This window comes from Mustelus asterias, chromosome 9, assembly GCF_964213995.1.
Source record: "Mustelus asterias chromosome 9, sMusAst1.hap1.1, whole genome shotgun sequence".
NCBI classification, from domain to species: domain Eukaryota; kingdom Metazoa; phylum Chordata; class Chondrichthyes; order Carcharhiniformes; family Triakidae; genus Mustelus; species Mustelus asterias.
Window position 1 is genome coordinate 80,996,866 of NC_135809.1, and position 144,179 is coordinate 81,141,044.

A 144,179-nucleotide genomic window follows, 5' to 3' on the forward strand; every position below is an offset into this window, starting at 1 on the left:
TGTTTGCCTTGTGTATCTTCGGGAGGCAGTAGAGATCTCCAACGCGGGGAGTACGTGGGATGAGAGCACGGAGGGTGTTCTGAAGGTCCGGATCAAAGGTCTTGATCAGAGTGTTGAGTTGACGGGTGTGTTCTTTGGTCGGATCTGCAGGTAACTGTCTGTAGTGTTCCTCGTTGTTGAGTTGTCGGTACACTTCAACCGGGATATTGGGTTTATGTCACACTATTTCACATAAATATTTCTGCTTTTTTCCTCCTGAGTCTTTATCATGCGATCCTAGAATCAGAATTTATGTCACACTATTTGTAACTCCCACAGTTGCGTGGACCTGCAGAGTTTCACTGGCTGTCTTGTCTGGAGACAATACACATCTTTTTAGCCTGTCTTGATGCTCTCTCCACTCCCATTGTTTTGTTTCTTAAAGACTGGATTAGTTGTAAGTATTCGCATTCCAACCATTATTCATGTAAATTGAGTCTGTGTCTTATAAGTTCTGTTTGTGAACAGAATTCCCACTCACCTGAAGAAGGGGCTCAGAGCCTCGAAAGCTTGTGTGGCTTTTGCTACCAAATAAACCTGTTGGACTTTAACCTGGTGTTGTTAAACTTCTTACTAATTGTAATCCACATTGGAAACTTAGAGAAACTGATCAGGTGATTTGTGGCAGCCATCTTGCATTAGTGTCTTCAGTTGTTCTAAAAAAATCCTTTTAAAGAAGTTAAATATGTATTTGACAAGACAATGAAATTAAAGAGTAATATTACATATTCATGCTTCATATCATCATGACAGTGATGTTGAGTGACGATAATATTGTCATAGATTCCTTTATATCCACCCGAGCTAATTTGCCAATTATTTAGAAACAAGGGCGAAACATGGGCCATCAACAGAGTGAATGCTGACAGCACTGTGGAGGTGGAACAGGACTTGAGGTTTTAATTGCGAGAGACTCTGAACCCATAACTGAGTCTCCCATTAATTACGACAGCAGGATTATTTCTCCATAATGTGAATGCTGTATATGAAATTTACACTGCCAACTCCATATGCATATTTGATGGAACAGCGACCCAATTGCCTCCATTCTGCCAGGACTTTAGTATCACCATTTACAGCGTAACTTCAACAGCAGGTTTAACAGTGGAAATCATTCAAAGGTGACGCCAAGGGAATATCTTAACTTAATAAGAAGCAGAAGGCAAGGATTCAGAAGGATGTGATCCAGTCTGACAAACTGCTGTGGCTTTTTTGAAGACATTACAGATTAAGCAAGCTTTTGAATTACATACAATATCATTTATTTTGATGAATTTCTACAGGAAAAGTTTCAGTTGAACCAAAAGCTGCATGAATCCACAATGAAGCTTTTCATTTCTCCCAGAAATCATACATTTCAGAGGTTTTTTTTAATAAAAAAGAAGATTCCAGAAGGAAGAGCCCAGGGTTAAGAAAGAAATTGACAAAATTAATCCTGGCAAACAGTGAAAGATTCTAATGCTGCAAGAAAGAAGCTTAAAATTAGGAAGTCATGCAAAACCTTTTGACATGGAAGGGCTAATAGAGATTTGGAATAAGTTATAAGGAAAGGCTGTTACTGTCGATAGTGTAATAGTGTATTCAAAGATAACTAGATGTATCCGAAGAGGGAAGAGATTAGGGGGAAGTTGGAAGAAAATGGGTCGAGTTGAGATCAAATTAAAGAAACGTTATGTGGATCTAACGAAATGTCATGTTACTACAAGTTCTTGTGTTCTTAAGTGCCTCCGTGACCAATGTGATGCCACGTCTCACTGCGACAGAAAGGAATTTTAGCAGCATTGCTTGTCCAGTCACAGTGCTTCACAGGTATTGCCTCGTTTGGCGTGAGATGAAGCATGAGCAAGCACAAATGGCTGTTTGGAAGTCACTGAAAGTCAAATTATTTCCAAGAAAAAGTTATCTATTCAGTGAAAATGTGGTGAGAACAAAGAAAAAGCAGCAGTTTAATTTAGATGGTAATTTTTTATTTGATTTTGATTAAACTTATTTATTACAGCTATTAGGGCCTGGGTGGGATGCTTTGTCGGAGAGTTGGTGCAGACTCGATGGGCTGAATGGCCTTGTTCTGCACTGTAGAGATTCAATGATTCTATGATTTGTAATAACTTGTGGATAAGAATATTTTAAACTTTTACTATTCGACATCTAGAATGCCGTTGGTTCGAATCATTTATTTATGTTTGCACAATGCATTGTGATTTTTATCTTCCTTTCTCGCCATCAACTAATCTTACCTCACGCACTAAAGCTGTCTGACTGTGTGGGTGAGCCAGTGAATCCCCTAGTCCCCAGGCTTTCACTAATGCTTCTCCAATGCATTCAGCTGTAAGGAGGCATGCAGAAGTGACATCCTTAGACACAGGTCTTCAATGTCTAACCTCTGCTCTATGCCATCCCCTAGTATCCTGGCTGAAATCCCATATCTTTGTTAAATAATGCACCAGATCGCAACACACTGAAGAGATCCTCAAACGAGCCCCTGTCTGCCTGTGGCGATGTTTTAGGGTGATAAAAGATGCATAGTACTATCAAGAACAGGGCGTTCTCTTGGTGTCTCAGTCAACATTCCCCTCTCAACTGATACTAATGATAAGGGGTGAGGATTTTCTGGCCCTTCTGGCCGGCGGGATCTTCTGGTCCTGCCAAAAGCGCTCCTCTCCCCCAACCTGCTGTGGGTTTACCAGCAGCGCAGCTGGTGAACAGTGCAAAGGCCATTGTCGTCAGCAGGACGGGAAGATCCCACTGGAAGTCAATGACGAGCTTCCACCACTGCCACAAGCGGGTTGGAAAATCTATTTATCTCCATTTTTTTGCATGTCACTTTGCTGTGCGCAAAGTTTCTTTCATGTTGCCCTTATTGCTGTTTGAAGTAATTCATTGTACGTGAATTCTCTTTGAACCTTTCGAAGTTGAAAATGTTTCTTCTGATGGCCAGACCACTTTGTGTTAAATCACTCACTTTAACCCATTGGTCTCTTGCTCTGACTCAGTGTTTTCCTCCCCCATCTCCTGCTAATTAATACAAATGCTGCCTCTTCAGACCCAGATCCCAACTATAACAGTGCCAGTCATGGCTCAGTTGATTGTGGGTTCAAGTTCCACTCCAGAGACCTGAGCCCAAAATCCAGGTTGATACTCTAGTGACATGATGTTAGAACACTGCACAGTCAAAGGTACTGTCTTTCAGGTGAGACCTTACACCAAGGCCCCTTCTGCCTTCTCGGGTGAATGTAAAAGATCCTATGGCACTATTCTGAAGAAGGGCAAGGGAGTTCTCAGTATGGTAGTCAGTATCTGTCATGGAATCACCCTGCTCCAGGAGCTTTCTTGTCGCAATCTCCCTCCTTATGTGAGGGGATGGGATGTTGCTTGGGTCTGGGAGCCAGGACAGTTGAGTTGATCAGAGGATACCTGAGATGATATGCATTGTTGCATTGGGAGATTCCAATAAGAAAGCTCCTGGAGAAGGTTTACATCAATCCAAGCCTGCCGTTACATGAGGACTTTACCAATCCATCTGCTGCTCACCTTCTATCCTGTGTGGCTAAGACCATCGTGCCAGGGAATAACAACAGAGACCCAATGGCAGCAGGAATGGAATTAACGCACCACCATTAAAAACCAATTCCTCATCGCAGATCCCACAGCCCACCCACCAGCTTTAACCTGCCACGCCAACACTGGGCACTCTCCAACCATTTCTGCTCTGGCCAAGGCCTTTGTGCAGCAAATTGGCACCAGTGGGGCACTGCAGGGGACCTGAAACGCAGCTGTGGTGTAACCCAATGAATGACTCACATCGTTGAAGACTGACCCTGACAAAATTCAGCGGAGGGCTCACAGAGTCCATTTAGTCACTGTGGAGCCTCTTGGGCCTGGGCTAGATGATCTTCTAGAGAGTTGTTGCAGATTCGATGGGCCGAACGGCCTCTTTGTGCACTGTGGGGACTGTCTCTTAATGTTGACTGCGATTTAAAAAATATTTCAATAGCTGTTAATACTTCATGAAGTGGTGAAAGATTCCATATTAATGTAAGTATTTCCGTTTGTAATACATGGTGGTAGGAGGAAGTCTTTGTAATGTCAATCCCAGAATAACATAACACTTCTGTCCATCTTTGAAGTACAATATCTTGCCCCTCCCTCACACCATGGTTCCACAAAGCACCCTCTATCAGATGTACCACAGCATGGTTCCTTCAAAAGCACCTCATACGCTGCTGTGATCTCGCCTACTAAGGAGGACACGAGTTACAATGCCAAAGAAGCACCATCACCTGCAAGTTCCTCATAAAATCAGGCACTATCCTGACTTGGACACACTTTCTCATTGTTGGGTCAATATACTGAAGTGTCCTCGCTACCTTCACTGTGGGAGCACCATCACCACAACGAGTGTAAGAATTTAAGGAGAAGGCCCACCACCAACTTCCTATAATAAACTGGACATTGGCCAGCCTTGCCAGCTTCACCAATATCTTGAGAATAAGTAATAAAAGAACATTTTTTAAAAATCATAGATAAATCATAGTGCAGAAGGAGGCCATTTGGCCCATCGAGTCTGCACCGACAACAATTCCACCCGGATCCTTTCCCTAAAAAACCCACGTATTTACCCTGCTAGTCCCCAACACACAATAAGGGGCAATTTAGCATAGCTAATCAACCTAACCCGCACATCTTTGGAGTGTGGGAGAAAACCAGAGCACCCAGAGGAAGCCCATGTAGACACGGGGAGAACGTACAAACTCCACACAGACAGTGACCTGGAATTGAATCCGGGTCCCCGCCGCTGTGAGGCAGCAGTGCTAATCACCATGCCAAATGTCACATACATTAATGTCCTGACCTTCCTGTTGACGGTAAAATTAGGTATATATGTTGCACATGTGGGATTCACCTTCAAAAAAATAAAGCACCCCTTGAGCTCCTATCACCAATTTGCCATTTCTGGGAGCATGCTCATTGTTACACGGTGACCTAGTTGACAGTGAAGCAACTTGCATCTGGTAGTGAGCATTCCTCCTGACAGAGTTGGATTCCCGAGTCTGTGCAGTGCTCCCCCTGAAAGTAAACCTTCTGATCGATAATTTCCAGAGTGCCCATTAACTACAAAACAAGGACGTCTCATGCATGACTTGCCCATTCTGCTTCCCTGGTGCAGTTAGTGTAGATTTGTCAGCACCGCATTGTGAGTCTGTCAAAAGTGGGGATTGCGGGAGGGGGAAAGGAGTGAGAAATCGAAAGCTTTTGAAAAGCAATAATGTCCACCTCCCTGACCGTCTCTTCCCTTCCCCCCCTCCCCACCCCCAACCTCCAAGCACAGGAGAAATCAGCAACATTCACATGCGCTGGGCTGCTTGTGATGCAGGAGACGTGAGAAACATTGCTCCCATTGTGAGACTGTCCAGCACAATTACTTCCCGTTCAAATTAGGGCAGCTATTTGTTTTGTTCTTTTAATTTTGCCAGATTGAGGGGGGGGGGGGGGGGGGGGGGGGGGGGATCGCGGGATTGTGTTTAATTTTCCTTATGTAGTGCAGTAGTAGAAAAACTGAGTAAAACAATCTTACTCAGTTCTCAGCCTGTGTTAGATATTGTTTTGGGGTTTCTTTCTCTCTACTGCACTCCCCCAAGCTTCGATCTGTTCAACATCAGCCACCTCGCACTCCTCCCCCCACCAATCCAACACACCTCCAACATCCTCACATACCTACCCCTTCCCCCCGCCACCCCCTTCCAAATCAACTCCCCTCAAAGGTCATTCTCCCTTCCTTGACAGGAGTGACCTGTTGTCAGCCTGGTGTCCCTCTTGAATCGGGGAGGGGGGGGGTTGGTGAGGGAACATCTCTGATCTTTTGCGCCTTATTTTCTTGACTAAGAACACATCAGCTCTGCTCGGAACCATTCTCAGATGGCCTGAAGGGGATCAGCTTTGTACAGAATCAGGAGAGAACTCCTGTCCCTTCTCTGGATTACACCAGGCACCCACCCATTTCAGATAATGTACCCTGTGGCACCATTATAATTCCAACTTAAATTCAGCTACAGTGGATGTTTGAATTTTATTGAAGGTGAGCTTAATCTTCCTTGGGCTTTGCTCCCTTTCATTAAGCCTTACTCCCATCTGCAGCACGAACATAACTACGCTATGCTCAATCTTGGAGTAAAAATTATACGTCACACTATAAAGGGTGGCACGGTGGCACAGTGATTAGCACTGCTGCATCACAGCGCCAGGGACCCAGATTCAATTCCGACCCCGGGTCACTGTCTGTGTGGAGTTCTGCATGTTCTCTCCGTGCCTGCATGGGTTTCCTCCGGGTGCTCCGGTTTCCTCCCACACTCCAAAGATGTGCAGGTTAGGTTGATTGGCTCTGCTAAATTCCTCCTTAGTATCAGGGGGATGAGCAAGATAAATATGTGGGGTTACAGGGATAGGGTTTGGATGGGATTGTTGTTGGTGCAGACTCGATGGGCTGAGTGGCCTCCTTCTGCACCATAGAGATTCTGTGATTCTATGAAACACTCCAGTTCTTTATCTCTTTCGAAAGGTTAGCACAGCAGTTAGGGGGCCAGCCAACATTGGACTCTGCTGTTGTATAGTAAGCTGACAGGAGAAGCTCACAATGTTTACTCCCCCTTGCCTGAAGGAAGTGCAACAAGCTATGAGGCAGCAAAAAAGGTTATTTTAATCGAGTACAAATTAGTGTTGGGATGCTTATCATCAGAAATTCCGCACCCTCAAGTAATGGCCTAGTCGGACATACCTGGAATTTGAACAGCTTTTGACCAATGGGTATGGGGGCTTAAAATTAAGGCCAATTACAAAACCCTTCGTGGAATAATTCTCCTTGAAGAGTTCAAAACCTCCATACCCTTGCTGATAAGAAGGAACAGAGAGTAACAGGGGCCAGGCAGGGAGTATATGATTCTGAGCTTGTCCACCAACTCTCATTCCAAAGGAAACCCTTCCCTTATCATCCCCAAGCAATGAGAGGGATAGAAGGTGGGAGACTGGTAGGAAACTGAGCACCGCTGGAAGAGTAGGACCAGCTGGGAACATAGAAAGGATAGTGCTGAGAAGAGAGCAGACAGAGAATAATGCTCCCTCTAACCTCAGAGTGGTTAGCACTGCTGCCTCACAGCGCCAGGAACCCTGGTTCGATTCCCGGCTTAGGTCACTGTCTGTGTGGAGTTTGCACAATCTCCCTGTGTCTGCGTGGGTTTCCTCCGGGTGCTCCGGTTTCCTCCCACACTCCAAAGATGTGCGGGCTAGGTGGATTGCCCATGCTAAATTGCCTTTTAGTGTCCCAAAATGTGTAGGTGAAGGGGATGAACCATGGCAAATGTGTGGGGTTACAGGGAGAGGGCTTGGATAAGATACTCTGTCAGATCATCAGTGCAGACTCGGTGGGCTGAATGGCCTCTTCTGCACTCTAGTGATTTTATGGTTCTATGAAATAACAATGTGACAGTGACCAGACATTGGCTGTGGGGTTAATATTGGTCAAAAACTCAACGACTCATTGGGATATTTCATATCTACTTGCGCGGATGGGTGGAGCCATTAGTTAAAGGTCTCATTCTAAAAATGTCTTCCCCAACAGTGTCGACTCTTCCTTCACTGCACTAAATTGCGAGCCCAGATGTTGTGCTCCAGTCTTTTGTGTGCAACTCAAACCCATAACCTTCCGACCCCAATGTGACTGTTGCCCTCCGAGCCAAGGTTGACAGCTTATTATCATCGCCTGATAACCATCACAGCAAACACATTCATCTCCCGTCCCACTGATGAGCACCAGGAACCTGACACTGCTGTGTGCTGCTTCATTAGGCAATGTACAGACATTCACATAGCCATTAGTACTGTGTTCCTGCTCCCCCTCACTCCCCTGAAACCTCACAAACTGTCATTCCTGAGAGAAGTGTCACCCTGTGGGTGTTGACTAACTCTGGGTAGAGGGATGCAGATGTTCTGGGCCAGCAGCAGTGACGACTGGCTGCTCTTCCAGACCTATCACAACAGGACTGGAATAAAAACAACTGGTGTTTATATATCATAGAAACCCTACAGTGCAGAAGGAGGCCATTCGGCCCATTGAGTCTGCACGACAACAATTCCACCCCTATCCCCACAACCCCACACATTTACCCCGCTAATCCCGCTAACCTGCACATCCCAGGACACTATTAGCATAGCCAATCAATCTAACCCTCACATCTTTGGACTGTGGGAGGAAACCGGAGGACCCGGAGGAAACCCACGCAGACACAGGGAGAGTATGCAAACTCCACACAGACAGTGACTCAAGGCCTGAATCAAACCCAGGTCCCTGGAGCTGTAAGGTAGCAGTGCTAACCACTGTGCCACTGTGCAGCCCGTAATATATGTAATGTAATAAAGTATCCGAGAGTACTTCACAGAAGTGAATTGGAGCTACATATGACACTGAGCCTCATTAGGATGTATTAAGGCAGTGGCCAAAAGTGTGGTCGAAGTGGTAGATTTTAAGGAATGACTTAAATACAGGGCTATGGAGGTGGAGAGGTGTAGGGAAGGAATTCCAGAGCTTAGGATCATGGCATCTGAAGGCATAGCCACCAATGGTGAAGCAATTCAGATCAGGGATGCTCAAGATCCCCTGTGATATATGGCACAGAAACAAGCCATTTGACCCAAGCAGTCCATACTGGGCTGGCTGGATGCAAATTTAGTGGAGATGTGTGGGGCAGGAGAAGATTACAGAGACTGGGAGGGGTGAGGCCATGGAGGGATTTGAAAAGAAAGGTGTTAATTTTAAAATCGAGATGTTGCTTAACCGGGGGCTTGGTGCAGGTCAGCTAGCACAGGAGTGATAGGTGAACAGGACTTGGTGCAGGTAAGGATATGGGCAGCAGAACTTTGGATGACTTTGCAGAGTCTTCTATTCAGGTTTTGCAGAGGGTAGAATATGGGTGGCTGGTTAGGACTATGTTGGAATAGTCAGGTCCAAAGCTAACACAGACACGGATGGGGGTTTCAGCAGCAGATGAGTGAAGGCAAGGGTGAGGTTGAGCAATATTGTGGAGGAAGAACTTGGCAGTTTTAGTGATGGTGCAGATACGTGTTTGGTAGCTCATTTCAGGATCAAATATGACAGCAAAATTGCAAAGAGTTAGGTTCAGCCTCAGACAGCTGCCAGGGAGAAGAATGGAATTGGTGACACAGGAATGGAGTTTGTCACAGTGTCTGAAGACAATGGCTAGGTCTTCCTGATATTTAGGTTTAATAATTGTCAAGAGTTTTTAATAATGTTTAATCATTTTTAGGCTGTTGGTTCCAAGATTTGGCTTTGGACAAAGTCTGCACTATTGTGTGAAATCTTTGAATATTACTAGAAAAAGAAACTTGTTGACAAAGCTTTTTGTCTTAAGCTCATCAGGACAAATGCAAGAATACCAAATTTCAAACAATCACAACTATTTATTCCAAGCAGAAAAAAGAGTGCTGATTTGTTGGCAAGTTGACTCCGTTTGGCTGAAGCATTACCATGGAGATAGCAACAGGGAGCTACAGGTTCCCCGAGCTCCCGGGCAATTCAAAAAACTCACAAAGGCTTGAACATAGAATCAATAGAATTCTTACAGTGCGGAAAGAGGCCATTTGATCCATCGCGTCTGCACCAACTCTCCAAAAGAGCATCCCACCCAGGCCCACCCCTCTGCTCTACGTGCTTTTTTTATTTATTAGTGTCACAAGTAGGCTTACATCAACACTGCAATGAAGTCACTGTGAAATTCCCCTAGTCGTCACAGTCCAGCGCCTGTACGGATACACTGAGGGAGAATTTAGCATGGCCAATTCACCTAACCAGCATGTCTTTTGGATTGTGGGACGAAACTGGAGCACCCAGAGGAAACCCATGCAGACACGGGGAGAATGTGCAGACTCCGCACAGACAGTCACCCAAGCCGGGAATCAAACCCGGTTCCCTGGTGCTGTGAGGCAGCAGTGCTAACCACTGTGCCATCGTACCACCCCATGTAGCTCCTCTTTGTGTTCCTCATGCAATGCAAAGTCTCATGCCTTGAAAAAAAAGTCTTGCGACTTGTCTCCATATCTTTCTGATATTATTCCACCTTAGATCTCAATGATTGTCTGGAGCATAAAGTAAGGGGAAATCCTCCTTTCAACACAATTGTACCAGAGCACATAAGCATAGATAACACTGCTCCAAAGAATACCAACCCACATCGGCTCCCTGTTAATCATTAGCTCCTATCAATAAAGTAGACAAACATTTGCAGGAGGAACATCCATTTTTATTAGTGGTGAAGAAACAATCTCTTAACATTCCATTCTTGTCAAGTTACCGGAGTACTCACAGATACACAGGTGTCAGTGAATTCACAGACACAGATCAAATGTCTCTTTATCAGGCTATCAAATGAGTTAAATTAGTGTTGTTACAGACTTTATGCAAAACAGCATGGTATGCTATTCTTACACTGCATGTAATATAATAATGATGTAAATGGGTAGAAATGAACAAGCCAGGGTTGACTCATTTGTTTAAATCCCGATCAGAGATACAGGGGGAATTTTCCCATCCCGCCCACCACGAGAATCGCAGCGGGCAAGGGCGGACCATGCAAAGGTTCGTTGACCTCAGGCAGGATTTTCCGGTTTTGGGGTGAGCGTGACTGGAAGGTCCTGCCTGCGCTCGGTCAGCTGTCTGTGTCGACCAATGGTATGTAGGACTGAGTCTTACAACAGTGAAGCAGCAGAAAATAAGTGGATATATTTTTCAGTCAACAGGAGTGGATCAGATGTTGTGGATGAGGGAGAGTCAACGAATCAAGCAGTGATTGATCAGCCTGGACCTTACAAATGTCCAGGCAAGCTTTGCGGCAATCCCATCCAAGAAGAAAGGACCTTGTGGTAGCATGGCCCCTTCAAGCGGGGGAGCAATTGCTGGTCAGGTGGCCCGGTGGGCCTATCACAGCGGAGTGCACGAATCTGGGCCAGTTGTGGAGAGCGCGGGTCCGGGAGCGGGCTGTCACTCAGTTGGAGCCTGGGCGTTGGAGGGTAAAGTCATAGAATCATAGAATCCGTACAGTGCACAAGGAGACAATTTGGCCCATCGAGCCAAACATCAATCCCACCCAGGCCCTATCCTCATAACCCCATGTGTTTACCCTGCTAATCCCCCTGTCACTAAGGGGTAATTTAGCAGGCCAATCCACCTAACCTGCACATCTTTGGACTGTGGGAGGAAACCGTAGCAACCAGAGGAAGGCCACACAGACACAGGGAAAATGTGCAAACTCCATACAGACAGTCACCCAAGGCTGGAATTGAACTTGGGTCCTTGGAGCTGTGAGGCAGCAGTGCTAACCACTGTGCCACCCCTTGCATTCATCCTTCTGCTTTGTATATTAGTCTCACACTAAATTATTTTGTTTAGTTTTCATCTGTTGAGTCCTTGTGCATCGTGGTTATTCCAGACCATTAAAAAATATGGCATTTCATCATAGTGTTAAGACCCAGGCCAGAAACTCCAAGGTGTTTTGTGAAATTAGCTTTGACCCTCAATTTTACATTTGATTTTTGCTTAGGTGAGCATAAGGTGTTTCACTGCAAGTGACCCATTTGGAAGCTTTTATCAAACAAAGTTTACTTAAGAACACAGTTAGAATATAACAAAAAGAATTATCACAACGTTTACCAATTACAAAACTTAAACATGACAAAGTCATGTTTAAGTTGACAAAGGGCAGCACGGTAGCACAGTGATTAGCACTGCTGCTTCACAGCTCCAGGGACCAGGGTTCAATTCCCGGCTTGGGTCACTGTCTGTGTGGAGTTTGCACATTCTCTTCGTGTCTGCGTGGGTTTCCTCCGTGTGCTCTGGTTTCCTCCCACAGTCCAAAGATGTGCGGGTTAGGTTGATTGGCCATGCTAAAATTGCCTCTTAGTGTCCTGAGATGCGTAGGTTAGAGGGATTAGTGGGTAACTATGTAGGGATGTGGGGGTGGGGCCTGGGTGGGATTGTGGTCGGTACAGACTCGATGGGTCCGGTGGCCTCTTTCTGCACTGTAGGTTTTCTGTGATTCTGTGAAATACAATTCTTAACAACTAGCTATCTCTGTTGTTCCAATTTAAAGCAATACCCCATAGACATATACCCTTTGTAAGAATTAGTTAGCACTAAAACAAGTATGCTCACGTGATACTAGATTTCCAGCTTTTAACACCAATGGATAAAAATCCAAACAGCAGTTTTCAGAGAAGGAAATATCCTCAATATCACAAAACAGATAAATAAACTGAGTCTCTAGCAGCTTCCAGTCTTCAGACTTCAGAGACAGGAAAGGAGACCTCTCTCTTTGCAGCTTGCAAAACAGCAACACTATCACAGCGGAGTGCACGAATCTGGGCCAGTTGTGGAGAGCGCGGGTCCGGGAGCGGGCTGTCACTCAGTTGGAGCCTGGGCGTTGGAGGGTAAAGTCATAGAATCATAGAATCCGTACAGTGCACAAGGAGACAATTTGGCCCATCGAGCCAAACATCAATCCCACCCAGGCCCTATCCTCATAACCCCATGTGTTTACCCTGCTAATCCCCCTGTCACTAAGGGGTAATTTAGCAGGCCAATCCACCTAACCTGCACATCTTTGGACTGTGGGAGGAAACCGTAGCAACCAGAGGAAGGCCACACAGACACAGGGAAAATGTGCAAACTCCATACAGACAGTCACCCAAGGCTGGAATTGAACTTGGGTCCTTGGAGCTGTGAGGCAGCAATGCTAACCACTGTGCCACCCCTTGCATTCATCCTTCTGCTTCGTATATTAGTCTCACACTAAATTATTTTGTTTAGTTTTCATCTGTTGAGTCCTTGTGCATCGTGGTTATTCCAGACCATTAAAAAATATGGCATTTCATCATAGTGTTAAGACCCAGGCCAGAAACTCCAAGGTGTTTTGTGAAATTAGCTTTGACCCTCAATTTTACATTTGATTTTTGCTTAGGTGAGCATAAGGTGTTTCACTGCAAGTGACCCATTTGGAAGCTTTTATCAAACAAAGTTTACTTAAGAACACAGTTAGAATATAACAAAAAGAATTATCACAACGTTTACCAATTACAAAACTTAAACATGACAAAGTCATGTTTAAGTTGACAAAGGGCAGCACGGTAGCACAGTGATTAGCACTGCTGCTTCACAGCTCCAGGGACCAGGGTTCAATTCCCGGCTTGGGTCACTGTCTGTGTGGAGTTTGCACATTCTCTTCGTGTCTGCGTGGGTTTCCTCCGTGTGCTCTGGTTTCCTCCCACAGTCCAAAGATGTGCGGGTTAGGTTGATTGGCCATGCTAAAATTGCCTCTTAGTGTCCTGAGATGCGTAGGTTAGAGGGATTAGTGGGTAACTATGTAGGGATGTGGGGGTGGGGCCTGGGTGGGATTGTGGTCGGTACAGACTCGATGGGTCCGGTGGCCTCTTTCTGCACTGTAGGTTTTCTGTGATTCTGTGAAATACAATTCTTAACAACTAGCTATCTCTGTTGTTCCAATTTAAAGCAATACCCCATAGACATATACCCTTTGTAAGAATTAGTTAGCACTAAAACAAGTATGCTCACGTGATACTAGATTTCCAGCTTTTAACACCAATGGATAAAAATCCAAACAGCAGTTTTCAGAGAAGGAAATATCCTCAATATCACAAAACAGATAAATAAACTGAGTCTCTAGCAGCTTCCAGTCTTCAGACTTCAGAGACAGGAAAGGAGACCTCTCTCTTTGCAGCTTGCAAAACAGCAACACTCAGACAGCAGAAACTCCAACTCCAGAGAGGGGAAAAAAGACACTGCTCTCTCAACTCCAAGCAGCACCTGAAAACAGCAACTAAGCTGGAAAGCCTAGCTGTCCCCAGTCATATGACCTGACCTGTCAATCATCCCAATCAAGCTCTGCCGTGCAATCCCAGGGGAATGCTAAAACACCAGAACACTGCATTAGTTCAGATTAAAACAAACATGGTGTCAATTATACTGCTTCAATTCCAGCATCCACAGTAATTTATATGGTATCAATTATACTGCTTCAGTAACAATAGAGGATACTGCTTGTAGACACAATGGCTCTGATAAAATGCCTGGGACTGTTAGAGACATCCTGCAGAGAAACATGATTAAGATACATTTCTCAAACAATATCGTCACATAGTGGAATGAATGTTACCTCCTTCACCATTTCCCATAATCCTCATTGGAACATGATGTGCCCAGAGTTTATCCACAGAAATATTAGCACATTCTGGGCTGGCAGGAAGTCAGCACTTAAAATGGGAACTTGATGTTTAGCCAAGAGGTCTCAAGCAGCGAAGTGGTTCCATTTGAATGTCAAACCTTTGATGCTACTCTTCACTAGGGAGGCAGCAATCAATCTATGTCACCTCCGAGAATCTTCAGACAGCCTCCACTACAGAGGCAGCACTGCCACTGGCTCTGGCGGGGTCTGCACTTTTTCAAATGTCAGGACTCCCCAAAGTACAACATGTCATTCTTGACACCAATGGCTCCCCAGACATAATCCTGTTGCATTCATGAAACACAAAGCCAGCATCCCATGAAATAATTTTTAAAACCTTTCGTTTCAATTAATGTATTGGTTTGCTCTGCCCATATGAGTAGATTTCAGTTTCTCAAGGAGCAGTCTTTATGATATCCAAATTTTTCCACCATGTCTGGAGCATTTGCAAGAGTAAGGAATCCAAGGCTACCCCTCTTCACCTCTGGCCCTTGATGCCTATAGTCATGCAAACAAGGAGGCTCCATGCGGCCATCAGAAGTCATTATTAGATGGACAGTAAGTACCTTGAAGTAGCACTTCAGAAGTCTGGACAGGCCAAGAACATTTTAGGACAATGTTGCCCACTGTGTCCACTGCCCCCCCCTCCCACCCGCCCCACCCCCGGCATTGTCAATTACCAAATCAATAGCATGTTATAATTGGAAGGGGAGTTTCACCCATCACAGTGGAGCAAGGTGAAGATAAGAAGTTGGAGGTATTCCTACTGAACCCCAAATATAGGCAGCTGGGGACAGACAGCAGGCTCCCAATGATGAGATCCTCACCTAAGTGACCCAACCAACCCAACACAACGAACCTCCTGATATGTACACTGCTGTAGCCTAATGCACCATCCCATCATTCGCCTTGATGTTAATTCAACTCATATGAATTCCATCCCTTTCATCCAAAGATGTGCAGGTTAGGTGGGTTGGCCATGTGAAATTGCCCCTAGAGTCCCAAGACCTGTAGGTTAGATAGAATAGCCATTATGGAGTTATGGGAATAGGATGGGGGCAAGGGCCTGGAAAGGCACTTTGACAGAGAGTCGGTGCAGACTTGATGGGCCGAATGGCCTCTTTCTGTATGGTAGGGATTCTATGATCTGTTATTACTGATTCTAATCATGTCAGGAAAGTTCTTTGAACACAGTTGCATGGGGATAGGGACATTTAACCTCAAGGAAGAATTAGAGATGCTCGGATTGTTCTCCCTGGAGCAAAGACGGTTGAGGGGAGATCTATTCAACGTGTACAAGACTACAACAAGTTTAGGTAAGGTAGACCAAACAAAGCTGTGCACGTGAGCTGAATTTTGGGCAAAAGATACAGGGAGGATGTGAGGACACAGCGCGTGGTAATGCCCTGGAATTTACTGCCTCGGTGGGTGGAAGAAGCGGAGACGATCAATGATTTCAAAAGGAATGTGAGGGAAACAAACTGGCTGGGCCAGAGGAATAGAGAGGGGGAATGGAACCTACTGGATTGCTTGACAGAGGGACAACATGGGCTCCATGGGCTGAATGATCTCCTGTGCTGCAATGACTCTCTGACTTTATGAAACAAAGTGTAACCAAATGTGACACCTTTTAGGTGACTCCTTTTACTGTGATGCGACCACATACCGACAGTATTACTACCCTGTGTGGCTGCGTCCCGCCATGGGGCACCCACCCAAAAGACTGTTTTACAAGCTTTAATCATAGAATCCCTACAGTACATAAGGAGGCCATTCGGCCCATCGAGTCTGTACCGACCACAAGAGTGAAAGGGGCTGGAATCCAGAGGAACAACAATGGAAAAAGGGAATGGAGGTACTGAGCAGCCAGGGGTCTCTGAGCAACATGGAAGAAAAATAATCGCAAAGTGTCGTCACAGCAAATGAAGGGGTAATGACGCATTACTGCTAAATACGGAATTTAAAAACAGCCTGTAATTTAAACTGGATCAAGAATTGAGTTAAAAAATGAAAGCAGGCTGAATTGATTGAATACATCAACTTTTTAAAATTGAGTATAGATTAAACGATTAGGGATGGTGTGCTTCAGTGGTAGCATATGGAATTTGTGGAGTACATCGCAATCCCAAACAACTACATTTACCATCATTGTCTGCATTGTGAGAAACCGCAGCTCAAAGTTGTTGATCTGGAGTCTGAGGCGTAGACATTGTGGGGCATGAAAGAGGAGGAGAATTAACTCAATACTTTGATACAGGTTAATGACCACGGGCAGGAGGGAGCGACTGCAAATCAGGCAGGTATGGTGATTGTGCTGGAGGAGCCTCAGCCTTTGACATTGCGTGGCAAGTACAAGCTTCTCGCTGCCTGTGTGGATGGAGGCAAATCCTGCAGGGCTGATGATCAAACTGACCATAGCACCGTGCTGTAGGAGGCCACCGAAGGTGTGGAAGTGAAAAGGAATGTCATATGGGTGATGGACAATACAGCCAGGAGGCTAGGTACTGTTATCTGCAAACAAGACCGGGAGTTCCAAAGGTTACGTTGCCTACCTGGTACCTGGGTTAAGGAAATCTTAGAATTAGAGAAGGACTTAGGGTGAGAGGGAAAGGATCCAGTTGCCATGAGCCATGTAGGAATGGGCAACATGGGTATAATTATGGAACAAAATTCTGTGGAGGATGCTTATAGAGCCAGGATCGAAGTTAAAATGCAGAACCTCACAGGTAATAATCCCTGGATTGTTACCTGAACTACATGCCAATGAGCATTGTGAGAAATAAATTAGCGGCATGATGGCACAGTGGTTAGCACTGCTGTCTCACAACACCAGGGAACTGGGTTCAATTCCAGCCTTGGATGACTGTGTGGAGTTTGCATTCTCCCCGTGTCTGCGTGGGTTTCCTCCCACAGTCCGAAGATGTGCAGGTTAGGTGGATTGGCCATGCTGAATTGTCTCTTCGTGTCTCAAGATGAGTAGACTAGAGGGATTAGTGGTGTAAATATGTGGGGTTATAGGATAGTGCCTGGGTGGGATGCTCTGTCTGAGAGTCGGTGCAGACTCAATGGGCCAAATGACCTCCTGCACTGTACGGATGCATGATTCAGTGTGATTGAAAGCGTGGTATGGGAGGAAGAGGTTTTATTTATGGGACACTGGCAACAAGATTGGGCAAGAAGGAGCTGCTTTGTTGGGACAAACTCCACTGAGAGGAGTTTCCTGATGAATTGAACAACTATGGCAGTGAATATGGCTTTAAACTAATGAAGAAAAGGTAGGAAGATTGAGGTAGGGGCAAATTCAAAAGCAATAAAAGAAATGTCAAAGATAGTGAACAGAGTGATGATTTAGTAACAATAAGTGGGTCAGGAAGTGGCAGAGAGCATAGCAAAGGTAATAAGGTATTCATGAACAATTTGGCATCAAGGAAAAATAGGAAATAGTTGAAGCTACATCTGAATGCATGAAGCTTTTGCAGCAAAATAAAATGAATTAAAAACACAGATATTAATAAATGGGATTGATTTAATTTAATTGTTGTAAAATGTCCAAAAGTGGGAATTAAATGCTGCAAGATTCTTGACTTTTAGGAGAGAAAGACAAAGTAGAAAAGGATGGATAAAGGCAGTGGAGGAAAAGGATCTTAGTTTGGAAAGTCAAGTTGAAGAATCAGTTTGTTTGGAGCTAAGAAACAACACAGGGCAGAAAATATTGGTATTACTAATTCATAAACCCCCAGACAGTAATCATAGTGTCAGGCAGGGTATAAATTAAGAAATTAGATCTGCACACAACAAAGCTAATATGATAATTGGGCTGACTTCAATCTTCAGCTGTGGCTCAGTTGGTAGCACTATTGCATCTGAATCACAAGGTTCTGGATTCAAGTCCCATTGCAGGTTTTGATTGCAAAAATCTAGGCTGAGACTCCAGTGCAGTACTGAGGGAGTGCTTCAGTGTAGAAGGTGGCATCTTTCTAAACCTAGGCCCCATCTACCTGCCAGGGTGGATATAAAAGATCCCGTGGCACTATTTTGAAGAAGAGATGGCGTGTTATCCCTGGTGTCCTGGCCAATATTTATCCCCCAATCAATATCCCAAAAAACAAATTAACTGTTTATTATCTCATTGCTGTTTGTGGGAATTTGCTTTCAGCAAATTGGCTGCTGCATTTTTTATACTACAGAAGTGGCAACGCGGTTAGCACTGCTGCCTCACAATGCCAGAGACCTGGGTTCAATTCCCAGCTTGGGTCACTGTCTCTGCGGAGTTCTCTCTGTGTCTGCATGGGTTTCCTCCGGGAGCTCTGGTTTCCTTCCACAGTCTGGTTAGACGTGCTGGTTAGATGCATTGGTCATGCTAAATTCTCCCTCAGTGTTACCCGAACAGGCGTCGGAGTGTGGCGACTCAGGGATTTTCATAGTAAATTCATTGCAGTGTTAATGTAAGCCTACCTTGTGACACTAATAAATTAACTTTAAAACATCAAAAATACTTTGGAAAGAGCTTTGAAGGGTCTGATAATTGTGAAAAGTGATGTATAAATGCAAATCTTTCTTCATATGGACAGAACAAACCAAATTTGCAGTAATAGTGTGGAGGATGAGATTGCAGAATGTATACAAGATAGTTTCCTAGATCAGCCTGTTGAGCAACCATCTAGGGAGCAGGCTATTTTAGATCTCCTTTTGTGTAATGAGCCAGGATGAATTACTAACCTTGTAGCGAATGAGCCTCTGGGGAAATGTGACCATAAAACAATGGAATTTTATATTGAGTTTGAAAGCAATTGAATTAAATCCAAAACAAGGATCTTAAATCTGAACAAAGAAAACTGCAGCGGTATCAAGATCGAGTTGGCTAAGGTAGACTGGGAAAATAAATTAAAATACATGATGGCAGATAAGCAATGGTAACATTTAACGGAACAGTTCAGAATTTGCAACAAATGTACATTCCCTTGATGAATAAAAACCCCACAGAAAAAAATAGTCGAATTGTGGCTGATAAGATAAGTAAAAGATAGTATTGGATTAAAGGAAGAAGTTTATAATATTGTCAACAGGATTTGTGAACTTATGGGTTGGGGTGGCCTTGCAGAATAATTTTAAAATCTTGGCTTTAAACTGCATGACCTTAGAATAGACTGACTAGCTCAGCACAGCCAAGCCACAGAGTACTGGCAAAGTGGCAATTTGGTTGAGAAATTAGACATCAATTGCTATATCATGGTTGTGTCTTCCATTGTTTTATGGTGTGCTAATAGAGTTGGCCGTGACACCCATGCTGGAAAGGATGGGCTCCAAGCTCTGCACAAAGCCCTGTGTTAAATTGGTTTTGGACTCCTCCATGCTCCTTGATATTAACCACAGACTTTTTGGCAGGCTGGCCAATATTGCCAGAGTTTTGTTGTGCTTAGATTGCCTCATCAAAGTCCTCATCTGAGTCTCCTTTAATGGAACCCGTCTGACTTCATCCTCCAGTGAGCTATGCCCTCTTTGCCCTCTGCCCTGGCCTCAGCCCACTTGTGCCCCATGTCTCACCATACGCAGGCCCAGCTTTCAATCTATTCTCTAAGAGACGCACGCTATCAATATGTGAGCTGCTGGCTGTGAATATGGAGTCAAGTGACCTTCATCATCATGCTCTTCTTGGTGTTCCTCCACTGTCTGGACAAATAGTACATCTGTGCATCATAAACAAATTATTGTGGTGTAGGAAGGGCAGCGGGGATATGGGAGGATGGTGGGAAGGAAGTCAGGGTTGCATGATTACACTATCTGCAGCTTATAAATCAGAAGAGAGTGTAGGATGGAGGGGAAGTGGAATATCAGGAGAAAGATTAGATATGAGGATACAGCCATCTGCGATCATTTCAGCCCCACTTATGGCTGTGAAATCAGCCTTGGGCATTACAAAGGCTGTCTTCTCCAAAGAGGGGGGCCAATTCCTTCCAGTTACTGCCTCTGGCAATGGTTGTGGATCACCTTCTGCAAGAAAAGGGGAAATATGTTGCTGAGTGTGGTGGGATCTGTTTAGCTGATGTGGCTATCATGGCTGAATAGTCAACAGGGTGTGCAAGCGGTGAGCTGTGGGTGTGAGGACTGTAACAGTGTTAAGAGTCTGAAGGTGACATTTAGCTCTGGATGTTAAGTGTGAGTCATGCTGATGGTGGCTGTTGGAAGGTGAGTAATGGGGATGTGGTGCATTGAGCAGAATGTGAGGCTCATGGTGCAGTCAGTTAGATATGGCAATTGAAGATGCATTCACTGACACAAGAACATAAGAAATGCGAGCAGGAGTAATCCGTGCAGCCTGTCGAGCCTGCCAGCTCCCCATATCCATTGATTCCCTGAGATACCACAGCCCGGATTTTCACCACAACGGAGAGCCTCTCCATCGTTGTGAAAATCCCGGAAATGGATGAAACCCTTAAGTCCCATCCCTGAACTCAGCATTTCCCATTTTCACAGGAGTGGAACTGGAGTTGGGCCAGTGCTCTCACATATGTAATCCACAAAGGCAGCTGGCCATTTGAGTCATCCAGCAGCCTTCGCTGTAGGGGGATTTTGTAAGAACAGGAGTGTGGAATCTGGACTGCGCAGATTAGAACAGGAAAGAGGAGGTCTGAACTTGGCGGATGCATTTGGATAGCCAGAGTATCCCCTTTGGATACCCTCTCAGAACATCTTTGGGAGAGGTAAGGCATCCTTTGAGTTGTTAAAAGTGAACATGATAGTGCACTTTGTATGCACAAACTCACTGTAACTGTCAAGCTGTCAAAGAGCTGTCCAGCTGTCAAGGAAATGTTAAACAGCTGTCCGGCTTCATACCTGTCAAGAAAGTGTTAAAACTGTCAACATTGTCCAGGAAGTGTCAAACATGTCAAGGAACTGCCCAAGGTGAGTTGGCATAGGAGAGGGAAAGGCAAGGGTGGATGGGATCATGGGTTGACATAAGTTTGCATTAAGTTGACAAAGGGATTATAGGAACAATGTGAAGTGAGTAGAGGGGAATTAACTTGGCATTGGGATATGGAACAATAGGTAGTGGTTAGGCAGGCACTAAGCTCGCATTGGGGTTATTTGGTTAATTGGTAATGGTTAAACATAGAAAATAGGAGCAGGAATAGACCATTCAGCTCTTCGAGACTGCTCCACCATTTGTTGTAATCATGGCTGATCATCAATAGCCTGATCCCACCTTCCCTCCATATCCTATAAAAACATAGAAAATTGGAGCAGGGGAAATAGAGGGGAAATAACTTGGCAGTGGGGCATGGGGCAATGGGTAGTGGGTAGAAAGGCACTAAGTTGGCATGGGGCTATGGGGCAATCGGTAGTGGAGAGAGGGGCACTAAGTTGGAATGGGGGTATGGGGAAATGGAGGTGGGTGGAGCACAGGGGTGTGAGGAGCCTTGGGCGTGGGTGGACAAGTTGGCATAGATTGGCATGGATGGGCATAAAGAGTTTGTGAGGGTGATGGGTGAGGGTTGGAGATACGTTTTTTGTTGCATTATTTTGAATTTATGTGAACGCAGTGCTGGAACACAGAGGCAAGCCTTGCTCCCAGCCTGCCTTCAAACCGGCAACCTACGCATTTGACCCAGGGTCACCTGCCCGATTCCTGTTTCAGCCCACCCCTTCCCCCACTTGGAAATCTGATCTGCGGGTGGACATTTTTAAAGGCTGGGTTTGCTGAGCTGGAAAATCACCTGACACAGCGGTGAAAGCCTAGACACAAAAACATGTCTATTTTCGCTTTAAATATGTTCAGTGATGGAGATTCCAAAGATTCTACAACCCTTTCAGTGAAGAAATTTCTCCTCATCTCAGACCTAAATGATCAATCTTTTATCCTGAACCTGTGCCCTTTTCTAGAATCCCCAGACAGAGGAAGCAACCTCTCAGTATCTACCCTGTCAAGTTTTTCATACACCAGAATCTTGCCGCCGTTTAAGATCCCACCGACGGTGCACCCCCACTGCGGGTTTCCCAGCGGCAAGGGATGCGTTCAAAGGAAACCTCATTGATAATGGCAGGACCATAAGATCCCGCCACCAGTGAGCAGCATGCCACTTCCTGCCACCGCGAAACAGAGGAACATCCCGCCCAATATATAAGCTATATAAGACCCTCGTCAGACCCCACTTGGAGTACTGTGCTCAGTTCTGGTCGCCTCATTACAGGAAGGATGTGGAAAAGATTAAAAGGGTGCAGAGGAGATTTACAAGGATGTTGCCTGGATTGAGTGGCATGCCTTATGGGGATAGGCTGAGGGAGCTCGGTCTTTTCTCCTTGGAGAGACGTAGGATGAGAGGAGACCTAATGGAGGTATATAAGATGTTGAGAGGCATAGACCGGGTCGACTCTCAAAGGCTTTTTCCCAGGGTGGAAATGACTGCTACGAGAGGACACAGGTTTAAGGTGCTGTGGGGTAGGTACAGGGGAAATGTTAGGGGGAAGTTTTTCACAGAGGGTGGTGGGTGAGTGGAATCGGCTGCCATCAGTGGTGGTGGAGGCAAACTCAATAGGGTCTTTTAAGAGACTCCTGGATGAGTACATGGGACTTAATAGGATGGAGGGTTATAGGTAGGCCTAAAAGGTAGGGATATGTTCGGCACAACTTGTGGGGACGAAGGGCCTGTTTTGTGCTGTAGTTTTTCTATGTTCTATGTTCTATATCTTCAATGTTTCAATGAGATCATCTTTCATTCTTCTAAACTCCCGAGACTTTGATCTAATTTACTCAGCCTTGCAACAGAGGACAACACTCTCATCCCAGTGACAACCTAATGAAACTTCACTCTAACTCCCCCAATGCCAATATATCCTTAAATAAGGAGACCAAAACTGCACAAAACATAGCTGGTGTGGTCTTACGAAAGTCCCATACAATTGAAGCAAGATTTCTTTTATTCTGTACTCCAATCTTTTTGCAATAAAGGTCAACATACCATTTGCTTTCCTAATTGCTTGTAGTACCTGTATGTTCATTTTTTGTGTTCTTTGTAGGAGTACACGCAAGTTTTTCTAAACATCAAAATTTATAAGTTTCAGGTGTTTCAAAAAATATTCGCTTTCTCTATTCTTAAGACCAAAGTGAAAAACCTTGCACTCCCCCACATTATATTCGACCTGCTACCTTGATGCTCACTCACTTAATCTGTTTATGTCTCTTTGCAGACTCTGTATCCTCCTCACAGCTTGCATTCCCACCTAGCTTTGTATTGTCAGCAAATCTAGATACGTTACTCTTTGTCTCTTCATCTAAGTCATGAATATGGACTGTAAACAGCTGATGCACCATCACTGGTCCTTGCAGTATTCCACTAGTCACAGCCTACCAACTTGAAAATGCTCTTTTTATCCATTCCTGTCTGGAGAATGTGCATCCATTCACATATTGCCAAATGGCCTGTGCACCCCGGTAGTGATATGCGATATGTGGGAGGGCCGTGGAGATTACTCCTGTGTGGCTACAGGCATGGCATGTAAGAGCAATTGAGGACCTTTGTAATAAACGGTGGAAGTTATCAGCCATGTCATCATTCCCACACAACCACACAATTAAACATTATCTGTAAACCAACCCTCTATGCTGATATATCACCCCAAAAGCTATGGGCCCTTATCTTGTGTGACACCTTTTGTGTGACACTTTATCAAATGCCTTTTCGAAACCCAAGTACTGGTATACTACATCTACTGGTTTTCATTATTTACCCTACTAGGTGCATCCTCAAAGAAACGCTAATAAATTTATCAACCAGGATTTCCCTGTAGTAAAACCATGCTGACTTGTTCTAATTGTACTATACTTTCTTAAATTCATTGTTAAAACTTCCTTAGTAATAGATCTTAGCACGTTGCTATTTGGGGAAAATTGCTGTGTGCAATGTAACTGCCATCCTTCCTATCTTATAAAAGTGACAGCACTTCATAAGAAAATTAATTGGTTATAAAATGCCATGGAATATCTTGAGGTTGTGAAAAGTGTTGAATAAATATCAATTTTTTTTTACTTACCACACAGTCAATAAACTAAGCTAAACTTCCTTAATGGGTTTGGCCCGATGTGTGATACACCAAAGAAGCTCGACCCAGGCACAACCCACGGGGATTGATTCCAACTCAAAGAGCTGTTACGAGGAACAGTAATTTCAAGATTCAAGGAGCTGTCCAAATTCTCCTCACAAAGTCATGAAATTAAATGAAAAGGAAATAAAGGGCTTTTGAACTTATTTCCCCCATAGCCCAGTTTCCAGTACAGTTATGCATAGGCATCGCCTACATGAGACAGTGGGTGCAATTTTAACCTAATCCGGAGATTCACACCAATGGGAATAAAACCAGGTGGGGTGTAAAATAGCGGGCAGACTGAACCCCTCAATGAATGAGTTAAAACTAACCCCAGTGTGCAGAGCAGCTGAAGTCTGTCCCACAGTATGAAAGGCAAATGTAATCTCAAACAATATCCCTGATATTTAAACAGCAGGTACACAGCTGATTATAGGAATAAACTTTCAGGACTTCAACTTCTGGCACCTTTCTCTTCCATTGCATATGGTTTTCTCCATTTACTATATCTCATAATTTGGCACTTTGATGTACACAGCAGCCGGTGATATAAGATGGGCTGGTGTTCCACATTTTATAATAAGTCATGTGACGTGTCCCTCACCGTACCACCTGTAAACCCAATACCAACATGCACCCTTCGCCAGCATTCCTTCCTGTTTCACACACACCAATTGGAAGCACAATTTGTTCTCATTTTCTTCTCAAGTTTCTGCCAAGTAGCTGTTGTTTCTTTCATTGCGCACATTGTGCTACTCTGCACTTTGCTGTCTTGTTCTGTGGCTTGTCTCTGTACATCTACTGAAAGATGAAGACAAAATGTATATATAGCTTTTGGATGAAGTTCTGTGCTCATCGTAATGAGACATGCCAGTGCTGTGAAATGAAATGAATTTCCCATGTTGTGCACCCAGGGTCAGCGGCTAGCATAGCCAGGTCAGGAACCAGGCTGATTAGATGCTGAGTAAAGCTCCATCTACTCTCATTTAAATAATCTACCCTTGTAAAGATTTTTAAATCAGTGTTAATTTAATGCTGGCAATTACAGTGCAATTAAAATCCAGGCTCTTAATTTCAACGTTAATAGAGAACAGTTTGCTTCACAAGTGTGGATTTTTGCATTTTCTGTATCGGGCTAATGTTGTGATCTATCTAAATAAGGTTGCTAGCTTAGTGCCAGTGCCAGTTGGTACTGATTAATGCTACCCTCTGTGACTATGGTTGATGTTTCCCAGGAGATGGGCTGAGCAGTGTTTTAATGAGGGCTATGCAGCAACCAGAGTCATGACTGGATATCCTAATGGTATTTTTCACTCTGCATTCCAGGTGCCTGGATTAATCTGAGACCATTAAAGCTGGCAATGGTTTTAAGAACTCTTGTTTTTTTGGTTGCATCTTGCGTAACTTTGCCTAATTGAGATTAACAGTGTAGCAGATCCAGAGGAAGAGGACCATTACACACATCAGAGCACGAAAAGGCTGTGGAGTGGGGGGAAAAAAGCAATGCTGCCTGAAAGAACAATGTGTCCTACCATCATCGGGGAGACCTTCTCAAACGCCCAACATAAGTGCAGTCTTCCTATTATTGACAAACCCCTTCTGCATTCAACAATTCCCAAAACTCCAACTCACACTACCCAATGAAAGCAACTTCTACAGCTTTCTAACAATAACTTCAGTAAAAACCACAATGACCTTGCCAGATCCTGTGTATGTATGAGTGTGTGTGTGTGTGTGTATGTGTGTGTGTAAGGTGTGTAAACACACCTTATGCTTCCTAATGTTGTGATTCCTCTTTGATATCAGTTTGTGAATTATGAGTTCATGGCCTGAGTTTTTTGGATGACAGGGTCCTGGCACCCGCCGTCCCTGCCAACTCCACTCTACTGCGCAAAGGATGTCAACTAAATTAAATAAACTGAGGGACAAGATAAAAGGGGCAGCCCCTTAAAGGGGAACTGCCCAAAACAAGAACAAATCACAAATGAAACATCAAACATTAAATCAAAATGTGATTAAAACCCCTGCCAACTCCAGCAGCCTTGATTCCATATTACACTCTAACAGAGTGTTGATTGGCAGAAGATAGGACTTCTGCCCCTCACTCAGGAGCAAGTCCCACCTTGGAGAGCTGCCGACCAATCAGATAGGCCAGCAGCTGTCCAGTCCCTCCAGGCACAGTGCTGCAATGGCTTGCAAAATCTCACTAACTGTCCTGGCTGGAGACAATACACATCTCTTTAACCTGTGCTTAACCCTCTCTCCACTCACATTGTCTGTACCTTTAAGACTTGATTACTTGTAAAGACTCGCATTCCAACCATTATTTTGTAAATTGAGTTTGTGTCTTTATATGCCCTGTTTGTGAACAGAACTCCCACTCACTTGATGAAGGGGCAGCGCTCCGAAAGCTAGTGGCTTGTGCTACCAAATAAACCTGTTGGACTTTAACCTGGTGTTGTGAGACTTCTTACTGTGTTTACCCCAGTCCAACGCCGCATCTCCACATCATGGAAGAGGCAGTGCAGAAAGCTCCCTGGAACTAAGTCCTGGGAGCTGGAGGACAGGTAAGAGGAAAGGGCCCCAGGGTAGGGAGGCCAGGGAATCTCTGTGGGGGTCGTGAATGGGGTCAATTGGGGTCTTGAGCCATCAACTGCTCACCAACCTAGAAATTGAGGGGGGGGGGAGTGTAAAATTCAGGCCCTCCACTCCAATCTAGTTTCTTCTTGGCGACACTTGAATAACCAGAGCGATCATGATGTATACTCAGACATGCATGGCTTATCTTTTGGGGCAGGTATCTGCTGATTATCTTGTGACCTTGCTTTGAATCTAGCCCTGAAAACAAGGAGGAGAAGTCCCCTTCCTGTGTCTCTGTTTGCAGATGTCCTGAATGAGGAGGAGTTTGTGACTGAGGCAGACTTTCAAATTACTTTAAAGAAAAGTCCTGTCAACTGGGCCTGGTTGATCAAATAATTTACCAGTGCAAGCTGATGATTGGATAATCAGCATCCCAGTCCATTGCGACAGCAAGCAGGATCGCAGGTGTTTAACCCCCTCGACCTCAAACCTCTACCTTCACTCCATCACCTCTTCACCCCAAAACCCCTCCTTCATTCCCATCCCCCTTCCCTCACCCCAGTGCCCCCCCATCTCCCACCCCATGCAATCCTTCCCCCCACCCCCCTCATTCACACCACTCCATCCTTTAACTCCATCCCCCTGCTTCACCCACCCATGCCACTTCCTTCACCCCATGCCCCCCCTTCGTCTCCACATCCCACCACCCAACCCCGTTCTGCAGTAAGAAAACATTGATTGTTGGGAATGACAGAGTGAGTGTACGTATATGTGTATGCGTGTGTGTTTGTATGCATGTGGGTGACCTTTTTCTATCCAGAGCCGTTCAGCAGTGAGCTGATCCTGACAGCGGCCTCCATTCAGGGAGGTGCCCCCTGGCATTGTAATGAAGTTGGCTACTGGAAGTGTTCAAGGAGCAACCACCATCACAGTAGGATGTGGGATACGGGAGTGTACCACCAACTCACCAGGATAGAGAAGCACATCTTGCAGCAAAATCCCTCACCCTGGCACTGAGCTGATGCTAAGCTAGTCCACTTTAAACCCGCATTCCCTTCGATTAAGGTCCTTTCTCCCTTTCTGGTATTGCAAGCAGGAGTAAATCAAGGCAATGGCCTCTATTATAGATTCTCAGCACCAGGGCTGTGACCTCTTTAGGCTTCTCAACCTAATAAATATTTTATAAGGATCGGGACTTGGCTCATGTTAAGCGAAATTATCTAAGAGTACAGAGTTTTTTTTCGACCCCAGAAGTTTTGTCAATCACATAATTTATCCTATTTGAAACATAATCATAATAGCTAAAATTAGCTATGTAGATTTAAAATGCTGATAATTGGTCAGAAATTAGAGTGTGTTACCTTATTCAATAGATAGTATGGGAGGGAAAAGATAGTTGAGGGTACAGCAAGAATTTGTTTCCTACTCAATATGCTAGGAAGTAATGGATTCTGATATGGGATTTCCATTTGGGAACTGTAGAATTCCACAGCACAGTAGGAAGCTACTTGGCCTATCATTGTCATTGCACAGATCTCAGAAAAAACTATCCACGTTTGATTTGATTTGATTTATTATTGTCACATGTGTTGGGATGCAGTGAAAGGTATTATTTCTTGTGCACTATACAGACAAAACATACTATTCATAGAGTACATAGGAGAGAAGGAAAGGAGAGGGTGCAGAATATAGTTTTACAGTCATAGCTAGGGTGTAGGGTAAGGTCAACTTAATATGAGGTAGGTCCATTCAAAAGTCTGATGGCAGCAGGGAAGAAGCTGTTTTTGAGTCGTTAGTATGCGATCTCAGACTTTTGTAAATTTTTCTCGACGGAAGAAGGTGTAAGAGAGTATGTCTGGGATGCATGAAGTCCTTACTTATGCTGGCTGCTTTTCTGAGGCAGCAGGAACTGTAGTGGAGTCAATGGATGTGTGGTTGGTTTGTGTGACGGATTGGGCTATGTTCAAAACTCTTTGTAGTTTCTTGAGGTCTTGGTCAGAGCAAGAGTCATACCAAGCTGTGAAGGATGCTTTCTATGGTGCATCTGTAAAAATTGGTGAGAGTTGTAGTGGACATGTCAAATTTCCTTAGCCTCCTGAGAAGGTAGAGTGTAGGTGGGCTTTCTTAACTATAGCATTGGTGTGGATGGACCAGGAGAAGTTATTGTTGATCTGAACATCTAGAAACCTGAAGCTCTTGACCATTTCATCCCTATTGATGTAGACAGGGGCATATCCTCCACTAGGTTTCCTGAAGTCAATGCTTATCTCCTTCATCATCCCATTTCCCATACTTCTCTATTTGTTAAAATTTCAGGTAAAAAGTATTTGATGGATTCTACTCAATAGAATAAAATCCATCCAGGGCCTCACAGCGCCAGGGACCTGGGTTCGATTCGTGGCTTTGTCTGCGCTGAGCCTGCACGTTCTCCCTGTGTCTGCGTGGGTTTCTTCCAGGTGCTCCGGTTTCCTCTCACACTCCAAAGATGTTCGGGTTAGGTTGATTCGCCATGCTAAATGGCCTTCGCTTGGTTTGAGGTAGTGAAGATTGATCAGATTACTGGACCTGATAGCATTTAACCTCGAATACTGGAGTAAATCAGTGCGGTACTATGTTAACCGTTCATTTAGCTGACTAATAGTTCTTTGAAATCTGGACATGTTTGAATTGACTTGAGAGAGGGCTTGGTGCATGAATGCTTCACACGTGGAGTGGCATGGTGGTACAGTACTGCCTCACAGCACCAGGGATTGATTCCACACTGTCTGTGTTTCTGCATGTTCTCCCCGTACCTGCGTAGGTTTCCTTCGAGTGCTCCGGTTTCCTCCCACTGTTCAGATGTGCCGGTTTGGTGGATTGGCCAGGCTAATTTCCCCCTTAGTGTCCCAAGATGTGCAAGTTAGATGGATTAGCCATGGTAAATGTGTGAGGTTACAGGGATGGAGCAGGGGAGAGGACCTGGGTAAGATGCTCCATTGGAGAGTCAGTGCAGACTCGATGGCCCACTTCCGCATTCTATCATTCTATGTGCCGAGCCCCATTCATGGATATCTAGATAGGAACATGCAAACAAATAGGCCATTCAGCCCCTTGAGCTTGTTCTGCCATTATGGCTGATCTGTATCTTAACTCTGTTTACCCAGTTTTGTTCCATATCATGTAAATAAAGCTCTTTAATTCATTTTTATATCAGGTTTGAATTATATAATGAAACTGTTGCATAATGAAATCCTAGCTATGCTAAAGACTAATGATTCAATGATTCATGGTTTGAAATAAAATGCCTACTGGCGCTAATATTCTTCAGTTAAAAACATCGTTTCACTGATATTTGGGCACATAAATGATTAAACATAGGAAAGCAATGTAATAGAAGATTGAGAAACTATATGGCCAAAACATTTCTTGCAGCTTCTGCATCTCAAAATTGCTGACTACACCATTGGTGGTGGCAGGGCGATAGAGTGAGTGTGAGGATTGAGAAAGAGAGAGTGTATGAGGCATGGGGGGGGAAGGGGGGGGAAGAGAGAATGAATATGAGGGATGGGGGGAAGAGTGTGTGTGTTTGAGGGTGGTGGGGAAGAGAGAGTGAGTGTGTGAAGTGTTGAGGGGAAAAGAGGGGGGTGGTGGGAGAGGGAAAGAGTGTGTGAGGGGTTGAGGGGAAGAGAGAGAGTGTGTGCGGGGTGGGGGAGAGAGAGAATGAGTGTGAGGTGTTGAGAGGAAGAGAGAGAGTGTGAGCACCTTGGTCAGACCGGTGGAGTGACAGTTAATCTCATTGTACGGTTTCACTCCTTCATCCAACACAATTCCACCTGATTGCACAGGAAACTCCCTCCTATGTATCCGAGGAATGTCCAAGGAGGCCCACATTCAGGGAAGAGTGAAGAAAGAGGAATGGGGGTGATGAAAAATAAGATAGTCTGAGTGAAATGGAACCATTTTGTTTTGTGCCTTGATAACCACACTTTCCATCGGTTGGTTGTAAGGTGATGGTTAATAGTAAAGAATGGATCAGTCAGGTACTGAGTGGCAGTGCTACTGGCTGTGATCAAACTCTCTCTAACTCACTCTGCTGACCAGATGAGAATGACCTTTATATCGGTAGGAAGATATAAACAAAAGATCAAAGGTTCCCTACATTTGTTTCACAATATATAATCCTTTCTTGTGGTTAGCAAAACTGGTCATAGGTTAAAGGATTAAGTAGTCAAGATGAGAAGAGGTTTGCAGCTGTCACAGATACAGGGCACCTGCTACATACATGAGCCTAAAATGATGAGGAATTGTGGTGAACCATCGTTGGTTCCCACTGTGGGATTGTTCTAATGTTGTTGTTGGGTTAGGGTGGGATTGATACACCTGTGGTTGTTACTGTTGTGGCACATCCCAGTCGGGCTCCGCCTCCTGGGAGAGGTATAAGACCCCCTGCTCGGGCGGGACCTCTTCAGTCTGGGATAGTGTGTTAAAGTTCTGTTAGTTCCATTGTTAGTTAATAAAAGCCTTCTTTTACCGAAGCTTCGTGCCTCGTGTCCAATTGATGCGCATCAGGAATACGTGTAATTTTACAGTTTTTCGAGGAACAGAGCCTGTCATGCTGCGTCCTGCACAACCTGCCACTGGCGAGGGGGGACTCTGGAGGCTGAGGAAAGTGGGGCAGCTCCACAGGCCAGGGAGAATGCCTCCAGTGATGGGTCTGATGAGGAGCCCTGTGAGGCATAGAATAAGGATGTGGAGCTAGATGAGAGAAACCTTCAGGGAGGCAGGGACACCAGGGATGCCTTGATCCTGTGAACCTTCAGCTAGGCATCCAAGGCATCGATATTTTCTCATCCCAATGAAACTGTCTCCTTTACAAACAATTGTGATTTGCTAGACCAACCCAAAACTCCCATCAGCACACAAAGCAATACAGTTACTAGTCTGTGCTGCATCTAGTACCCAAGAACATAGAACAGTACAGCATAAGAACAGGCCTTTCGGCTCACAATGTTGTGCTGAACATGATGCCAAATTAAACTAATCCCTTCTGCCTGCCTTTGGTTCATATCCCTCTGTTCGTCGTATATTAATGTGCTTATCTAAAAGCTCCTTAAATGCCCCTATTGTATCTGCCTCCACCACCACCGCTGGCAGCGTGTTCCAGACACCTCCCACTCTCTGTGTAAAAAACTTGCCCCTCAAATCTCCTTTGAACTTCCCCCTCTCACCATAAGTGCATGCCTCCTAGTATTAGATATTTCAACTCTGGGAAAAAAATTCCAACTGTCAAGGCTACTGATGCCTGTCATAATTTTATAAACTTCTATCAGGTTTCCCCTCAGCCTCCGCCACTCCAGAGGAAACAACCCTAGTTTGTCCAGCCTCTCCTTATAGCACATGCCTTCTAATCCAGGCAGCATCCTGGTAAATCTTTTATGCACCCTCTCCAAAGCTTCCACATCCTTCCGGTAATGTGGTGACCAGAATTGAATGCAATACTCTTAAGGACGGCCGAACCAAAGTTTTACAAAGCTGCAACGTGACATCCTGACTCTTGTATTCAATGCCCCGACCAATAAAGGCAAGCATGCCATAAGCATTCTTTACCACCCTATCTACTTGTGTGACCACTTTCAGGGAGCTATAGATTTGAACCCCAAGATTCCTCTGTACATCAATGCTGTTCAGGGTTCTGCCATTAACTGTATACTTACCCTTAACATTTGATCTCCCAAAGTGCAGCACCTCACACTTGCCCGGATTAAATTCCACCTGCCATTTCCCCGCCCATTTCTGCAACTGATCTATATCCCACTGTATCTTTTGACAACCTCTTACACTATCCACAATTCCACCTATCTTTGTGTTGTCTGCAAACTTACTAACCTACTATCTACATTTTCATCTGTTATTTGTATATATCACAAACAGCAAAGGTCCCAGTACAGATCCCTTAAGGAACACCACTAGTCACGGACCTCCAGCCAGAAAAACACTCTTCCACCACTACTCTCTGACTTCCATGGGCAAGCCAATTCTGAGTCCAAGCGGCCAAGTTACCGTGGATCCCATGCATCTTAATCTTCCGGATGAGCCTACTATGAGGGACTTTGTCGAAAGCCTTACTAAAATCTATGTAGATAACATCCACTGCTCTACCCTCATCGATCACCTTCATCACCTCCTCGAAAAAAATCAATCAAGTTAGTAAGACATGACCTATCCCATACAAAGCCATGCTGACTTCCCTAATTAGGCCATGCTTTTCCAAATGGACATAAATCCTATCCCTAAGAATCCTCTCTGATAGCTTCCCAACCACTGATGTGAGACTCACTCATCTATAATTTCCTGGATTATCCCTATTTCCTTTCTTGAACAGCGGAACAACATTAGCTACTTGGCAGTCCTCCGAGACCTCTTCAGTGGCTAACAAGGACACAGAGATCTTTGTCAGGGCCCAAGCAATCTCCTCTATTGCCTCTCTCAATAACCTGGAGTAGATCCCATCGGGACCTTGGGACTTATCCACCTCAATGCTTTTCAAGAGATCCAACACCATGGCTTTCCTAATCTCAAAATGCCCTCGCATATTAGCATGCTCCACACTAATCTCACTATCCTCCATGTCCTTCTCCTTGGTGAGTACCAACACAAAGTATTCATTTAGAATCTTGCCCACATCCTCTGCTTCCAAGCACAAGTTCCCTTCTTTATCCTTGTGTGGTCCTACCCTCTCCCTAGTTATCCTCTTGTCTTTAATGCAACCTAATGCAACCGTTGATGGATGGGCACCTACCAGTGAGACTCAGTCTCTTATCCATCTCACACTGGCAGTGATCTCCAAAGCTCAGAGCCAGTGTGCTGGATTGCAGGTCCGTGTGTGACCCCTGTAACCCCTGAGGGAGTCCATGAAGAGTCCATAAACTGAATTTCTTGCAGAGGAAGGTTATCAGGACCATTCTCTTCTGTGGCCACTTAATCAATTCCAACTTTGACAAAAAGTGGGGCGGCACGGTAGCACAGTGGTTAGCACTGCTGCTTCACAGCTCCAGGGACATGGGTTCGATTCCTGGCTTGGGTCACTGTCTGTGTGGAGTTTGCACATTCTCCTCGTGTCTGCGTGGGTTTCCTCCGGGTGCTCTGGAATCCTCCCATAGTCCAAGGATGTGCGGGTTAGGTTGATTGGCCATGCTAAAATTGCCCTTAGTGTCCTGAGATGTGTAGGTGAGAGGGATTAGTGGGTGGATATGGGGGTAGGGCCTGGGTGGGATTGTGGTCGGTGCAGACTCGATGGGCTGAATGGCCTCTTACTGTACTGTAGGGATTCTATTCTATTCTATTCTAAAGTGTTTCTGGGTTTGGTATGTAAAGTGTAGTTTAATAGCTTTTAGTACTGGTGTGTTGTGAAAATTGAATTCAGTGTACAGAGAAAAGAGCATGAAAGATGCCAGATTGTTGTATAAATTCCAACTGGTTCTTTAATGTCCTTTAGGGAAGGAAATACTACTACAGCATAGAATCATAGAATCCCTACAGTACAGAAAGAGGCCATTCGGCCCATCGCGTCTGCACCGACCACAATCCCACCCAGGCCCTACCCCCATATCCCTACATATTTACCCACTAATCCCTCTAACCTACGCATCTCACGACACTAAGGGCAATTTTAGCATGGCCAATCAACCTAAACCGCACATCTTTGGACCAATTGGGAAGGAATCCAGGGCTTAAATACTCCTAGTCTTATGTCCCTCTCTGCTGTCTCCACATAACTCCAGTCCACACAGTTAATGTTCTATGACATAATATGTGGGGCTTTGTCAGTAACATACACATACTGAGGACAGGGGTTTCTTTTAAAGCTGCCTTCAGAGAGGCAGACCTAACACCAAGATATTGTTACTGTCATCCATTTTACTGAGCACTTGAAATAAAAGGTATTGCCAGGAGTTCATTGTCGACGTGATTCCTAGGTTAAAAGAGTATGAAATCATGGAATACTCTCTACTTGCCTGGATGAGTGCAGCTCCAACAACACTCAAGAAGCTCAAAACTATCTAGAACAAAGCAGCCCTCTTGATTGCTACCCCTTCCACAAACATTTGGTGGCACAGTGGTTAGCACTGCTGCCTCACAACTCCAGGGACCTGGGTTCAATTGTGGCCTCAGTCATTGTCTGTGGGGAGTTTGCACATTCTCCCCGTGTCTGCGTGGGTTTCCTCCGGGTGCTCCAGTTTCCTCCCACAGTCCAAAGATGTGTGGGTTAGGTTGATTGGACATGCTAAATTAACCCTTAGTGTCCTGGGATGTTATAGGTTGGAGGGATTAGCAGGTAAGTAAGCGGGGATAGGGCCTGGATGGGACTATTATCGGCGCAGATTTAATGGGCTGAATGGCTTCCTTCTGCACTGTAGAGTGTCTATGATTCTATGATTCAGTTCCTCCACCACTGATGAACAGTGGCAGCCGTGTGTATCATCTGCAATATGCATTGCAGGAACTCACTACTGTTCCTTAGGCAGCACCTTCCAAACCCACAAACACTGCCATCTAGAAGGACAAGAGCAGTAGAAGCCCGGGAGCAACACCACCTGAACGTTCCCCTCCAAGTTACTCACCATCCTGACTTGGAAATATATCGCTGTTCCTTCACTGCCGCTGGGTCAAAATCCTGGAAATCCCTCCCTAACAGCAATTCAGGGACTGCAGCGGTTCAGGAAGGGGACTCCCCATCACCTTCTGAAGGGCAACTTATGGATGGGCAATAAATGCTGGCCTAACCAGTGACACCCACATCCTGTAAAATGGATAAATTTTAAAAAAGCACAAGTGTTGAATTCTTCGGAAATGAATGACAGCCCAATGTTGAAAAGCGGAGGTAGATTGTGAGGGTGGATATCTAACCCCAGGTTCTCCTTTTTTGGTTAAGGTTCAGAGAGGCTGCCATTCATGATTCTTATTTACCCGGTAGTTTATTTCCATGGATGACATTGTAACTTGCAAATACAGAGCTCACACTTGAACTGAGCGACATGTGATGAAGAAAATTTGAGTTGGTGTTGAGTTAGCGGATTTTATGCAAGGTGCCAAAAGGTCATTCAGACCCTTAACCACTTGGCATCTACACATGCACTGCCCTACCTAAAAGCATTTGAAAATAAAAGGAACTATAGCCCCCTATACCATCTTAGATAAGATTAACCAGTTTAACACAGACCGTAGGCCAGATAAAAAAATCTTTTGAGATTGTCTACACTCAGCCACTGCCAGTCATTCCAAGTCTTCTGCCGTGTCCCCTATGGCTCTCCCGTCTGAACCAGAACGTCGTAACTTCAAGTTCCATTGCAAAGACTCGATCCCAAAATCCAGACAGATGCCGCATGGTTGTCATGATGGAGTGCTGCACAGTCAAAGGTTGTAAGAACGTATCTGGACCGAATTGATTGGAGTCAAAGGTTGGCAAGGGAAAATGGTTGCTGATCATTTATTTATTTACTTATTAGCGTCACAAGTAGGCTTACATTCACACTGCAATGAAGTTACTGTGAAAATCCCCTAGTCGCCACACTCCGGCGCCTGTTCGGGTACACTGAGGGAGAATTTAGCATGGCCAATGCACCTAACCAGCAGGTCTTTCAGACTGTGGGAGGAAACCAGAGCACCCAGACACAGGGAGAACATGCAGATTCTGCACTGATAGTGATCCAAGCCAGGATTTGAACCCTGGTCCCTGGTGCTGTGAGGCAGCAGTGCTAACCACTGTACCACCGTGCCACCCTACTGGGCTACTGACAAAGAAGAGATGGTTTGAGCATTGTCAAGGTATGTCTGCCTAGAAGGGAAAAAAGTAGGACAAACAAATCCAGATCTCCCTGGGTGACAAAGGAGATGGTAATTAAGATAAAGCAGAAAAATGTGCTTATGACAGGTGCCTCGTAGAAAATACAGTTGAAAACCAAGCTGAATAAAGAAAGAGAGGTGAAGAAACAAATAAGAGGATCAAAAAGGGAGTATGAAAAATGACTAGCAGCTAACATAAAAAGGAATTCCAAAGTTTACTATGCACATTATTAGTAAAAGGGTGGTAAAAGGAGGAGTAAGGCTGATTAGGGACCAAAAAGGAGAATGCACATGGAGAAAGGAGTACTGGCTGAGGTAGTCAATAAATATTTTGCAACTCTCTTTACCAAGGAAGAAGATGCTACTCAAACCATAGTGAAAGATAAGATAATTCAGACACTAGATGGGTTTGAAATTGAAAAGGAAAACGTATTGGATATTTGTACTTATAATTGACAAGGCACCAGGAATAGATGAGATGCATCTAAGGATACTGAGTGGAAATTTGGAGGCACTGGCCATAATTTCTCAGTCTTCCTTAAACTCAGGAGTGGTTCTGAAGGACTGGAGATTGGAAATGTTACACCCTTATTCAAAAGAGGGAGCAAGGATAAGCCCAGCAGCTGCAGGCTAGTCACCTTAACTTCCATAGTGGGGAAGAAACAAGAACAAAATTAATAGTCACATTGACAAATGTGGTTCATTAAAAAAAGCCAATATAGATTTCTTAAGCAAATACCATGGGTCGGATTCTCTAACCTCACCCGCGGCTGGGATTCTCCGGTCCCGCTGTAGTGAACAAAGATTTGGCTGAGCGCCAAATTCTCCGTTCTCACTGGCAGTGGCAGCAGGGTGTGACTGGCCAAAGAATTCCAGCCCATGTTTGACTAACTTGCTGGAGTTTTTTGAGGAGATAACGGAGAGGGTCAGTGAGGATAACGCTGTTGATGTGGTGTACATAGACTTTCAAAAGGTGTTCAAAATGGTGCCACATAACAGACTTGTGATCAAAGTTGTAACTCACGGAATAAACATGGATACAAAAGTGCCTGAATGTCAGTAGGATACCATGGAACCACAGAATCCCTACAGTGCATAAGGAGGCCATTTGGCCCATTGAATCTGCACCAACTCTCCGAAAGAGCATCCAACTCATGCCCACCCCTCCACCCTGTCCCCACGCATTCACCATGCCGAATCTACCTAACCTACACATTTTGGGACACTAAGGGCAATTTAGCATGGCCAATCCATCTAACCTGCACATCTTTGGAGTGTGGGAGGAAACTGGAGCACCCGGAGGAAACCCATGCAGACATGGGAAGAACTTGCAAACTCCACACAGACAGTCACCCAAGGCCAGAATTGAACCTAGGTCCCTAACACTTTGAAGCAGCAGTGCTAACCACTGTGTCACTGTGCCAGACAGTGGTTAAGGAGGAAGGTTTGTAGTGGACTTCCCCTGGGGTTAATGGTGGGACCCTTGCTTTTCCTGATATTTTTAATCACATAGACCTTGGTGTACGGGGCACAATTGCAAAGTTTGTGGATGATACAAAACTTGGAAGCATTGTGATTTATGAGGAGGATAGTGTAGAACTTCAAAGGGACATAGACAAGTTGGGCAGACAGGCGGCAGATGAAGTTCAACATGGAGAAGTATGAGATGATTCATTTCTGTAGGAAGAAAATGGAGATAATATATAAAAGAAAAGATTCAACTCTAAAGGGGGACAGGAGCAGAGGGACTTTGATGTATATGTGCATAAATCATTGAAGGTTAAGAAAGCAGTTAGTAAAAGATTCCACTGCACTATTTGAAGAAGAGCATGGGAGATCTCCCTTGTGTCCAGCCCAACATTTATCCTTCAACCAACATCACTAAAAAGGATTATCTGGCCATTATCTCAGTCTATTTCGCAGGACAAATTGCTATGTTCAATTTGTCTGCTGTGCTTTCTACAATATAGTAAGTGAGTGCACTTCAAAAAAAGACAGCATTTCATTGGTTGTAAAGCACTTTAGAGCATCCAGAGCTCGTGAAAGGTGCTTTTTAGTTGCAAGTTTTCCTTTTTTTATATAGTACGAATAATCACTTTCATGGAAATGATTCATAAGCCCTCAGTACCAAACTAATGGGAACAGATTTGATCTAAACTGCCAAATAGGTAGAGTGCTCTACAACACAGAAACCAACCAGACTACTCTAACCATTCACCTAGAAGGAATGAATGTGCAAATACTAGTGTCAGAGAAATACAATTGGAGTCAAACAACAAAAGCCACTAACCAAAGTGTAAAAAGCCTGGTTTTAGTTGTGAAATTTAAGGATTGACAAAGGAGTGAAGTCACCCAACAGGAAATAGTCCAAGTGGACACCCCTTAGCACTCCATCATGCAAATCAACCTCCCATCCGTTGACTCTGTCTACACATCCCACTGCCTTGGAAAAGCAGCCAGCATAATCAAGGACCCCATGCACCCCAGATTTACTCTTCCACCTTCTTCCGTCGGGAAAAAGATACAGAAGTTTGAGATCACGTACCAACTAACTCAAGAACAACTTCTTCCCTGCTCCTATCAGACTTTTGAATGGACCTACCTTATCTTAAGTTGATCTTTCTCTACACCCTAGCTATGACTGTAACACTAATTCTGCACCCTCTCCTTTCTTTCTCTATGCATGGTATGTTTTGTCAGTACAGCGCATAAGAAATAATACTTTTCACTGTACATCAATACATGTGACAATAATAAATTAAATTAAATCCTTTCATTTTCCCTCAGGTTTACTATCCATTGGTTAGTCATCCAAACCACTGTTAAACATACATCTGAGCTTCTGAACCCAACTGGATTAACTGAGGGTGGTTGTATTTGGGGTCCAGGTGTTGGGCAGGAATTACAATTGGATCAATGATACCCAAGTACACTGGAGTGTAGCTTGCAGTAACCATTCACAGAGAGCGTGGGATCGTGCTGTAGGTAGCCACCCAACGCTGTTCTTCCTCTTTCCATGAGCTGCCATATTTTACCATTGGAAATACTTTATAACAAAAGAAAAGTTTTTTCCACATTGCCCTTTCTCAGTGCTCTCTGTGCCTTACGCCCATCACTGGCTGAGGGTTAATGCAAACACCCCATATTGAACCAGTATGACTTGGGTTGTGAAGATGTGGCCAATACTCCACTTGAAAGGCACTGCCTGTGGGTGTGGTGAAGGCAGGTTCAATCGAGGCATTCAAAAGGGATTATCATTTCCAAAAGGAAAAATAAATGTGTAGAGCTATGGGGAGAAGGCGGGGGAATGGCACAAGGTTGAATTGTCCCTTAAGAGAGTCTGCACAGATACAATGGGTTGAATAGCCTCCTTGTGTGCTGTAACCATTCTATAAGCTAATTTTCCCCTCTCCCTGTAGGAAAGGGAAAGAACATAAATTTATCCACTTTTCCCAACCTCAGAATATCTCAACACTCTCCAGGTAGTGAAGTGCATATTTGAAGTGCAGTCATTGTTGGGATGTAGGAAGTGTGGCTATAAGGAGATACTCAAACAGATAACCTGGAGCGAGTGAGATTGGCTGAGGGATAAAACATTGGCCAGAACATCAAGGGGGACTCTGTTACCCTTCCTCGAAAAATGCCTTGGGATATTTCACAACCACTTGAGAGGGTTGGAAGAACGGCATGGTGGCAGAGTGGTTAGCAGCGCCAAGGACCTGGGTTCAATTCTGGCCTCAGGTGACTGATTGTGTGGAATTTGCACGTTTGTGCTGTGTCTGCCTGGGTTTCCTCCGGGTGCTCCGGTTTCCTCCCACAGTCCAAAGATGTGCAGATTAGGTTGATCTGGCCATACTAAATTGTCCCTTGGTGTCAAGGGGATTAGCAGGGCAAATACGTGGGGTTAATTTGATTTGATTTATTATTGTCACATGTATTAGTATACAGTGAAAAGTATTGTTTCTTGCGCACTATACTGACAAAGTATACTGTACATAGGGAAGGAGAGCGTGCAGAACATGCTGTTAAGGTCATAGCTAGGGCAGATAAAGATCAACTTAATGCAAGGTACGTCCATTCAAAAGTCTGATGGCAGCAGGGAAGAAGCTGTTTTTGAGTCAATTGGTACGTGATCTCTTTTTCCTGACAGAAGAAGGTGGAAGAGAGCCTGGGTGGGACTGTTGTTGGTGCAGACTCGATCGGCCAAATGGCCTCCTTCTGCACTGTAGATTTCCACTCCATCTGACGAAGGAGCAGCGCTCCGAAAGCTAATGGCATTTGCTACCAAATAAACCTGTTGGACTTTAACCTGGTGTTGTTAAAACTCTTACGGGGATTCCATGAAAGCAAGAAGGTTGGAGCTTACTTTCCTGTCTTGTGTGAGAGACTGCACCCAACAACAGTGCAGGACTCCCTCAGTATTTCATCGGAGGGACAGCCCAGATTAGGCATTCAGGGCTCTGGAGTAAAGTTTGAACCCTCAGCCTTTGGGAGAGAGAGAGACCAGAATGTTACTCTCTGAGTCAGGCTTTTGTACTACTCATCACTTCATGTCCTTTGTTAGTTCAGAACACTTCACTATCAGTGCACCAACGGATCCAAATGTTGTGGATTCCTCACCTCCCCCACTACCAACTTGTGAAGGCTGCACGAAGTACACCCCCTCTTCAAACTATAACATTTCAACCTTGTGTGTCTTGGAACAAGAGAAAGAAAGTGAAGCGGGGGTCAGGTCAGATGCAATGTGATGGTCAGAAATATCAAATGAAAGCTACATCTCTGCAGCCTAAATCAAAGGCTGCGTCCACAGCAACTCTCACCACAGCCTTTGCTCAACTTAACACTTTGCAATCCATTATTTTGAAAGGTGTTTCCGTCACGTGAGCGTGACGTCGCTGTCGGGGTAATTTAAATGTTTTTTCCCAGCTTCAATTAGTTACAAAAGACTTGGAGAGACTGCAGAGAGAGAGAGAGAGAGGGAAGGAGAGACTGCAGAGATCCTGAACTGAAGCACAGCACAAGAAACCCTTACAAGTAAGTCAGTGATCGAGTGGATGGTTTTATATTTGATTGGAATGCCGGTCCCTTGCTGCAACTTCAAGCTTTTAAACAAAATTACAGAGTCTGACCCATGAGACTGGGGATTGCACGGGTTACATTGTGGCTTTGGGGGAGGGGGAGGGGGAGGGGGAGAGAGGACTTTAGGGACACAAGAGAACTCTGCAACAATCCCCAGCTCTGTATTTCCAAGGAGCGATCCCGGGGGGCTGGAGTTTGAACAATGGAATTGGATGAACCCATGTGGGATTGGAAGTTTCAATGGGAAGGTGCCCTGGGAAAACTGGGGGACGGATGGATGGGAGGGAGATGGGGATACCCTGAGAAGGGGTCGCGGATGGTAATGCATATCTCTCAGCCTTGTCAAGGCAATGGGGTATTGGGGAGGGAGGGGGACATTTGCCAATCGCTGTATGAATAAGTGGGGATGGGAAAGAGGTGACATGTGGAAGAGCTTTAGTTTTGTTCTTTGCTGGAGTGGGATGGCTCTGATGAGAACATTTACCCGACTTAACTGATGAACAATGTTAGTGAAGTGCGAGAGGAGAGTTGGGTTGGTGTAGGGAGAAGGATGAGAGAGATTGAGTGCTGGACGAATGGGTGTTCGGGTTCAATCGATCAAGCTGTTGGTGTAGAGGTGAGTGAAGGGGTGGCGGCGAGACCGCAAGCCAGAGTGCTGGGACTTTGCATGGGATGGTTAGAGGTGGAGACATGGAATGAGGGAGTTTGGGGGTATTAGTTGGGGGAGTTTGGGGGTATTAGTTGGGGGAGTTTGGGGTTATTAGTTGGGGGAGTTTGGGGGTATTAGTTGGGGGGAGTTTGAGGGTATTAGTTGGGGGGAGTTTGGGGGTATTAGTTGGGGGGAGTTTGGGGGTATTAGTTGGGGGGAGTTTGGGGGTATTAGTTGGGGGGAGTTTGGGGGTATTAGTTGGGGGGAGTTTGGGGGTATTAGTTGGGGGAGTTTGGGGTTATTAGTTGGGGGTATTAGTTGGGGGAGTTTGGGGGTATTAGTTGGGGGGAGTTTGGGGGTATTAGTTGGGGGGAGTTTGGGGGTATTAGTTGGGGGGAGTTTGGGGGTATTAGTTGGGGGGAGTTTGGGGGTATTAGTTGGGGGGAGTTTGGGGGTATTAGTTGGGGGGAGTTTGGGGGTATTAGTTGGGGGGAGTTTGGGGGTATTAGTTGGGGGGAGTTTGGGGGTATTAGTTGGGGGGAGTTTGGGGGTATTAGTTGGGGGGAGTTTGGGGGTATTAGTTGGGGGGAGTTTGGGGGTATTAGTTGGGGGGAGTTTGGGGGTATTAGTTGGGGGGAGTTTGGGGGTATTAGTTGGGGGGGTTTGGGGGCATCAGTTGGGGGAGTTTGGGAGTATTAGTTGGGGGAGTTTGGGAGTACTAGTTGGGGGGAGTTTGGGGGTATTAGTTGGGGGGGGTTTGGGGGTATTAGTTGGGGGGGGGTTGGGGTATTACTTGGGGGTTTGGGGGCATCAGTTGGGGGGGTTTGGGGGCATCAGTTGGGGGAGTTTGGGGGCATCAGTTGGGGGAGTTTGGGGGTATTAGTTGGTGGGTTGGGGCTATAGGTGGGGGAGTGTTGGGGCTATAGGTGGGGGAGTGTTGGGGCTATGTGTGGGGGTGTTAGGTGGGAATGTTTTGGGGTTTTAGATGGGGGGTTTGCGGTGGTATTGGGGAGTTTGGGGATATTAGATGGAGGGTTGGGGGTCTAGGAAAGGGACAAGAGATGGGAGAGTTTGGATCTGGATCTGGTTCGGTATGGAACTGAGGGGCAGGAGTTCAGTCGGGTCCGGTCAGCAGTCCCTATGCCCCTGCCCCCAGTACCCTCCATCCAGCACCACCATCCAGTTGCCCCGATGTACCTGGGGGTGGAGAGGAGGGGGGGGGGGGGGCGGCGCGGGGACTCCCTGCTCTGAGTCGCTGCTGGATTTGTCCAAAGTCATCACTTCATTGAGCTCCTGCGGCTTGATTTGGTGACCCTGGCCCGGGGAGCTCGGACCCCGGCCGGCTGGAAAGCTGCCCCCAATAACATTGCAGTTCGAGAGCAGGTTAATGCCAGCCCGCCAGCGGGGGCAATAGAGGGGAAAGGGGGCAATAGAGGAGAAACAAATGGAAAGGAGAGACAAACAGGAGAGCGAGACAAAGAAGAGGAAGAAGGCAGATAACAGGAGAGGTAATAAATGGAGAGGAGGAGAAAGCAACTGGAGGGGATGGGAAATAAATCACGAAGATGGATGGAGAGTAGTGAAGAACAGTGACTTAAGTGCAGGAGCTGGCACAGGGTTCGACCTATGCCTGGGACAACATATCACAGCAAGGGCAGAGAATGGGCTGTGTCACTGAATGTTAGAGCTCTGTAATCAACAAAGGAATGTGGAGATTGGTTTGAAATGGATGCTGCTTTCTTCATGCATTTAAGTGACCAGAAACATGAACATCTTCGATGTTTCACCCCACTGGATGAGTGAGGTGCTGCTGGTTTCAGAGGAAAATTCACAGAGAGAAGAAAATAAACATCCATCTGTAACAGATGAACTGGCCATTATTATGCCTGTTTGCTCGAACTCACTGGACACTTTGGGCTGCAGCAGCTGCCTATGTAGAAACCTTGACTACACTTTCACAAATAAATAATTTAAATATGTGTAAACCAGTTTGGGGTGTAGTTAGCTGAAGAAAAGTCAATTTTTGTTTAATGCCTCCCCTCCCCCCTCCCCTTTGCCCTCACCCCACTAAGGATTACCCCCCTGCTGGGGTAAGGCTGGCTGCCAGAAGCTAATCATTCAGTGTACATTACACACAGTGGAGCCAAATCCTGCCAGCACTTGTACTTTTCAGTACTGTTATTGGGTAGCAATCATCAATGGGAACCTTCTTTTACCCCACTTTGACACCCATAGGTACACTAACCACTCTGCCCCAATGTTGCACTGACTCAGATCACTGCGCAGACCAGGGGAGCTGATGTGAATCCATCTTGGCCATGCCATTGGAAATGAGAAGGGAAGTGGATGTCATGGGAAGCTGAAAGCTCTTTCAGCAGTGGGCAGTGATTCTGAGAATGCACTGTTTAAAATAATTCAGGCTTCTTGCAGAGCTGTTGCCGTGGGTTTCTCTATTCAAATGGCACTGAGGCTTGCTCATGTAATATAAAGAAAGATTTGCTTTTATATACTGCCTTTCACATCTTCAGGATCTTCTGAAGTGCTTTACAACCAAATGAAGTACTTTGGCAATGGGGCCATTGATGCGAAATAGGAAATAATTGGTGTTCCTTTGTGAGTTTTCTAATGTGATATGATTGATGCTCTGCTGTAACACTGAAAAGTTTGCCTTTGTGGCTGGTGAAGTTACATTTTAAGAGGTGCAAGCTACAAAGATATAGACTTCACTCAGCAAAGGAAGACAGATGATAATGAAAGCTTTGAATGCATGGCTTTAGTGAGTAAATGCAGTAGCCTCTTTCAAAAGAATTGCAACTTTATGTCAAATTAATCTCAAGGGCCTGTGATTAATTAAGTACTACATTTTAAACTACTCGTACATTTTCTCTCCAGCTATAATTGAGCGGGTGGATATATAAATGCTCTCGGTGGGAATGAGATTTTTGAAGGTGTTTGAGGGAGACGAGGTTTGTTCCCCCCCCCCCCCACTGTGGAAAAACTTAACGTTACACAGTTGACATTGGGAACTTGTTATAAAGATATAACTTTATAGCTTTAAAAAAGCGATCAGAAATCCACTGACATTCTCTGAAATTTTACCAGATTTTTAACATCTGAAAATCCTCAAGTGGAATTTGAATGTTGAATTTGTTGGTGTTTACTGCCCTGTTGGTTCATTCTTACAATATCTTCCAACTTCCGATAACAACGTTAGCGTTTTGCATTTCTCACCAGCAAATTGAAACTCCCAGCTAAAACATCCATCGACTGCAAAAAGGGAATACAAGTTTGAGCCGGATTGAAGCAGACCCGACTAACTGGGTCATGCACAGGCTCCTTGCACCAAAATGTATGCCAACCAGCAAAGTGAAGCTGTTCTGCATTCTCCTTCCCACCCCCCTCTCTCCCCCCACATTGAATCTGTAAATCTAAACCTTCCACTCAGACGGCCACAAGCAAAAGGGCTGTGTGCTGGATTTTTGCCTCTTGGATCATGTAGATCCCCATATTCCAGGTTGAGATATTGCATCAACCATTGTGATAACTCCAAACCTTTTCTTCAAATTTTTGTTTTTTACATAGTGTATAATATAGAAACAGGACATTTGACCCAACCGGTCTGTCCCATTGCTGGTGGTGCTCAGAGGAGTTCTGACTCTTAGATTTGTGATGGGACTCAGCTTTAAGGAGCAGTGAAGATGATTGTGTTGTGTACTGGCAGCGCTTTAACATCAGTGTAATGGATGACGTGTTTACTTTGAAATCTGCTTTGTTTCTTCCTTCATTATATGGCACCTGGGATACTTTACTGCTGAGAACTAGGTTCTTTTAAAGGGGGGAGAAAAAAGCTCTGTTGCTTGGAAACTCAGTTCAGTAACCATTGCCTCCCTGTAGATTGCAACAAATGGTCTGTTATCAGAATTATTTATGGTGTGGAAAAAAGTTGTAATTCTAGGGTTTTGCCTCACATTTATCCTTTTGTGTGTTTGAAAACAACTTCCAAAGGTGGGTGTTGTGGACAATTGGTAAAGGGTTCAATGGTCAGGGGGGTTGGACACAGACTGATGGACTTAGCAAGAAGAGTTGACTTAGTGATTTTGATTTGATTTATTATTGTCACATGTTTTAGTATACAGTGAAAAGTATTGTTTCTTGCGCACTATACAGACAAAGCATACCGTACATAGAGAAGGAAAGGAAAGGGTGCAGAATGTAGTGTTGCAGTCATAGCTGGGGTGTAGAGAAAGATCAACTTAATACGAGATAGGTCCATTCAAAGGTCTGATGACGTCAAATCTGTAAGAGCTTGAATTAAAGCATTGTTAGAGAGTTTAAAAGAATAGAGTTTGAAAAGCATAGAACGAGAGTAAAAGATAGAGGGTATGCTGGGCACAGCTTGTCAGAAGTCGCCTCACTCCGGTGCCATCTTGGACAAAAAAAAAGTGAGAAAGGGCCCCAGTGGCTCTGACTTGAATTCCACATTAAACAGAACCACTAGGCGGTTAACAATTCTGCACCCCATGGATACATTTAACTTTCAACGCGTTGGATGAACTTTGTCACGACATATATTTTGTCTGAATATACAGTCACAACTAATTTGCCAACTCATCTTGACAATAGGCCTCCCCACAAGATCTTATCCTTGTGATAATAAAGGAAGAAATTCTTGGTGAAAGAATGCTGCTGACGTTAGGAGTTTTTTTGGATCCAGCCAGGCCCTTGGGATGGTAGGCATCAGGCTTGACTTTGACTCGAATGTGGAAATGTCAGAATGTCTGCGGTGTATTTTTGTAAGTGTCTGGGGCATGCGAGTGATTCATCCTATTGTCATAATACATGTCTCTGTGTTTACAAATTGGCGAGCTGTCTTGCAAGAGATTTTCCAGCTGACCCTCGGCCCCCTTTAAAGTCCTGTTCCCATTAGCGCTGGTACTTTCAGATTGCCGGTGTGCAGTTCTCTCTTCGAGTCTTTTGTTTACGTCTGCCTTGGAACGAAAGTGCTTTCTCTCATAAAGCCAGGCTTAAGGTTGAAAGGTTGGCGTTGACATCAGTGGTATGGTGGGGGCTTGTTTTAAAAGAAAAGCAAAACCAATTCTCATGGGAGAATTATTGATCCTTGCTGGGGAAAATCAAATTGCTCTTCAGAAGCACTGGAGTCAGTAAAACTTCTCGGGAGGGAGAAAAGGAGCTGTAAAAGCTTTCCACTTGGGAAGCATTTCTCTGATTGTAATGTTCCCCAGGTCTCTAAAGAAATTTTAAGTTTATTTATTAGTGTCACAAATAGGCTCACATTAACACTAATGAAGTTACTGTGAAAATCTCCTAGTCGCTACACTCTGACGCCTGTATGGGTACACAGAGAGAATTTAGCATGGCCAATCCACCTAACTAGCACGTCTTTCGGACTGTGGGAGGAAACCGGAGCACCTGGAGGAAACCCACACAGACATGGGGAGAATGTGCAGACTCCACACAGACAGAGACCCAAGCTGGAAGTCGAACCTGCGTCCCTGGAGCTGTGAGGCAGCAGTGCTAACCACTGTGCCACCAGATTTGGAGAGCTATTGCGAGTTTTTACTGAGGGATTTACTCAAATTAAAAGATTCTAATGCTTGGTATATTACAAAATGCTGTTTCATCCTGAGTTTTAAAAAGGTGCCGACCATGGCTGTTTCAAAATCTTAAACTGAGGCAGAAATGACAGTGAATAACTGGATAATGGCTGCAACTATTGTACTTCACACCTTGGCTTACCCCACTTTATAACTTCTGTATCACCCAAGTTCAGTGAAATCCTTCAGGTAGGTAGAACTCAAGCAGATCATTTCCTCTGCTCCTTTTTCTTATGGAAAAACAGCTTGATGGGATATGAGTTTTGCTGGCAAGGCAGCATTTATTGTCAATCCCTAGTTGCCCTTGAGAAGTTGGTGGTGAGCCACCTTCTTGTTAACCGCTTCAGTCCATGTGGTGTAGGCACACCCACAGTGCTGTTAAGGGAGAGAGTTCCAGTATTTTGACCCAGTGACAGTGAAGGAACAGTGATCTAGTTCCAAGTCAGGATGGTGAGTGGAACTTCGAAGTGGTGATGTTTCCATGCATCTTGTTCTCCTGGGTGGTAGAGGTTGTCGGTTTGGGAGGTGCTGTCGGAGGAGGCTTAGTGAGTTGTTGCAGTGCATTTTGTAGATGGTACAGATACCAGTCATGGAGGGAGTGAACATTAATGGAGACAAATGAAGTACCAGTCAAGAGGGCTACTTTGTTTTGGATGGTGTTGAGCTTCTTGTGTGTTACTGCAGTTGTACTCAGCCAGGCAAGTGTAGAGTATTCCATCGCACTTCTGACTTGTGCCTTGTGGGCAGGCTTTGGGAGTAAGGAGATGATTTACTTACTGTAGAATATCCAGCCTCTGAACTGCTTTTGCAGCCACAGTACTAATGTGGTTCATCTAGTTGAGTTTCTGGCTAGTGGTGACCCCAGAGTGTTGATAGTGTAGAAGTAGTAATGGTAATACCATTGAATATCAAGGCGAGATGTTTAGACTCGCTTGTTGGAGATGGTCATTGCTTGATACTTACATGCTGTGAATGTTATTTGCTCCTTACCATCCAAATCTGAATGCTGTCCAGCCTTCCTGCTTGTAGGCACAGACTTCTTGAGTTACAAATGGAACTAAATGCTATGCATTCATCAGTGAACATGCCTGTTGTGTCATTTTAATGAATATGCAAATAATCAAAGAACCAGGATGTACAGCAGCATGTGACTCGCAGCCAGTTAATGGTGTGTGTGAATGGTTGCAGCAACAGGGCTGTGAGTAATGGTGGTAGCTGAATTTCTAGAGTATACCATTTTGTTGAGCTATCTTGTAATGTGTATATATTAGTTAGAGTCTTCAAACCTACTTATAGTTTCCTAATGCCGTGCATGAGATTGGTGAGTTTCAATAAAGGAGCCAGAAACACAACATGGTGGCAGCGATATGAGTTTGAAGACAACAGGAGGAACCATAACAAGATTTGACGCAATGCAGAGGCTGTATGTACATAAACCCCCCTGGAAGCAGAGTCCCTCTACAGATAGTACTTTATACTTGATTTGTGACATAGCCAGATCAGTGGTGAATGGGAGCAATGAGTCAGTTCAGAGTCGAGTTGTACAGTAAGTTTTTGAATCGAACAGGAAAGCCATTGCGACATCCTCGGATTCCATTCCCATGTAAAAGGCAAAAATGTGCAAGTAGAAAATCAGCAGATTGGGATGAGTGTGGCAAAAGCCTGAACCACATTCAGAAAAAAGAGGAAGCGGAATTTAAAAACCGGCAGTTGCATTGTTGAATCTCTCCTTGGAGTAGAGAGCTTACAAATCCCCTACATGTCCAGAGCATCTGTAAAATATAAGGAACAGCAGGAAGGTGATCACCAAATTTCCCAGCGTGAATTGGAAGGCAAAGACGTCCTATATCTGAAATTAGACTCTTTGAAACAGGGTGGAATTATGCTATAGATTTATCTGTCACAGAACCAGATAAACAAGAAGAGAAAATGAAGAAAGCCATTGGAAATGAGGGGTTGCATGGAGACCACATTTTGGACCTGTTTGAGGAGGATCAGAAGTTTCCTGCCAAGCTGTGGAACGTGCTGAAGGGTCAGCTTCATGTAAGGTGAACTTCAGGCTGACAGTCAAGAATCAATCGATCAGTTCAAGTGCCTTGATAAGGGCAAGGACTGTGATGTTTCAGAAGCTGAGTTGTCTGCATGGATAATAGAGCTTGCTATAGCTTCAATGTTGTTTGAAGCCTTCCAAAAAGACCTTTTGGAGAAAAAGAAAGGTCACAATATTGACATAATATGAAACGATGGCAGAAAATGGCTGGGCAACAATTCCTGCACACATTAGGTAAAGCTACCAGTATTAGTGTGGAGACCAGGACACACAAAGCAAGCAAACCATGTGGGGAGCGTAGTCTCCTGTACCCACTGCAAAGCTGTCCTGTTTTCCAAGACCTTTGTAAGGTGATTCAAGAGGACATTGGAGAGCCCAATGTTGGAATTCTGGTTCCGGAGGTGTGACCGGAGATTACAATAAGATACAACCAAACCAGCAGTATGCAGCATACTGGAGTGTGCCGGAGACCCAGATAAGTGCAATCATGAAGTTAGCAGGCAAACAGACCTGGTGAAGATTCAGCGAGGAGAAATGTTCAGCTAGAAAGTGAACATGCTTTTCACTCCATGAACATGACGCAGTGTGTGAATGAAGTCAAACAGTTAGAGGTTTTTGCTACTTTCAGCATCATCTGCCTGAAGAAAAGTGGTAAACTCATGCTCCCAGCCAAAGGGGGCAAGAATGAATATCTCGCTCATCAGAATCCAGAAGGATGTATATCTGGGTCAATGGGAATCAATGATACAACCTTCGGCCCAACTGACTACGGCCTCGGCAATACTGCATGGAAACCACAGGTATTTTACCTGGTGGACATGAGTGGACCAGCAGGAGCAGGGTTACCGGTGTGTACGGAACAACATTGAGCCTACACAAAATTACCAATGCGCCAATTGTGGCAGAAGATACCAAAAATAATCACCGGGTCAGTCCTTGACCTACAACAGATATATCCAGACAGATAAGTTTATTTATTAGTGTCACGAGTAGGCTTACATTAACACTGCAGTGAAGTTACTGTGAAAATCTCCTAGATTTGACCCAATCGGAAATTTCAGAGGTGATGCTGTGCCACACCTCTGAGATGATGTAATCTTGTCAATCGACCCTCCTGGAATGACTAGTGTGCATGTACAGGAGAAGCGCATGGGTGAGTTGGATGATATGGAGTGTACAGCATTATTCATAAACTTTATCTCATGCGTGATTAAAAAGATTGCATAATGTGGCTTTGTCATTCACCAAGATGTCCAAATCTCACCCTAAAGAGATGCCTGCACAAGATTCTATCATTCACAGGAGAGAAGTTGATCTCCAGGTTTGACGCCAAGCACAGATGTTGGTTGGTTCTTTTGGCAGAGGGATGTCAAGAGATCACTACGTTCACAACACCATTGGAAGATGTTGCTTTTGGTTGATTATTAATCAGTATGTGTTCCAGCAGCATATGGACAGAATTACAGAATATATCCCAGGATATATATGCATCACTGATTATTGCATTGATGGCAAAACCGAGGAGGAGCATGATTGAAATCTAAACTCATGAAAGGCAGCAGCTCATCGTGAAGGATTTGTCTTCAACAGCAGGAAATGTCAGGTGAATGTGAGTCACCTTAACCTTTTGGGTCTAATTTATTTGAGTTTCGGGATCCATCCTTACCAGGCAAACTCAATGGTATATAACACATGCCCACTCCCCAGGGCAGAGAGGGTTTGCAGAGATGCCCTAAATTGTTTGATTTCCAAGCATTTTACATACCTAACTTTACTGCTGGAGCATCATCACTTAGAGAGCTGCTAAGGAAAGGTGTCCCTTATGTATGGCAGGAAGACTATCAACATGTGTCTAGTCATTTAAACAGCCATTGTCTGAAGAGACGTCTCTGACCTTCAGTTAGAGGGAAGACCATTGGTAAAGCAGCTGAAGATGGTTGGGCCTGGAGTGGCCTGGGGAACTCCTGCAGAAATGTCCTGGAGCTGAGACAATTGGTCTCCAACAAATGCAACCATCTTCCTTTGTACTGGGTATGATTCCAGCAAGGGGAACCTTTACCCCTTCAATCCCATTGACATCAATTTTACTGGGGTTCCTTGATCCCATACTCTTGTCAAATGCTTCCTTGATGTCAATGGCAGCCACTTTAACCTCACCTCTTTCAGTTTCTTTGTCCATGTTTGAACCAAAGCAGTAATGAGATCTGGAACCATGAGCAGACTGATGGGGTGGTCATTGGCTGGATTGGTTTGGTCCAGTTTTTTTTTCGGATCGGACATACCTGGGCAATTTCCAGATAGATGCCTGTATGTAACTGTATTAAAACAGCTTGGATAGAGGCATGTCTAATTCTGGAGCACAAGTCTTTAGCACTGTAGTGGTGATGTTGTCAAGGATCATTGCCTTTGCTTTATCCAGTATGCACAGCTGTTCCTTGTTATTGTGAGGAGTGAATCAAATTGACTGAAGTCTGGCATTTGTGATGGCGGGGACCTTAACAGGAGGCTAAGGTGAATCATACACTCCTACCCTCAGACCTATTCTTGGTGTAGTACCCAAAAGCTAAGACATGTTGTTTGACAATGTATCTGGTCATGGCCTTTAACCTTCTTTTACTTAATATTAAATAGTATTTACAGGACAGAAACAGGCCATTCAGCCTGATAATTCCATGCCCGTCTCAATGCTCCACATGAGCCTCCTCCCAATTTATTTTTCTAAACCCAACAACACATTCCCCCCCCCCATTTCTTCCTCCTTCATGTATTTGTCCCGATAGCGCGCCCTTAAGTGCATCTATGCCCGTCATCTGAACTACTCTTTTCGGTTGTGAGTTCCAGATTATGATGACTCTCTGGGCAAAAATATTTCCCTTGAATTAGCTTTTGGCTTTCTGTTATAATCCAAATTCTGGCATTTTATACAGTGAATTATTGGACTTGCCAAATTTTTCCAATGCTTGTGAGCATCACAAAACTTGTATGGCTACTATGAGATTGAGAGTGAAATTTAATCCAAGTGACAGGGTCCTTGGCCAGAGAGCTGGTGAGAGCCTTGCTTCATCTTTGGAGAAGGCCGGCTGTGCAAAAGGCCTAAGTGGCCAGCAACAGGCCTTCTCAAGGACACCTGGGACAGAGAGGTGGTAGCAGCTGTTCACTGCCATCAGGGCCACTGGGATTTGCAGTGGAAGCCCCTGGTAACGCAGCCCTAAAGACTCAGAATCAATGACGGATCCAGGCCACTGGTGAGTGAGGATGAGATGGGGCTAGTGGAGTTCATCGCATGGTGGAGGGTGGAGGGCGGGGAGGGGGTCATCGTAGGCAAGGGCAGGAGAGTGACTGTCAGTGGGCCAGCCCCTTTCCCATTGCGGGGTCCTTTCTTCAGGCGCTGAGAGGCTGTCAGCAAGACACCCCCCTCTCCCACCCACCCAAGAACTCTCTCAAGCAAACACGCCACGCTTTGTTTTTCAGGCTCCCAATGTAGCAACTGCGCCACTCGCCACTGTTTGAAAACCAGTGGTAACGGGCTGAGGCCTTTAAGTGGGCAAGGGGCCTCAATAGGGAGCGGGTGAGAAGGCTGTCCACCTGCTTTCCCAACCTGGACTCAGTCGGGGAAAAGCAGAAAGGTGGCGGGGTCCCGATTACCCTCTGACCTGATTAAATATCCCTGACCCCCCCCCCCCCCCCACCCCCCCCCCAACCCCTCCAAACGAGTCTGAGAGGAAAGCATTCAATTCCGCCCTGAGTTTCTGAATCTAGATTTTAAATAAGACTCTTAAACTAGTCAAAGTAGAGAGGGCCAATAATGTACTGCAGGTGAGATATGTCTGCCACAAGCGCTGTGTGTAATCCCCATGGATACCCTTTCTCAAAAGACCAATGATTTACAACTACCCAAATAACAGTACCTCTGCATTTATATTGTGAGAGCCCCCAGAGTGAGAGTTGGAAAATCTCTCACAGATCTAAGTAGATATGGACTTAAATGGAGTCTTCCTTTAAGATGGAGGTGAGGAGATTTTTTTTCTCTTGGAAGGTTGTTAGTTTGTGGAATTCTCTTTCTCGGAGAGCAGTGGAGGCTGGACCACTGAATATTTTTAAGGCTGAATTTGATTCTTGATTGACAAGAGAGTTAAAGGTACGGGGGTGAGGTGGTGGGGGGCGGGGGGGGTAGGAAAATGGAGATCTGATTGTGGTCTCAACATGTTCTTATTAAATGGCAGAGCAGGCTCGAAGGGCTGAATGGCCTCTGCTCCCAATTTGTATGTTCGAATGACGTAGGTTCCAGTTTTGAGAAACCATTGCAACAACCTGTCTCCTAAGTAGCTTAAACAATAAACTCATCTCAACCAGGGCAGTACTGTAATAGCTGACACCTTCATTTAACCCAGTGTTGCTCATTTAAAAAGCATTGACTAGTCACAGTAATTGCTATGCTGACATTTAAGCAAATAGATTAATTTTGTTCCCTTACAATCTTACAGTACTGGAACTATACTGCACATGTGTATATTTATTTAGCAAACGTTTACTACCACAGTAACCAAGGTAACAAAGCACTCTTGACAATCAGAAAACACTCACACAGTCCATTTTGTCTCGCTGCTTCATCAACAAACACACAAAAAGGTTAAAAGTGCGCATGCAAAAGTGGTGTGATTATAAGCATTGAGGTCACATACCCAACAACATAGTCTATTTTATTTAATTTACTGGTCAGAAATGGTGAATATTGCAGCTGTGTGGATTTGAATCACACTTTTGGTGTCTGATTTGCCTTTCAGTTGTCGAGAAAAGTGTTAAAATGACAGGCAGATGGACATCATTTGTTGAAATCTTTTTATAGTCGTACAAAGTGGCTAGAAAATGGGTTTTGTCCTCGTGTGCTTCCACTACAATCCCCCACCCCCTCCTGCACCTTGTCCCAAGAGACAGTGACGTGTAACAGAAACTGGAGTTCCTCCGACATTAGGTAGCTTATACCCCCAGAGTTGGGTATCAGTGGTGTGGGACTCAGTGTTTAATGGTTTGTTTTAAAAGTGCTACTGGGGCTTGGGAGTGAGCTAGAGCTCCTTACTATCTAATGTATGGTTTTTTTTCATTGGAGGTGTAGTGGGGGAGAATGCAGATGTTAAAAGTTGCTGGACTGCATTCAGTGCAGGAACGATAAAACATCATTAGGCACAAAGGTGAAGCCAGCCGAGTCAATTATTTCCCAGAATAAGCCACGTTGCAAAGTCATGGTCAACAAAGTGGGAGCAGCCACATCAGATGGTGTCAATCTCAGGTTGCGCTTTGGCCATTGGGGTCTTTTGTTCACGCTTGAAGCTGTTTAACTTGTTTCAGGTGTGTTTTTGCAGAGGTCAGCTCTCTGAACTCTGAAGAATGGCGAGAGCCAAAGGTTGTATTCCCTGGAATTCAGTAGGTTAAAGGGTGAATTGATCAAAGTTTGCAGGATATTTAGGGGAACAGATGGAGAGTGGATAGAGAAAAAACTATTTCTGTTAGTTGGTGAATCTAGCCTAAACATTAGAGACAGGCGTTTCAGCAGTGAGGAACACTTCTACCTGCAAAGAATGATCGAAGTTCGGAACTCACTTCTGGAAATGCCAGATCAATTGTTAACTATAAATCCGAGGCTGTTAGATTTTTGTTAGCCCCAGGTTTAAAGGGATATGGGGCCAAAACAGGTATATGGAGTTAGGTTGTAGATCAACCATGGTCTCACTGCATGATGTATCAGGCTTCTAGGTGAAATGGCCTGTTCCCGTATTGCTCTCGATTTTAGTACCAAAGAAACTTTGGCCTGAATTTTCGCTTTTAACATCGGGTGTTCAGAGTTGGGGGAGTTCTTGGCTCCTCAAACCCAATGTTCATAAAAGTGGCCCTGAGCTTCTGATTTTTGGCCGGGGTGGGTTGGGGTTGGAGGTGGTGCGATAATAGGAATTGTGATGGATGACCATGGAGTTAGTGTGGAGTCGGAGACGTGCAGGGCCACCCATGTGGATATACAGAGTGGTCATTCAGCGAGTCTCATTTATGGGGTTGTGGCAGCATGGTACAGTCCCTGCACCTCAGCAGAGACATCACTATGATGTCAGGTGAGTGGGAACTCTGTAAATGCTGTCCAACTGTTGGCTGACCCTGGAATGGATGGCCCACCATGGGCTTTCCCCAGAAAAAAGTAGTGTTTGCTGCCTATTCACAGTGGATTCACAGAGTGGTGGGGTGACACTGTGGGTTAGCACTGCTGCCTCACAGCATCAGGGACCTGGGTTCGATTCCAACCTTTGGTGACTGTCTGTGTGGGGTGGAGTTTGCATGTTCTTCCCCCGTGTCTGCGTGGGTTTCCCCTGGGTGCTCCGGTTTCCTCCCACATTCCAAAAATGTGCTAGTTAGGTGGATTGGCTACGCTAAATTGCTCCTTAGTGTCCCAAGGTGTGTAGGTTAAGAGGATTTAACGGGGTAAATACATGGGGTTAAGGGAATAGGGCAGGGTTGAACCTGGGAAAGATGCTGTGTTGGAGAGCTAGTGCAGACTAATTGGGCCAAATGGTCGACTGCACTTCAGGATGATTCTATGACTACACTGAAGCACTTAAAGCACAGAGTGACTTCACAAGACACATAGAGATGGCATCACCTTAGCGCTACTACCCAGTAAATGTAGTTAGCTGCAATGCCTCAGTGGATGTATGATAAACAATGTCATGGTCCTTAACCTATCCACTTGCCCTCTGGCCAAGCTGGCCAAACCCTCACGGCCTAATTCTCTGGACATACCTCATTCCGGGACCCATTGGGCCTTCTTCCTGGGACTGGATCCTGGGATTATGATCGGCACAGACTCAATGGGCCGAATGATCTCCTGTACTGTGGGGATTATATGATTCTTGGTTACAGTCCCAGCGATGTCCACTGCTGAACTCTTTGAGGTGGAGAGTGGGACCTTCACCCCTTACTGGGATTTCCTCTGCAGTGAGGGGTGGAGGTCCCACTCTTCACCAATTCAGCCGGCCTGGAGTGTGTTACGCCTGTGAGGCATGCTTGCGTGGCACAAGTCAGCTTCCAGAATGGGGAGGTGGTGGGAGGGTAAGCTGACTATAATGTGTCCTTTGTTGATATCAATGAATTCCTCTCCTCATCTTGTCTGATCCAATAGTGATGAGATTGTGGGGCTCTATAACTGCAAGCCTGGTGATTGGTAGCTGCAGCTCCATCTCTCCCGTTCCTGCTGCTCCTTCAACCACTGCTCTTGGCTGGTCTCGGGGGGCTTTCAACTTGTCCTCACCAGCTACCAGACCACCCACAGCAGTGGCTGAAGTGGGAAGTTCACCGCCCTGCTCTCAACCCCCTGAGGAACCTTACCCATGTTATGCAGCAGTGTCGCAGCCTGTGGCCACGGTGAAGAACCTGTCCTGGTGTAGTGGGGTCACCAGCTACTCATTCCTGGAGTGGGCCCTCTTGTTAATGTTGAAGCAACTCTCCAGGTGGACTGAGTGCTGGGAGCACCCACTTTCTGCCTTCATTTGAAGTATCGTTTTGAACAATCAGTTACTGAGTTGAGTAAATTGTCAGTGACTTTGGTCATTACTCTCATTAATGTTTAGGTAGTATCTTCCTCGCTGTTATTATTGCTAGGAAATTTGGTTTATGAGTGAGACTAAGGTAAAACCCAAGACATTATCTCCTGAGGCATGTTTAAATTGCTTTTACAGTCCGCTAATAACACCGGTTTACAAGCACGTTGGTGTTGGCAGCATTAGCACATATAAAAGTAGCTTCAAAATCTGAATCTGGAATCGTGCTTTAATTAGCTTCGAAGTTTAACAACTTCTTTCATCAGTATTCCTTGTACCGTGTCCATTGCATTGCTGGTCAGTGACTCCCTTTATTGTGTGGATATGCTTCATAGAATCATTCTGGAGAAAATGGTCCTTAATTGAAAATACTTTTTATTACTAAAGGAGCCTCGTATTTCTCTCGGCACATGTGTTTGTTCACACGTGCGCTTGTTTGTTAATATGAGGTCCCTCAGAAGTAAACGCACTTCTCGAGAGCATTGGCGCGTGTGGTGCGCGCAAGGATTAAGACTTAGCCAGGGTGCCTAACGTTCTTGCACTGACCCTGCTGTGTGCATTGTGGGCTGAAGATAGGATCAAGTTCGTCAGCAGTGCCCACTCTAGGGCCGGAATTTTACCGCTTCGCCCACCCTAGATTTGGGGCGGGTGAGGCTCGCAGAATGGCATTCTCCATTGGCCTCGGGCAGGATCTTACAAGCATAGATGGCTGTTGGTTCAGTGTGATTCACAACCATTCGGGTGAAGTGGCAGAGGGCACCTATGGACTACACTCAACTGTAGCTCTAATCCTTATTTCAACCTTTTCCCCATTCCTTTCATTTTTGTGAATTGTAGTAGCTCTTACCTGTCCAGGAAGCTGCTGCACAGTCGGGCACTCCTCACTAACTAATATAGCACAGGTTTTCCAACTAGAACAAAGTTTAACATTTCATGACTTCAAGCCATCCCTAAGTGCTTTACAGTCAATTAAATGGAAATGCAATAACTGATTTGGGGCATAGCAAGCTCCAATATACCACAAGGAGCTAACAATTAAATAAACTGTCTTTGTGATGTTGATTTGAAGGATAAATACTGGCCAAGACTCCAAGGACGGCTCTCTTAATCTTTGAAATAGTACCATTTGGGATCTTTTACACCCACCTGAGAGGGCAGATGGGGGCCTTGGTTTAACATTTCATCCAAAAGATGGCATCTCCGACAGTGCAGCATTCCCTCAGTACTGCACTGCCATGTCAGCCTTGATGTCTGTGGTCCCTGGAGTGAGACTCAAACCAGCATCTTGTGACTCGGGTGAGAGGGCTGCCAACCGAGCTATGGCTGACGCATGACTCGTGTTGGATAGGATATAGCTAAAGCTAAGCACAGTCTATTGTTTTTCTTATCAAAAGACTCCTCCAATATATCTTTCCAAAACCCTTCAATAGGAGGGTGCTGTAGCATGTGGAGGAATAGAGAAGGCGCTCACCTGAAGAAGGGGCTTGGAGCTCCGAAAGCTTGTGTGGCTTTTGCTACCAAATAAACCTGTTGGACTTTAACCTGGTGTTGTTAAACTTCTTACTGTGTTTACCCCAGTCCAACGCCGGCATCTCCACATGAGGAATAGAGGTCCATGGGTCCAAATGTGTAATTTTGTGAAAGGATGCCCATAGTCAGATAAAATCTTAAAAGACCAATAACATTTTAGACCATAAAGTACATGATGAAAGGATACATTTGTGCCTGGTTAGGCCACAGAGCACAATCTGAGGGTTTAGATAACCCAATTATAGAAGAGAAACTAAGGGCAGGATTCTCCGATCTTATCCATACCCGCCCCACTGCCAACAGGAATGGAGAATTTGGCTCTCAACCAAAACTCCATTCACTGCAGTGCACCAGAGAATCTGGCCTAGTAGTATGGGGAGAGGAGAGGGAGTGGAATTAGTTTTGAATTTAATTGAGGCGATGGGGGGGGCTCGCTCACTGGTTGGAGAGGAGGCGAGAGTCCACCATTGCCACCTTTGAGGGAAAGTCCACCGTGTTAAGTGTCAGTCAGGTACTTACCTAGACATTAGAATCCTTACAGTGCCGAAGGAGGCCATTCGGCCCATCGAATCTGCACCAACCACAATCCCGCCCAGGCTCTATTCCCATAATCTCACATACATACCCTGTTAATCCCCTGACACGAGGGTCAATTTAGCATAGCCAATCAACCTAACCTGCACATCTTTGGACTGTGGGAGGAAACCCCCGCAGACATGGGGAGAATGTGTAAATTCCACACGGTGACCCAAGGCTGGAATTGAACCCGGGTCCCTGGTGTTGTGAGGCAGCAGTGCTAACCACTGGGCCACCGTGCCATCCTAATCTTCTCCGGGATTAGGGTGGAAGACATGCTCGCTGAGAGCTGCCAGCCAATCAGAGGCCAGCTGTTTTTTTCCGTACTCTACAGTGCTACCAGGGAAGCTGCTGTGTGTCGGACAGCCACCCGAGACCTCGGATCGAGGAGGGACCCAGGCACAAGCGAGTGATGGTGGGAATATAGTCGTGGATTGGAAGGTGTGGGGAAGGGATTGGCAACAAGGTGTGGCTCTCAATGGGACCCTTCTTCTCAATGCTGGGGTCCCTCAATCAGTCACTGAGTACATGAAAACAAGGGACCTGCCCTGCACTGCTAGCTCACGAGCCAATACAGGCTTCCCGTATGGCGAGTCCTCTGCCTGCTGCTGGAATGAGGCCCTTAAGTGGGCATTAATTACCTTCTATAGGCCTTCCTGGCACAGACCTAATCAGGGCAGAGACAGGAAGATGGCAGGGTTCTGATCTGCCATTCTCCTACCTGATTAAATGCCCCCCCCCCCACCAACTCGCCACATGGGATGGCACTAAATCCTGCCCAATAAAACTGATAACCCCCTTTTTCCTTGTACAGTTCTATATCTTCATTTGAGCAAAGAAGGAACTTGAAAACTTTACACGCCAGTACAGTTTTAGTTTACTATATCCATATTGTAGCTAGCACACCTTGCCACATCACTGTATGTTAGAGATCAGACCTACCCATTAACTTCCTTATTTATTACTAATGGGTCTATCCTAGTATTAATGTAAATCTGAGGCAGATAACCACAGGCTACCTTTTGCACTGTTAATTCTGCTAACTTGTAATGAGTTTATCGTAATATTTGGTGTGCTGAATCACCTCATTGAAGTATTTTTTTGAAAAATTGGCAGTGGAATAATACACCTCACTAACTTGGCTGGAGAGGTTACACAGCTGCATCAGATACTAACCTCCAATGAAGTTACTGTGAAAATCCCCTGGTCGCCACACTCCGGTACCTGTTTGGGTACACTGAGGGAAAATTTGTCATGGCCGATGCACCTAACCAGCATGTCTTTCAGACTGTGGAAGGAAACCAGAGTACCTGGAGGAAACCCACGCAGACACGGAGAGAATGTGCAAACTCCACACAGACAGTGACCCAAGCTGGGAGTCGAACCCGGGTCCCTGGTGCTGTGAGGCAGCAGTGCTAACCACTGTGCCACCATGCTGCCCTACTTTGCGCGTACATTGAGGGAATTCAAGGGTTGATCTAGAGAGCGGTCATGTTTTTCTTCAACTGGGAATATACCAAATCTTACCATCAGATCGCCTCAATCCAAATAACATCCAGCATGAGCAGCCATTTATTGAAGAGCATTGGCCTGAGAACCTCAGTTGACTGATTATAATTTTGTAGATAGATGTTTGGACACGAGCTGCCACATTGACCTATGCCGAGTTAATGACACCGAGCGAGAGGAACTGCAGGTTTTGTGACTAGATGTACGCTTTTTTTCTCTTGGCTGAATCCAATTATTCATTATTCCCTGTAGTCTGGCTTTTGATGCTCAGTACATCACTTTCAGCAATTCACCACTAAATGTCTCCCTGGGGAGACAGCAGGATGCTTTTGAAATCCGTGCACTTTGCTTAGTGTATGGTCTGTTTTATTTTGCTTGATTTGTTCAGTGAATGATTAACCAGGACCTGGAGTTGAAACTGCGAATTAAGCTTTATTAAAATTGTTCTCATTACCGATGCAGACTGCAACTTGCAATGACTGTTTAGGTCTGAAATCTGAAATTGTCCCTTTCCGTGCATGACTACTGAGGCTTTGCTTTGTGGGGTGTTGCATTGCTGTGAATCCGGCTTCTGTCTTGATGTCTAAATTAAATGCACGAATGCCCAGCGTGAGGGAACCAATGGGTGGGTTGACTATCCGGAGGAGTTGGAATCAACACGATCCCAATGCACCACTTTTCCTAATTTTTAAAAAATTCAATTATGGGACATGGGTGTCGCCTGCTGGCCAGCATTTATTGCCCATCCCAAGTTGTCCTTGACCTGAGTGGCTTCCTAGGGCATTTCAGAGGGCAGTTGAGAATCAACCACATGGTTGTGGCTCTGGAGTCACATGCAGGCCAGACCAGGTAAGGACGGCAGATTTCCTTCCCTAACCAGGTGGGTTTTTCTGACAATCGACAATGGTTTCATGGTCACCAGTAAATTCTTAATTCCGGATTTTTTTTTATTGAATTCAAATTCCACCATCAGCATGGTGGGTTTCGAACCCGGGTCCCCAAGGCATTCACTGAGTTCCTGGATTAATAGTCTAGAGATAATACCACTAGGCCATTGCCTCCCCAAAGTACTCCGAGAGTCTCCAATCTTCAAGGATATCTTTGGAGTCCCCTGGAATTGAAGATGAATCTTCCAGACATTGTTGCAAGCAACCTGGGAGAGTGGGAAGGGGGAATCTTTGGTGCATTAAAGTAAATTGTGTCATTTGTTTTCAATTTTCTTTTAGCATTTTACTTGTTAGGTTATGAATATATAAGATAAGGAACAGAAGAATGCTTGACTGGGTGGGGCAATTGGAAGCAGGGGTCACTAAATGAAACCTCCAGTATTACATCCAACGAGAGGTACTAACACTGACCACCTCACTTGTTGCCCTGTGTAGTCCCAGGGAAATTTATCAATAATATTCTGGATAGTTCAGTCATTTTGTTTTGGGTTCAGACTGGAGAGGATTGCATGCCTTCTTGTCTTATCAGCAGACTTATTTCTATTACTCTGTCGCACTTCAAAAAAATAACACCCTGGAATTTCTTCAGGGATTTTCCCATTGTAACCTCGGCAGAAAGCCCTGGCACAGCTTTCCACTGCACTTGAGACGGGCGGCTGGGATATTCCACTCAGAACCCTTCGTGCACGGTGCCCACTTTTCATAATGATATGGCTGTGAACCTCATACTGGGAGGCACGGTGGTACAGTGATTAGTACAGCTCCCTCACAGCTCCAGGGCCCCAGGTTCAATTCCGGCCTCGGGTCACTGTCTGTGTGGAGTTTGAACTTTCTCCCCGTGCCTGTGTGCGTTTCCTCCGGGTGCTCCGGTTTCCTCCCACAGTCCAAAGATGTGCGGGTTAGGTTGATTGCCATGCTAAATTGACCCTTGTGTGAGGGGGAGTAGCAGGGTAATGGCGTGGGGTTATGGGAGTAGGGTCTAGGTGGGTCAGTATAGGCTCAATGGGCCGAATGTCCTCCTTCTGTACTATAGGGATTCTATGAAACCTCGTACTATGTTGAGGTTTGTGCTGTAATGGGGAGTTACTTGGCTGGTTCTGCTTTTGCCCAGTCTCCTTGCGTATCCCATCATGTTTGCACTTTGACATGGTGCACTTCTGCCTCTGGCAGCGTGTTTGATCTTTGAAAATTGATGATTGTCTTTGCAGTCACACTGCCTTCTGGATACAGAGTAGTGTAAAGTGCCCCTTACCCCTGTACTTAACGGCAAATGCTTGCTTTTCCATCTTTTATCTAACTATGTTTGGGTGCTTATTTTTCCCTGAGTCATTAACTTGAAATATGCCCCTGAGGGGTCGTTACTGTTTTTGTGCTGATTTAATTTTGACCTCTTAAATTTGCCATCCACTTGGAGGGAAGAAGCAGCCTTAAAAGGAGATTAAAATAACACTGGCCCTCCCACTAAAATCTTACGCCGTTGCTCAAGGCTGGTGTGGTACGATTAACTCTTCTGAAATCGAACTTTGAGCAGATATGAAAGGGTTGACTGTCATTTTGTCCTGTTGATTCTGAAGTTAATTAAAAGTGACTATTGTAATATAATTGACTCTGTGCTTGAATATACTCCTGACAGTCTCCAGATTAGAGAACTCCTTTGAGCGTGAAATGGTTTTCATCTGTGTCAAGGTTTCCCTGGTGCTGGTTTCCAGACACTCAAAGTTAACTGTGCTGGCAGTGGCCTTACGGTTAAAAGTAGCTTTTCCAGCTTGGCGCTGTCACATTATATCTCGGAGAGAGATAGAAAGTTGAAATATCTATTCTTTACAGCCCCCGAGGCCTGCAGTTGAGAAATAAAAAGGGCCTGAGTTGGGGGCATATTAAAGACAAAGCAACGCTAAAGCTTTTTGCATTTCCATGAGGCTTAATGAGCTGAATTGTGTGCAGAGTTTGCGGGAGGGAGGGTGTGGGGAGGATGGTGGTAGAATTATGGAATATTGAAAGCTTTTCTAAATTAACTGCATATCTATGCAAAACTCATAACAACTGATTGAAGGATCTATGCTGAGAAAGCCTCCCAAAAGGGAACGTTTTTTGTGTGTGTCATTTATATCTTCAAATTGAAAGATTTAAGAAAGGTTCAGGATTGAAATTGGTCTACACTAATTTTCTGTTCCATGGAAATGATGGAAGAGAAACTGGGTGCATTTAAGATAGATTGCTATTTACTGGGATCCCAGTTTGAACTATGACGCAGATCAATGACACCGCCCACCCGCCTGCCTCTGCTGAGCTGTGCTTTGCTTTGTACCTCTGAGTAGGTAGCTTCTTAAGATCTATTCAGTGGAGACTTGCTGAGCTTTTTGAGCTAATCCTTGAAAAAATAACATTTGAAACATGACTGCTTCACTAATTGAAGTTTTTAATCAAAAATCATAAATACCTCCTTAACTTCAAATGCTCTCCTCAACATGGTGATCACCCGACTTCCTTACTTTAGTTGCATCTTGCCAGAAGCTCTATTTTAAGAGGTTGATTCAATTTACTGATTTACGAGAATGGTGATGTGATTGACCCAGTTAAAATGACCTTATTTGTTTCATTTCAAATTAGAGTCTTGTCTTGGACTGGTACAGATTTTACTTCACAAAATAGTTCAAAAGGAACTTTATTTCAAAGATTGGAACGTTTACCAATCTTGCGATTGCAATATTTTCTGTGTCATGTTTGTCCTGTATGATTTTTACTAAAATCATTAGAAAAGAATTTTGCCTGTCTAGTTTCCGTTTTGAATTTTATAAACCATTGCCACGCAGTGGTGTCTTACAGCGCAGCACTCAGTTTGTGGGATTCTTTATGTGAATGCCCAAAGGTGAACTGCAAATACTGACGTAGAACTAATCTCCCCAGATTTTCATTAAAAAGGAGAAAGCTCAAGTCAAACTTCAAAGGCCCCCATCCTTAAAGAACGAGCCCCATCCAAATGGTTGGCTGCGTCCTTTTCAAGAAATGTGGACAATATTGTGCTAATCCTGCCCCTCACCAAAAAAAAAGGTGAAAGGCTTCAATTGTAATGTTTTTTGAATGAAGAGTAAGTAGCTCTTACTGAGAGCAGGGTGTACAAATCTCAGATGAGTGCACACAGCTCATTTCCTTCTAGAAGAGTAGTGCGTAAGAGCATGTTGGAAGGTGAGCGGTTGGTGGTATTAATCACAGGGAACAGCACGGGATGTGGGGGGTATTCAGACTGCGCTGCTCTCTGTGATTCTATTTCGTTCATGCTGAGAAAATGTAGATGGGTCTTCTGACGTACAACCCAGTGAATAAAGAGGGCAAAGTGGTGTAAAGGGAAATGGTTACTGACTAACGCATTCTTTTAAAATGCCTCCTTTCACCTGGATGAGATCTGCACAATCAGTTGCAATCCAATTTTCTAAAGGTTTGCAAATCCTCTTGGCATCCCTGTCACATATTCACCAAATTCTTGTTTTGCGAGGTATTGTTGGTGCCTCTTTACTTCTATTGGCTGTACATCTAAAGGTAATAAGAGGGGGGGTGTAAGCATTTCTAAAGCAAGTCAAAACTATTTGTCCAAATGTGTCCTTAGAAGTTATGCCACTACGAAGACTAGAATTGTTTTTTAAAAACTTTTTTTACTCAATCCTTAAAGTTTCAAAGCCAATGCTCAGAATGGACCAGGCAAACCCATATCCATTCCTTGCTTGCTCCAAAAAGAAACCACATTCAAATTCCAATTGAATCCAATTCAAGGTCCCCATAAAGAGACAAACAAGATCCAAGCTGACAAGATGAGGAATTACACTCCATCTTGGGCTTGATCTGACACTGTTTTTAGCCAAAAGACCGAGGAGCAACCTGCCCAAAAGGCATTGATTGTCCATCCTTAGTTGCCCAGAGTTAGCAGTTTGAGACAACTGAATAGCTCACTAGGCCACTTCAGAGGGAAGTTTCAACCACATTGGCGTCAGACTGCACTCATATGTAGACTAGCTAAGACCAGTTGCTATCCTATCCTAGAGGATTTTGGCAAACTAGCTTACGACAGTCCAAAGGTTTTCTGATCACTTTTACTTATAGCCAGCTCTCGATTTCTGATTGAATGAAAATTGAATTCCAATTCTTATTTGCATTTGCGAGCTCCCATTCACTGGATCACTAGACTAGGCCTCTCGATTACTGGTCCAGTAAAATAATTGCAGCAGCACCATACCCGTAATCCTGACAGAGAATAGTTTCTGGTGAGGAGGAATAAAGATTTGATATTCTTTGTCTTTAGGCTTGAGTTGTGGATGGCACTGATGAGGCTGCATTTAATGTCCAACTCTTGTTACCTTGAGTTCATGAGGAGTTAGCCACTGTGGACAATGGGTTCACATTGAGGTCAGACCAGTTAGGGACAGAAGGCTTCCTTCCCAGGTTAACATTAGCCAACTAGTGAGGGGTTTTGCCAGATTTATTGAGGTAAATTTTAAAGCTTGCCATCGTAATGTTGGAATTGATTATTTCTGGATTACAGTCTCCCTCTGCGATTGTACCTGATGTGAAACTTTACTCCTGTGTGTCAATGGTAGCAGAAAGTCAGCAGTGGGCTTTCTGAGTCCAGCTCAAACTACATCTGATTGTTCCCACAACTGAAAGAAGTAATCGCTGTCAATAATAGGAGCTGCTTCCAGTGTAAGCTGTGACAAACCTTTTTAATGTGAATGTATATGGTGCTCCAGAAGTTGTAGTATCTTGCGTATTAGCCAATCTTTCTTTTTCCTGCAAAAACCCCCCCAACCCCTGTCCATCCTACCATTCACCTATAAGGTTCTGGGTGAAGAACGCTTTTGTGTGTCTCACTTGTTAATGGATCTGAAAGCTCCCTACTTTATGTCTGCACTAAGGCTGTTGTCACGTCAGTTAGTGGTGAATCTGCTTGGCATATTGGGTGGCACAGTGGTTAGCACTGCTGCCTCACAGCGCCAGGGACCCAGGTTCAATTTCTGGCTTGGGTCACTGTCTGTGCAGAGTCTGCATGTTCTCCCCGTGTCTGCGTGGGTTTCCTCCGGGTGCTCTAGTTTCCTCCCACAGTCTGAAAGATAGAAACATAGAAAAACTACAGCACAAAACAGACCCTTCGGCCCCACAAGTTGTGCCGAACATATCCCTACCTTTTAGGCCTACCTATAACCCTCCATCCTATTAAGTCCCGTGTACTCATCCAGGAGTCTCTTAAAAGACCCTATTGAGTTTGCCGGTTAGGTGCATTGGCCATGTTAAATTCTCCCTCCGTGTACTCGAACAGGATTTTCACAGTAATTTCATTGCGGCGTTAATGTAAACCTACTTGTGACACGAATAAATAAATGTGAACTTTAGTGAAAGCTGGCTCCTATTTATCCCCCATTTTCCTTCATCTCCTCCACCTCCCACCCACCCACCATTTGCTTCATGGAGGTAAACAAGCAAGCTCCTGAGTGCAGCCACTCGGCAGGGATTGTCTTCAGGGACAGCTGCTGGGTCTGTTCGTTGAGTCACAGTGGAAAGTGTACACAAGTGGAGATTAAAATGGCCCCCTGCTGCTCTCCAAGTTGCACGTTGCTTGGTTAGAAAATGTAGCTTTCGGTGAATTTTGCTGATAGGCCAGGCCTTTCTTCGATAAACCTTTTTAAAACAAATACAGTTTCTACAGGTCAGTGTTCTTTTACCATCTGTCCCAGAGTATTCATTAAAAGTTCACGCAGTGCTGTGCAGACCAACAGATGAATGCGTGTTCCTTTAAATTCAGCTATTGCATCACTGCTAAAAGAGATTAAAGCTAGATCTCCTCAGCGGGAACACAATTCATCCATATGAAAGGCCACTACCATCAGTAATATGGCTCGATTATTCACACTACTTCCCTATCCAGCTGATCTGATTACACAGGAAGTGGTTTAGAGTGTTAGGCCTGGCCCAGTCGATAACTCTAATCCCTCATCATTTTCCCTCATTTTTGAGCGCAAGTGGAAAACAAATTCCTACATTTATTTCCTGGGAAGGTGAAGAGACAACAGCACTTGGGAATACAGCCAGCTTGGCTCTAGTTGGTAAACTGTACACACTCAAACCCTTTCATCTTTCAAAAGCAACAACATAACAATTAACGTTGCAGTGAGACATTGGGCAACACTTGATGTTTGAGTATGCCTGAAACCTCGGTTCCCAAAATGGTTCCCCCATTACTTGGATGGTAGAGTGTTGGCTTGTAATGGCCAACACCACTTGATGAATCCAATGCACCTCGTAATCTGTGCCTGAGGAAAATATCTCCACTGCTGCTGGATGCACATCAAACAAACCAGCTGACTAAGCTTGTTTCTGTATTTATTTTCCATTGTTTATCTCTCTGAGGAGATTACGGGCCTCTGGTTTGGAAGGCGGGTTATGTATTGTGGCGCATGAAGCATTCCAATTGGATGGGATAGACTATCCGTCATTTTGACTATGTTCTTATGTAAGAAAAGTTGAGGGGGATGTTAATTATCCCCAGGATTATTTTCACTCGAAGAGAAGGCTCAGAGATGTGATGAAGGGTTTTGATAAGGTGGTTCGAAAATGATTACTTCTTCTGGCTTGTGGAAGGAGGTCATTAATTTAAAAATGAATGAAGAGAGAGAGGCCGAGAGAAATCTCATTCTGCACTGAACTAAAAGTTGTACCTCAGAAGTAGTTACGGATTCTTTACATTAAAAAGTTGATTACAATATTATGGGGGAGAACAGCACCCAGATACTATCAGCTGCATCTCTCCCCATGCTATAAATATCTTTGGTAAGGTTGTGTGTGTACATACAATTGAGCTTGATAAATTCTGTTGAGGTACGCCACCCTATTCACCTGAACCTTCAGGCTGGATCGTTGGTTGATTTGGGACCAGGAAGGTGACTAGAAGCAGTGGTATATGGAAGACCAGAGAGCTGGGAAAGATGCAAAAAGCTCACAGACCATGAGAAGGAGCAACAAGGCAAATCAGCTCATGAAGAATTGCTCCCTTTGTCAGCCCTAGTTTATTAATGGATTGGACACTGAGTCTGGGGTCCGCCACTGTTTTGGGTTCAATAAATTAATGTCCATGACAGCCCAACTCGATGTAAACAGAAATGCAGAGCCGCTGAGCTACAAAAGGCTTTCTTACTGTTCCCCATTCCACCGACGCCCCCCTCCCCTCCCCTGACTATAAGCCACCAGGAAATAGGACAGAGCAGATCAAACATGAAGTGAATATGGATTGATGCTGGCATCTTTTGTGCCAAAGTGCCTCTGGTATTCAGACATGTTCACAATGGGTATAAATTACGGTTGGCACTTAGTCTCAAGTCAAAGCATCCTTCTTTAAAAGGAGACTTTAGCAGAAACTTTGCTGAATTCCGTAGTCTCATTTTCTCGGACAAGTGAAAAATGGATCCCATCAACAGGCTTCCTTGGATCTCGGTAATGCTGAAACCATCTCATCACCTTTTTTTCTTTTCAAGGACGGCAAGGTTGGCATCTGAGAATTGTACTGTATTAGTTTCTGTGCCTTTAATTAGTGAGCAGTCTCTCTTCCAGGCTTAGCAAATAAAGGTATGCTCTCCAAGGCATGTTTAGTCGTGCACTCTATTCCCATTCAGACACATTTGTTTTAAGGAGAAAGGGCCGTTCTTGGTAAATGAAAACACTAAAACCATTACTGGAAACAAGTCAGCGGGGATTAAAAAAAATACACAGCCCCTTGAAGGAACACAGCCAAAAGGTGGCATTCATGAGGGCTTATTTCCTTGAACACAACTTCTCTTTTTGTTTCATTTAAAACTGTTTGACACATTTACATGCCACTAGGCTATTTTCCGAAGCACCACATCAGTTTGTTGCTGTGAACAGTAACCTCCCTCTTTCTTTAAAAAAAAATAACCTGAGGCCTCAAAGAGAGGCTTACTGGTACTCTGTTCTGATGGAGCTGTGTGGATGCTTCGAGCCAGCAGTGCAGGAACTTGTGTAAGCACAACAGGCTAACTCTCCAATTTGCACAAAGAGATGTTGTGGTCCTGGGAGGGGGAGGGGGGGGGGGGGGGGGGGGCTGGGCACAGGGGGTGGTGGGTGATGGGAGAAGGAAGAATGCGAGTTCAGAGTTGACTGCCCATTAACATTATTTCAAACCGTGACATGTCCTTCATTTTAAATAGGACTGTTAAGATTTGTGTAGTGGGAGGATCTGGCCAGCTGGGGTTTTGCCAATTGTTTACAGTGGCTAACTCCATTGAATGCTGGAAGATTTACTTGACTGGGTGAAAGGGTTGAGGACCTGATAGCTGGATGCACATTGGCACATAGTTAAAACGGTTCAGATGGATCAAATGTTGGGAGGACACTTGATTTGTACCCCTTCTGCCCCCTTCATTTTCGTATACCACCACAGCTGTACGTAAATTAATTTGGGTATCACAAAATGCAACTCAGTTTGACTACCGTGTCAGCCATTTGTTATTAAGTCCTTATCTTCCCCCAAATTTCCTTTTCAGTATTTGTTTCAAGGCCGTAAACAATTGTCGTTCTGCTCTTGGGTTGACCTCTACTTAAACCCTTGTGTAATTAGGTATTCTACTCCCCACTCTTACACTGATTCTCTTTCAGGGCATGGTTCAGTAAACTGAGCTCCGAGCTTTCACATTTTCTTTCCCAGCAGAAACTCTTGAACACTGATTGGGCCTGTCTCTCTTTGTTAATCCTAAGTGCTGATGTGTATTTGTGCCTCTATGCTGAACTCCATTTAGGCTGGTCCAGAAAACTGGGTTTCTCTTTGTTCTTTCATGGGGATGTAGACATCGCTGACAAGGCCAGCATCCCTAACTACCCCTGAGCCGAGTGACTTGTCACACCATTTCAGAGGGCAGTTAAGAATCAACCTCGAGTCGCACGTCGGTCAGATTTTCTTCCCTCAAGGATAATTGGGGAACTTTTTAAAAAAATGATAATTCACAATAGTTTCACCATTACTGATGCTAGCTTTCAATTCCAGAGCTTTGTTAACTGGATTCAAATTCCAGTAGACACTGTAGTGAGATTTGAACCCATGCCCCCAGAGCTTTATCCTGGTCCTTTGGGTTACTAGTCCAGTCACACTACCATTAGGCTGCCATCTCCTTTGTCACAATAGCTTAACAGAATTGTCCTCCATGGTAGCACAGTTGGTTAGCACTGCTGCCTCACAGTGCCAGGGAACCTAATTCGATTCCAGCCTTGGGTGGCAGTCTGTGTGGAGTTTGCACGTTCTCTCCGGTTTCCTCCCACACTCCAAAGACGTATAGGTTAGGTGGATTAGCCATGCTAGATTGCCCCTTAGTGTCCAAATTTATGTAGGTTAGGGGAATTAGCAGGGTAAATATGTGGGGCTATGGGGATAGGGCCTGAGTGGAATGCTCTGTTGGAGAATCGATGCAGACTTGATGGGCTGAATGGCCTCTTTCTGCTCGATAAGAGATTCTATGAAAACCTGACCACTGAAGAATGAACATTCATTTCAAGCTCATGACATGGGAGAGAACACATCATTAACTGAGCTTAGTTTAAACTGTGGGTACAACTAACATTTCTTTAAACAAAGTAGCCAGAATGCTGAAATCCAGTTGATGGTAAAAGGCAAAATTGACAGTAATATTTCCAGGGCTGGGGTCAGGCAGATACATCCCACCAGCAGGCCTTGAATTTTTGTGTTAAAAAGGATGCATTCCGGTTAATTTAGGTCTCTTGATGTTTCACAATGAATAGGGGAGGTGACATTTGAATTTACACCTGATCAAGAAAGCAATTAACTTGACAGCCATCGTTTCACATTCAACCAACTCCTCACCCTTTGCAGAAATGCTTTTTTCACTTGCGATTCATGCTCCTAATATTCCTCTCCCTCCTCTGAGAAGTCTAGCAGTCCTCCCCACATTGTTCAAACCAACACATCTCTGTTTTCCCGAGTCCCAATCCCCTTCCTCCCCATTAGAGATCTCCCTATCCCTTCCTGAGCATTCATTGCTCTTCAACAGGTTCATTAGATTGATTCCAGAGATGAGGAGCTTGTCTTATGAAGAGGGGTTGAGCAGTTTAGGCCTATTCTCTCTAGAGTTTAGAAGAACAAGTGGAGATCTAATTGAGGTATGTAAGATGTTAAAAGGGATTGACAGGATAAAGTAAAGTTAAAATTTATTAATTAGTCACAAGTAGGTTTACATTAACACTGCAATGAAGTTACTGTGAAAGTCCCCTATTCGCCACACTCCGGCAACTGTTTGGGTACACCTGAGGGAGAATTTAGCATGGCCAATCTACCTAACCAACATGTCTTTCGGACTGTGGGAGGAAACTGGATCACCCAGAGGAAACCCACACAGACACGGAGAGAACGTGCAGTTTCCATACAGTGATCCAAGCCGAGAATTGAACCCAGGTCCCTGGCGCAGTGAGGCAACAGTGCTAACCACTGTGCCATAGAGAGGATATTGTCTCGTGTGGGGCAATGTAGAATGAGGGGTCATAGTTTTAGGATAAGGGGTGGCAGAGATGAGGAGAAACTATTTCTCTCAAAGGGTCATGAATCTGTGGAATTCAGTACCTCAGAGTGTGATGGATGCCGGGACTTTGAGTAAATTTAAGAAGAAGATGGCGGATTTTTGATTAGTAATGGGTTGAAGAGTTATGGAGAATAGGCGGCAGGAAAGTGGAGTTGAGGCCGAGACAAGATCAGCTATGATCGTATTGAATGGCGGAGCAGGCTCTCTCTTTTTTTTTATTGAATTCAAATCCGACCATCTGCCTTGGCAGGATTTGAATTTGGCTCCCCAGAAAAGTGGTATTATCGTTAGACTGTTAATCCAGAAACTCTGCTAATGTTCCGGGGAACCGCATTCGAATCCCGCCACGGCAGATGGTGGAATCTGAATTCAATAAAAAATATCTGGAATTAGAAATCTACTGATGACCATGAAACCATTGTCGGAAAACCCCATGGTTCACTAATGTCCTTTAGGGAAAGAAATCTGCCGTCCTTACCTGGTCTGGCCTACATGTGACTCCAGAGCTACCGCAACGTGATTGACTCTCAACTGCCCTCCAAGGGCAATAAGTGCCAACCAGCCAGCGATGCCCATGTTCCACGAATGAATTTTAAAAAAAGAAGGCTCGAGGGGTTGAATTGCCTCCTCCTGCTCCTGGTTCTTATGTTCTATGTGACTCAATGTGGGATGATGTAAGTGCATTGTAATGTCTCTGTAAAAGCCGACGGAGTGATGGAAGGGTGCTTTGTTTTCTCTCAATTCTCCCATTAAGTGAACTGAAGGTGGTTTTTAAGTTTGGTTGCTCCTTATACTTCTGAAAGTAAATTCCTGGAAGTGATTTAATGTGTGTCTGTGAAGTACTGATAATGGATGAGGTATGCATTTGCAGGAATGTTAGCGAGGTGATTTTTGGAATGAATGGCTCTGTATGTGATGCTGGACCTACAGGCTCGGCAGAGCTGATTACCAGCGGCAAGATCAGTTACTCTTTCAAAGCCCAGCAACTGGTATGAAAGTAATGTCCAATGAGGAGTGATTGAGTAGAAAGGACATTTATTCTCAGGAATTTAGAAAAAATAATGGGGAGCTCATCAAAATGTGCTTTTAATAAGCACTTCTGAACCACTTCCAGGGTTTTCTTTTAAACGATCCCACGATGGGAGTTCATGGACAATAGAATTTGAAGGGGATAGATTTAAAATAATTTCAGGCCCCTCTGAAGCTCTTCTGATGAAATTGTTCTGCCAAAATTTCTTCAGCTCCTCCCTACCCCGATGTTATCTTCTTATAAAAATGTAAAGCTCCCTGAAATGCTTCGGGTATCATTGCCTCTTTGACATATTGGAGTTAATCTAACTGGGGTCAGCCAAAGGCATCACTCATCACAACTGTATAATCCATGGCAGGGGTGAGGATAGTAAAAACGGTGATTTATTGAAAGGGTTGGATCGGATTCAAGGCTCTAATTAGGTCTTCCTTGGTTGTAGATGTTTATCTTGAGGCTGGGATGTAATGGTGATATATCACAGGACTGGTAATCCAGTCTTGTTCTAGCAATAAGGGTTCAAAAAGTGGCGTCACGGTGGCACAGTGGTTAGCGCTGCTGCCTCACAGCACCAGGGGCCCGGGTTCGATTCCCGGCTTGGGTTACTGTCTGTGCGAAGTCTGCATGTTCTCCCTGTGTCTGTGTGGCTTATCTCCAGGTGCTCCGATTTCCTCCCACAGTCCGAAGGACATGTTGGTTATGTGCATTGGTCATGCTAAATGCTTCCTCAATGTACCCACAAGGAATGTGGCGACTAGGGGATTTTCACAGTAACTTCATTGCAGTGTTAATGTAAGCCTAAAGAACAAAGAAAATTACAGCACAGGAACAGGCCCTTCGGCTCTCCAAGCCTGCACCGGCCATGCTGCCCGACTAACCAAAACCCCCTTCCCTTCCGGGGACAATATCCCTCTATTCCCATCCTATTCATGTATTTGTCAAGACGTCCCTTAAAAGTCACTACCTTTTCCGCTTCCACTACCTCCCCCGACAACGAATTCCAGGCACCCACTACTCTCTGTGTGTAAAAAAGATCTGCCTCGTACATCTCCTTTAAACCTTGCCCCTCACACCGTAAACCTGTGCCCCATAGTAATTGACTCTTCCACCCTGGGAAAAAGCTTCTGACTATCCACTCTGTCCATGCCGCTCATAATCTTGTAGACTTCTATCAGGTTGTCCCTCAACCTCCGTCATTCCAGTGAGAACAAACCAAGTTTCTCCAACCTCTCCTCATAGCTAATGCCCTCCATACCAGGCAACATCCTGGTAAATCTTTTCTGTACCCTCTCCAAAGCCTCCACGTCCTTCTGGTAGTGTGTGGCGACCGGAATTGAACACTATATTCCAAGTGTGGCCTTACCTACTTGTGACACTAATAAATAAACTTAAATCCCACCAAAGCAGAGAATTTAAATTCAATAAATAAACTGGAATTGAAAAGCTTATCACAGTGATGGTGATCATGAAACCATTGTTGATTGTTGTAAAAATCCATCTTGTTCACTTATGCCCCTTTAAGGAAGGAAATCTGCCGTCCTTACGTGGGTCTGGCCTCCATGTGACTCCAGGCCCGTAGCCTGACTATGGCTGCTCTGGATTGAATGTGTGGGTGTGTACAACTGGGTGTGAATAAAATTAAGATAGTGAGGTTTTTTTTCTGCTTCTCTCCTCCTCTACTGCCCCCATCCTTGCAGTCAGTTGAACAGCCTACATTTGCTTAGAATCCAGGTTACCCTGAAGAGTGAGGTGTATCTGAGATCTCGGGGAGTATGTGGTTCAATATGAGTCAATGGGGTGAATTTTCATTTTTAATTCGAGCCCGTGACGTCATCGCACCATTTCGTCGCGTGTGGCAAAAAGGAGCTTCAGTAAAATTGAATTCAGGGGGAAAACCTCTCAACTGGAGTCATACTTGTCATAAAGCAAGATGGTTTTGGTGGTTGGAGGTCAATCATTTCAGCTCCGAGACATCAATGCAAGACTTTCTCAGAATAGTGTCCTGGGCCCGACCATCTTCAGCTGTTTCATCAACGACCTTCCTTCCTTCATAAGGTCAGAAGTGGGGATGGTCACTGATGATTGGACAATCTTCACCATTTGTGACTTCTCGTATACTAAAGCAGCCCACGTCCATATGCAGCAAGGCCTGGACATCATTCAGACTTGGGCTGAGAGTCACAACTCCAGTATCAAGCAATGACCTTCTTCAGCGGAGAATCTAATCACCTCTTGATGTTTATTGGCATTACCATTGCCCCCATCACCATTTGGGGGTTTACCATTGACCAGAAACTTAATAACCAAAAACATACAAGAGCAGGTCAGAGGCTGGGAATTCTGTGGTGATGGATTCATATCCTGACTCCCTAAAGCCTGCCCATCATTGATAAAATACAAGTCAGGAGTGTATTGGAATACTTTCCGTTTGCCTGGATGAGTGCAACTCCAACAATACTAATGAAGCTCAACACCATCAAGGACAAACCAACTCACTTGATCAGTATGCCTTCCACCAACTTAAAAATTCATTCGCTCTATCATTGATGTAACATGGCTTCAGAGTATATCATCTGCAAAATGCACTGCAGCAACTTGCTGAGATTTCTTTGGTAGTACCACCCAGGCCAACAACCTCTACCACCTAGAAGGACAAGGGTAGCCAACAGAATAGAACATCAACATTTCCAAGTTCCTCTACATGGTGGCACAGTGGTTAGCACTGCTGCCTCACGGTGCCAGGGACCTGAGTTCAATTTCAGTCTTGGGTGACGAGGTGGAATTTGCACGTTCTCTCTGTGTCTCCATGGGTTTCCTCCAGGTGCTCCGGTTTCCTCCCACAATCCAAAGGTATGCAGGTTAGGTTGATTGGCCATGCTAAGTTGCCCCTTAGTGTCCCAAGTGTTAGGTGGATCAGCCATGGTAAATGCACGGGATTAAGGGGATAGGGCGGGGTGGTGGTCCTGGGTAAGATGCTTTTTCAGGGAGATAATGTAGACTAGATGGGCCAAATGGCCTTTTTCTGCACTATAGGGATTCTATGGTTCGAAGTTGCACACCGGGCTGACTTGGAACTATTTTGCTTCATTGTTGCTGGGTCAAAATCCGGGAATTCTTTACTTAATGTCACCACAGAAGTATCTTCACCACATGGACTGCAATGGTTCAATAAGGTGGCTCGCCATCACCTCCATTAGGGGTGGATAATAATGCTGGCCTTGTCAGCAATGACCAAATCCTATGAATGATTTGCCCCTGGAGGACTGCACTGTCGAACAGTTCCTGACTAAACCCCAGGTTTGAGTCCCACCCCAGGATCCGATGGCCAAGGAAGGTGTGTTCAGAATGCAACCGATCTGCAATTCTTTCCAGTTACCCCAATGCGAGGCAGTAAGAGTGGGAGCAATTCCTGGTCAGCCATTTGATGGAAAGAATTCTGAAGCCTCTAGTATCACTTTCCATAGTCTACAACATGCAATCAAAAATCCAGGTTGTCACGGTAACCCGGACTCCCTGAGAGAACACGCCACCACCTACTTTTATACTTCTCCCCTTGAAGTCAATGGAAACCAAAACCATGCAGTGTCTAGAATGAGTGAGCAACCCCACTACAGTATTTGTTCTGTCCTTTGAAAGTAAAACAATTCACCCCAGTGTGTAGGAAGGGTGCTAATCAATAGAAGTAAATCCCACTGATAATTTTCCCATAGAGCAATTTTTCACATTGTTGCCTGGTGCGAGCTTTTTTTTTGGTTGAAGGATGATTAACAATTCCATTTGAGATATATGCACTATGCTCCATGATCTGAAATATTCATTAGTGACTACTGTGCTATGGGAAAGTAGTCCTCTTGTGGTTAGATAAGGAAGCCAATGTAATAATCATGATATCCAGTGGACATACTGATAATGCCATCCCTGTCTGCTACTTTCTTTCTCCTCTTTGCTTTCACATTTGTGACATTCCTCCTTCCCCTTATCCCAAACAGGGTCTTCACAAGAAAACTCTTCTCCTGGAGTTGTTGTGTGAAAAGCATTGATCTACCATCCGGTTCTACTCTGGAGCGTTTTGTTTTAAATTCCGCATTCTCTTCCATTCTTAGCCCTGATGTTTTGCCTCACACTATTGAAGTTACAAGCTTCAAATCCATTTCGGTGTCCCTGAGGTATTTGAGGTGTTGTTGGGGTGTTGAGGTTTAGCCATGTGATGTCTGCCCACTTTGATTTGATTTATCATTGTGACATGTATTGGACACAGTGAAAAGTATTGTTTCTTGCGCGCTATACAGACAAAACATACCGTGCATACAGAAGGAAAGGAGAGAGTGCAGAATGTAGTGTTACAGTCATAGCTAGGATGTTGAGAAAGATCAACTGAATGCAAGATAGGTCCATTCAAAAGTCTGATGGCAGCAGAGAAGAATCTGTTTTTGAGTCGGTTGGTACGTGACTTCAGACTTTTGTATCTTTTTCCCAACGGAAGAAGGTGGAAGAGAGTATGTGTGGGGTTCTTCATTATGCTGGCTGCTTTTCTGAGGCAGCGGGAAGTGTAGACCAGTGTCAATGAGTGGTGGGACAGGGCTTTGAGAGCCTTTGTAGTTTCTTGTGATCTTGGGCAGAGCAGGAGCCATACTATGTTGTGATACAACCAGAAAGAATGCTTTCTATGGTGTATCTGTAAAAGTTGGTGAGAATCATAGCGGACATGCCAAATTTCCTTAGTCTTCTGAGAAAGTAGAGACGTTGATGGGCTTTCTTAACTATAGTGTCAGCATGGGGGGAACCAGGACAGGTGGTTGATGATCTGGACACATAAAAACTTGGAGCTCTCGACCATTTCTACTCCATCCCCATTGATGTAGATGGGGGCATGTCCTCCACTATGCTTCCTGAGGTTGATGACTATCTCCTTCGTTTTGTTGACATTGAGGGAGAAATTATTGTCGTTGCACCAGTTCATCAGATTCTCTGTCTCTTTTCTGTACTCCGTCTTCTCATTGTTTGAGAGCCAACCCACTACGGTGGTGACATCAGCAAACTTGAAAATAGAGTTGGAGGGGAATTTGGTCGCACAGTCATGGGTGTACAAGGAATATAGTAAGGGGCTGAGGATACAGCTTTGTAGGGTACCGGTGTTGAGGATGATTGTGGAGTAGGTGTTGTTGCCTATCCTTACTGATTGCGGTCTGTGGGTTAGGAAGTTCAGGATCCAGTCGCAGAGGGAGGAGCCGAGCCCCAGGCCACGGAGTTTGGATATCAGTTTCGTCAGAATAATGGTGTTGAAGGCTGAGCTGTAGTCGATACATAGGTGTCTGACCATGTTATATCTGTGAGGGTTATTGTAAAGGTTGGGTGTAAAACTGTTAAAGTAGCCTCTGAGAACGGTTACTTGAAGTTCTGCAGAATCACAGAATTGGTAATCATAGAAATCATAGAAACCCGACAGTACAGAAAGAGGCCATTTGGCCCATCGAGTCTGCACCGACCACAATCCCACCCAGGCCCTACCCCCATATCCCTACATATTTTACCCGCTAATCCCTCTAATCTACGCATCCCAGGACACTAAGGGGCAATTATAGCATAGCCAATCAACCTAATCTGCACATCTTTGGACTGTGGGAGGAAACCGGAGTACCCGGAGGAAACCCACGCAGACACGAGGAGAATGTGCAAACTCCACACAGACAGTGACCCAAGCCGGGAATCGAACTCAGGTCCCTGGAGCTGTGAAGCAGCAGTGCTAATCACTGTGCTACCGTGCCGCCCTAAGGTGCAGAAGGAGACCATTTGGCCCATCGTGTCGGCACCAGCTCTCCAAATGAGTATTCTGACTTAGTGTAATTCATAGAAACCCTACAGTGCAGAAGGAGGCCATTCGGCCCATCAAGTCTGCACTGACAACAATCCCACCTAGGCCTTACCACCACTAATCCCTCTAATCTACACATCCCAGGACACTAAGGGGCAATTTAGCATGGCCAATCAACCAACCCGCACATCTTTGACTGTGGGAGGAAACCGGAGCACCTGGAGGAAACCCACGCAGACACGGGGAGAATGTGCAAACTCCACACAGACAGTGACCCAAGCCGGGAATCGAACCCAGGTCCTTGGAGCTGTAAGGCAGCTGTGCTAACCATTGTGCCGCCCAAATTCTTCTGCCTTTTCCATGTGCCCCTACACATTGTTTCTATTCAAATAATCATCTAATGCCTCAATTGAACAATGATACTCAGAGTTTGATTTTCAACTTGTACAGCATCACGTGGATTATTTTTGCTGAGATAGTGAGAGCTGATGCAAATGTGCAGCAATTGCACGCCAGACTCCTCTCTGCCTATTCAATTTGACCAGGTTACTGGTCCTGTATTTGGGGTAAGGGTCTATTTGCTGAAAAGGGAGTAGGAGGGGGGCAATCAAGTTGTAAACATGAGGAAAGTGGGTGCGGGGCAGGGGAACCAATTTTGAGCACAGATTGTCATTTTGGATGTAGTTCTAGTGTAATGAACTCTTTTGCCAGAAGTTAGTCAAATGTCCCCAATGGGGAGCACCGTTTGAAATGCGTGTTGTATATAAACATCACTTTTGGTGGCTGGCATCAAACTGTTCAGAGATATAGAGCATGAGGCCCTTTAGGCCTGTTATTGGTGTTGGTTGACTTAGTTGGAGAGTTGAAAGCATTGCTCATACTTTAAGCTTCCTAAATTATACCCCTGGCATTTTTGTCACCTTAATAGTTGACAGCACAATATTTGCTGCAATCTGTTCTTCCTGAAAGCCTGTGGCCTAGCTATTGCCATGAATGTTCGCATTGGCTTGCCAGTTACGTTGTTGCACTTTGTAAATTTAAGTTGTTTCATTGCATAATGAAACGTGACAGGACTGCTTTGATGCACCAGTGCCTCGACTGTAATCCTGACAAGGGGCTGTGTCCACAATGCACAAAGAAATTTTATAGGCTGAGAGGAAAAGGCTAAGTGACCAGACCAACCATTATCACTGGCCTCTCAGTGAGCAGTGAGTTTGACCTCTAAAACCATACTTATGATTTGGTTTGAGTTTTGCTTTTTTCATGTATTCTTGCTATCAGCTGGTTTAATGGTTTAGACTTTGAACACATTTTGGCACAAGTTAGCAAACCAGAGCTGTATCAAAAGATTTGTACCAAGAATCTAGTTACCAGTGAAGGAATCTGTGACCATTTTTCTGTGGGTTACTTTTTTCCACAGATATCTGCACTCATATCAATGTTGCCCCCTCCCCAAAGTGTGCAATGCTTCCATGTAGCTCACTCCCAATAATGGACTTGGAGAGTCTGCTCATATGGAATCATTTTACACATGCCCATCTCCCGACCCACTCCCTGCTGTCAACAAAGCATTGCATAAAATTCTGGCCCACATCTCAATGGACCAGCTCATTTTTAACACACGGCTAGCTGGCAATGGGCAGATGCCAAGAATGAAAGGAAGGAACAGCACTATACTCAACCTCAGGACTTTCTTAAAGCATCATATGATAAATAAAGAGCAACAGAAATGTCATCACTGTTGTAAAGCAGGGATCACAGTGGGAAGAGTGCACACAGCAAAGTCTCACAGAAATGGTGTGGAGATGATCCATTTTAGTGATGTTGGCTGAGGGATGAATATTGGTCAAGACCAGGGAGAGAACTCTGAATTGTGTCCTGTCATATCTTACTAGAGGGCAGCTGGGGTTTAGGTTTCATGTCTGATCTGAAAGACGGCACTTTGGACAGTACAGCACTCCCTCAGTACTGCACTAGATTGTTATGTGCTCAAATCTCTTGGCATGACTTTGAATCCACAACCTTCTGACTCAGCAGTGCTGCCAAACTGTGCCAGGGCGTGTGAGGAGTTACCCACTGAATTAGATGGCAGTTGTTGGGAGATTGCTGTTCTGTCATCTGAATCCGTTTGAAATAATTTCCTTGGCCCTACAGTCCTCTCTTAATCACTCCTCCGTTCCATCATAATGGTAGGATGTGCTAATTAGATGAAGTGTTGTTGTCAGCATCTGAATGAAGTGTACTGTAACCTAACATTCTCAGGCTAATGTCACAACACGATTTAGGTGCAGTGCCAAAACTGTGCCTTTTGAATCTTATCATGTTTCAAACCTTCCACTTTTTAAAAATCAATTTGCTTTAGGTAAAATTATTACATTACCCACCCCTCTGCTCTAGAACGTAACTGAATTATTAACTCCAGTTCTTCACAGCCGTATACTCGTTAACAATCGATGAAGTTGGCTGCATTGTTGCCTTTGCTGCCTTCATCATCTACCACCGATGAGCTAAGTAGGAATATTTATAGTGTCCATTGTTGTGCTCTGTTCTGTAAACACCGAGAAACTCACACACACACACACACACACACACACACACACACACACACACACACACACACACACACACACACACACACACACACACACACTCACTCACACACAGGCCATTGATTGATGCTGAGGCTTTGTAGGGCTTCTCGCCTTCCCCAAGCAGACAATGTTTTGACTTTACCTCCTCACTGACAGCAGTAGCCAATTTCACTAATACTTTGTCTGCTTCTCCCAGTCGCTGACCCTTTACAGAAGTCCTATCCTTGCACCATTCATTCTAATACCACCCATGCACTATGGCAGTATAGCCTCGTTTGATAGGTTCTGGAGATGCCACCTAATAAGTGAAGCCATGACATTGCAGATAAATAAGATTATTTTTTAGGTGTCTGACCCTTGTATAACACCTCAGGATCTCGGGCAGGTTGGCTGTCTCCAGTTGAGCTTTCTATGGAGTGTCCACATGCAACTAATTCCTTTGCTTCTCACATTGGACATCAACGCCAGAAATCTCCAATCTCATCCGCGGCTGGGATTCTCCGGTCCTGCTGCAGTGAATTAAGTTTTGGTTGAGTACCAAATTTTCCATTCTCGTTGGCAATGGGGCGGGAACAAATCAGAGAATCCCATCCCTCGGCTTTAAACTGAGAGATCGTTTATTCAGAACTAATCATGTATCAAACACTCTGTTCTCATCCAACTTGCCCTTGTTTCCATTGCGGGATTATTTTAAAAGATGAAGAAGAAGAAGAGAAGCTGAAAGCGATACTCCTGATGCCTTATTACCTCCCCAAGCGCTGTAGGACTCTGAGCAGAGCTACAGCCTTGCAGGAGTGATCTCCTCACAGGGTAGAATGGGGATGGGATAGGAGTTCAATGTTGTATTCTAGCCCAGAGATGGTCTGGTCGATGCTCTGGTTTGAAAGATGGATTAAGGTCTCCAGTATACAGTGATTACAAACTGATCACCTCTCATTCAGCAATGAGAAATTAACTCAAAATGGAACTGGTTTAATGAAATACAGAAACTTCTCTCTTAACAATTCTTGTAAAACGCGAGGTTTGTTCTGCGAAATGACATTATGCAAAATATAGATGCCATTTTGTAAACCGGTTCTTGGACGGAAGGCATTTTCATACAAACATGTACATTTAACATTCTGAAGTTAAGAAAATGTAGAAAACACCAACAATGCGTGAGATTTTCCAGTTCCCCTGCGACGTGTTTTCCAGCAGTGGAGCTGGATCACCATTGACTGCCGATGGGATCTTCCGGTCTTGCCAATTGTCTATGGCGTTTTGTATGACTCGCCTGTCCAGCTGCCGGGGAACCTGCCGCATTTGGCAGGACCGGAAAATCCTGCTGGCAGGAAGGGCTGGAAAATTCAGCCCCATATGTTTATCCTCCTGTGAGGAAGCTCACGAGACATAGCATTTGGGTCTTCACCAAGCTGTGAAGACTTGTCTTACTTCAGGGAATGGATGAGTGGTGGTGGATATCAGTTTTAACAAAGGTGTTTTCATCCTGGAGTTTAAAATCTTAGTAATCCTTTTCAGTAATTTTTGACTGTAGCCTGTTATGGATTTAGAAACACAAGGCTTCAGTGTCTTTAAATTGTCAGACTGTTTATTCAACATCAAGTACTGGTTTTCCAATTAAATATTGGGAAGACTGAAGCCTTTGTCTTCTGTCTCCGTGACAAACTCCATTCTCTAGCCACTGCCTCCATTCCTCTCCCTGGAAATTGTCTGAGGTGCAACCTTGGGACGTCACCTTTGACCCAGAGTGAGTTGCCAACCACATATTTATGCCATCAGTAAGAGTCCCTATTTCCACCTCTCAAACATTATCTGATTCAGTTCACCTTCTACAGAAGTCCTCATCTATACCTTTGTTGCCGCTAGACTCCACAACTCTGAAGCGTAACTGCATTTTCCCCTCTGTAAAACTGAGGTCATCCAGAACTCTGCTGCTTGTGTTGTAACTCGCACAAAATCCCGTTCACTCGTCAACACTGTGCTCTCTGATCTACATTGTCTCCTGGTTAAGCAAGGTGTTGCTTTTAAAATTCTCATCCTTGTTTACAAGTACCTTACCTTTCTTTAACTCTGTAATCTCCTCCGACCTGACAACCCTCCGCAATATCTACACTTCTGACTTCTTGAACATCCCTGATTTTAATCACTCCCACGAGCGCATGGCGGACGAGGCTTCCCGCCTGGCCCATTACAACAAGCGCAGCACCATCAGCTCCCGGGAGATCCAGGCTGCCGTGTGCCTGCCGCTGCCCGGGGACCTGGCCAAGCAAGCCGTGTCAGAGGGAACAAAGGCAGTGACTAAGTACACCAGCTTCAAATAGAACTAACTGTGCAATGCACTGAAAAATACACCAGTGGTGGCTGTGCCTACACCCCAAGTATTGGAATTCCCTCCCGTAATCTCTGTGCACCTATGCCTCTCATTCTTCCTTTGAAACTTTGACCAAGTTTTGACTATCTTATTATCTTCCTATGTGATTCTGGGACAACATTTATTTTATAATGTTCCTGTGAAGTTCTGTTACATTAAAAGCACTGTATAAATACAAGTTGTTGTAGTTGTGTTGCTCTGCATTTATATGTCAATGTTTTTTGATTATTGAAGTGAACATTCTTGAAGGTGAAACTATACTTTCTCGATGATCAGTCAGTTCAAATATTAATCATTTCTAACATAAATTACTCACCGTGAGCAGCAACTTTGGGGATATCTGATGGTTTTACTTGTGATTGCAAACCAATCAGGTCTATAATTGCAATGTCCATTGCCCTTTGAGAGGCCCCTAATTCAAATATTCTTGCGGAACAAAGCCCTTGTAGTCTGACTTGAGTTGCAGGTCTGCCTGCATAGTTGGTGCAGTGGACCAGTAATAACGTCACTGGACTTGGAAGCCAGGCCCCTTATTGATCTGGCAATGTGAGCTGAAATCCCACCACGGCAATTGGGAAATTTAAATTCAGTCAGTGAAAGCAATCCGGAATGAGAAGCTCGTCTTGGTAATGGCGATTGTGTAACTATTGGATTGTTATACAAATCCAGCTGCCCTTTAGGGAAGGAAATAAGCTGTCCTTAGTATGACCTACATGTGACTCCTACCACACAACAATGTGGTTGACTCTTAACTACCCTCGGAAATGATGGCCTCCTTGTGTGATATTTAAAAAGGCAGCACGCCAACACCTTCTCAAGGGGAGTTAGGAAGGGTGATAAATTCTGGCCTAATAATTAAAACAGAATCAACAGTTTGGATCCATCTTGACATGGTGACATTGTTTGAATCATTAATAGCAAGGGCCCATTTTGCATCTCTCCCAATTTTGATCCGAGTTGGCTGAAAGGTAGCAGACAAAGGATTTTTCAGGAAACATAGAACACAAGAACTCGCCAATGCTCCTTCGACAGCTCCTTCCAAACCCGTGCTCTCTATCTTCCAGGAGGACAAGGGCAGCATGGGAACACCATCACCTGCAAGTTCCCTTCCAAGACACACACCATCCTGACTTGGAAATATATCACCGTTCCTTCACTGTCACTAGGTCAAAATCCAGGAATTCCCTCCTAACAGCACGGTGGGCGTACTTACACCACAGTGACTGCGGCGATTCAAGAAGACAGCTCAACATTACCTTCCCAAGGGCAATTAAGGATGGGCAATAAATGCTGGCCTAGCCAGTGACGCCCACATCCAGTGACCAAACAAAGACAAAGGAGGCAATTTTCCTATCCTGTCCGTCACGGTAATCATAGCAGGTGGGGTGGGGGGCAGGGGTGGACCATGCAAAGGTCCGTTGACCTCGAACGAGATTTTCCAATTTTGGGGTGCACCTGGCCAGAAAATCCTGCCCAAAATGTAGTCAGGAAGCACATCTTCAAACAAAGGGTAATGGAAATCTGGAACCCAAAAAGCTGCTGAAGCTGGGGGAAAATAAACCAAGATTGATCAATTGTAGGAAAAACTCAGCAAGTCTGGCAGCATCTCTGGTGAGAGAAACCGAGTCTTTCGAGAAGAGTCATCTCAGACTTGAAACATGAAGGTAAATGCAAAATACTGCTCTGTTTCTTTCTCCACAGATTCTGCCAGACCTGCTGAGTGTTTCAGGCACTTTCTGATTTCATTTCGGGTCTTTAGCATCTGAGGCATTTTGCTTTTATTTGATGAATAGTTATCCGGTAATGTCATCATGGGATATTGTACCAAAGCGGTGAATGAAACTGAGCCTCAGTCAGCCCTGATTTTAATTGGATGGCAGATCCGATTGAAGGGGTGTATTATCCTATTCGAACACCCCAAGCCAATATACGAACCAAACCCCTTCAAAACTAGTAGTGTGCCGAACTGATTTATGAGCTGTTAATTGCTTTGCAAGAAGCACATCCAAACCGTATATTTAAAGATAATCATGTGTTAAAGTTGTTCCATATTTTGTGCACCAAGAATTAAAAAAAGACAGCCTGCCTTTCATTTGAAGTCTGAGTCTTGCTCCTTGAAAGCATCTGTCCCAGCTGTTACTCAGCCTCAGGCAGCTAGCTGCGTATGGTGGTGAGAATGTTGCCCCCCTACTCTGAAACATCTTGAGGGTCTCCAATATAGATGTGTCGGAACTCCAATCCCAGCTGTGACACCCGGTCACACAGCACGCTGTTGATTATTGAATGTGGAAGATAACTTGCAGCATGATCAGCCACTGAACATGTTTTCCATCTGCACCATTTGATCTGTGCCATTGAGCTTCAGGAGAAAGATCAGATTTCTATTTATTTTTGATTCTTACCACGGAAGGAAAGGTTCGGTCGGAACAAAAGGGGCTTTTTTTGGGCCAAAAGGTGAAAACAATCGCTAAATGTGTGCAATGCTAATAAGATACACCTGTTTGAATGTCTGAATTTAGTACATAATTATGGTAATAATTGCTGATTACCTTGATTTGAACTTGCTTGGAGGTGCATTAACCTGCAAGTTCAACATTCATTAGGCTATTTTTTTTGTGGAACATAGAAAAAAATAGAACAGAAATAGGCCATCCAGCCCTTTGAGCCTGTTCCACTATTCATTCTGATCATGGCTGATCATCCAACTCAATAGCCTGATCCCGTCTTCCCCCCCCCCCATATCCTTTCATCCGCATCATCCCAAGAGCTATATCTATGGAAACATAGAAAATAGGAGCAGCACTTCCAACATGCTGGCTGACACACAATGGGTGGAATTTTCCTGTCCTGCTCGCCACGGGAATCGTAGTGGGCGGGACAAGGCCATGCAAAGGTCCGTTGACCTCGGGCACAATTTTCCAGCCTTGGGACAAGCGCGGCCAGAAAATTCCGCCCAACATGTTGCTGGATGGCTCAGGGTCCAAGGGAGAGGCCGCACAGGTTAGGGACACTGGAGATCGTGGTGAAGGAGGGTTGCCCTGTCAACATGAGGGAAGGGCATCACCTCTTGGCTCAACTGATGTTGGCCTGTCCTTATATTCACCTCCCATTCTTCATCCGGGCCACAGGGCCCACCTAGCAAGATGCTGATGACCCCAATCACACACCCTTTCTGCTGGTGACTCCTATAAGATATCCAATCGGGTGGCATATCTTTTAGGTGAAGTCCTCAGGAATTTTCGGAATAAATGTTGTTTGAGTGTTGGCGAAGTCTTGACAAAATGTCTCAAAGTCTTCTGATGTCTTTGAGATCACAGCTGCAGATGAACATAAAATGGTGAGTACCCCTTTAAATACGGCTGGAAATTGACGTCAACACCATGTTTATTCCCAGACAGCCAGTCGCTGTTACGAGAGGGCATTAGGAGACGCGCTAGCCACCGGGATGCTGTGCTGCCTCTGCAATGATTGTTAGCAGTCATAGTAAGTGGCTCAGCTGTTCAAAAGACCTCTGGCGCAGGCTTCAATTCCTTTACCAAGGTGTGGCGATGCCAGTGTTGGGGTGGACACAGTAAGAAGTCTCACAACACTAGGCTAAAGTCCAACAGGTTTATTTGGAATTACGAGCTTTCAGAGCGCTACTCCTTCATCAGATGAGTGGACTTTAACCTGGTGTTGTGAGACTTCTTACTTTACCAAGGTGGTGATTTGTGTTAAAACACCAGCTGAACTAGCAATTTAAAACCCAAAGCTGGGCATTGCAGAGAATCTTTAACACCTAAAGTATTTATTGAAAATTGCCCCCTGACTGTTTCAATGTTTGTGTCCTCCAATTGGACAGAGAGGTTCAAAATGAGTTCAAATGGAGCTCAAGAGTGACAGCCCTTGCCATCAGGGCTGCATTTGACCGAGTGTGGCATCAAGGAGCCCTAATGAAACTGGAATCAATGGGTATCGGGGGCAAACTCTCCGCTGGTTGGAGTCATACCTGGTACATAGGAAGATGGTTGTGAAGGGTCAGTCATCTCAGCTCCAGGACATCACTACAGGAATCCCTCAGGGTAGCGTCCTAGACCCAACAATCTTCAGCTGCTTCATCAATGACCATCCCTCCACCATAAGGTCAGAAGTGGGGATGTTCGCCGATGATTGCACAATGTTCAGCACCATTCGCGATGACTCAGATACTGAAGCAGTCCATGTTCAAATGCAACAAGATCTGGACAATATCCAGACTTGGGCTGACAGGTGGCAAGTAACATTTGCGCCACACAAATGCCAGGCAATGACCATCACCAATAAGAGACACTCCGACCACCGCCCCTTAACATTTAATGGTGTAACCATCACTGCATCCCCTACTGTCAACATCCTTGGAGTTATCATTGACCAGAAACTCAACTCGACTCACCACATAAACACAGTGGCTACAAGAGCAGGTCAGAGGCTAGGAATACTGTGGCGAGTAACTCACCTCCTGACTCCCCAAAGTCTATCCACCATCTAAAAAGCACAAGTCAGGAGTGTGATGGAATACTCCCCACTTGCCTGGATGGGTGCAGCTCCAACAGCACTCGAAGCTTGACACCATCCAGAACAAAGCAGCCCGCTTGATTGGCACCACATCTATAAACCTTTAATCCCTCCACCACCGATGCTCAGTAACAGCAGTGTGTACTATCTACAAGATGCACTGCAACAATTCATCAAAGATCCTTAGCACCTTCCAAACCCATGACCATTTCCATCTAGAAGGACAAGGACAGCAGATGAATGGGAACACCACCACCTGCAAGTTCCCCTCCAAGCCATTCACCATGCTGACTTGGAAATATATTGCCGTTCCTTCGCAGTTGCTGGGTCAAAATCCTGGAATTCCCACCCTAACGGCATTGTGGGTCAACCCACAGAACATGGACTGCAGCGATTCAAGAAGGCAGCTCACCACCACCTTCTCAAGGGCAACTAGGGATGGGCAATAAATGCTGGCCAGCCAGCGATGCCCATGTCCCACGAATAATTAAAAAACAAAGCTCCTCTCTTAGACTTGGAAATACTATCCTTACAGCTAACTGAGTGATGGGCAGCCTGTTCTCCAGACATTGTGTGACTCTTCGAGCCATTCTGTGTTGTTTTCAAAAGAAACTTGAGGCCCTATTTTGGCTCCAAACTTCTTGTAGGCTTTATGGCACTCGGAAAGCCAACATTGCCAGACTCCATTGCATTTTCCACATTGGTGAACAACTCTTACAAGTTACATTTCTCAAAGCGCAGAGAGTAGCAACAAAATACATCATATACAAGCCATTTTTTGGGTCTTTTGGTATAGCAATCCATTGGCGGGCTCAGGAAATAAGGGTAGCTTATACATATGGTAGAAAAACACTGTTTATACCTGATCCAGTTCACTAACTGACTACTTCTGATGGTGAAATTTTCCTCCTCAAGTTGTGGTGATTGTCCCTTTAAGGATCAGTCCGCAGTGTAAGGGTCACATGACCATGAGTGCCAATCAGGGAGTGGTGGGGTTAGGGGAATCAGCTTGGGAAGCAGTGGTTTCTGTTCGAGAACCTTCTCGGGAGCTGCAAGTCTCTGTAAAGCTTTACTTGTAAATAAACGTGTTGTTTTTCCCCAAACTGGTAAACAAGAATGATTATACAAATACAGGAGTGTTGACGTACACAGGCATTTTCCATGCCTTTTAGGGTGGCACAGTGGTTAGCACTGCTGCCTCACAGCGCCAGGGACCTGGGTTCGATTCCTGGCTTGGGTTACCGTCTGTGCGGAGTCCGCACGTTCTCCCCGTGTCTGCGTGGGTTTCCTCCGGGTGCTCCAGTTTCCTCCCACAGTCTGAAAGACATACTGATTAGATGCATTGGCCTTGCTAAATTCTCCCTCGGTGTATCTGAACAGGCACCGGAGTGTGGCGACTAGGGGATTTTCACAATAACTTCATTGAACTGTTAATGTAAGCCTACTTGTAACATTAATAAATAAACTAAAAGAACTTCATCTTGGCTGGGCCAAACTCCTGGAACTATGTGGGGAACATTCCTGGGGAATGTTTCACCACATGAACTGTGTGAAGGTGCCACTTCTCTAAAGGGCAACTGAGGATGGATGATGAATGCTGACCTTGCCAGTGACACCCTTATCCTAAGGAAGCATTTTTCAAACAATCTGCAGTCACGTGCATCTTTCCTTGTATCTGAAACATGCCCCTGGTGCTGCACAAGCCTTCACTGAAAACATTGATAGAAGTGCAACTTTTAAGAAATGACCACTCCTGAGAAAGTTGGCTATCTCAGCCAGCTGTCAGTGTGGAACCGGCAAGAATCTTACAGCCTTAACGAGATTCCAAGTTTCTTTCCAGGCGGATTCGCCAGTACGGAGGGAAGTACTGCATTGTTGTAGGTGCCTCCTTTCAAACCCAAGGCTCCGACTGTCCCCTCAGGTGGAGGTGAAAGATCCCATTCTGTAGGGAGTACGTCCTGATGCCCTGGGCCAATGTTGATCCCTCAAGCAACATCAACAAAAAACATGAGCTGGTCATTATCTCGTTGTCTTTTTTTGTGGGAACTTGCTGGGCAAAATTGTCTGTCACGTTCCCTACATTACAACAGTGACTGCACATCAAAAGCACTTCATGTTATTGTAATGTCGTGAAAAGTGCTGCAGTATAAATGCAAGTTTGGTCTTTGTTTGGAATGCAGCATAAGATGGCTGCAGAACACAGGCTGTCATTGTGTGTTAAGAATCCGCAGGGGAGAGGATTAGATTCATGCATAATCTATATGACACTCAAGTAGTTGTACATTTCACGTAAAAGCTGATATTTTGTGCATCTGGGGCGGATATAACGTGTACAGCTAGCACCTCAAGAGTTAATGTCCAGTTGCTACACGGAGAACAGGATCAGTGTGCGGAAAGGTTGGCCTGGCTAAATGCCTTTCATGATTACCCTTTTGTACTGAGCATTACATTCCAGTCCTAAGTGTTAAGGATCTGCACCAGTAATGGACAGTGAACAGTATTTGTTAAATGATAACAGTTGACACTGGAAGCAGTAGGGGGGGGGTTAGGGGTGTGAGGAGGGAGGGTGGGGGTAACCTGATTGCCACAGGCAGTCCTATTAGTGATGGATACTACCTTCCTGCCCTGAAATTCAGGCGTTTCAAATTCTCTATTGCCTTTTATTTCCAGCCTTAACGAGCGCAAACTGCCATCATGTCCGACATGTGGGAAAAAGCCAGGGGGAGAGAGTTCAGGGGTCACAGCTGTTGAGCGTTTTGCTACAAGGCTTGTTTTAAGAAAGGAAACTTTTAGAATTTGACAAAGTGGCTTGGTTGGGGGGGGGAGAGAGAGAGGAATGGAGGAGGAGACACCAAGGAATTTGGTTGTACAGTCTGGACAGTATGTTGTGTAGATAATCAGAGTTTAGATGGATTGGTGATGGTTTTGCTGCCTTGGGGGTTTGGTCCTGGATCTGTTTGTACAAACACCCCCGCTGCTGGCTCACTCTGTTGTGTATACTGATTATCATGCCGTTGTAAACCTATTTCATGTTTTTAACCAATGATTCATTATTACCCATTGAGTGGGGTACGGTAGGGTGATGGGCAAGGAAGAGGATGAAGAAAAACAAAATGACCTAAGGACATCCCAAAGTGTTTCAAAGTTTTATTTATTAGTGTTACAAATAGGCTTACATTAATGCTGCAATGAAGTTACTGTGAAAATCCCCTAGTCCCATACTCCGGCGCCTGTTCTGGTACACTGAAGGAAAATTTAGCATGGCCAATTCACCTAACCAGCACATCTTTTGGACTGTGGGAGGAAACCAAGCACCCGGAGGAAACCCATGTAGACATGGAGAGAACATGCAGACTCCGTACAGACAGTGACCCAAGCTGGGAACAAACTGAGTTCCTGGCGCTGTGAAGCAGCAGTGCAAACCACTGTGCCACCGTGCCGCCCCAAAGTGCTGTGAACCTGACAACCAGTTAAATAGTTCAGAGGTAAACTCACTGTCGTAATGTAGGAAACGCAGCAGCCAATTTGTACACAGCAAGATCTTACAAATAGTCATGTGATAGCGATCATATCCATTTAGGTGATGCCGAGGGATAAATTTATTTACTTGTTCATGGGCTGAGTGTGTTGCTGACATGCCATCTTTAATTGCCTTTGAGAGAGTGGTAGTGAACTGCCTTGTTGAACTGTTGCAGTCCATGCGGTGTAGGTGTATCCACAGGGAGGGAGTCCCAGGATTTTGATCCAATGACTGCGAAGGAACGGCGATATATTTCCAAGTCAGGATGGTGAGTGACTTGGAAGGGAACTTGCAAGTGCTGGTGTTTCTGTGTATCTGCTGCCCTTGTCCTAGGTGGTAGAAGTCATGGAATAAATACTGACTGGGACGAGGAATAGGTTCTCTTGTCTCTTGCGCTGGTCACAGTATTAAAAGGTTTGGAACCAGTTCAGTCAAGGATATTGTTTGGGTAGGCATAGAGGAGGGCCTGGATGGGATACTCTTTTGGAGAGTCAGAACCCCGATGGGCTGAATGGCCACTTTCTGAATTGTAGGGATTCTATGGTTCGATGAGATTTAGCAGGTCTAGCATCATCTGTGGAGAGAGAAACCGAGTTAACGTTTGAAGTTGATGATCTTTTGTTTTGATTTCCCCAAATTGGTATTCCTAATATTGGTCTCCGAGTTTGCTATTCTGCACCCTGCGCAACCTTATAATTGCAGTCATCATCATCCTGCAGTTTAAACATGAACTCCCACCACCATCAGCAGATCAGGACTATAGTGTTCCCTATCTACAAAATGCAGCAAGTCAACAAAGCCCCTTTGCCCTCAATATCTGCAACCTGGATTGCCCAATCTAATATTACTGGGCGAATAGTTTCAGCACCTGAACTGCAGTGTCCAAAGAAGATGACCCACCACCACCATCAAGAGATGGGCAATAAATGACAGCTTTGCCAATGATGACTATACTTCCAAGAATATATGTGACAAACACATTCTTTACTATCCTCGCTGTGTGGTATGTTGAGCCTCCCTCTATCCTGCATCCATTTCTTTTGGAGGAGCCGGCAAACAGATTCTCCTCAGGCTTCTCCTGGCACCAGTCTTCCATCCTCTGCACGGTACATCTTTGTTTGCATGGCCTGAGGTCAGAGATGTTGCTGTGCCTGAAAATGAAGAGGAAAATAAGTGCTCAGTGCACAGCCCACTGGCACTGTTCTGATTTGAACTTATTCCTCCCAGTGAGAATGGGACAGGTTCACCTTGGAAACAATTTGAATGGAATGGGTGGGGTGAAAATTGAGTGACATGTAAGACAGGCGACTGAACTAAAAATCCTTTGTTCCCATTGTGGTACGTTAGGTTAAAATTGGGCACTTATTGTGCCAAAATGGCAAACTGCACGACTTAAAAGGTTTGACTATTGGCAAGAATGATGCCGAGGCTGTGAGTCTTGTAGTTTGAAAACCAAATGCCATCGAATCCATAAGTGGCCTGGTTTCCAGTTTTTTAAAAATTCATTCGTGGGACATGGGCGTCGCTGGCTGTCCAGCATTTATTGCCCATCCCTAGTTGTCCTTGAGAAGGTGATGGCGAGCTGCCTTCTTGAATCGCTGCAGTCCATGTGCTGTGGGTTGACCCACAATGCCGTTAGGGAGGGAATTCCAGGATTTTGACCCAGCGACTGCGAAGGAACGGCGATATATTTCCAAGTCAGGATGGAGAGTGGCCTGGAGGGCAGGAAGAAGAAAGGAAGGAGTTGGAGAAAGGATCATGAATTTTTAAGTGAGAGTTACCTTTCTGGCCCCCTTTTTCTGTTATTTGCTTCTCTGGTCATTTGAACAAGGCAACTTGTCAGCCTGCCTTTCTTCTTTAATATGAGTGAGGGAGGGGAATCGTCTTCATACCTGCTCCCCAAAATACTGCCTGTAGCTCTGTTGGGACTTCTGGTCGAAATCATTGAAATATATCAACGGCCGAAAGGAGTGATGCAAGTTGTAGTGTGTGGAAAAGTGGCACAGTGGTTAGCACTGCTGCCTCATAGTGCCAGGGTCTCAGATTCAATTCCCGGCTTGGGTCACTGTGCAGAGTCTGCATGTTCTCCCCGTGTCTGCGTGGGTTTCCTCCAGATGCTCTGTTTCCTCCCTCAGACCAAAAGACGTGCTGTATGTTAGGTACATTGGCCATGCTAAATTCTCCCTCAAATCTCCCACAGGCACTGGAGTGTGGCGACTAGGGGATTTTTACAGTAACTTCACTGCAGTGTTAATGTAAGCCTACTTGTGACACTAATAAATAAACTTTAACACTTTAACTAGTGTGATGTGTTGAATCGGCTCCTTTTTAAGAGGAGGAATCAGGAGTTGACTGCTGCCAAACTGGTCTTGTTCTGGATTCCTTCTGAACAACAGGGACTTGTTCAGCATTGACATGCTGAGGGGAGACCTGGCAGTTCAGCTACATTCTTCATAATCTGCAACTGCTGATTAAATGTCCTTCATGTCCGCAAGAACGATTAGTGTCAGCTTTACTGACAAAGATGCAGATGGGCTAATTTTGAAAGGATCCATTTCCAGCGTCTGAGCTGTCGTTTATCCACTTCCAGGTGTTTCGGGGACAATCAGTGCAGTCATTGTGTGAAGCGGTACAGACGGCAATTGTTGGTAGTTTATTGGCGACCTCAGTACTCTGTGTCATTTACTGGCAACTATGCATTCAGTGTTGTGTGAGGAGAGAGACCCCACTTGCGTATCGGGGTAGCTGAATTTATCACCTGTCATTCAGCATAATGACTACTTTGGATCAGTGGAATATATCCCTCTGCACAAAGTCAGGAGACTTGCTGTTCATTTGATCTGGGCTGAAAGAAGAATTCTTTACGAGCTGAAAAGTTGGCAAGCTCTGTTGTGAACCCTGCTTTCTGGGTGGCATTGTAATGGCCACCAATGAAAGTCCATTGTAAATTCTGACCACTTGTGGTGCAAAAGTAAGGCTGTTGCTCAGCGTAAACTGCTCCTGGGATCTAAAGCTTTTCTTAGTTTCTTATGGAACTCACTGACCATTTAAACCAAGACGACCAGCTGGGCTTTTGTCAGTTAAATATTTTTTTTTAAAAGTCCAGTCGGTCTCGCAGAAGGTTCAAATGCAATGATTCTCAGCAAATCGCAAGTTGGTTTAAATATAGACTGGTTTTCTCCAAATGAAACCATTCTCATCAGGGAGTTGTTGATATTTAACTGGCTCGAGTGAAATGTGGTGCTGATATCCGGCGCTGAAAAGATAGGATGCAGACTTTGGAAAACTTCATCCAGAGTATTGGTGGACTCGGCCACGTGGAGAAAAAGAGAAAAGCGATTTACTGCGGATGCTGGAATCTGAAAGGAAAACAGAAAATGCTGGAAAATTGCAGGTCCGACAGCATCTGTGGAGAGAGAATAGAGCCCATGTTTCGAGTCTGGATGGCTCTTCACTAGTTCTGGCAGGTTTACAGATGAGCAGGTTGTTGCTGAGTAAGTGTCACTTGATAGCGCTGTTGATGATGGAGAGACTGATGGGGCGGTAATTGGATTTGTCCTGTTTCTTGTGTACAGGACATACCTGGACAGTGTTCCACATTTGATGGATAGATGCCACTGGGATAGCTTAGGTAGGGTTGCAGCAAGTTCTGGAGTACAAGTCTTCAATACTATTGCTGGAATATTGTCTGGGCCCATAGTCTTTGCAGTATCCAGTGCCTTCAGCCGTTTCTTGATGTCACATGGAGTGAATCAAATTTGCTGAAGACTGGCACCTGTGATGCTGGGGACCTCACTGGGAGACTGAGATGGATCATCTAGCCTTCTGGCTGAAGATTGTTGCAAATGCTTCAGCCTTATCTTTTGCATTGATGTGCTGGGCTCCTCCATCATTGAGGATGGGGATATTTGTGGAGCTTCCCCCTCCAGTGAGTCCACCACCATTCACAACTGGATGTGACAGGACTGCAGAGCTTAGATCTGATTCGTTGGTTGTGGAATTGCTTAGCTCTGTCTATTACTTGCTGCTAATGCTGCTCGGCACGCAGGGAGTCCTGTGTTGTAGCTTCACCAGATTGACACATTTTTAGGTATGCCTGGTGCTGCTGATGGCCCACAGTGCTTCATGGATGCCCAGTCTTGATCTGTTCGAAGTCTATTCCATTTAGCACGATGGAGGGTATTGGCAGTGAGCAGGCAGAACTTTGTCTCCACAAGGACTGTGCGGTGGTCACTCCTACCAATACTGTCATGGACAGATGCATCTGTGGTAGGTAGGTTTGTGAGGATGGGTCAAAAATATTTTTCCCTCTTGTTGGTTCCCTTGCCACCTGCTGCAGTGCCAGTCTGGCAGCTATGTCCTTTAGGATCAAGCCAGCTTGGTCTGTTGTGGTGCTACCGAGCCACGATTGGTGATAGACATTGAAGTCCCCATCCAGAATATGTTCTATGCCCTTGCCACCTCCTTTTCCAAGTGGTATTCAATGTGGAGGAGTATTGATTCATCAGCTGAGGAGAGAACAGTACGTGGTAATCATGTTTGACCTGGTGCCCTGAGACTTCATGAGGTTCAGAGTCAATGTTGAGGACTCCCAGACTTCCAACTGTATAGCACTGTGCTTCCGCCTCCATTGGGTCTATCCTGCCAGTGGGATAAGACCTACCTGGTGATGGTGGTGTCTGTGACATTGTCTGAGGTGAGTGTGACTATGTCAAGCTTGCTAGCCTGTGGAACAGTGCACCCAATTTTGTCACAAACCCAAATCCGTAAGGGGGACTTTTCAGGATCGACAGGATTGGCTTTGTCATTGTTGTATCCGGTGCCTAGGTTGATGACGGGTGGTCCATCCAGTCTCAGTCCTTTTAGGCTTGGTAGCAGTTTGATCCAACTGAATGGTTTGCCAGGCCATCTCAGAGGCAGCCATATTGTTGTGTGTCTGAAGTTTCATGTAAGCCAGACCAGGTAAAGATTTCCTTCCCTAAAGGTCATTTGTGAACTACATGAACTTTTAACGACAGTGGTTTCATGGTTACTATTACTGGTGACTCGCTTTTAATTCCAGATTTATCAATTGAATTTAAATTGCACGAGGTGCCATGGTGGGATTTGAAACCATGAGGATTAATGTGAGCCTCTGGATTGCTAGTCCAGTGACATTACCATTTTACCACCACTTTTAAAAGTAAAGAGTGTTGTTACAATTGCACAGGGTGTTGGTGAGACCACACCTGGAGTGTTGTGTCCAGTTTTGCTCTCCTTGCCTGAGGAAGGATGTGGCGACACTGGAGGCAGTTCAGAGGAGGTTCACCAGATCGATTCCAGGGATGAAAGGGCTGTCGTGTGAGGAGCAGTTGAATAGCTTGGGCTTGTACTCGCTGGAGTTCAGAAGAATGAGGGGGGGATCTGATTGAGGTATATAAAATGCTAAAGGGGATTGATAAGGTGGTTGTTGAACAGATGTTTCCCCCTTGTGGGACAGTCTAGAACAAGAGGTTATAGATATAGAGTGGGAGGAGGCAGGTTTATAACTGTGATGAGGAGAAACTACTTCTCTCAGAGGGTTGTGAATCGGTGGAACTCTCTGCCCCAGAGTGCAGTGGGGGGGCAGAATCAATCAACAGGTTCAGAGAAGAGGTAGATAGACTTCTGATGGAAAGTGGGATAAAGGACTATGGGGAGCAGGCAGGAAAGTGGAGTTAAGACCAGGATAAGATCTGCCCATGATCATGTTAAATGGCAGAGTGGGCTCAGAGGGTTCAATTGCCTACTCCCGCTCCTAATTCCTCTGTCCCCTTGTTACCCATACACTTCAGGAAGTGCCACAAGATTTTCACTGTTCAGGGAAAGGCAAACTTTTCCACTTGATTGCAATGCAATTAAAATGTCCTCCGTCATCGCACTAGATTGACACGACTGACGCCATATCCTATGAATCAATAAGGCAATGACGCTGTACCATTTCTTTCCTTCCCAGAATGCAGCTGCGTGTCCTTTTCTTGCTGGTACTCGTGCTGTTTGTTGTCCTGATGACAGGGTGCTCTGAAGCTGGCAAGAACAAGAAAGGTGAGTGAGATGCAACAGCTGAATCAGATTAGTGTGGTGTGCTGTGCATGTTCCAAATTTGGGCTCCAGTGTTGATGTGAGGAAACGTCTTGGTTAAACCTGGAAATGTGGATCCTTGATCTGCTTCTTGAGCAGTGTTTCATTCCAAAACTGTTCTCCCACCTTGTTGTAGTATTGTCGGACTCTACCCCCAATCATTGCTGCTAAAATCCAGGCTTTTGTTACCTCAACTCAACAAGGGCACCATTTTAACTCAACCCCTGCTCGGCAGTGAAAAGTCAGGTTTGGATCTTAAGCCTGAGATTCCACTCGAGGCCTAAATGTGACCTCCTTTCTCTTAATCTTGAGCTTTTCCTATGTGTAATCTGATGGCTAGGTGCTGGCTGCTCATGTGGAACAAATGGCGGCTTGACCTCTGACTAGGGGCCAATAGCAGGTTACATCACTGGAACTACCAACTTGGAAGCTCGATGCCACTTGCATGGTGCTCTGAGGTGGGAGCTTGATGCTTGTTGCTTGTTGCTGAGAAGTGGTCACCTCTTTTTTTTTATTCATTGACATGGCAGGCTGGGCCAGCATTTATTGCCCATCCCTAATTGCTGGGTCATTTCAGAGTCAACCACATTGCTGTGGATCTAGAGTCACATGTAGGCCAGACCATATAAGAGGGTGACACATTACCTTCCCGAACAGGGCATTAATGAACCATAGGGTTTTTTTAAATGACAATCAACAATGGTTTCATTCCAGATTTTTATTGGATTAAAATGTCACTCTCTGCATGGTGGGATTTGACCCCCAGAGTATTACCCCCTGATTTTAGGATTACTAGTTCAGTGACAATACCACTATGCTACCGCTTCCCCTTACTGGTTGCCTCTTGCTGTTTCCATTATAAATGGTTCTAGGTCTGGATGTCCACTGATAGCTGGTGTGATGGTAGCTATCAGTCACTGACCTGGGGATGAATAAAGCTGCTACCTGCTCTGTTTGATGCCTGTGACAAAGAAAGTGCTTCCATGGCAGTTGACAAATGACAACAGTGGACTCCTACCTGTTACTTGGCTGCCTTCCTCAGAGACTGAACTCAGTTTGCACTGTTAAGGAGTATGATAGGACAATTAAATTGGCAATGCGCACAGATAAGACCAGATGGGAGCACTTGTGGCCCAGGGCGTGGCCCAAGTGAAGGTGTAATGAGGTTTCTTTATTAAACCTTTTGATTTATTTTGAAGTTAGTTCTTGATTGCTTGCTACTGGAGTATCCTTACTGCCAGGTGAACAGGCACACAGACGGAATAGGCCACATCCTTTACTCCTGAGTGGCCAATGAGTTGCAACCCCCTCAACCCTCTGAGGTCATGGGCAGGCCAACTTTAACAGAAATCAAAATCAGGAGGAATGTAAAATATGTTGTTGACTCACGATGACCCACATTACACCATGTCATAGAATCCTAAAGTGCAGAAGGAGGCCATTCGGCCCATCGAGTCTGCACCGACTACAATCCCACCCAGGCCCTATCCCCATAACCCCATGCATTTACCCTAGCTAGTCCCCCTGACACTAAGGGGCAATTTACCATGGGCAAACCACCTAACTAGCACATCTCTGGACTGTGGGAGTAAACTGGAGCACCCGGAGGAAACCCACGCAGACACACTGAGAGAATGTGCAAACTCCACACGGATAGTGACCCAAGCCAGCAATCAAACCCGGGTCCCTGGCGTAGTGAGGCAGCAGTGCTAACCACTGTGCCACCGTACCGCCGTCATAAAATCAAAATCACCTGCATTATCCTTATGGCATCAGCAAACCTGAGATAAGTTTCACCCTAAGTGTATCAGTCTCATAAAAAGAAAGAAAGTCTTGTGTTTGTTAATAGTCTTCAGTGTGACACTAAATCAAAGGCCTTCTGGAAATTCAGATGAACAATATCTATAATGCTACCATCATGCTCTACTAATTTGTTTAACAAATTCAACTAATGGACATTCAAATTACCGATTTTGTTCAGCTCAACTGAACAATGTCACACCCACCCCTAATTTCTTGAATTATTTTCTTTTGTATCTTGGTTCAGAGTTAATGTGACAATGAGTTTGTGGTTGGCCTTTTGGAGCTTTGCTTTATCCCATACCCTGCAGAGAGATGCAGTGGACAGAAGTGATTATTAGACTGGTCAAAAGAGTAGCAGAAAAATAAAAGGGGCTTCTGAATAAATGTGACAATGATTATGAGGTCTTTTTAAACCAAATGGCATCAGGAAGGCCGCAGGATTTTATGGAATGCTTTTTGTGAAATAAAATTGTACATTCTCCAGAGACTAATTCTGAAACCAAGCTTCAACATATGGAGCACACTTCCAGGTAGGGTGATGGAGGCTGTGTCGCAGTGGATTTACATGTTCCTTCTCGATGACTGGACTCGATGTATGTTGGATGGTCTTCCTCTGCATCTCTGTGGATGGCCCAAAATGGGCTTAATGGCCTTGCTTCACATCTGTATTGATGGCCCAAAATAGGCCAAGTGGCCTGGTTTCATATCTATATTGATAGCTCAAAATGGGCCGAGTGGCTTGGCTACATATCTCTATGGATGATGCAAAATGGGCTGAGTGGCCTTGGTTCATATCCATATGGATAGCCCAAAATGGGCTGAATGGCCTGGCTTCATATCTGTATGGATGGCCCAAAATGGGCTGAATTGCCTGACTTCATATCTGGTTTTTGTGTTCCACATGAGTCATGTACTCAAACTGCAGAAGAAAGTTACAGAGTCCGACTACTTGTAAACTTGAGCCAATCCTAAAAACTGGACTTTGAACTCTTTCCCTTCCATTCACCACCTTTTCCCTGAAAGCAACACCTGAAGTGCGCATCCTCTGACAGTATCATATTCTCTTACAGAGAAAGGGAAGAAGTCTAGCTCAGCCTGCAAAGAATGGCAGTGGGGAACATGTGAGCCAGCCTCCGGTGACTGTGGTACTGGACTTCGTGAGGGAACATGTAAGGAGAAGGAGGAGACCAAGATTGTGAAATGCAAAGTGCCTTGTAACTGGAAGAAGCAGTTTGGAGGTGAGCATTTTGTTCTTGGAGTTGATTTCAATATAGCATCATCTTTTTTATTGACCCTTAATTGTTATCTACCTGCCCTCACTCAGTTAAAATAAAACATCGATCTCATGTCCACTATGGGAATTATCCCAAACCATAGCCTCTGGCAATATTTAACAGGCTACAGCGGGGTGAAAAGAGCCACAGGAACTCCCCTGATAACCTGATGATTATTCCGGAGGCACAGAAATGCATCAAGTACCGTGTGGCGCACTTTATTATTGGATTAGTTGCCCCTGGCTCCTTTACTCAAAGTAAAAATGTGTTTTAGTATACTAAAGCCATATGTTCATGGATACATTTAACCATCTGGTTTCTATTACAGAGTCATAGACCTCTATTGTACATTATTTCCAGTGCAAAACTTTTATTGGCTGTTTTAAATTGCTCTCTGCTGGAACAGAACAACTTTGAGCCCAGTGTTCAATGTATGGCAGTTACTGTAATGGGGTAATTTTAGGCTATCATTGCACTTTTTTTCTTGTCTGCAAAAAAATTGCTTTTATTATTTCTACATTTCAATTATGCAGGTTACTCATACATTCACTCATATATAGTCATTAGTAAATTATTGAAATCATTCATCTCTTTGACTTTCTCGTCCTCTCATTTCTTTTTCACACACTTTTTTTCCTCACAGATCAGACTTCCTTTCTTTCATTCCTGCTCCCTTTGTGCATGAGTTGCCTTAATTTCTCCCTTGCTGTGATCGGTCGCACTTTCGCCTCTGAGCCACAAGGTTCCAGGTTCAAGTCCCACTCCAGGACTTAGACATGCAAATGAAGGCTGATGCTGGGGTTCTGCTGCACTGATGGTGGTGCTGGCTTTTGGACAAGCCGTCAAACCGAGGCTCCAGCAGCCTGCTCTGTGGATGTGAAAGATTCTATGCTACTATCTCGAAGAAAAGCAAGGGAAATTCTCCCCAGTTCCTGGCCAGTATCTATCCGTCAGTCAACATCACAAAAAACAATTATCTGATTATTATTGTGGTAGGGTGTTGGATACAGTTCAGTAGGTCTTTATAGGCAAACGCAGTTTAACTGTAAATCTTTATTGACTCTGAGAATGATTTACAAATATACAGTAAAGGATACATACTAGGAGCTATCTACATGCTGGCTGGTGCACATGGCTCCATCCAACATTAGACTGAACCTGGATATGGGTCATGTGCTTCCTTGTATTATTGCGTGGGCAGTACTGTACAGAGCCCCACATTAACCCTATATGTGCCACACCCTTATACCACAATTATCACATTGCTGTTTGTGGGAGCTTGCTGTGCACAAATTAGCTGCCTAGTTCCCTGCATTACAACAGTGGCTACACTTGTGAAGGCATTCACTGTCTTTGGGACATTCAGTGGTCATGCAAAGAACCATATAAATGCATGTCTTGGCAGGACTTTCTGGCTCTGACAGCAGCGGGCATTGTTGTCGGCAGGATGGGAAAATTTGGAGAGGCATTAAAAGTCAACAGCTCTCTAAAATTTCCTGTCCTGCCTGCAATGATGCCCGCCACTGTCAGGGCCAGAAAATCTTGACCATTCTTTTTTTGCTTCTATATCGCACTCGCACTTCAAGTTAGGCAGGAGACAAGAAAAGTGAAAATCCGAATCAGTAAAATTGTTACTGGCCAAAGACTGAATTTGGTCTATTAGACTTAGGTGCCTTTTAGCTACCAGCCAGTTTGGAGAGCTACCTAACTTAATCTACTGACCCTCAGAAACTAAGGACTGAAAGCATCATTGTCTGGGTTTCTGATTTCAACATATCTTCACAGGTGACTGCAAGTACAAGTTTGGAAACTGGGGTGAATGTGACACCGAGACTGGCTTAAAAACCCGCAATGGAACCCTAAAGAAGGCACTCTTCAACGCTGAGTGTGAGCAGTCCGTGAAGGTCACAAAGTCCTGCGATAAATCCAAGTCAAAATCAAAAGGTTAGTACCTCCCTTAGAGGGAGGAATTAAATAGCCGCTACCTTTTGTCAGCATCTGCAAGCTTTTGGGGAATTGCAACTTAGAAAGTGAAACTTCAGGATCTGTGCCAGTCACATGATAACTAGGGGTCCTGTCTTTAAAGCAGCAGCTGAACACCATCTTAAAGAAAGTAATTGCGAAGGAATAATGGCTGTTCTTGTATGTCTAAGTTGTTGGTCTACCTAGAGTGCTTTATAAATTGTATCCACACTCTCTTGTATATTTGATGATGGTTACTCCCACCTTTTGAATTCAGTAAGGAATGTGACTTACTCAGCCAGGAGGGAAGATCGAATAGGACACTCTTTCATCTGAAATCATGCTGAGGGTGGTGATAGCCTGTGTAAATTTCAGGGAACGATTTTGTGGTTTCACCCAACAGTCCGTATGAACTGCACTGACTATAGCCGGATTAGGCAAGAATTGGTGGATGTTGATTGGGAGAGGATGTTCGAGGGTAAGTCCGCGTCTGGCATGTGGGAGTCTTTTAAGGAACTATTGATAAGGCTGCAGGATAGGCATGTGCCTGTAAAAAGGAAAGATAGGAAAGGTAGGATTCGAGAGCCGTGGATAACCAGGGAAATTGAGGATCTGATTAAAATGAAAAGGGAGGCGTACGTTAAGTCCAGGCAACTGAAAACAGATGGAGCTCTGGAGGAATACAGAGAGAGTAGGAAAGAACTCAAACGGGGAGTTAGAAGGGCAAAAAGAGGTCACGAGATGTTCTTGGCAGGCAGGATTAAGGAGAATCCTAAGGCATTCTATTCATACGTTAGGAACAAAAGAGTTGTCAGGGAGAAAATCAGACCTCTCAGGGACAAAGGAGGGGAATTATGCTTAGAACCCAAGGGAATAGGGGAGATCCTAAATGAATACTTTGCATCGGTATTCACGAAGGAGAGGGGCGTGTTAACCGGGAGTGCCTCGGAGGGAGGTGTTGACCCGTTAGAGAAAATCTCCATTACAAGAGAGGAAGTGTTAGGTTTTTTAGGGAACATTAAAACTGACAAAGCCCCAGGGCCTGATGGCATCTATCCTCGACTGCTCAGGGAGACGAGAGGTGAAATTGCTGGGCCTCTGACGGAAATCTTTGTCGCTTCTTTGGACACGGGTGAGGTCCCTGAGGATTGGAGGATAGCGAATGTGGTCCCGTTGTTTAAGAAGGGTAGCAGGGATAACCCAGGAAATTATAGGCCGGTGAGCTTGACGTCCGTGGTAGGGAAGTTGTTGGAGAGGATTCTTAGAGACAGGATGTATGTGCATTTAGAACGGAACAATCTCATTAGTGACAGACAGCATGGTTTTGTAAGAGGGAGGTCGTGCCTTACAAATTTGGTGGAGTTTTTTGAGGAAGTGACAAAAACGGTTGATGAAGGAAGGGCCGTGGATGTCGTCTATATGGATTTCAGTAAGGCATTTGACAAAGTCCCACATGGCAGGTTGGTTAAGAAGGTTAAGGCTCATGGGATACAAGGAGAAGTGGCTCGATGGGTGGAGAACTGGCTTGGCCATAGGAGACAGAGGGTAGTGGTCGAAGGGTCTTTTTCCGGCTGGAGGTCTGTGACCAGTGGTGTTCCGCAGGGCTCTGTACTGGGACCTCTGCTATTTGTGATATATATAAATGATTTGGAAGAAGGTGTAACTGGTGTAATCAGCAAGTTTGCGGATGACACGAAGATGGCTGGAATTGCGGATAGCGAAGAGCATTGTCGGGCAATACAGCAGGATATAGATAGGCTGGAAAATTGGGCGGAGAGGTGGCAGATGGAATTTAATCCGGATAAATGCGAAGTGATGCATTTTGGAAGAAATAATGTCGGGAGAGTTATACAATAAATGGCAGAGTCATCAGGAGTATAGAAACACAGAGGGACCTAGGTGTGCAAGTCCACAAATCCTTGAAGGTGGCAACGCAGGTGGAGAAGGTGGTGAAGAAGGCATATGGTATGCTTGCCTTTATAGGACGGGGTATAGAGTATAAAAGCTGGAGTCTGATGATGCAGCTGTATAGAACGCTGGTTAGGCCACATTTGGAGTACTGCGTCCAGTTCTGGTCGCCGCACTACCAGAAGGACGTGGAGGCATTGGAGAGAGTGCAGAGAAGGTTTACCAGGATGTTGCCTGGTATGGAGAGTCTTAGCTATGAGGAGAGATTGGGTAGACTGGGGTTGTTCTCCTTGGAAAGACGGAGAATGAGGGGAGATCTAATAGAGGTATACAAGATTATGAAGGGTATAGATAGGGTGAACAGTGGGAAGCTTTTTCCCAGGTCGGAGGTGACGATCACGAGGGGTCACGGGCTCAAGCTGAGAGGGGCGAAGTATAACTCAGACATCAGAGGGACGTTTTTACACAGAGGGTGGTGGGGGCCTGGAATGCGCTGCCAAGTAGGGTGGTGGAGGCAGGCACGCTGACATCGTTTAAGACTTACCTGGATAGTCACATGAGCAGCCTGGGAATGGAGGGATACAAACGATTGGTCTAGTTGGACCAAGGAGCGGCACAGGCTTGGAGGGCCGAAGGGCCTGTTTGCTGTGCTGTACTGTTCTTTGTTCTTTGTTCTCAAATGTAACCAGTCAAGAACTAAACCGTCCACAACAGGCAAATCTGAAGATGACCCTTGATTTGCTGATCACATGAGGAGGTAAAACTAAAGAATACCAAGGGAGGTGGGAAGGACAGAAATAGAGTTAACTGAGAAATCATCAAAGAGAGGGGTGCTGTAGGATATCAAATGTCAGGCTGATAAAAACAACTTGGGTGAGAGCAGTACTGCTTATGCAACCCTTTCCAGGAATGATCAGCAACTCCAGGTAAGGAGTTTGTCGATGTTTGGGGAGTGAAAGTTAACGAAGAAAATATCCTCAAACATTTCCAAATTGTGTAAATACACGGGATCAATATTGGCATAGTCTTCCTTTGGGCTCACTTAACTTTTTCTCGAGATGTGAACGTAGTTAGCTGGCCACCATTTATTGCCCATCCCTAATTGCCCTTCAGAAGGTGGTGGTGAGTTGTCTTCTTGAACCGCTGCAGTCACTGAGGTGTAGGTGCATCCACAGTGCTGCTAAGGAGTTCCAGTATTTTAACCCAGTGACAGTGAAGGAACGGCGATATAGTCCCAAGTCAGGATGGTAAGTTCTCCTTTGGAGGAGAACTTGCAGTTGGTGGTGTTCCCAGGTATCCGCTGCCCTTGTCCTTCTAGATGGTAATGGTTGTAGGTTTGGAAGGTGCTGTCGAAGGAGCCTTGGTGAGTCGCTGCAGTGCATCTTGGAGAGGTACACACTGCTGCCACTGTACATCGGTGGTGGAGAAAGTGAATGTTGAAGGTGGTAGATGGGATGCCAAACAAGCGGGGGCTGCTTTGTCCTGAATCCTGTCAAGTAAAGACAGCCTTACAGATGGATTCCATTTGGAGGGATGAAATCCTTTGACCTCTTCGTGCATAGTCTGCAGTGGGTGCAGCAGGAGAAAAGTTTGAATAGGTACTTCCTCATAGCCAAAGAGAGCCATGGGAATTCCTTGCCTGCTCTTCTTCCCTCGGTATAGTTCTAGTGTGGTAGCTAATTTTTGTTGCTAAGAACAGATATGTTGATTCTGGCAAGATAATGCTCGGGGTTGTGTCTTCATGATTAGTTCTATAAAGGTGGTAAGGAACCCTGATACCTGAACTAAACATGTGCTGGAAAATGGCAATAAATGACCAAATCTGACCTGGATTCACTCTACTTCAAAAATCTTGGTGAGTTGATGCAGGAAGTGCAGGCTTAAGGTGGATGCACATACAGAATAGATCCCGGACTGAATACAAGAGACTAGTGAATGCACCTGGTGGGCTAACGATAAATGTCAGAGAATGCAGATTGCAGGCTGGATTCAAGGCAGAAAGTAGAATGGGAGTAAAGGGTAGTTATTCAGCGTGGCACAAGTGGGAAATGGTGATCCACAAGGACCAGTGCTGGGATCACTGCTGTTCACAATTGATATTAATGATTTGAAGTGATTTGAAGAGAAGTGCTGCAACAAATTATAAGCAGACCTGAACAAACTTGCAAAATGGTCACCATAATTGGCAAATGAATTCCAGCACTGATAAATGAGGCATTCCATTTTGGTAAGCAGAATAATAAGGTTGCCTGTTATCTTGAAATTTTGAAGGGGCAGAGTTTTAGGATGAGGGGTGGGAGATTCAGAGGGAATTTGAGATAAACTACTCAGAGGGTGGTGGGAATCTGGAATGCACTGCCTGGGAAGGTAGTGTAGGCCAGAAACTTTACAATCTTTAAAAAGCATTTGGATGAGAACTTGAAATATCATAACATTCAAGGATATGGGACCACTGCTGGAAAATGGGATTTTTGTGACTTTAATGATAGTTATTGTCGGTGCAGACTCAATGGGCTGAAAGGAGAGGGGGGGCGGCATGGTGGCACAGTGGTTAGCACTGCTGCCTCAGAGCACCAGGGGCCTGGGTTCGATTCCCAGCTTGGGTCACTGTCTGTGTGGAGTTTGCACATTCTCCCCGTGTCTGCATGGGTTACTTCCGGGTGCGCCGGTTTCCTCCCACAGTCCAAAAGACGTGCTGGTTAGGTGCATTGGCCATGCTAAATTCTCCCTGCCAAAGTGTGGCAACTAGGGGATTTTCACAGTAACTTCATTGCAGTGTTAATGTAAGCCTACTTGTGTCTCATAAGTAAACTTAAAAAAAACTAACTCGCACTCACCCAGGGTCTTGAGATAATTATCAATGGATAATTGTGACAGAGAATTGCAAACTTCTACCAGTATTTTAGTGTAAAGCGTTTCGTAAATCTGGTTCGCGTATTTACATTATGACCCCAAGCGCTAGATTCCCCAACCAGTGAAAATAGTTTCTCTTTGTCATCTCTATCGGTTCTCAATATTTAAAATCATTCGATCAAATGACCCCTTAGCTATCTGAATTCTGGGGAATAAAACCTAGTTTGCCTCTCCTCACAATTCAACCCTTAAATTCCAGGGGATGAATTTTCATTCCGGGATCAGTTTCCAATCCATCAGCCATGTTGCAGCCACTGGGTTAGCATGAGGTAAGGTAAAGGCATAGCAAGACAGGCACTTGGCAAACACACAGGGGTGATTTGGTTTGGAATGTTGGATAATGTTGATTTGGAATGTTTTTTAATTACTTTTATTTCACCATTGTGACCAAGAGAATTCTGTGTTGGTGAGAGACAGAGAAAAGGTGAATGGCAAACTGCACATGTGGTCACAGTCAGATGAAGTTAAAGTTTATTTATTAGTCACAAATAGGTTTACATTAACACTGCAATGAAGTTACTGTAAAAATCCCCTAGTCGCCACACTCCTGTGCCTGTTCGGGTACAGTGAGGGAGAATTTAGCATGGCCAATGCACCCAACGTGCACATCTTTGGACTGTGGGAGGAAACCGGGAGCACCCGGAAGAAACCAACGCAGCCACGAGAAGAACGTGCAGACTCTGCACAGACAGTGACCCAAGCCGGGAATTGAACTCGGATCCCTGGCGCTATGAGGCAGCAATGCTGACCACTGTGCCACCCCAGATGAATAGATCATAAAAAACCCTGGCCTGAGAGGTGCTGTGTAGATGGCCTCCAACTTCCTCTTGCTCCACCTCCTCTTCAGCTGCTCGCTGTACACTTGTTGGCAGGAGCAATCCCCTCACCATGGCGAGGATGTGATGAACGAGGACAACACACCTGGAAAACACTGCAGGGCTCTTCATGAAAGGTCCATTAAAGTGGAAGTACTGCTTCAGTGTCCCAACAATCTGCTCAGTTGCATTGGCCCTCATTAAATGCATGTTGCGTGCGACTGGGTTGGGCACTGAAGTCATGCGCCAGGCAGTCAGCTGGTAGCTCTTATTGCCCAGCAGCCACTGGGTTGACATGGTGGCTGATGGTAGAGTGGACTGGCACAGAATAAAGGTATCGCGGCTGCTGCCAGGACACCCGAGTATTCACCTGTATGGAAGTGAAACATTACAAAGAGACGTTGATAGATTAAGTGAATGGGAAATTCCATTCTATTGACCTTATGGTGCATTGAGGCAGACTTTTGTCTGTTTTCATGGCTAGTAATTCCCTGAACAGGTCACTCATCTGTTACCAGCAGCTTTTAGTTTGAGGGGCCCCAATCCACATCAAGTGTTGTCGACCAAGGAGTCCCTCCCACTCTTGCCACCAGCCATTGGTGTGTTTGGAAGGATTTGTAGTTTGACACACAACTTGTTTGCCCGTGTTATGAACGCACCTTTCTTGGCCATGAAGTCTTGGGGTGGGACTCGAACCCAGAGCTTCTGATTCGGAGGCAGGGATGCTACCACAAGACCTACTGAATGGGAAAAACTGTGGCAAATGGATTTCAGTGGAGTGTGCACAATACTGAGATTCTTTAGTTTCAGGGAGAAGGGGATGGAAAAATTTGGCAGAAGAATGTTTGGCGCTGGTTAATTTGACAATCTGGGCGGGGTTGTCATGTGCTCCAGAAAGCAAGAAGTCTCATGAGCAAAAAAGAAAATGTTGACTTGTGAACATATATGTAACAATCTTGCTCTTTTCTATCTTTTTGAACAGGTAAGAAGGGAAAGAAGGGCATGTGAGAAGTTCCTAGCAACTTGACAGTATAACCCACCTTCTTGTCGATCTGAGCTGCAGCACAATCTATACAGCCACCCCTCACCAAAATACCTTTTACCAAGCTTTGTTGTAATCTTCTAATCTGTAGATTTTAATGTAAAAGAACTGCCTTTTTAAAATGGTTGCTTTTTTTTTTAGTCTCTTATTGCTTATAAACCTGAGACTTTGGCATGTGTACAGTACATTTCTGCAACTATATAATTTCCATGTAGAATGCCTTGCAAATCTCTAGGCTTGTAGTGGTGTTATTGTCATGTATCTCGTCCATTTTTAACCACATTCAAAATGCCGACATCACCTGCCTTTGCAGAATTCTAGGCCTTTAGTTTTCCCTGGCCTACATGCGCTGAATGCATTCTTTTCGCAAGAACAGGTAACCTGTTTTAGATTTGAGCTACACCTTGTGTTGGTTTGTTGATCAGAAGAGAAACGGCCATTTTGCTTTGCTGACAATATTGTATTCCTGACGGGGGGATTGCATCGTAACTCTGAAAATGATGTGACAAATGTAGCACAACTAAACTCTGAAACCTCCTTTTTCTTTTTCAAAGCCATGATTTGGAGATTTGGAAGGCACAATGTAGTTCATGAAAAATAATGCATTTCCTGTCCTAAATGTTTGACATTCACTGAAGAGATCTTGGACTAGAGGTTTTTTCAATAAAATCTTTTTATAAACTTCTACACGTGTGCTTTCTGAGGTGACTGAGGGCCATTCTTTGCCCCTAATGCTCTGGGAAAGATTGAGCACTGGTATGTGATTTCGAAAGGACACAGGCTGAAAGGAATTGGTTCAGTAACCAAACTTGATGGCTTTAAACATTTCTGATGTTAGTGTTTGCAAGGCATTCTGATAAGCAGATGATAATGATTCCCAGGATCAGCCATTTTTGTAGAATTTTTGTAATAAGTCTTCAGAGGCAGAAGTCCCTTCACCAAAATCCCTTTATTTACAAACTCTAACAGCAGTACACAGAGTGCCAGCAGTCTATCTCCAGGGGTGTCAGAGGAGCTGACACTCCCAGTTAAGTACAAGGCAAAGACTCCCTGATTGGCCCATCAATTGGATCCTTAATCAGAGTTCATACTCCAATAGGCCAACCTCAATGGCCTGATTGAAATCATTACAATTTTGTATTTTTTAAAAAGCTTTTACCGTTATTAAGCATTGGTAGCACTGACCGTCTTCCAAATTACAAGGTTCACTCGTGTCCTTTAGGAAAGGAAATCTGTTGCCCTTACCTGGGTTGGCCTGCATGTGAGTCCGGATCCACAGCAATGTGGTTGACTCTTTATATGCCCTCTCAAGAGTAATTAGAGATGGGCAATAATTGCTGGTCCAGCCAGTAATGCCTACATCCCATTAAAGAACTTTTAAAAAAAGTACATAGTGTTGCATTGTTGGAGCTACCACCCTTCGAATGCAACATTAAACCGAGATCCCCTCTCTGTGCACGCAGGTAAGCATGAAAGATCTCATGGCATTATTCTGAAGAAGAGCTGAAGAGTTCTCCTTTGTGGTTCTAGCCAAAATCGATCCCTCAACAAAGATTTTCTGGCCATTACCAGGTTGCTATTCGGGACACCATGCTGTGTGCAATATGGTTGGCAGATGTTTTCTGCAATGTCTACCCTTCGGGGTGATTCCTTGGCTGTCCTGAGTTGTGAAAGCCACAATATAAATTCTTATTTTAAGAGGTCTTTTTTCCCCTCCCAATGCCACACACTTCGTGGGGAAGCCACACACTTCCCATTCAAGGAAGCTAATAGGCTGTCTGCTCCTCTGTCAATTGAGCCAACTGACTGGATAATAATTGCACTATCAATAACACCTTTAGATCCAATCTTCTCCTTTTCCTGTTCTTTTGGCTCTGTTCGAAGGAAGCATGGCAGAAGTCCATGTAACACTGAAATTGTGAGCACTAATTCAAACATTACAATCTTGGACAGTGGGTTGGTCTGTAATACTATTATTGAAAACCTACGAATAAAGTACTGAGAAAAATGTAGGGTGTTTCCCCCTTAGCTGGACAAAATGCATATTTTAAGAATCTGTCAAAACAAATCCTTCATTATTGACTTTGATAGGTAATGAAGTTGCTCTTCATTCCAATTGTGAGGTCAGTGACATCTCTCGTAGGGGGGAGCTATACGACAAATGGCAGAACCATAAAGGGTGTAGATACGCAGAGGGACTTTGGTGTGCAAGTCCACAGATCCTTGAAGGTGACGTCACAGGTGGAGAAGGTAGTGAATAAGGCATATGGCATGCTTGCCTTTATAGGACGAGGCATAGAGTATAAAAGTTGGGGTCTGATGTTGCAGATGTATAGAACGTTGGTTCGGCCGCATTTGGAATACTGCGCCCAGTTCTGGTTGCCACACTACCAGAAGGACGTGGAGGCTTTAGAGAGAGTGCAGAGGAGGTTTACCAGGATGTTGCCTGGTATGGAAGGGCTTAGTTATGAGGAGAGATTGGGTAAACGGGTTGTTCTCACTGGAAAGACGGAGGATGAGGGGTGACCTAATAGAGGTGTATAAAATTATGAAAGGCATAGATAGGGTGAACGGTGGGAAGCTTTTTCCCAGATCGGTGGTGACGTTCACGAGGGGTCATAGGTTCAAGGTGGGGGAGGTTTAACATGGATATCAGAAGGACGTATTTTACACAGAGGGTGGTGGGGGCCTGGAATGCGCTGCCGGGCAAAGTGGTGGAGGCGGACACACTGGGAACGTTTAAGACTTATCTAGATAGCCACGTGAACGGAGTGGGAATGGAGGGATACAAAAGAATGGTCTAGTTTGGACCAGGGAGCGGCGCGGGCTTGGAGGGCCGAAGAGCCTGTTCCTGTGCTGTATTGTTCTTTGTTCTTTATACGTAACCTGCTTATTTCTTCCATTGTACTGTTTCATCTGATCCTGCCATCGCGTCAATTTTTCCAACTCTGCCTGGCATAGAATCATAGAATCCCTACAGTGCAAACGAGGCCATTCGGCCCATCGAGTTTACACTGACACTTTGACAGAGTGTCTTACCTAGGCCCTCTCCCCTGCCTCATCCATATAACTCTGCGTATTCACTCGGGCTAATCCATCAAATCTATGCATCTTGGGACACTAAGGGGCAACTTAGATGTTTTACAGCATTGCTTCATCAGTTAAGTCAGATGTAACTATTCACTGATACTTCCAGAGAATGAAATCACGGGCGGAATTTTACCGGTTTGCCCCGTACATCGATGGGTGGAGCGAGTCGGTAAAATTACACGAGAGCCGAGAAATCAGGATCACAGCCGATTTCTCAGCTCTCGCAATCTAATGAGAGCTCGATTTCCGGCGTGGTCAACCTCTTGCCGGAAATGGGCGAGAGGCTGAATGAATTTATGGTAATGCATTCTTTTTTCTTCTTTTTTGCAGAAGGAGGCCATTCGGCCCATCGAGTCTGCACCGACCATAATCCCACCCAGACCATATTCCCATAACCTCACATATTTACACTGCTAATCCCTCTGCCACTAGGGTCCATTTAACATGGCTAATCAATCTAACCTGCACATCTTTGGATGTGGGAGGAAACCCACACAGACACGGGGAGAATATGCAAACACCACACAGACAGTGTCCCAAGGCCAGAATTGAACCAGGGTCCCTGGCGCTGTGAGGCAGCAGTGCTAACCACTGTGCTGCTGTGTATTCTGATCTTCATTTCCATGTTATTAGTGAGCCTGGCGCTCCATCGTTTGGGCTCACTTGCTTTTGTGGTGTTGCCAGGAGTGGAAAATACTTGCTCCCCACAAACAGGGAATAGTCCTGTTGGCCTCGCCAGTAGAACCGGAGGCCATTGAGGCCCCTGGGGAGGCCGAGGGCAAGGGGGGAGGAGGTGACCTCAAAGTTACTTTTTTATAAAGTGTATCCATATTGTAGGGAGTTTTTAATGAACTTTGTTTCACAACTCGGCATAAATTGACCCCATTGAATGCCTCAAATGTCGATGTTGGTTAATGATTCAGATTAGAGGCTTTATGAACAATGATAACAGATCAATAGTCTTCAGTGGAATTGCCTCCCTTTTGCACACCTCTCTTTTTGAGGAGAAAATAGTAGCCCATAATCATTCAGAACTCATGTGATGGAGGCTTGCCTGATGAGAGGAAATGCTTCCCAAAATGCTTGCTTTTAATCACTAGTTTGAAAGCATAAGATGAAGTAATGAGAGGCAAAGGAAAAGCTGCAGTCAATACATAGATATCTCCTTTTAAAACAAAGGGCATTTGGGTCAATTCAATAGATTGCACTTTCCCTTTCAGATAAGAATTGGAAAGGCTCCGACCCACATGTATTCATGCATCATGGTGTTGAGGGTGAGGAGGGGAGTGATGGTCAAACCCAGTATTGGAAGTCACGTATTGCCGGTCAACCAATCGTGACAATGCAGTGGTCACTATCCATTAGTCACAGGCTGAGTTATCAGAAAGCAGCTGATTGTAATATGGGACCTTTTGTGCTGCATTCATGGATGAGAGATTTGTGGACTAAAATGGAGGGCATAGTTCTTGCAATAAGGGGATATTTCCCAATTCAAGGAGGTTCTTGTAGCAATTTGAATGCAGCAGTTGTATTGAAGCCTCAAGGACATTCTCTTCAGGCCATGGGAAGGAAAGGTCCCACTCTTGTCTTTAAACAAAGGTAATGCAGTGATCCATCAGGGAATCTTCAGCTCCTGAATACATTTAATGTCAAAGTTGGAACTGGCACTACTACCCATGGTACCAATAAAAAACTGGTCATAGAGTCTCAGTTGTAGGTGGGAAGAAGTAGCACAAAACAATGCTTTCCTTTGGTTTGATTTCAGCAAATAACAGTTATTAACTGACCACAAGAAGACTTATTTCAGCTGAAGAATCTAAATATTTAATATGATAATTAATCCTAATTTCAAAGGTCACAGCCTGGTGAGACTATGTACTGTCTGTTCTAAGGAGAACAATCCCAATTTCTCTAGCCTCTCCATGGCCGTAAATCACCTTTGCAACTTCTCCATGACCTGAATACCTTCCTCAAAAGTGTGCTGTGCAGATTGGACACAATGGGCAGAATTTTACGACCTCATCGTGCCCATTTTGTGGAGGGAACATTTCGTAAAATTGGGGGGCCTATGTTGCCGGGGGGCCATGGGGTCTGTGTTGCTAGGGGGCTGGATGGGGAGTGGGGAGGCTGTGTTGCTAGGGGGCTGCAGGGGGAATGGGGAGTGGGTGTTGCTGGGGAGGGGGAATGGGGGGGCTGTGTTGCTGGGCTGGGGGCGAGCAGAGTTCTTTAACCACTCCATCTGTTTCTCCCCTTCCCCAAATTCCCCTGCCCCCTTCAGATTGACAAGATGGCTTTTGCAATGCAACCCATTGATCTTGCTGTTCTTTAGGTTGCTGCTGGAGCTGAGGAGGAGGAGCAGGAGGATGAATTGCGGGCATAGGAGGTCCAGGCCATACCACTCCCAGGAGTAGAGTGAGACGGCCACCGGAGGCAGGACGTGTCTGCCATTCTCCCTGGGGGGTGGGGGGGGGGGGGGGTGGGGAGAGGGGGCAGGAGAAGTAGGGAGCAGAGATCCCGGCAGTTCTGGGGGGATTTTCTGGGAAGAACCCCAGTTCTTCGAGCAACTGTCGGATATCACATGCCATCGATGGCCTCCGGCTCCGAAAGTGGATGGTGCAACATCTGTGCCAGGACCTGGCACCTCGGGGCACAAGAGGGACACCCACTCCCAGTGGCTGTGAAAGTGACGGCTGTCTTAAACGTTTACGCCACCAGGTCCTTCCAGACCCCCAGTGGAGACCTTGGTGGAATTTCATCCGTCCACAAGTGTGCGAAGGAGGTCACAGATGCCCTGTATGCCCAGGCTGGCAAGTATATCAAATTTGACCTGGATCAGGCCCAGCAGGAAGCCCGGGCAGCAGGATTCGCAGCCGTCACGGGGATGCCAAATGTGCAGGGGGCTATAGACTGCCCCCATGTTGCCCTCAAGGCCCCCGTCAAGAATCCAGGAAGATTCATGAATAGAAAGGGCTTCCATTCAATAAATGTGCAATTTGTGTGTGACCATCAGCTCAACATTATGCATGTCTGCACCTGGCACCCCACAACGTGCATCAGATTGAGGAGTTCTGATATCCCAGAGGTCTTTGAGGAGGAACCCAGGGTGCAGGATGGCTCGTGGGGGACAGACTTGGCTGATGATGCCTGAGACTGAGGCCCGACATAATGAGGCCCACATTAATACTGGAGCGGTGCAGAGGGCTCCTCAAGATGTGGTCCTACTGCCTGGACCGCTCTGGCAGGGCCCTCTAATATAACCCCCGCTATCGTCCCGCATTGTGGTGGTGTGCTGTGCCCTCCACAACCTGGCGCAGCAGCAAGGAGACCTTCCTGGGGAGGAGGGCATGGAGCCTGACCAGCCGGGCATCGCTGAGGAGAAGGCCACCGAGCAGGGAGAGGAGGAAGAGGAGGAGGATGACGATGAAGAGCAACACCACCAGGTGCTGGAGGGCTGGCGGCAGCAAGGTCAGGCATGTGAGGGTGGCGAGGGAGGCTCTGATCAACACACACTTTGTTGCCCATGGCGATCGTCCTTTGGAGGGGCTGGACCTTGAGGGCCCTGGCCAGCCTCCCGATGTGTGGAACGTACCCATGACACCCTCTTCATCCCCGCTGCCCCTGAAATGCCCAGTGTCAGGAAGGGGGGAGTCAGAAGGTGTAGCCACAGCCACATTCTCCTGGCTGGAAGGCTCCAGCATGGGCTCGAGCCCTTCCTTCTCCCTCGGGATTCCCTGTGGGCCCCTGGGTCACTCCATGTGACGGCGGTGCTTCTGCAGTGAGCTCCAGAAGCTCCGGCTTCACCTGGCCCTTCCAGTCCTGGAGGACTACCTGCGTCCTACCCATGGCGGTTGAGCCCTCTGTGAAGGCCACCTGAGTTGGGGGGGGCCATCTCCCAATGGGCGCAGCTGTGCCCTCTGAGACAGGGCCATCCTGTGCAAGTCCTCAGCTGTGGCCCTCTGTGACTGGGCCACATTCTCAACGGTTGCTGCTATAGCCCGCTGTGTCTCAGCGCTGTTCCACTGGGTCTCAAGTTGCCAGGACTTGAGAAGCTGAGTTACAGAGAGAGATTGAATAGGTTGGGACTTTATTCCCTGGAGCGTAGAAGATTGAGGGGAGATTTGATAGAGGTGTATAAGATTTTGATGGGTATAGATAGAGTGAATGCAAGCAGGCTTTTTCCGCTGAGGCTAGGGGAGAAAAAATCCAGAGGGCATGGGTTAAGGGTGAAAGGAGAAAAGTTTAAAGGGAATATTAGGGGGGGCTTCTTCACGCAGAGAGTGGTGGGAGTGTGGAATGAGCTGCCGGATAAAGTGGTAAATGCAGGGTCACTTTTAACATTTAAGAAAAACTTGGATGGGTTCATGGATGAGAGGGGTGTGGAGGGATATGGTCCAAGTGCAGGTCAGTGGGACTAGGCATAAAATGGTTCGGCACAGACAAGAAGGGCCAAAAGGCCTGTTTCTGAGCTGTAATTTTCTATGGTTCTATGGGTCTCCTGCAAGTTCTCGAGTCACTCAGCCATGATCTGCAGAATCTCAAGAATCTTGTTGAGGCCTTCAGCCTTTGGGACTCTGTTGTGGCCTGCTGTGACCCAGCCATCGCTTGGAGCCTGCCACTCATGGTGAGGATCCCCTGTCCCAGGCTTTCTACTGGAGATGCCACCTTTGCAGTGTTGGCCTGGGAACCACGCAAGACAGGCAATAGCTGGTCCGCCCGAAAGCTTTGGGACTCTTCCCAACAGCCTTTCAATCGGTCTAGTGTTGCTGTCAGCCCCTCCTGCATTCCCTGGTTCTGTTGCTGCATCTCCAGCAACTGAGGGACAAGTGATCACAGAGGCCCAGCATGTAGTCTGGGGCCAGCAGAGTCCTCACCTCCGGCAGGGCCCCGCGCGCCAGAGACCTCGGACGTTCCTTCCTCCACCCGATGTACATCAGCAAATGTGCCGTGCGCACCAGAGAGTGACCCAGAAGCCTGACCACTAATTGGACCCACCAACGTGAGAGTCTCTGGGATGGTGAGTTGTGAGGTGAAAGCTGATGCCAAACTGGCGCTCGACTCGGAGGTCCCTTCATTGGCTTCCTCCGAGGAGTCTTCTGAGCTGTCAGGGGCAGGGTGGGTGATAGCAGAACTGGGGGCCGCGATGCCAGATGACCCCGAGGCATCAGGGTCCCTCCCTGCAACACAGGACACAAGGTTAAGTGCAAGGGAGGGAGAGGAATCTGGGCTGCATGCAACTTACTTGAGATTTCTCCATAGAGTGGAGAATTGGCAGGTGATCACTTCTATGATCCAGCCCAACCATGTTGTCACTTATCGCCCGCATCCCCTCCTCTCCCGCAAGATCCAGTGCCCACTCCTCAAAGCAGGTGAGGACTCAGATGTCAAACTCACCATACCCTGTCTTCGCCCTCTCATGGCAGTTATGGGCATTCTTCTCCTGTGGGGACAGAAGGAACCATGAAAAATCTGATGACACGAGTCCTGCAGGGTATCAGGTGGTGGCCCTCAGTGGGCAAGCGCTGGGGGGAGGAGGGAGGTGCTTGGGGGTCAGGGGCTGGAAGCATGCAGGACAGTGAAAAACTGCACCGACCTCCTCAGAAGACAAACACGGGACACGGCGGACAGAGTACCCTTCATCGTCTAGTACTTCCCCGGAGTGGAGAAGCTATGACATCTTCTCCGGAGTCTTCAACATGTCATCGATGAAGATGAACATCTCGCCAAGGCCATCCCCATACCCCCACTTCTTGCTTTCAAACAACCGCACAACCTCAAACAGACCATTGTCCGCAGCAAACTACCCAGCCTTCAGGAGAACAGTGACCACGACACCACACAACCCTGCCACAGCAACCTCAGCAAGACATGCAGGATCATCGACAAGGAGGCCATCATCTCATGTGAGAACACCATCCACCAGGTACACAGTACATACCCTTGCAACTCGGCCAACATTGCCTACCTGATACGCTGCAGGAAAGGATGTCCCGAGGCATGGTACATTGGGGAGACCATGCAGACGCTACGACAACGGATGAATGGACACCGCTCGAAAATCACCAGGCGTGAATGTTCCCTTCCTGTTGGGGAACACTTCAGCTGTCAAGAGCATTCGGCCTCTGATCTTCGGGTAAGCGTTCTCCAAGGCGGCCTTCACGACACATGACAACGCAGTCGCTGAGCAAAAACTGATAGCCAAGTTCCGCACACATGAGGACAACCTCAACCGGGATCTTGGGTTCATGTCACACTATCTGTAACCCCCACGACTTGCCTGGGCTTGCAAAATCTCACTAACTGTCCTGGCTGGAGACAATTCACATCTCTTTAACCTGTGCTTAACTCTCTCTCCACTCACATTGTTTGCACTTGTAAAGACTTGATTATCTGTTAAGACTCACATTCCAACCATTATCTTGTAATTGAGTTTGTGTCTATATATGCCCCGTATCTGTGAACCAAATCCTGCACTCACCTGATGAAGGGGCAGCACTCCGGAAGCTCGTGCTACCAAATAAACCTGTTGGACTTTAATCTGGTGTTGTGAGACTACTTACAGAGGTTAAACACTCACCCTTGCTGCCCGGATTAGGTCATTCATTTTTTTCCAGCGCTGCTTCCCAGTTCTCCTCGCCAGTGCCCTGGTACTAACACATGTGGCCACAGCCTCCCAGGCTGTTTCCATCCCTTCCCCTGGGACGATGTCCTGCTGGGGTGAAGAGTGTGTCCCGCCCTGCCTACACTGCTTCCCGCAACCTGGCCAGGTCCGATTCCGAAAATCTGGGTGCTGACTTCCTGGAGGCCATTGCTTCCTGCACTGCCTGTAGATCAGCTGCAGGCAGTTAGGGTGAGTCACGCATCCATTAGAGCATTCCAGTGAGTTTAAAGCAGTTTGCCTTGTTACCATGGAGGGGAAGCCAAATCGCAGGAGTGCTGATGGGAGGAAGGGGGTGGGGAGGGAATTTGTGTCTCTGTGATGATCGGGGGCAGGGGAGAGAGGGGATCATGTCAGGTAGCCATCGGAGCCATGTGCAAGTGGGTCCAGGGGGGGAGGGGGTGTGAGGGGGGGGGTGCGAAGGTGGGGTGGAGGGGTGCAAGGGGGGGGGTGCGAACGGGGTGGGGGGGGGGTGAGGGGGGTGCGAAGGGGGGGTGGGGGGGAAAGGGGGGCTACAAAGGGGGGGGTGGGGAGGTGAGGGGGGGTGCGAAGGGAGGGTGGGGGGGGGTGCGAGGGGGGGTGAGGGGGGGTGGGGGGGTGTGACGGGGGGAGGGGGCAAGGGGGGGGTGTGAAGGGGGGTGAGGGGGGGGCGAAGGGCGGGCGGGGGGGCGAGGGGGGTGAGGGGAGGGGGGCGAGGAGAGGAGGGTGAGGGGGGCAGGGGAGGGGGGGGGACTCCAATATCTGTGGGGGGGAGGGGAAAGGCTGTATCTGGCTCAGGAGGGTCCTGCCAGGAGAGCTGCTTTATTTTTTTGCTTTTTCTGCACATGTGCAGTTTGTGGCTCCAATCTGAGCTGCTGGCCGCCTGGCGAGTTAAACCCTGCCTACTGCCTCTTGTAGCTGGAAATGGTCTCGCCCAAAACTTCAGAGACAGAGTGCATAAGATTGGGCGTGAAAACTCGCCCAAAAAACAGATCAGAAACTCTCCCATTTCCACGCTCGCTGGACACTTAAAAAAACTCGGTAAATTCCACCCAGTAGGTGTGATCTTACTCCCATTCAAGCCATGCTCCCCCTGCAGCGAGGTCAGAGAATTTGACGGATGGGAAAATTCCCGCTGGCATGAATGGTGGTTTGATTCCGACTAATATTTCAGATGAGGTTATACCATTAGATAAATGTGTGTTTGGACAAACACTGGGGAATAAAGTAAATCACGTTTAAATATCTGTTAATGGATCCAAGTTAGTATGAGATGAAAATTCCATTTTATTGTCATGTCGTAGCTTATTCTGCATAAACTACTTCGAAAGGAAATGGATGCCAGAATGTTTCTAACTGCAGCTTGTGCCAGGAAAATGCTTTGAAACATTTCAGATTGGTTGTTGTTTGAAGTAAGCCCCTTGAACTGGTGGCCGGGTGCATAGTCAGAATATAATGTTCTTTCTCTCTGATGGCTGGTATGAAATCTGTCACTGATTACAGGTGAGATGAAAAATCAGCACCCGGTGCTTTGTGGATATTTCTGTTGGGTGGGTTCATAATACTATCCAAAACCTGACCCTGAGTTTTCAAAAATTCATTCCCGGGACATGGACATCGCTGGCTGGCTGGCATCTATTGCCCATCCCTAGTTGCCCTTGGAGGGCAGTTGAGAGTCAACCACATTGCTGTGGCTCTGGAGTCACATGTAAACCAGACCAGGTAAGGACTGTAGATTTCCTTCCCTAAAGGACATTCGTGAACCAGATGGGTTTTTCCGACAATTGACAATGGTTTCATGGTCATCAGTAGATTCTTAATCCAGATACTTTTTATTCAATTCAAATTCCACCATCCACTGTGGCAGGATTTGAACCCGGGTCCCCTGATCATTAGCTGAGTTTCTGGATTAATACTCTAGTGATAATACCACTAGGCCATCGCCTCCCCTGAGTGGGCAGTCTTGATCAGCAAATCCACAGGATGAGAATGTCATATTGGTGTCTAGATTAATTAATGAGACATCAATAGATCATGGTGATGGAATTGTATTAATCTAACATGACCTGGGGATCTGAGATTGTCATTTAGCATAAAGGTAAGGAAAGAAATTCGCAATTTCATTGAAGTTCCATGAATCAAGTGTTTTTGTTGTATCTTCCCTCTTACCTCCAGTCTACTGATGGCCAGCATAGGCAATGCAAATCACATTTAAACACTCCTTTCACATTCCCCAATGAAGCTGCTTCCCTTGTCCTGTGCATTAAAATGAAGGCCAAGATACAAGAGGAGCATTTTGTGTCAGTCGTTACCCATCGAGGAAGTCAGCCTGATTTACAGTCATAGACTCAGAGGTTTACAGGAAGGAAACAGGCTCTTCGGCCCAAGTTGTCCATGCCATCCCTTTTTTTAACCACTAAGCTAGTCCCAATTGCCCGTGTTTGGCCCATATCCCTCGATACCCATCGTACCGATGTAACTGTCTAAATGCCTTATAAAAGACAAAATTGTACTCGCCTCTACAACTATCTCTGGCAACTCGTTCCAGACACTCACAAACCTCTGTGTGAAAAAATTGCCCCTCTGGACCTTTTGTATCTCTCCCCTCTCAACTTAAATCTATGACCTCTAGTTTTAGACACCCCTATCTCTGAGGCTGGGTTTCCTATCGGGCAGGAAGTTGTAGCAGGCAGCAGTTCAAGAACAGGGAGGAAGCCTGAAGCTGGGTTAGTGGTAGCATTACTAGTCTAGGACCCAGATCTTGAAAGGGCGTTGATCCTGGGGCAGCATCTGATCCTGGGATGGGGTCCGATCATAAAGGTGCAGGAGTAGAGATCCATACTGAGGACACAGGACTGGGGTCTGATCCTGAGGGTGCAGGAGTGGAGTCTGATCCTGAGGGTGCAGGGGGGGTGGGGTCTGATCCTGAGGGTGCAGGGGGGGTGGGGTCTGATCCTGAGGGTGTAGGGGTGGAGTCCCATGCTGAGGGTGCAGGGGTGAGGTCTGATCCTGAGGGTGCAGGGGTGGAGTCCAATTCAAATTAGATCATTAATGTCAGAAATAGTATTTTGCGTTGCAATGTGTGGGCAATGTGAGACCAGACGCATGGCAATTGTAGAGTGCTTGGGAAGAAAAGAGCTTCCTAGCTCCAATGACATTGGAATTAAGGTTCCCAGAGCCCTGCACCACTTGGGTTTTCCATGTGTAGTTTCTGGGTCTTTTGTATATGAACAGTTATGGTTATTGATCAGTCTGGGATCCCTTTCCTCATTAGTCAGTGATCCTCATGAAGACCAGGTTTACACTATGTGATATTAGAGGAATGTCCTCTGCTAGCCTTGGTCTTGGAGTCCCCTCTAACAAAAGCCTTTGTATTACCAGCATCAGTGCAAAACACAACTGCACTCACTCCCTTATCTCATTGGATTATTGCAGGCTGCATCACAAGGGAATGTGGTCCTCAGTCAATCAGCTGTCCACTACCGCATGAAATGTGATGGATGTATCGAAAGGGATTTTTAACCCCCAGAACCGGTCAGGACCTTACCCACCTTGAACCCATCCACTTCCATTTTGGGATGGCAGAAGGCCTCCTCATAGATACGCCGGAAGAGGAGAGATGCAGAGCTGGCCATCAGAGTGTGTGTGCAGTCAAAGGCCCTTGTCAGGAAGAATTTATTCAGGAGTTGCCTTTATCTGTCAGATATCTGCAGCTGGATCTGATAAAACAGAAGTTTAGCTCAGTTATGGGTGGGATTCTCCCAAAAAAATTCTAAGCACATAATTCGCGTAAAAACTGGAATAACTCCCGTTGCTTTTTTCAGCAGGATTTTCAAAATGAATCTCCCACACTCTGTGCACTGCAGAGTGCACTAGCCTGAATCACGCTGAAAAGCTGGGGGTGGGGCCTATTCCCTCTGGAGAGGCCAGCACTGAGCGAGCCACTGCGCACATGCCAATCTGTCAGTGCTGAGATCGGCGCATGTAATCCCGCACCGCCGGCCTCACAATTGCTGGTCAGCCCCATGACACCACAACGCTGCCTCTCTGATCTTCCCACCCCCTGATCGCTGACCTCCCGGATGTGTCCGGGCCAGCCCCAACCTCCCCCCACCTGGCCCGCCTCGATCCCTCACCCCCCTGCAGTACTGACCCCACCCTCCACAGTCCCACCCCCCCTCATTCCCTCCCCCGCAACCCCGACCCCCCACTCCAGCAGGCCAATCCCACCCCAAGCGCCCCATCTGGCCCTGCTCCCTTGGCACTGCCTGATTCCCGGTGGGCAGTGCCAAGGTGCCCCATGGATATTGCCAGTTTTCCCTTTGGGCAGTGCCAAGCTGGCAATGCCCAGGGTGCACCCTCCCCTTACCCCCAACATCCTGGGGGGGCCTCCATGGCCGTCCTTCACTCCAGCGGGGTCGGGCCACCAGCTCCCTGCTAGTAGAGCTCTCTCCTGGAGTGAAGCACTCCTGGTGGGGTGCGGAATGTCCAGTCCCAGGCCTGCTGATGGGATCCAAATCCCAAATTAAATGATTCATTCAGCACACGCCCATTTCTGGTGCGGAGCTGATGATGCCAAAAATCCAGTGGTCGGAGACGCAGGGAGGTTGTGGTGCCCAGTGTGAAGCCTGCTACATGGCCTCCGCTGACGCCTCCCCCATATCTGAGCCAAATATAAGCCAGTCCTACCATCACAGTCCCTCTTTCACATATTATCTCTCCTCCACAATGTTCCAGACACCCATTTTAGAGGCACACTGTAAATCACCTTCAGATCTTCCTCCAGTTCCTGGGTACATATGGTATCAAATGAAAAATTTTAAAAGTTTATTTGTTAGTCACAAGGTGGCTTGCATTAACACCGCAATGAAGTTACTGTGAAAATCCCCTAGTCACTACACTCCGGTGCCTGTTCAGCTACACTGAGGGAGAATTTAGCATGGCCAAGGCACCTAACCAGCACGTCTTTCAGAGCATGCGGAGGAAATCCATGCAGCCACGGGGAGAACGTGAAGACTCCGCACAAACATTGACCCAAGCTGGAATTGAACCTGGGTCCCTGGCACTGTGAGGCAGCAGTGCAAACCATTATGCCAGTGTGCTGCCCCAAAGCATTCTTTGTTGAGTAAAAAGCTGTGTCCCATTCTACTGCTGGCAGTCATAATGCCTCCCTTTGGAGCTTCTTAATACTTATCCTTTCAGACCTTAGCTGCCTCTTTCTGTCTGCACTCTCAGGGACAGAAAGTTCTGAAGTGGCTGCCTGGTACTTTGCATCAGGAAACAGCTGGGCCTCAGGTGATCCCTGTCTCAGGGCAGCAGGTCCCTGGGAGGGGCCCATGTGGGCTGCTGCAAGGATAGCTTGGCCCTGACTCCTTTCTGATGCATGTGTATCTGAAGAGACTGTAGGAGGGCACAGATGTTGTGTTAAGTGGTTGCATAATTCTGCCAGGCCGCTAGTGCAAGGCTGGTTCTGCTTGGGCACTAAACAGCAGAAAACATACCCAAATGGTACCCATCAGATCACTTCTTAAGAACTCATCCTCTCCATTCTGGGACACCAGGCATCTTTGGCAGTTTATGCAGTTTTGTACCAGAACCTTCAATTGGACTTATTGCATCTATTGTAGGTAGTTAGAGAGTTTGGAGCTATTAAGTGCATTAGAATCAACTGCGTGACTCTGAGCCCATCTGTCATGCAGTTAATGGACTTTTCCAACTTAACATTTAAGGACACAATCTCTAATGCATGATTCTGCACAGGCTTCCTACTCAAGCATGGTGAACCCACAAGATCAGAATCCCAAGGCTTCTCAGCCACAAGTTGCTGACTCTTCAGTCAGAGATGACCACTTCCTCATCCCCACCATTTTGCTCCCTTGTGTTTTGTACATTAGCCTCACCTGCCTTGTGCTCCTTGTTGATCCCATCCATAGATATTGGATCAGCTTTCCCACGTACGTTCAAGATACCCAATTGTCCCACCACCTCTGTTGACCTGCATCTGCATTGTCCAATTGTCTAACAGTTTCAGATTAGCCCAGTTAAACATTGGTACAAACAAAGCCACTGGGAGGGATTTTCCGGCCACGCTTGCCCCGAAACTGGAAAACCCCGCCCGAGATCAATGGACCATTCCATGGTCTGCCCCTCGCCCGCTACGATTCCTGTGGTGGGCTGAATGGGAAAATTCACCCCATTGTCTAAGCACACGTCACAAGCTCTGTACCCTTTCCAACAATTCCACGCCCTCCCCAGCCCCTATCCCAAGCTGAGCCAGACTGTTTGGACCTTTTGGAATTCGATTTAGGTGTGAGCTGAATATCTGACCTGACATTCTCTGCATCCCCATGACATCACCTTTATCTGCCCCTGTGCCAGCAACACTATCTATGCACTGATCGGCTCCAGACTATATTATATTTCTCTGGGTGATTGATCATCATCATCACCCGTAATTCATCCAAAACTAGGCCGCCTGTATGATATCCCAATTGAATGAATTCATTACCTCCAAACTCATTGACCTATGTTAGCTCCTAAAACCCCAATCCCTTAAATATAAACTTTTTAGCTTGTGTTTAAACCTTTCCAATCTCAGTAACCTCTTGTTCTCCAACCTTACCCAAACCTATTTATTGCCAACTTCCTGACACTGTCTGTCTCACACACCTTGAGAGAAACAGATCTCTAGAATCATAGAATCCCTACAGTGAAGAAACAGGCCATTCGGCCCATTGAGCCTACACTGGCAACAATCCCACCCAGGCCCTATTCCCATAACCCCACATATTTACCCTGCTAATCCCCCTGACACTAAGGGGCAATTTAGCACGGCCAATCCACATAACCTGCACATTTTTGGATTGTGAGAGGAAACCGGGGCACCCGGAGGAAACCCACGCAGACATGGGGAGAACGTGCAAACTCCACGCAGGCTATCACCCAAGGCCAGAATTGAACCTGGATCCCTGACGTTGTGAGGCCGCAGTGCTAACCACTGTACCACTGTGCCTCTAAAATCCAGTATTACAAAGCCTGCTACCGGAATCATGCCATCCTGGCCGATATCTTCTGTTATTGTCACCTTTTGCTGCTTGGTCACTCCTGATGGGACAGGAATCAGCCTTCAACCTAAATACTTGCTCCCTTCTCAATATTAATACCGGATCGCAATGAAGAAAATGAAATGGTGAAGGTGGCCCATCACTCACCCACAAAACACACTCCAGCATGGGTGAATGTTTTAAATATTTATATTGTAAATAATATTAAAGGATCAAAGTTACACCAGCCACAGCATTATTGGAAAGATTACACAAAGTTCATTATACTATATGCCCTGACCTCAACTGCTCCATTACTAAACCAATTCCATTTGAAATGAATAAAGGACATATAATTCCGATATCATCCCTTGCAGTGACAGCCTCATTGTATCTTCTCACCATTCCCTGTCAGCACGATGCCAGCTTTCAAATGGCCTTGTTCACTTGGTCAAGCTCACATTACATTATTTAAATAGCTGAGGGTGAGGGAAGGGCTGCAATTTAATCTTGGGGAGGTCAAAAAACCTTTTTTGGGGGATCTTTAATATCACCCATCGAGTGCCAGTCACAGCGTTCATTCAGCCATGTCTAGATATCTTACACTTCAAACAATAGTTCACAGGTCTCGCAACACGTCATGTTTCTGCGACCTGGCACAATTGGAACTGAAGCAGGACACAAGGAAAAGCACATTTCTGACTTGGTCTACCACAAGCACCTACACAATATCAGAATGAGTTATGATTTTTGTTTTTGCACACTGTCATGTCTTTGCTTACATGGTATGTACATGCTTTACTTAAGGAAGGGAAAGAGCAGAACTTTAGGCTGAAAATACAAGCACAGTGTAAGTCTGGAATCTCAGAAAATACCGCTTTACAACACTTCCATTTTTAAATCCATGGCAAATACAAATTGTGGGCCAGTCTCTGGCATTCAATTTATCTTGTATTACTAATGTTTTTGTATTTGCACAGTAACAAGTGTTTGAAAGTCTTTTTGAAGGTAATGTTGCAGAGGGCATAGCAAGCTGGATTGACAGTGCTGTTGATGTAGCACAGCCAGTAACCAATGACCCAGGCAGTCTCAGGGACACAGTCTCCACAGAATGTGCTGAAGAGAACCATGACGTTGTAGGGAGTCCACGTGAATATAAATGCCAGGAGAATTGCAAAGATTGTCCGCGTGACCTTTTTCTCCCTGGCAGCCACCTGGCGCCTCTTTCGCACTTGGCTTCTCGCAATGTTAGCGAATTTCCTGGCGACAATGCCGGGTTTGTTTGCCGCTGTGTTGTTGGTCGCATTCCCGGGCATGATCTCGATGGCCGTGACACACTCATTGCCAGCCTGTTTGGTGACTATCTTGATCCTTGACCATTTGGAGCTCTGCATTTTGGACAGTTTTGGCGCTTGTGTGTGCTGTATGACATCGCTTGTGCCTTTCTCTTGAGGATGGGGTGGAACAGTGCTGGCTGAACTGGACTCATTTGAGGTCTCCTTCTCCTCACGCTGGCTCAGGGACACTTGTTTTGTGGAGGGCTTTTCCTCCACCTTTCCATTCCGCACAGTGTCACTGGAGGAGTCTGTCGTTGGCTTGGGAGAGTTGTTGTTATTCTGCTGCCTGCTGAAGTGACTCTTGAAGAAGTTGGAAGAACGCGACGTGTTCTCTTTCTGACTCTCAGTCCTATGACTTTTCATTCTACTCCTGCTAGCAAAGGAGACTTGGATGTACAAAACTGTCATGATTACAACTGGCAGATAGAACGCTGCGATGGCTGTGCCAAATGTCACAACGTGGTTGGAGAAGAATTGAATGTAACATTGTCCTTGTTTTACCTGGCGTTCGCCAACAATGAACTGCCAAAAGAGGATGGCCGGCGCCCACAAGATGAACGAAAGTATCCAAGCCGCTGCTATCATAAGCCCAGCCATTTTGGTGGTCCTTCGAGCCGGATAGGTAAGTGGCTTCGTTACACAGAAGTAGCGATCGAAGCTGATAATCAACAGGTTCATTACAGAAGCATTGCTCACAACATAGTCCAAAGCCAGCCACAAGTCACAGACAACAGCCCCAAGAGGCCAATAGCCTTTAATAATGTAAACTGTATATAAGTTCATAGAAAAGACTCCAATAATCAGATCGGCGCAGGCCAAGCTGAATAAGAAGTAGTTGTTCACAGTCTGCAACTGGCGATTCACTTTGATGGATAACATGACTAATATGTTGCCAACCACTGTCACCAAGCTGAGGGATCCCGTCACCACAGCTATAAACACAATCTCAACCGTCTTGAAAGGGCTGGTCCATGTCATTCCTATAGTTTCATTTGAGCTGTTGGCTCCAGCATCCTCAAATGTGACATTCTCCATTTTCAGCTGCAAGGTTTCTCCAAACGTGTTATAGATAGAATCTGAAACACAGAGAAGGACATAATTAAATTTAAGTTTATTAGTGACACAAGTAGGCTTGCATTAACACTGCAATGAAGTTACTGTCAAATTCCCCTTAGAATTAGAATTAGAATGTGAATACCCTGATTGACCCACCAATGGTCAGGTAGGCCTGTAGTTTATCAACCCTTCTTTCCTTTTTATTTTAACAATGGTTCAGTTCAAAGCATAACTCTACTGTTACTGCTGCATATCAAATAATGATTGTTGTAAACTGTGGGCTTTTTGTCACCTCCATCGACATATATTATATCCGTTATGTTAAAGGAACAGTGTTCCATAAGGAACATACGGACAGGAGTAGGCCATTCAGCCCTCCGAGACTGTTCAGCCATTCAGTGAGATCATGGCTGATCTGTATCCTAACTCTATTCATTCAGCAGGGCTCCATTTCCCTTAATACTTTCGGTTATCAAAAATCCGTCACTCTCAGGATTCATATAATTCAAAGTTACACAGTTCACCCACCCCTGTGTGAAGAAGCTTTTCCTAACTTCACGCCTAAGTAGGATGTCTCTGAATCCTTGTCCAGGACTTCCCAGCAACAGAGAAATCATCTAGCCTGTCAATTTTTGCAAAATTTCTATATTCAAGAAAATACAAGCTTGGTTTATCCTTGGAGCCTTGGTAACATTCTGAATAATCCCCACTGCACTCATACTATGGCCAATATATCCTTTATAAGATGAGTGCCCAGAATTGTGCATTGTACTCCAGATGTGATCTAACTATTGTTGTAGCTTCCAGCTATCTGGTTACAAAGAGACACATTGAGTGGAATTTCCCTGTCCCGCCCACCACGGGAATCGTAGAGGGCGGGACATGGACCATGCAAAGAACCGTTGACCTCAGATGGGATTTTGCAGACTGGTACGATCGCAGCCACCCATTGTCTTAGCTTTCTGAATATTATTTACCAATTATATTTTATTGATATGTATACATGGACCTTCAGTGATATGTACACATGGACCTTCACTGATACATATACATGAATCTTTACTGATAAGTATACATGTACCTCTGAATCTCTTTGTGCCTCTACTGTTTCTCACTTTTCAACAATTGGAAAAAGGCCAAGTGCATCCTTTTTTGAGCCAAAATGGATGATCTCACATTTACCTGCATTGAAATCCATCTGTCACAATTTTGCCCAGCCACTGAATCTATCAATGTCCCTTTGTAATGTTGTGTCCCTATCTGCACTACTTACTATGCCACAGATCTCTATCATTAACAAACTTCCATATATGACTCTGATCATTTCTAAATCATTAATAAACATAGAGAATAGTTCAGGTCCCTGGCAAAATCCTGGTGGGACACTAGTTATTCCTTTCCAATTCAAGCATACATCTATTAGTGCCTAGAATTGTCTTTGAATTGTCTAGAATTGTCTAGAATTGTCTACTCTTTGTCTTCACCTGCTTAACCAATCAGATCAATAAATTATCTTCAATCCCATTAATTTTAATTTTTAGCTCACAAGATGGATTTTTATCCAATGCCTTCTGGAAATCTATATAAATGATATCCAAAGATATTCCCTTGTTTATTCCTTTAGTTACTCACTCAGAAAATTCAATTTGATTCATGAGACATAACCATGGAGACAAACATCATGGAGGCAGCCTTCCCACGGTGCTCGAGGGGACAATTACAACTAGAGGCTCCAGGCTCCAAATAAGGGCCAAGTGGGCAGGGAAGGCCCCTGCCATGATCTCAATTTTCTATCAAAAATACCTGCCTGTCAGGCCCCTCCATTTTTTAAATTTTTCACGTCTGTCAGAGCATGCCTTCATTTTGAGGTAAATTGGAATCAAAGATTGTCAAGCAAAACTGTAAAGGAACAATAGGCTGGGGAGGTGGTTCGGGTACAGTCGAGGTACATTCTCACAAAGAAGAAAGGTAGGACAAAAAAGCTCTAACTCACCAAAAGGCGAAATACCGAGTGAGATGATGAAGAAAAAGACGGTGTACAGAGATGTCAGGTACAAGTGTGATACAGATTGAATATGGAAAGTTCAGAGGGGGAAGTGAGAAAAGAATTAGGAGTGAGAAAAAGAGAGTAAGAGGAGAGACTGACAGTTAACATAAAAGGGAGTCCAAAACTCTGCTTTATGCATAAAAGTAATAAAAATGTGTGGTAAAAAGAGGACTAAGGTTGATTAGGGACCATAATGGGGATGTAAGAATTGTTGAGTTACTAAATGAATACTTGGCATGTGATTTTATCACAGAATCATACAGCGCAGAAGGGGTCCTTCAACCCATCAAGTCCACACTGACACATTAGAAACAAGGAATTGGGAAGGAAGATGCTGCCAAAGTCTTTGTGAAAGGGAAGGTACCTAAGACATCGGGTGGGATAAGCCTGGAGAAAGAGGACATGGTAGAAAGGCTGGTTGTACTCGAACTTGTTAAGTCACCAGGACTGGATGGGATGCATCTAAGGATTCTGAGAGAAGTAAAGCAATTATGGAAATTGTGGAAACATGAGCAACAATCTTCCAATCTTCCTTCGAGGTAGCGCCAGAGAGCTGGAGAACTGCAAATGTTATACCCCTGCTCTAAAAAGTGTCAAGATAAACTCACCAATTATAAACCATTCTGCTTAACGTCACGGTGGGAAACCTTTTAGAAATGATAATCTGGACAAAATTAACGGTCACTTGGACAACTGTGGGTCAATTAAGGAAAGCTTGCATGTGTTTATTGTGGGCAAATTGTGTTGAACTAATTTGATTGAGTTTTTTGATAAACAGCGAGGGCTGATGGGGGTGACGCAATTGATGTAGTATATGTGGACTTTGAAAATATTTTTGATAGAGTGCCACAAAATAGGCTTTTCAGCAAAGTTGAAGCCCATGGAATAAAATGAACACTATCAGCATGGATACAAAGTTGGCTCAAAGACAGGAAGCAGAGCAATGGTGCCTGATTACTTTTCAGACTGGAAGAAGGTATATAGTAGGGTGTCCCAGGAGTCAGTGTTAGGATCACTCTTCTTCCTGATCTACATTAATGATCTAGACTTGGGTGTGCATGGCACAATTTCAAAATTTACAGATGACACAAAACTGTATTGTGTACTCTGAGGATACTAATAGAGTCTGAGAGCTCAGAGGCTGGTGGAATGGGCAGACATGTGGCAGAGAAGTATGAATTAACACATTTTGGTAGGAAGAATGAGGAGAAGCAATAGAAAGGAAAGTGTACAATTCTAAAGGGAGTGCAGGAACAGAGGGGCGTGGGGCTTTATGAACACAAGACAGACTGAGAAAGTGATTAACAAGTCAAAAGGGAGCACAAGCTTTATAAATAGAGGTATAAATACACATATAAACAAGTTCCAGTGAATCCTTTTCAATCAATGGTGCACCCTCAGCTGGACTATTGTGTCCCATTATGTGCATCCCACCACATGAAAGATATGAAGAGGGTTCAGGAAAGATTTATGAGAATGGTTCCAGGGATGTGGAATTTCAGTAATGAGGATAGAGTGAAGAATTTGGGGTTGTTCTTCTTCAAGAAGAGAAGACAGTGAGGGTCTCCCATTGACACAACTCTGTTTTTGATCAAGCCTCTTTACTCTCTGAATTAATACATTCTGTCGCTTTATTGCTGCAATCAGCAGCTCCCATTACAGTCTTAGGTTCTCTCTGCTTCCTCAATTCTAACCATCGAGTTTCTGCTGATTGCCTTCCCTTACGTATATCCTCTCTTAGTAATGATATAATAGTATCTTTAATCAATATGTATACCTTTCCTCCTCTTCCAATTGCCCTTTCCCTTCTAAAGGCTTTACAAGTTTGAAGATTTAACATACAGTCATGACCAACTTGCAAACATTTCACAGGAACAATAAACGTACGAAGCCCTCTAAGCCGTCTTGGAGCCTCCAATTCACTCAGAATTATTTCTTACACTCCATAGATTGGTCTATAAAATGTTTATTTGGGATCGAGCCCCAAGCTTGTCGTTCTGCCCGATGCTAATAGTCCCACACAGTTTTAACTTAACATATTTCTGTTGCCCCTGCTGCAACTAATTATTTTTATATTCTCTTCACTGCGTGATCTGACCTGAGCTCGGCTGTTTTTCTCTGCTTTTGGCCTTTTAACTTGCTGATTAAAAATGGTAAGGTACACACAAATCCATCGCTCGTCTCAGGTGGACATCAAAGATCCCGCGTCAATCATAGAATCTCTACAGTGCAGAAGGAGGCCATTCGACCCATCAAGTCTGCACCAAACACTATCCCACCCAGGCCCTATCCCCGTAACCCCACATATTTACCCTGCTAATCCCCCTGACACTAGGGTCAATTTACCATGGCCAATCAACCTAACCCCGCATATCTTTGGACTGTGGGAGGAAACCTCAGCACCTGGAGGAACCCCACACAGACAAGGGGAGAATGTGCAAACTCCACATATACAGTGACCCAAGACCGGAATTGAACCCAGGTCCCTGGCGCTGTGAGGCAGCAGTGCTAACCACTGTGCCACCGTGCTGCTGTATTTTAAAGAAGAGCAGGTTGGTTCTCCATGGTGTCCTGGTCAATATTTATCACACAACTAACGAATAAAAATTGATTTTCTGGTCATTATCACATTGCTATTTGTGGGAGCTTGCTGTGCACAAGTTGGCAGCTAAGTTTCCTACATTACAACAGTGAGTTCACTTCAAAAATATTTCATTGGCTGCAATGTGCTTTGAGTCACTCAGTGGTCATGAACTGCTTCATCTGTTTATCAATCTTTCTTTTACTTTTCTTCTCATAGAATGGTTACAGCACAGAAGGAGTTACAAGAGTGGCTCAGATCGTCCCATTCCCCTACCCTTTCTCCTGTAATGTTTCTTTAACTCTTCATAGAATCATAGATCATAGAAACCCTACAGTGCAGAAGGAGGCCATTCGGCCCATCAAGTCTGCACCGACCACAATCCCACCCAGGTCCTACCCCCACATATTTACCCGCTAATCCCTCTAACCTACGCATCCCAGGACTCTAAGGGGCAATTTATAACCTGGCCAATCAACCTAACCCGCACATCTTTGGACTGTGGGAGGAAACTGGAGCACCCGGAGGAAACCCACACAGACACGAGGAGAATGTGCAAACTCCACACAGACAGTGACCCAAGCCGGGAATCGAACCCGGGACCCTGGAGCTGTGAAGCAGCAGTGCTAACCACTGTGCTACCGTGCCGCCCCTCAGGCGTACATTCCCTTTTGAAACCTCCGATTAAATTACCAGCAATGTCCACATCTCATGAAAGAATAAACTGAAAAAAGGTTAAAGATAAAGTGACCAAGAAATATGTTTTCTCCATCCTCAGTGCATACAGCTGTGAAACAAAGTAAGACACACCAGTTGCTAGAAATCTGAAATAAAGAACAGAAAATGTTGAAAATATTCAACAGGTTAGGCAACTTTTGTTGAGAGGGATACGGAACTGGCGGCAGTGGGACTAGGAAAATAGCAAGGGGCGCCACAATGGGACGGCACCATGATGCATTCTAGGAAAAAAAAACAGGGGGGGGTCACATCGGGGCAGCACCGTGATGAATTCTGGGATAAGAGCAGGGGGAGGGAGCCACACTAAGATGGCTCCATAACGCATTGTTGGAAAATAGCAGGGGCAGCCTCAATAGGATGGCATCATGATGCATTTTGGCACTCAGGGAACTTTTTAAAGTGGCGGGGGGGTGGGGGTGGGGGGGGGGGGGGGATTCTGGTTGGAAAATGATCAGGTTCCTGCACAATGGAGGCAGGCAGCCAGTTCAGATGTTTGAGCACCCGCTCCCCCCCCTCCAAATAAGAATGATTTTGTAACTCCCATGGCATTTGGACATGAGCAAAGCAGCCAAATCCCCAAGTGCTGAGGCTGCCCGCTCCGTGAAGTTGGCCTTCCTGTGGCAGCCTGTGTGGAGGGAGTGAGAGATGTGAGGTGGAGGGTGTTGAAGGTGTTGGGCATGTGATCACAGCCAAAACTGATTGACGAAAGGGATTGATGCGCGATTAATTCACTCGGGAGGCTAGGACGTACCCGGGAATAAAGGCTTTTATTCACAACAAGCATAGAGCATACTGCTTAACAATACTATCCCAGACTAAGGGCCACTAGGAAGTAGCAGTGACCTTTATACTCCTGTAAGAAGGCGGAGCCAACCGGAGTGTACCACCGAACAATGCTAACAGGTGGAAAACCCCAACCCTAACCCCAACAGTAACAAGAGTAACATATGTACAAGTACCCATAGTGGTAACCATCTATGGTTCACCACAGGGATTTCCTCTCAATGCTGTTGGCCTGGATCGTGTTCATTTTCACACTGCTGTGCAGGCCAGCAAAGATGTCGCCATGCTTATGTGCCCTTGTACTTCACATGACCTCACAGCTCATGTACCCTTGTAGGGCCCAACCTGCCACAGCAGAATCCTCCTCTCCCAGCTGAACCTTTGTATCTGCTGGCCCTCTGCTTGGATCTGCAGCATTGAAAACCTGCCCATCATCTTTACCTGGATGGCAAGCCCGAACGCAATCAATTAGGATACCATCTCAAGAAAGATGAATGAGTTGATCTCATTGCTAGCAAGAGGGGCCTCGGGACCCCATTTAGTCCAAGATAACAGGGTGCTAAAGCCCAAGGGAAAACTCTGCCTATCATTTCAGATCAATAACCTTATGTAGAACAGAAATTTGTTCGATATTTAACAGGTTTTAATCAAGAACTGAAACATTGAAGGAGGACCAGAATAAAGAACAGAAGTCTATGATAGGGCAGAAGACAGGAAATATTAAATGACAAAATGAATGATGGTGTATGGCAGAAGTGGGTGAAAAAACAAAAGATGGGTCCACAGTGTTAATTTAAAATGCAGAATCATTGATGACAGGGGAGGTAATGGCCTCGTGGCATTATTGTTAGATGATTAATCCAGAAACTCAGCTAATGTTCTGGGGACCCGGGTTCGAATCCCGCCACAGCTGATGGTGGAATTTGAATTCAATAAAAAATATCTGGAATTAAGAATCTACTGATGACCATGAAACCATTGTCGATTGTTGGAAAAATCCATCTGGGTCACTAATGTCCTTTAGGAAGAGAAATCTGCTGTTCTTTCCTGTCTGGCCTACATGTGACTCCAGATCCACAGCAATGTGGTTGATTCTCAACTGCCATTGGGTAACTAGGGATGGGCAATAAATGCCGGCCCAGTCAATGACGCCTATGTCCCATGAATTAATTTTTTAAAATGAATAAAAAGCTGACAAAAGATGAGCAATGGTTATGATCTGAAATCGTTAAACCCACTTTTGAATTAACATGGTTGCAATGTAACCATCTGAAAGTTGAGGTGCTAAACTAGAACAGATTAGAGATTTCAGATCCAAGATGGTGCTGGAGTGAGACAACTTCTTGCAAGCTGTGCCCAGCATACCCTCTAATTCTATCTTTTACTTTCATTCTATGCTTTTCAAACTCTAATCTAACTTTTTTAAACTTTGTAACAAAGCTTTAATTCAAACTCTTCTGCCATTTTAGATTTTTGAATGGACCTACCTTATACTGAGTTGATCTCTCTCTACACCCTAGCTATGACTGTAACACTACATTCTGCACTCTCTCCTTTCCTTCTCTATGTACGGTATGCTTTGTCTGTCTACTGCGCAAGAAACAATACTTTTCATTGTATACTAATACATGTAATAATAATAAATCAAATCAAATCAAATCTGTGTAGGAGATGAAGGACAGAAAGATCAGGGTGGATGTTGGGCAAAGAATTAAAGTGATAGACGACTGGAATTTCAGGGTCTTACGCGGGGACAGAATGGAACTATTCCACAAACTGAGAACCCAATTTGCATTTGGTCTCCCACGTCGAGGAAAGCTGAGAAGACAGTGCATCAGACTGAAGAAAGTGCAAGGAAATTGCTGTTTTAGCTGAACAGAGTGTTTGGAGTTCTGTATGGTGGGTAGGGTGGAGGGACTCTGATTGGGCTGATGGAAAAGGGGGCCAAGGTGTCTGGAGGGAACAGTCTGTCCAGAATGCCGGAACAGATCGGGAGGGAAAGTTGGTGGAATCGGACTGGAGGAGGCAGAAGTGGTGGAGGATGATCTGCTAAATGTGGAGGGAAGGTGAGGGAAAACAGGATGAAACATAAAAGAAAGAATTAAAGACAGAACTGCATTCATCTATTACAACTTATGATCCAAAGAACATAACTACCAGTGAAGTACTTCTTGAGGTGAAGTCACTGTTGTCACATGCTAAAAGATTTGTACACAGCAGGAGTTCAGAAACAGCAACTTGCGAATGTCCAGATGAGCTATATTTAGGTATTCATTGTGGGATAGACCTGGATATCTGGGAAATTTTCCTACTCTTGTTCAAAATAGTGGGCAGGATGTTTGAAGCCCCTTGAGAGGCAGACTGGAGGGGTGGTGGCTATGTCCCTTACCATTTTTAAGGAGTTTAACATGAATAAAGTGAAGAGGGTTCAGTAGGCTGGTTCAAATGATTGTTTTTAAAAAAAGGTAAGAGCAGAGTTCAAGTCGCAAACAGCAATATAAATACTCCAGGTGAAGGGAATATTAAAGTAATTTAAGTGGTTACAGTAGGAGTGACAGGTAATGGGAGATTCTAATTGTCATATAGTTTGGGAAGAGCAGAATGATTTACATCTGGAAGTACAGGGAATGAGTACACTCATGGTAACTTACTGGAGAAACATGTTCCAGATGTTAAATTTAAAACAAGGCAGGATAATTAGATTCGGGATTATAAATTGAAACAGATGAAAAGTCAACTCCGAATAAATAACAGAGGAACATTTTTACACAAAGGTTTGTAAGTGTCTGGAATAGTGCAATGTGCATGGTTAAGAGACAGATTTAGGAACATCTGGAATACAGTCTGATTCTCTGCTGAGAGAGGTGGAATTTTCAGGCATGGGCTTTGGTGGATGATGTAGTTTTGTGTCCTTAACACTTGTTGTTTAAGTCGCCTGGACTTAATGGGATACAACTGTCCCACTCTGTCAGCAACTGCAATCTGACACTTGCTCTTCAACAATGGAATATAGCAGTTTGCTTTGCTGAGGGCTCTACTAATTTACATTGACAGGAGATCATAGAATCCCTACAGTGCAGAAGGAGGCCATTCGGCCCATTGAGCCTGCACCATCAACAATCCCACCCAGGCTCTATCAACGTAACCCCACATATTTACCCTGCTAATCCCTTGACACTAAGGGGCAATTTAGCATGGCCAATTGACCTAACCAGCACATCTTTGGACTGTGGGAGGAAACTGGAGCACCCGGAGGAAACCCTGCAGACACGGGGAGAATGTGCAAACTCCGCACAGATCCTGGGAATCCCAGTGGTACATAATGATAGACTGGTTAAGACCCCATGTCCATTGATCCAGTGCCACATGATAGGATTGCCTTGTGCATCACAATACATACATTTGCCACTCACCATGTAAGCCATATGATCTAAACCGAAAAGAATAACTGCTATTTCTGGCTTTTATATGGTATGATGTGGAGATGCCGGCGTTGGACTGGGGTAAACGCAGTAAGAGTTTTAACAACGCCAGGTTAAAGTCCAACAGGTTTATTTGGTAGCAAATACCACGCAAATGGTATTTGCTACCAAGTAAACCTGTTGGACTTTAACCTGGTGTTGTTAAAGCTCTTACTGTTTTATTTGATAGGCTTAGGAGCTTTAATCTCCATTGCTGCCTTCCTCTGGGAGGAAATTACCATGTGGAGCTGCCGGCGTTGGACTGGGGTAAACACAGTGAGAAGTTTAACAACACCAGGTTAAAGTCCAACAGGTTTATTTGGTAGCAAATACCACTAGCTTTTGGAGTGCTGCCCCTTTGTCAGGTGGAGTTGGGATCTGCTCACAAACAGGGCACAGAGACACAAACTCAATTTACAGAATAATGATTGGAATGCAGTCTTTACAGATAATCAAGTCTTAAAGGTACGCACAATGTGAGTGGAGAGAGCATTAAGCACAGGTTAAAGAGATGTGTATTGTCTCCAGACAGGACAGCCAGTGAGATTCTGCAAGTCCAGGCAAGCTGTGGAGGTTACAGATAGTGTGACATGAACCCAAGATCCCAGTTTAGGCTGTCCTCATGTGTGCGGAACTTGGCTATCAGTTTCTGCTCAGCGACTCTGCGCTGTCACGTGTCGTGAAGGCCGCCTTGGAGAACGCTTACGCGAAGATCAGAGGCCGAATACCCGTGACTGCTGAAGTGCTCCTCCACAGGAAGAGAACAGTCTTGCCTGGTGATTGTCGAGCGGTGTTCATTCATCCGTTGTCGTAGCGTCTGCATGGTTTCCCCAATGTACCATGCCTCGGGACATCCTTTCCTGCAGCGTATCAGGTAGACAACTTTGGCTGAGTTGCAAGAGTATGTACCGTGTACCTAGTGGATGGTGTTCTCACGTGAGTTGATGGCATCTGTGTCGATGATCCGGCACGTCTTGCAGAGGTTGCTGTGGCAGGGTTGTGTGGTGCCGTGGTCACTGTACTCCTGAAGACTGGGTAGTTTGCTGCGGACAATGGTCTGTTTGAGGTTGTGCGGTTGTTTGAAGGCAAGAAGTGGGGGTGTGGGGATGGCCTTGGCGAGATGTTCGTCTTCATCAATGACATGTTGAAGGCTCTGGAGGAGATGCCGTAGCTTCTCCACTCCGGGGAAGTACTGGACGACGAAGGATACTCTGTCTACCGTGTCCCTTGTTTGTCTTCTGAGGCAGTCGGTGCGGTTTTTCGCTGTGGCGCGTTGGAACTGTTGATCGATGAGTCGAACACCATATCCTGTTCTTATGAGGGCATCTTTCAGCATCTGGAGGTGTCTGTTGTGATCTTCCTCATCCGAGCAGATCCTGTGTATACGGAGGGCTTGTCCGTAGGGGATGGCTTCTTTAACGTGTTATGGGTGGAAGCTGGAGAAGTGGAGCATCGTGAGGTTATCCGTGGGCTTGCGGTACAGTGAGGTGCTGAGGTGACCGTCCTTAATGGAGATGCGTGTGTCCAAGAAAGCAACCGATTCCGGAGAGTAGTCCATGGTGAGTATGGTGGTGGGATGGAACTTGTTGATGTCATCAAACATTGTCATCAAACCAGCAGACAAAGGAGGGGCCATCGTCATACTGAACAGAACGGATTACTGCAAAGAAGTGTACCGACAACTGAACAACGAGGAACACTACAGACAGTTACCCACAGATCTGACCAAAGAACACACCCGTCAACTCAACACTCTGATCAAGACCTTTGATCCGGACCTTCAGAGCACCCTCCGTGCTCTCATCCCACGTGCTCCCCGCGTTGGAGATCTCTACTGCCTCCCGAAGATACACAAGGCAAACACACCCGGCCGTCCCATCGTATCGGGCAATGGGACCCTGTGCGAGAACCTCTCCGGCTATGTCGAGGGCAACCTGAAACCCATTGTACAAAGAACCCCCAGCTTTTGTCGCGACACTACGGACTTCCTACAGAAACTCGGCACACATGGAGCAGTTGAACCAGGAGCACTCCTCATCACAATGGCACTCTACACCAGCATCCCCCATGACGATGGCATTGCTGCAACGGCCTCAGTACTCAACGCCGACAACTGCCAGCTTCCAGATGCAATTTTACAACCAGTTCTTCATCCAGACACACGGAACAGCCATGGGGACCAAATTCGCACCTCAGTATGCCAACATCTTCATGCACAGGTTCGAACAAGACTTCTTCACCGCACAGGACTTTCAACCGATGCTGTACACTAGATACATCGATGACATTTTCTTCCTTTGGACTCATGGTGAACAATCACTGAAACAACTATATGATGACATCAACAAATTCCATCCCACCATCAGACTCACCATGGACTACTCTCCGGAATCGGTTGCATTCTTGGACACACGCATCTCCATTAAGGACGGTCACCTCAGCACCTCACTGTACCGCAAGCCCACGGATAACCTCACAATGCTCCAGTTCTCCAGCTTCCACCCTAAACTCGTTAAAGAAGCCATCCTCTACGGACAAGCCCTCCGTATACACAGGATCTGCTCAGATGAGGAGGATCGCAACAGACACCTCCAGATGCTGAAAGATGCCCTCATAAGAACAGGATATGGCGCTCGACTCATCGATCGACAGTTCCGACGCGCCACAGCGAAAAACCGCATCGACCTCCTCAGAAGACAAACACAGGACAGGGTGGTCAAAGTACCCTTCGTTGTCCAGTACTTCCCCGGAGCGGAGAAGCTACGGCATCTCCTCCGGAGCCTTCAACATGTCATTGATGAAGACGAACATCTCACCAAGGCCATCCCCACACCCCCACTTCTTGCCTTCAAACAACTGCACAACCTCAAACAGACCATTGTCCGCAGCAAACTACCCAGTCTTCAGGAGTACAGTGACCACGACATCACACAACCCTGCCACAGCAACCTCTGCAAGACGTGCCGGATCATCGACACAGATGCCATCATTTCACATGAGAACACCATCCACCAGGTACACGTTACATACTCTTGCAACTCGGCCAACGTTGTCTACCTGATACGCTGCAGGAAAGGATGTCCCGAGGCATGGTACATTGGGGAAACCATGCAGACGCTACGACAACAGATGAATGAACACCGCTCGACAATCACCAGGCAAGACTGTTCTCTTCCTGTTGGGGAACACTTCAGCAGTCACGGGCATTCGGCCTCTGATCTTCGCGTAAGCGTTCTCCAAGGCGGCCTTCACGACACACGACAGTCCAGAGTCGCTGAGCAGAAACGGATAGCCAAGTTCCGCACACATGAGGACGGCCTCAACCGGGATCTTGGGTTCATGTCACACTATCTGTAACCCCCACAGCTTGCCTGGGCTTGCAGAATCTCACTGGCTGTCCTGTCTGGAGACAGTACACATCTCTTTAACCTGTGCTTAATGCCCTCTCCACTCACATTGTTTGTACCTTTAAGACTTGATTATCTGTAAAGACTGCATTCCAATCATTATTCTGTAAATTGAGTTTGTGTCTCTGTATTCCCTGTTTGTGAACAGATCTCCACTCCACCTGACGAAGGAAATTAGCAAGCAGAGAGAGGTATTACAGTCCAAAGATGTGCAGGTTAGGTGGATTGGCCATGGTAAATTGCCCTTAGTGTCCCAAGATGCATAGGTTAGATTGGTTAACCATGTGAAATAGTGCAAGATGGTTATAAGGATAGGGTGGGGGAGAGGGCCTGGGTAAGATATTCTGTCAGAGAGTCGGTGCACACTCGATGGGCCGAACGGCCTCTTTTGCACTGTAGGGATTCTATGATTCATTAATTCTATGATTAAAGGATGTTAGCTTCCTATGCACATTTTAACCAGGAGGCTTTTCTATCACAGCATGCTTTAGGGAAGAACAAGTCCAATTGTTCATGGTCTGTTGCCAGGTGTATGTTAGCCCAGGATCTGGGCAAGAATGAAAAAGCTTCACACTGAACTAAACTGACTGAAACCTGGAAGGGTTATTGACATTGAGCTGATGTCTTCCAGCTTCTAGCAACCACTGCACTTTTAAGACTGGATAGCATATGGCCTATCCACACTCTTGCTTCCTGTCCAGTTAAATCACTGCCAGTATGCACCTTGCTGTGTTGGCCAGCCAAGCACTTCAAACTAACTCTACTTGAATCAGGATTGGATTTTTTTGCTTAAATTGGGCACACTTTGTCCTCAGTCCCACTGAGCTATTTGCACAATCTGTGCCTCTTTTAACCACCGTTGCATTTTTTCCACCAGAGTAACTGACAGCTACTCGGTGCCTCCCGGAGTTTGTGCCTCGGCAATTAGTAACCTGGAAAATTCCTTAGTGCTTAAATGGGATTGGATGGGAAAGTTTCTTTAATAGTCTATCACCCACTTCTTGGTCTTTGTATCAAGGACATGGTATTGTCAAGTGACCCGTCCAGTCATTTAAGATGAATAGTCCACCCCAATTTTTTAAACAATTCTGAAAAGCTATAATTATTATTGAAATCCTGCCACAGTGATGAACCAACTCTTATCAAGGTCACAAATGTCATCCTATCGGACTCTAAGTCGAACGGCCCCTCCTTGTCCTTTTTGAACTGTCTGTAGCCTTTAATATGGTCGACCACACACCATCCTCCTCTAACACGTCTCCACTCTTGTCCAGTTGAGTGGGACTGCACTTGCCTGACTCTTTTCCTATCTACTTAATGGTATCTGGAGAAACACATGCAATGTCTTCTCTTCTCGCTCCGGCACCATTACTTCGGATGTCCCTAAGGATCTATT

The 144,179-nt window shown here is 45.5% G+C and overlaps 2 protein-coding genes across 3 annotated transcripts; one reads left to right on the top strand and one right to left on the bottom strand.

The window, feature by feature from the left end:
- The first annotated feature begins 41,776 nt into the window (after nt 1-41,776).
- Nucleotides 41,777-111,291, top strand: mdka (midkine a). Of its 2 annotated transcripts, none has more exons than XM_078221226.1 (5): nt 41,777-41,855; nt 98,765-98,853; nt 101,763-101,930; nt 103,752-103,910; nt 110,547-111,291. In XM_078221226.1, exons 2-5 carry the CDS (start codon nt 98,766-98,768, stop codon nt 110,570-110,572), a joined length of 441 nt encoding a protein of 146 aa, XP_078077352.1. In that variant the 5' UTR covers nt 41,777-41,855; nt 98,765; the 3' UTR covers nt 110,573-111,291. The 2 variants fall into 2 exon arrangements, with proteins under 2 accessions (XP_078077352.1, XP_078077353.1); XM_078221227.1 differs by lacking the exon at nt 41,777-41,855 and adding an exon at nt 91,537-91,667.
- Nucleotides 111,292-128,317: 17,026 nt separating this feature from the next.
- Nucleotides 128,318-129,778, bottom strand: chrm4a (cholinergic receptor, muscarinic 4a). Its single transcript, XM_078221228.1, has one exon. It carries the CDS (start codon nt 129,743-129,745, stop codon nt 128,318-128,320), a length of 1,428 nt encoding a protein of 475 aa, XP_078077354.1. The 5' UTR covers nt 129,746-129,778.
- Nucleotides 129,779-144,179: the final 14,401 nt, after the last annotated feature.

What these genes read in the sequence shown, in the direction of transcription:
- chrm4a (XM_078221228.1), bottom strand. Translation starts at nt 129,745, where the DNA reads ATGGAGAATGTCACATTTGAGGATGCTGGAGCCAACAGCTCAAATGAA.
- mdka (XM_078221226.1), top strand. Translation starts at nt 98,766, where the DNA reads ATGCAGCTGCGTGTCCTTTTCTTGCTGGTACTCGTGCTGTTTGTTGTC. An exon ending in CTGGAAGAAGCAGTTTGGAG is followed by an intron (nt 101,931 to 103,751) that starts GTGAGCATTTTG and finishes ATATCTTCACAG; the next exon opens with GTGACTGCAAGTACAAGTTT. An exon ending in ATCCAAGTCAAAATCAAAAG is followed by an intron (nt 103,911 to 110,546) that starts GTTAGTACCTCC and finishes CTTTTTGAACAG; the next exon opens with GTAAGAAGGGAAAGAAGGGC.